This window comes from Amblyomma americanum, chromosome 8, assembly GCF_052857255.1.
Source record: "Amblyomma americanum isolate KBUSLIRL-KWMA chromosome 8, ASM5285725v1, whole genome shotgun sequence".
NCBI classification, from domain to species: Eukaryota; Metazoa; Arthropoda; class Arachnida; order Ixodida; family Ixodidae; genus Amblyomma; species Amblyomma americanum.
The window spans coordinates 105,599,064-105,743,242 of NC_135504.1; the positions used below are offsets into that span (position 1 = coordinate 105,599,064).

A 144,179-nucleotide genomic window follows, 5' to 3' on the forward strand; every position below is an offset into this window, starting at 1 on the left:
ACGGCGCGGTTCAGGTGTCCAACGATATATGAGACAGATACTGCGCCATTTCCTTTCCCCAAAAAAACAATTTTTATTATTACTGTGCGTAGGGCAAAATAGGTGCGCTTCTAAAATCGTAACATTACTCACTATGACTGCGAGCGAATTTGCTTGCATGGACATCTCAGACAATATCTGCTATCCAATTCAGGTATTAGACACTGTATTGAGACTGATGCCGCTTATGTTCTGTGCAGCGGCAGACTACACTAAAATCAGTTTACAGCGAGGCTCTGCTTGTAGATAGGTTTTCCGATGTTTTTTTTTGTCATTTCATCGCTTTATCGGATTTTTTTTTTATTTCAGTGTAGCAGTTGTTGATATTTCAGTCAGCCTTGTTTACTTGGTAGGCGATTTGCTTCCATGTGCAAAAATAACTATTTTGTCCTGCTTACAGGGTGCGAAGCTAAGATTTTCAATAATTTATAGTGTCTACTTTTCCTTTTGTGTTATTTTCTTTACTGTAAAATGGTGGGCGCCTTTGGAAAACCACATCTCTGGATGGCACTGACACTCCTTGCGCCTCTCGTCGGCATGCATTGTTTTGCGAGACTATACTAGAGAGTTGCGAGACACCTGTACAGTTTTAGAGTAAGCTGGACAACCCTTATAGTTACTTTACTCTCGCGAGAAAGCACAACGTCGCGCCTTTATCGGAAGCTCAAAATTTTCTTAATTCCAGAGGGCTAAAAACACCACGAATTGTTTAACGTAAACGTATAATTGGAGAGCTGAGGAGGGAGCGGGAGAAACGAGTGAAGAGGAAGGGCATTAAAGAGTTAGCGGTAAGAAGGAATCTACGGGATTTCAGGATATCAGTGAAGAACAGATACGCGCCTTTAACTGAGGAAGATCCTGTTAGTGTTCTAACGATGAACGATAATCTTAGTCCTATCATTACGGAGTACGCAGTAGAAGTGAGCGGTAGGATAGTTCGACAGGATACCGCTAACTATCTCAGTTGATCAAAGATCTGAGTGACAAACGGCAAAGGGTAAAGGCGTCTAACCCCACAGACAGAATATAACTAGAAGAGGTATCAAAGGTAATTGCGCGCAAGACAGACGACAGCAGGAAATTTTTACATGGAGAGAATCTGTCATGCACTAAAGAAAGGAGATAGCCTAAAAGGGGTGAAGGGCGAACCAGAAAGAGGTTATAACGAGATTTGTGCGTTTAGAGATAGACACCAATGTGATTAACAAAATAGGTGAGCGCATTTACCTAGCTGAAAGGTTCTAAAAAACCTTTACCAGCGTAATCAGCAGGTTTACGAGAGAGGTAGTTGCGCACAGTAATGCTACATACCATCAGTAATGAACAAGGACGCAAAGAAAGCTTAGGGTCAATGCACAGCAAGAAAGCAGCTGGTGGCGATATGGCAACAGCAGATCTATTGAACGACCCACTGGATTTTGTGCTAGGAAATCTAACCACCCTGTGTACGCAATTGCTTATGACTTCGACTGTACCAGGAGCTTTAAGAACGCTAACATTATCTTGTTATTAAAAAAGATGTTAGGGGATGCAAAATTACAGACCACTGGTCTGTTCGTTGCCAAAAAGGTATTCACTAAAGTAATCGCTAATGGGGTCAGCATAACCTTGGGCACAGATCAACCAAATGTTAAGGCAGGCTTTCATAGATTATACTCGACAGTAGACCATATTCACGCTGTGAAATAAGTTATCGAGAAAAACGGTGAATGTAACCAACCCCAATACAAAGCCTTTGTTGATTGCGAGAAATCATTTTGATTCAGTGTAGGCCTCGGCAGTCATCCAGGCATCGCGGAATAAGAATGCAGAAGAGTCTCACGTTAAATATTTGAAGATATCGGCAACGACTGTAGAGCTACCATAGCCTTCCAGAAAGTCAGCAATAAAATTCAAATAAGGGAGGGTATCAGGCACGAAGAAACGGTATCGCCAATGCTATTCACAACATGTTTACAGGAGGTAGATACTCTGAGTTCTGGATTGAGAACAGTAGAGGATGAGAGTTAGTGGAGAATACCTAAGTAATCTGCCATTCCCTAATGACACTGCGATGCAAGGTTACCCAGGAAATGAACTGAAAAGCATGATAAATGATTTAGACAGGCAGTGCAGAACGCTGGGTCTAAAAGTTACCTGCAGAAATCCAAACTATTGTACGAAAGTCTAGCAAGAGTAGAGCACTTCACATTTGGTAGCGAGGTGCTGCAAGTAGAAAACGTCTATTTAGGGCCGATAATTACCGCTGGTCCGGATCATGAGCGGTAAATAACTAGGAGAATAAGAATGGTGAGTTGCTCATATGGCACGTTCTCTCAGATCATGAATGGAAGTTGACCAATATCCCTGGAGTGAAAAGTATACAGCAGCTGCATCATCCCAGTCCTCATCTATGGTGCAGGAATGTGAAGGCTAACGAAAGGGGTCCAGCTTATGTTAAGGACAGCGCGGTGAGCTATGAAAAAAAAATAATATAGGTTTAACGCCAAGAGACCGGAAGTGGTGAGAGTGGCTAAAGAACCAAACGCTGGTTATAGACATCCTAGCCGATAACAACTAAAAAAAAATGGCATGGGCTGGCCTGTAATGCGAGGGCAAGATAACCACTGGTACTGAAAGGTAATAGAATGGATTCCAAGCGAAGGTAAGCGGACCGGAGGGCGACAGAAAATTATGTGGGCGGATAAGATTAAGAAGTTTGCCGGAATACGATGCCCGAAAGCTGGCAAAGGTCGGGGTTAACTGCAGACACATGGGAGACGCCTTTGCTATGCAGTGGGCGTATCCAGGCTGATAATGGTTATGACGCTGTACCCTCGGGACGCCCGGTTGACTAAGTTGCAAAGCTTATGAAAAATGAGGCGTGTGTAATTTCACGCCGTTTCCACCGCCTTCAGAAAGTGTCTTTGAGAAACTTTTGCTCCGCTTAGGGGCAGGTAATCTGGTAAACCTTACCTCGATAGTAACGAAGATTGACTGGCTTACAAAATTTATATATCAAGTTGTTGTCTGTCTTTGTTTAAATCTTTGAGGGATGCTAAGTAACAAAATGTCGCGTTTCGCCCTCCGTCGCATTTTGCCACCTCTCCCCTATAGTACTAGTTCAGAATATGTGCATCCTTATGCAGGTGAAAATGCCAAAAAAATCAGCGTTAATAATATTTTCATTTATCAGCGAAAGCACAACTTCACGAGGTCTATCCGGCCTCCCGATTTATAGCGCGAAGCTTGAGCGTAAGGGTGAATCAAATCATAAATAAATGCTATCACAGCAGCTGGTCACGCATTATGTTAAAATGCAACACTCTCGCTCTGTGCATGGACCATCATCAATTAATACTCGTATGAGAGAAATATGCTCACTCTCGCGTTGCGCATTGCACATCATTTTCATCAAATAATAATATTGCTGAAATAATATCCTCGCCACATTTGCTGACGACCCAGCAAAACTCCAAAGCAACAGGGCTTAACATATGCGTTCGCCCATCTGCTTGAATTACCTATCTTAAAACCCTACTATTTTTTTACCAACGGTTCTTATGTAAGTTAAAGGACATTTGTAAGTAGAAAAGTTTTACACAGTTCTATTTTTGGGCAGAATAACTTACTGTTGATCATTTGGTTAGTAGTCGCTTGCATCCTAGCCAACCTTGCATGCGCGCTCTTTATTTTCAAGTTGGAGTCATTGACCTCCTTCGTAATGTGTTCTGCATCTCTCCGATAAAAACGTCTTCGTCAACGGTAAACCTTATAACCCCAGTGCCACTCCGAAATGGCTAGGGGTTTAACCAGAGCTATCACAGGCGCCGCGGTGGATCAGTGATCATGGTGCTCGGCTGCTTACAATAAAGGCGCGGGTTCGATCCCGGCCGCGGGGGACGAATTTCGAAGGAGGCGAAATGCTAGAGACCCACTAACTGTGCCATGTCAGTGCACGTTAAAAACCCCAGGTGGCCTAACTTCTGGAGCCCTTCACTGCAGCGTCCATCATAGCGTGAGTCGCTTTGGGACGATAAACCCCCATAAAACAAACAAAACAAAAGCTATCACAGTAGAATAGCAGCGCTATATATCACTCAGCGAATCAGAGCGCGTAGTCTTTGCATAGTACAACCGTTATATCTGTCCTTAGCATCGCATTCTTTCAAGCCCACTCTCAGACGACCTGGTTTAATGACTAGTTGGCATCTTGGGTGCAATCGTGCACACACGTTTTGTGAATAACTGGCCGACATTTCGCACTGTTCTAAAGTGGACCTAGTGGCAGGGATTAGATCCAGCTTCCTATAGTGTTCACTTGCTGTAGCCATTCAGGCTATGTGCAGGGAGCTCCTACACATGTAACGAATGATACTGAGTGTCGCTGGCGCAAGGAATGCCGCAAACGCTGGCGTTTATTAATCAACAGTATTCCTGTTTGGTAATTGGCGTTCATCTGCTGTTGTCAAAAAATCACGTGGGATCTCAGCCGTGGTGGCTGCTTCAAAGGCGAAATAGAATGCTAGATTTTCTGTGTAGCTGCCTTTTGGTGCATGACAGGGATCTCCAGTCGATCTATGTTGGGCAGTCGTCCGCATGATATGCGTCTAAGCTTGCCTCATGCCTGAGGCTACATAAAAAACCTCCATGTAAAGAATTTATTGAACGCGCTTGGTGTACCCTGAGAAATGTGATCAATTTTGGTATCCTAGTATGTACTGTTCAATTTTGCTTTCCAAGGAGTACACGGTCACGCAGTTTTAGCATTCTAGGCCAATAAGATTCTCATTTTGGAGATTTACTCTCTGTCTCTAACTCAACCTGCGCTGTTTCATTGTTTTCAATGGCTAAAAAGCAGTTGGGATATGATTCTGAAATAAAGAAAGACATTTTGTTTCGTGACGCAAGTTATAACAAATACATGCTGCTTTCTTAAAGAATGACATTTCAAGAAAGGTTATTGATATCACATTCGCTCATATTATTCGACCTCCCTTATAACTAAATTGAAGCTCATCCGGATGTCGTTCGTTGTATTCTAAATTCGCTATAAATGGGCATTTCATAACACATGGGCATTTTTTCCCTCAAAACACTCGACAGCTTGTGCTTTGTAGTGCAGCAACTAGTGCGTTCATCTTGGGGATACTGGCCATTTTCAAATGGCACCGAATTTTAAAAAAAAATTATTTCTGTGCTATGGAATCAGTGTTTGGTGTAAACCATATTGTGGTACCTTTATCCACACCGAGAAACTCAGAGGGATATGTGCAGCCTTTCTGTAATCATGGATTTTTAATATTTCAGGCTTCAACAGTCCGACAGTGCAGCTCCTGACGGAGATCAGAGCTGACATCAGAGAGCTAAAAGGGAATCACGCAGCTACTCTGCAGTATTTTCTTGGAGAAGAGTCAGTCCCATTGAGTTCCATGGGAGATGTTGAGCAGCTAGAAGAAATCCTTGGAGACCCTGACAGAAGGGCTCTTCTGGTAAGCCAGGCTTTTCAGTGGTTGTTGTAAAGAAATGTTTTTCTCATTGCAAGTTTTATAATCTGATTTGTAAACATGGAAATTCTGCAATCAGCATTGTATCTCTAAGCACTGTTTTCACTGGTTATTCAAAATTATGTGGTTACTTGGTGCTTGAGTTCACGCGGTGAAAAGATGAGCTCAGAATCACCTTGAGTACAGCTTTAAGCCAAAGCTAAAGTGGCTATGGCTTATTTTGTGGTACAGCATGGGTAGAGCATTCTAGAAAGCTGCAGTAGAGAAGGTGTAGCTTTTCCTGTGAGCGTTCTGAAGTGGCTGCCATGGCACGGTGCTAGCGTAGACAGCAAAGTTCCTGCCGTAAAGGACTCGACACAGATTGATGCAGTGCCTCCCCCCAACTCCCTAGATAGCAAGAATAAAATTTCCTGATTTTTGATATCGCCAGGTTGGCAGTTCTGCAGTATGCTTGCACTTAAGTTTATGGCTGCTCCAAGTAACGAAGATTCAAAGTACCTGTCTAGAAAATTGAACTTTTCCGGGCACCTGCAGGCACAAAAATATGGAGTGCGAGATGGCTGCTTTTGTATTGCTCTCACAGATTGGCATTTTTTGGAAGTTACAGCATGGTCTTCATCTCCTAGCTGTGCCATTTTTTTACCTTGGTCACTCTTAATCAATGTCTTGCAGTTAGCTTGCATGAAATTTGCTGAAATCATTCTTGGGTTTTTGGTACAGTTATGAAATATTCGTGGAGGGGGTGGGGGTTAATAGGGCATGCTTGGTCGCATCACACTGAAAAGCTGTCGCTCATAGCTTGGGCATGTTTCGATCAACTTGTCTGCAGCACATTCTTCTAAGCAATGCAGTGAAGACAGGTGTGTCGCCGCATTTATTTTGGTTGCATATGCGTTTTTATTTTCATCATGTGCATGAAATAGCAGTTCATTGGGGAAAAATGGGTGAAAATTTCTGGGTGCTAAGCATATATAAAGGTCTTATTTGCTGTGTCTTGTATGCAATAATTATGACAATTTACAATTGTTGATTCATTCTTTATTTCTATTCAACATCTTCTAACTTGTGCTGTAATGGAGTTCGCATCAAGCGGCTTGCCTTGATCGGAGGCGACACAGTGGTGGAGCCTACACACCTCATCCTAAAAATTTCGTAAAGACGCCAGTCGCCTTGCAGTTTACGCTGGAAGGTGGAAGGCGCAGGCGACTTTTTGGGAGCTTCGCCTGTATAGTGTTGTTGTTGGCGAGTTTTCGCATGCCAAGTTTGTTTGCCCTTGTTTGCACTTTGTGATGTTTCTGGTCCCTCACATCCTCTTTAAACATTGTGTTTAATTTGTTGCTTGATTCACTGCGGCTTTGATTTTATATGCTAAGCAGTAAATGCAAATGTTTTGAGAAGAAATGATGTACACATACACCCTTTTTTCTTGTATTGCTGGTTCAATTTAACTGGCAGCAAGCATTTGGCCTTCAGAATAATCTGCTTGAAAAGATGATTGGTAATTCGTTTAGGGCCACTTTAGTTGCTTCCCGGACAACAAAAAGTAAAAGAACTCTTTAATTTGAAATTTGATTTCTCTGTACTAGTACTTTGGTTCTGTCAACTTGCAGTGCAATAAAAGGGCTCTTTATTTCGATTATTACTGGATTTTAATTTTTAGTCTGTTTTTCTAGAGAAGTGCTTTAAAACACTAAATCTTATTTATCATAGCCTAATGATCTGTTGAATTTACAAGCTTGTTTCGTTATCAGAAAATGATTATCATGTGAACAAAATCAAGCCACAAATTGTGGCATTCTTGTTTCGAGCCTTAAAAAGGCACTGAAAGGGGGGGGGGGGGGGGAAATGAGGATAAGAAAAGTTGATGAGAAAAGTAGATATTGAATTGCCTATCAGCCTCCTGAAAAAATCTTCAGTATAGCTAATGTAAAGCAGAGATATTGGCAATTAAAACTGCCTCCATCTTTTATCTCTCAACTCGTACACCAGCCGCCACAGGTATAGACAGAGGAGGGAATACAAAGGGGAGGTGCTTTAGTGACCTTCGGGGCCGGGCAAGCACCCGTCCTTTTTCTCTGTATTGCTCGCGACCCAGTGATAACACTCTGCATCATAACGTCCTTTGCGCAAGCCAATGCAATGCGCGCAATCTCGGGCGAACGCCTGGTGACGTGAGCTGCGGCACAAGAGCGCGAATTTTCGAAAATGCCTTGCAAGTTACCAGCTTGCTCTCGAGGACTTGTACGTGACAAGCACGCTCAGTGGCATTTCCACTACATAATGCACATATTTGATTCCCGCTTTCTCAACCACCCTTTTGTGACCCTCTAGCTTAAATTTGGGCTCTTTAATGTCTACCGCTACTCACATCTAGGCCACTTTCGATTCCAAATGGACACCCTTAAGTTAGAGGCCAGAAAAGCAAATTGGCTAAAGAAACCTGCAAAATGCAATCAGCAGTTGAGAGAGTCGCACAAAAGAATTTTGACACTGACATTTGTTAGCTAATATTGTCTAGCATTTGCCCAGCCCTTTTCTAGCTGGGCCAGTTTTGGGATCAGGCCCTGTGTTGGTACAACTACCTTTGTATTGGCTTTCAAAGTTTTTTAGACCGTTTCAGTTGTTTGTTCCTTCCTTTTCTAGTCGAGGTAAGCCTGTTCGATGTCGTGTGAAAAACAAAGGCTCCTCTTAGCGTGATGACAACAATGAACCTGATTAGGAGTAACCCATTGGGCGGAGCAGCATTCTACCGTACTTACTCGAATGTAACGCGACCACGATTGTAACGCGAGGGTCAACTTTTCAGGTGTGAAAAGGAAAAAAAAACGATTGTAACGCAAGGGTAGACTTTGGGCTTGTAACAGAAAAACCGAAAGAACCCGAATGTGACGCGAGGAACCGACATCGCACAGTTCTGAGGGTCAAAGACAGCTTTATTGAAATACAAGCCAAACAGGCGTTCCTATACACCCTCATCCTCACGGCAGTTGTCGCCGTCACTGCCATCATCACAGCTTGACTCTTCATTGTCACTAGCTGCCTCCCACAGCGGGTCGTCCTCGCTTCCATCTAGAGCATTTGAAATTGAGCATTTCTTAAATGCGCGGTAGCACAAATCATGAGGCAGCCCGTAAAAAGCTGCTGAAACCCAGTGGGCAACGGCAGACGCGCTTGTGCATTTCAGCCTACCTGCAGGTGTTGTTGATCCTCTTTCAATCCACTCCCAGTATAATTGTCACAAGCTATCCTTAAAGGGCTTGTTCATGCAAACGTCCAGAGGCTGGAAAATGGAGGTCATGTCACCCGGTATAACAACGAGATGCGTTCGGCCACGCTGTAGCTTTTGTTTGATGCCAGGTGTCAGGTGACCTCGGAAAGAGCCCAGAACCAATATTGCTTCCAGATGCAGCAATGCGCCTGGCCTTCGGTCCCACACGCTTTGAATCCAATATATGACAAGATTCGAGTCCATCCAACCTTTTTCGTGACAGTGCGCGATAACGTCATTCTGGAAAGTTTCCTTCGGGATCGTCTTCCGGCGAAAAATGATGAATGGAGGCAGCTTGCGGGCGTCAGCCAAGTAGGCCAGCATAACGGTAATCCGATTTTTTCGTTGCCTGTGCTTCTAAGGCGAACTTCGTACTCACCAGACTTATGCACTGTTCTGAACATAGGCATGTCCAGATGCAAGGCGTCCGGTCGGCATTGCCTATATGTCCAAGTGGCATGTTGGTAGAGCGACGAAGATCGATGACGTAGCGCTGGAACTCTGGAAGTTTTGATTCGAAGTCCCCGGGCAGCTTCTGGCAAATAGAAGTCGTGCGCCGAAGGGAGAACCCGGCCCTTCGCATAAACTTTTGCACCCAGCTCGTGATGCCTTAAACTGGTTTTGGATAAAACCCGTATCCCGCGCAAGCTCCTGTGCTTTGCACTGAACAATTTCAAAGCTTACTCCAAGTAGTCGGGAACGTTGCTCGCTAATGAACTCTGCAAGGCGACGCTCCAACTCCGGGAAGCGGCCTTTCTTGGACCCCCGAAAGCCTTTTCGCAGGATGTTGCAGTTAAAAAATTCCTCGCGATGTTTCCTCCATCCCCTGATCGTCGATTCGTTGACGTCCAGACGTCTTGCAGCCGCTGAATTTCCCACTTTCTCAGCAAGCAGAATAGCGTTGCGTTCGAAGCCAGCTGTATACTGAGCGCGTGAGCACGCCATTCCGCTTGAAGACAACTCGACGGTTTGATGGGGATAGGCCTAGGGCTCTAAGCACGGAAGGCACAACTACACACACTGGCACCAAAGACGAGAAAGAGCGAACAAAGCGCGCTGCTCCATGCCCTGCTGCCTGTTAGTCAAGTGGCCACGTTTTTGCATCAGTTGCAAGGATTAACAGACAGATGGCAGTGGGATCGCTCGCTCCTTCGCTGGCATCTTGGCGGCGATTGCGAGCGCTTGGTGCCTCCGAGATGGCTGTTTGTTTTGCAGTCACGAAGGCCACACAGCCTCGCTACAGGTTGCGAGCATTATTCAAGAGGTGGCGCCCTCTCATCGCGCCAGTGACTATAGCTGACGTCGACTCTTGTTGGCTTGTTCTCACTAGCGTCGTTTTTTTTGCGTTTGTGATTAGGTGGCCGCTTTGTCCTAGTGGTTGTGCCCTTGTGACCTGTGGTTCGCGTACTGGTGACCGGCGACTTGGAGTGCGTGATTTCGAATGACCAGTACGATCAACGCACACGTTTGGCACATCAAATTTTTTTAATAGTGTGTGTATGGTGCACTTCACAGCGTTTTTAAACCTAGTATTCGATGGTAACGCGGGGGGTGACATTTTCTTTCTACTTTCGATAAAAAAACTCGCGTTACATTCGAGTAAATACGGTAGATTGAGGTAATCTGTGGCAGGTCACATTATCAATGAAAACCCTGTCAGTGTTACACTACCTCCTAGAAACTTTCCGTGCTATGCGATGCTGCCACCAGACAAATTGTGCAGCTGCACTCAACTTGTCACTTGCTTGCCTAATGTCGATGTGAAAGGTACCCCTTTCTATATTTAGTTCCACCTTGGAATCCTGACAATGTACGAATGAGCTGCTAACTACTAATGCATCAGAGAAAATGTTCTAGACTCACTGATCGCTTGTGCACTGCCACACTATGGCATTGGTTCTGTGGAAACTGCTAATAGCAAAGTATTTATAACAATGTCTAGTTCCAAGATGTCGTATGAGTGAATAGTATTGTGGATGCATGATGAGCAGGCGCTGGAGAATATAGAATAGCACATTTATTGAGCCTCATCTTTTATTAGTAATTACTGTAGTATATAATCCTGCATTAAATTGGCGTGCAAAAGTAGACCCATTAAGGTTATTGTTCTTTTTTTGTTAACAGTAAAAAGTTTGCGGGACTCTTTGGTATGTTGATGCCAGTCAGATGGAAAAATACATTGAATGCAGAAAATATCTAATTTAAATTTAAAGTTTATTCACCTCTTGATCCGAATTTGTGATATTTACAATAAAAAAGATCCCATGGTTACCATCTTCAAGTTGCAGTGTAACATAGCATGTGGAATATGTGCTAAAATTGGTTAGTACTGCTTTCAACTGTGTAATTAGTGAGCAGCAGTGGAACCTATATTTTTATTTGTGCCTATTCTTACCTTACAAAGGCTGTTTTCAGTGGGATGAATTTTTGGGGGATTAGCATGCATCACTTATTCAAACACGCTAACGGTACTTTTCGATGCCATTACAGGAAACTGGAATTACATTTTTTCACAGGCTTAGTAGTGCAGATACATATAATATAGATGATATGCGACTCTAGCTGAGTATTCTTGTTGGAAATAAAAGCTATAATACACAGGTTATAACATAAAAGTACATGCTTATTTATGTTATTTATTGTCATGTTTACAAAGATGTGCCTATAATTGGGAAACTACAAATAGCTGTTCAAATGTGTTTTATTCGGTTTACTTAAAGAGAAAGGGTAGCGCACATTCGAATGGAATAATGCTTTCAAGTTTTCGAGGTAAAAGTAATTTGCCGTAATTTTGAATAGAGCATGCTGTAGTTTATTTCCTGTGCTTTTGCTTTCTCAGAAAACGGTCCATTTTGTGAGTCGCTAGCAACACTGTGCTCTTCAATTTGGTTTGTACAGCTTCCACGCCTTTACAGATTTGCACAAATTTCGTGCCTACATTTGCGGTTAATGCAAATACACTTAATATGTTTTTGCTGCAGTCTTCTCTATGTTGTTACAAGGTTTGACCACATAGCTGAGAATACATGTTTTGCACATTCATGTTTTGCACAGTTTGTAATTAACTGTCTGATTACAGCTGCTGTGGTGCAGAGGGTGCCTGATGCAGATGTGTCCCGCATCAACTCCCATATTCCAAGCTTTATGTGTGGCGCCAGGGACCGGGACGGTGGCCAGAAGGCCAGGATGAACTTGACGCGGGCACTCCATCCTGACCACTGATGGAGCTTTTGTGAAATAATGCAATAAAACGTGTAACAAAACTACTTTTGAATTTTATATATTGTAGCGAAAAGAAAGTTGATGTGCGATCGCAGCGTGCCGAAGACGAAGCTGCTGCTGGCGGACCTGTGTTCTGGTTCGTGTGTTCTTGTGGTCCGGCTATCACAAGCTGTGCTCGCCGCCGGCCTCTACGTCAAGCAAGCCGTGACATTTTGTGGAGGCGCTGGGTACGCATCTCATGCCACACACCCCGCCTCGCAATTCGAGCCCGGTACTAAGTCCCGGCCGTCGGGTTTTCCTGGAGCCCTCGGGAGAAACAGACTCGCGCTAGCCGACGGCAGCAAGGCCAAGCGCCGGAATTCGGACTCTTGCCCGTGGTATCGAGGACATCTAGGACGACCTACGCCACCATGCCGTCTCAGTTACAACAAACCGACCCCGGGATTGTGCCGAGGATCGTCTACGTGCCTGTCACCCCAAGACCTGTCACTCCGTTCCGTGGCGATGGACTTGATGGTGTTGAAGACTGGGTCCAACACTATGAACGGGTAGCTCGACATAATGTGTGGACACCCGACCAATATCTGCAGAACAGGTATTTCTCCTTAGATTACACGGCGAAATACTGGTTCGAGAATCACAAGGCGTCGCTAACTTGATGAGAGATATGCGCTAGCGGACTGGTACGCAGATTTGCAAAACAGCAACGGCAACAGCATGCTGAAGATTTGCTCCACGCTCGTGCCTAGGCTCCCACCGAGAGCGTGAGCAGTTTCGTCGAAGACGTAATGAGTCTGAGTGCCCGCGCTGACCCTCGGGCTACTGAAGAGAAGAAGGTGCGGGCCTTGATGAGGGGTATCCAGAATGACATCTTTGGAGGACTCGTCCGCAATCCTCCTACCATAGTAGCCGGATTCGTCCCTGAATATACCAACATCGAGCACACATTGGCGACAAGAACCAGTCACTTTGGGCGACTAAGCGCCCTTCCTGTTGTCTCAAGTCTTGCTTCGCCTGGCCTGAGTGGTGGCCTGAGTGGGCTTCATCTGGGCAACCAAGGAAGACTGCCCACCTTAGGCCGAACTGGGCTGCCTAAGGGCATGAGAGTGGGCTGCTCACTCGGGCCCAACAAGGGCCCGACCAGGGCATGGAAATGGGCTGCCCTCTCGGGCCCAACAAGGGCCCCAACGGGGCATTGAAAGTGGGCGGCCCAATCGGGCCCAAAAAGGGCCCCGCCGGGGCATTGAAATGGGGTGCCCACGTTGGGCCAGATTTGGTTTTTATGGGGTGAGCGAAATGGGCTGCCCAAGCCCGTTCTGTTCTGGATCTTTAGGGCAGCCCAAGCCCTTCCTGGGCACGAGCTGTAAATCCTACATGGGGCCCATAGGGGCTGCCCACATGGGGCCGACAAGGGGCCCCAATCAGGAGCCTGCTTTGTGCTACTTGGGGATTAGCATCTACAGAAATTTTCTGGTGTTATGTTTTAGTGTTATGTTCTCTTAGGATAACACTCATAATATTAAACGCAGCCCACAGAGAGGTTTTTCTGAACTCGAAAGTTCTCGCGTAAAATGCGCGCGCGTGCCATTGAACTCGCTTCATTGTAGTCCGGCTGTCGAGGGTTGCTTTTCTTGTTGCCTGCCGCGTTTTACACAAGCTTCTTTTTATTAGCTTGCTATTGGTGCTTCTCATTAGATTGGCATTCAACCTGCCGGTGTTACCAGAGCCGAATGGCTTCAGTCGGCCGGTTTTTGTATAAACTAAATCTACGCGGGTATATTTGCCCTTCAATAGAGATTCGTGGCTTCTTACCCCTGTGCTCGCATATGTAATGCATTTACTTTTTTTCTTTTTTCAGAAACCAGCCTGTTCTGAAAAATGCAGATGCTCAGTCCGCTAACGAAAAAAAACGGTCATTCATTACATTTATCTTTTTGCAGAAATGTTTTTTTTTTTTGGAAGATGCCCTTGCCGGAGGCAGAGCTCCTCACCGCCGGAAATTATGCTTGTATAAATGTCCAGCAAATTGTTCCATGCGGGCGAAGATTTCAAATAATCTTTAATGCTGCGCGAACACTGTGGTAAAACACTGTCGTTTAGTTTTTTTTACGGAATTTGTTCTTCTTGCGAGATTTTCATAGTATAACCATAGTTCATTTGCTGGTTTAGTGAGGATTCGTAACGCTTGTTATATATCCCGTCTGATGTGCTAGACTGCACAGCAGAATAGGTACTCAACATTGCTCTTAAAGATGAGGACACCGAAGAATTAGGCGCTCGCAAGTCCTCTAACTCGAAAAATTAGAAATGTTCGAGCATGTCCTTCAAAAGAAGTGGGAGCGCTGACCTTTCGCGCAAAGGCACATGCGTTGAGCCGCAAAAGGGCAGAAGGCCGGCAACCCTACCATCTTCGTGATAGATTAAATGTTGCCGAGAAATATTTCCATTTCAAAAGACACAAAACCTTTGTTAGTATTAAAAATATCACAAAGATGACCACGTTGCCGGTCGCATACATAAGCATGCTCTAGAGCATGATCTGAAAGTGCTCAAATGCTGAGCAGCATTTCATGTTTAGAGCATTTCGAAATTGAAAAACACATCAGCACACCTTCAGAAGATCAGGAATACGAACTTTTATTCGATGGCAAGTGGTGTTTGCTGAATAAACCCAGAGTGCAAGCCATTGTGGTAATGGAGAAGTTGGTTAATCAAGTTCAACGACTCGAGCTACGAGGGACGCCGTAGTCAATATTGTTACGTGCTTTGCACGCACGGGGGTTTATTCAAAGAGGGGACCGGTCGAAGCAGGATGGAAGCAGGAAGCCTAGCAGCGTCCTTCAGCTCTCTCTTTTTCTTCCTCTTTCTCCGCGGGTCAGTCCTTCATCTTCTGCTTCTTCCGTCGAGGTTCTGTGGAAGCACGTTACATTTCCCTCCTCGCAGACGATGCCCGTCGGGCGAGTTAAACAGACCGTCTGGGATGGAATCGCTTGAGGCGGGCTACATGCACCACCTGAGATTGGCGTGACCGTCGACCACTAGCAGTTAGTCGTGCTATAACGTAATTAACGTCACTTATGCACTCCAACACAACAAATGGTCCAGTGTAGTGGGATAGCAGTTTCTGACACAGACCACGCTTGCGTAGAGGGGTCCACAACCACACAATGTCACCAGGAACATAAGAAACTTCTTGGTGTTGGACGTCGTAGCGGTTCTTGGAACGCTCTTGCGAAGATAAAATTCGAACGCGGGCAAGCTGGCGAGCTTCTTCAGCTCTGCAGAGTGTGGTCGCAAGAGAAGGTTCATCGTGGATGAAAAATGGTAGCATGGTGTCAAGGCCGCAGCGAGGCGAGCGAGCATAGAGCAGGTAAAAGGGGCTGTAGCCAGTTGTCTCATGTTGCGCGGTGTTGTACGCATGAGTGATGAACGGGAGTACGCCATCCCAGTCCTTATGATCTGCAGCGACGTACATGGCAAGCATGGTGGTGAGCGTACGATTAGCGCGTTCTACCACACCGTTCGTTTGGGGATGATATGGCGTGGAGTGGCGAAAACTGCAGCTGCTGAGGCGGAGAAGTTCTTCAACAACGTCCGCTGTAAATTGACGTCCACGGTCGCTAATGAGAACTGCAGGAGGGCCGTGCCGAAGAATGACGAATCGAAGTAAGAAGTTAGATACTTCAGACGCAGTAGCAACTGGTATCGCGGCTGTCTCACAATAACGGGTTAAGTGGTCTACGCACACAAGAATCCATCGATTTCCTTTAGAGGATCGTGGGAAAGGTCCAAGGAGGTCAATGCCAACTTGCTCAAACGGGGCTGTTGGAGGTGTGATTGGCCGCAATTTGCCCGGTGGACTTGAAGTCGGACGCTTAAAGCGCTGGCATTGCACACAGCTGGCTACATAGTGCTGGATGGTTGAACGCATGTTAGGCCAGTAAAATCGTTGTTGTGTGCGGTGGAGTGTGCGGGTCACTCCCAAGTGCCCAGACGTGGCGTCGTCGTGCATCATTTCAAGAACTGTGATGCGTAGGCTTTCGGGTACGACAAGAAGCATGCGTGCTCCTCCAGAAGCGAAATTCTTCTTATAAAGCAAACCGTCGCGAATGCAAAAAGTATTCTTTACAGAATCTTGAGCGGCATCAAACAAAGAGGTTAATGTTTGGTCCTTGCGTTGCTCAGTTCGAAAAACTTGAAGATCGGGGAAGGCTTGTGAAAGTGACGACAAGTATTCATCAAAGTTGTCTGCGTCGTCCTCAGTCGTTAGAAGCGGCAAACGGGAAAGACAATCGGCATCTGAGTGTTTACGGCCGCTTTTATGCACAACAGTGAAATTAAATTCTTGTAGGCGCAAAGCCCATCGAGCAAGCCGGCCACAGGGGTCACGAAGACTCACTAACCAGCAAAGCGAGTGGTGGTCGGTCACGACGGTGAAAGCATTCCCGTACAGATAGGAGCGGAAGCGCTGTACAGCGAAAACAACGGCGAGACATTCTTGCTCAGTAACCGTGTAATTTCTTTCGCTCTTACTCAACGAACGGCTGGCATATGCTACCACGTGCTGATCGTGACCATGGCGTTGTATAAGTACAGCGCCGATACCGATACCACTTGCATCAGTGTGCACTTCAATTGGTGCAGATGGGCAGAAGTGGCGTAGGATGGGGCCCGAGGTCAAAAGAAATTTCAGATGCCGGAAAGCTGCGTCACATTCGCTGGTCCAATTGAACGGTGCATCTTTATGCAGCAAACACGTGAGTGGGTAAGCGATGTCCGCAAACCTAGCTATAAAGCGTCGAAAGTACGAGCAGAGCCCTAAAAAACTCTGCAGCTCTTTCACTGATTGAGGCACCGTAAAACTTTTGACAGCTTCAATTTTCTTTGGATCTGGTCGAACACCTTCTTTATCAACTAAATGACCAAGAACAATTGTTTCACGGTTCCCAAAATGACATTTCTTGAAATTGAGGATAAGGCCAGCTCGTTCCATGCAATCAAGCACAATATCCAGACGGCGGTTGTGCTCAGGCTCTCTTTGCTAATCAGGAAATTGTAAACATCTTCCGCAATTCCTTTTAGAAGGTGGCCGACTTTGTCTTCTTCAAGCATTCTGGAGTTAACTAGCTTGCATAACTTTAAGATGGCTTCGATGTATGCCGTGCAAGTTTCTCCGGGTACTTGCGCGCGGTGAAGCAATGTCTGTTCCGCACGCTTCTTCTTTGCCGATTCATCCCCAAAATTTTTCTTTATCTCGGTCGTAAAGGTAGCCCATGAACTCAGTGTATCCTCATGATTGTCGAACCAGTCAAGGGCAGTGGCGGCAAGGAAAAACACAACGTTAGCCAGTTTAGTAGCAGCGTTCCATCGATTGTATTTGCTCACCCGCTCGTAGTGTTTCAGCCACTCGTCAACGTCCTCTTCAGGTTTTCCAAAAAATGTGCGGGGCTCTCGATAATGTGGCCAGTTGTTCGCTGTGGATAGCCCGGGTTGCTCAGCATTGTCGTCTCCAGGCATGTCCGATGGCAGTGGTGGGAAGCCTGCGAGTCTACGGCTCCTTCGGTAGATGGAATGCTCCGTGGTCGATACCCGGCACCTCTCACCAACCTGTTACGTGCTTTGCACGCACGGGGGTTTATTCAAAGAGGGGACCGGTCGAAGCAGGATGGAAGCAGGAAGCCTAGCAGCGTCCTTCAGCTCTCTCTTTTTCTTCCTCTTTCTCCGCGGGTCAGTCCTTCATCTTCTGCTTCTTCCGTCGAGGTTCTGTGGAAGCACGTTACAATATATCGAAATAAATTAAACCACCTGAGGTTTTCCAATTTACTGCTGTACTCTAGCAACAGTACAGCGGTTCACATTTGGTAGCGAGGTGCTGGAATTGGAATACGTCTATTTAGGGCAGGTAATTACCGCTGGTCCGGATCATGAGCGGGAAAGAACTAAAAGAATAAGAATGGTGAGGAGCGCACATGGCAGGTTCTCTCAGATCGTGAATGGAAGTTTACCAATAACCCTGGAGTAAAAAGTATACAGAAGATGTATCATCACAGTCCTCATCTATGGTGCAGAAACGTGGTCTAACAAAAATGGTCCAGCTTATGTTAAGGACAGCGCAGTGAGCTATGGAAAAAAAATTATACGTTTAACGCCAAGAGACCGGAAGCGGTGAGAGTGGGTAAGGGACCAAACGCTTGTCATAGGCATCCTAGCCGAAATCAACAGAAAAATGGGCATGGGCTGGCCTGTAATGCGAGGGCAAGATAAACACTTGTCCTGGAAGGTAATGGAATGGATTCCAGGAGAAGGTAAGCGGACCGGAGGGCGACAGAAAATTAGGTTGGCGGATAAGACAAAGAAGTTTACAGGCATACGATGCCCGAAAGCTGGCAAAGGTCAGGGTTAACTGCAGACACATGGGAGATGCCTTTGCTATGCAGTGGGCATATTCAGGATGATAATGGTGATGACGCAGTACCGTCGGACGCCGGGTTGACTAAGTTGCGCAGTTTTTGAAAAACGAGGCGCGTGGAATTTCACGCTTTTTCCACCGCCTTCACAAAGTGTCGTTGAGAAACTTTTGCTCCGCTTAGGGGCAGCGAATCTGGTAAACCTTACCTCGATTGATACGAAGATTGGCGGGGTTACAAAATTTATATATCAATTTGTTGTCTGTCTTTGTTTAAATCTTTGAGGGGTGCTAAGTAACAAAATGTCGCGTTTCGTCCTCCTTCGCATTTTACCACCTCTCTCCTATAGTACTAGTTCAGAATATGTGCATCCTTATGCAGATGAAAATGCCAAAAAAATCAGCGTTAATAATATTTTCATTTATCAGTGAAAGAACAACTTCACGAGGTCTATCCGGCCTCCCTATTTATAGCGCGAAGCTTGAGCGTAAGGGTGAATCAAACCATAAATAAATGCTATCACCGCAGCTGGTCACGCATTATGTTAAAATGCAACACTCTCGCTCTGTGCATGGACCTTCATCAACTAATACTCCTATGAGAGAAATACGCTCACCCTCGCGTTTCGCATTGCACATCATTTTCATCAAATATTATTATTGCTGAAATAATATCCTCGCCACACTTGCCGACGACCCAGCAAAACTATAAAGCAACTAGGCTTAACATATGCGTTTGCCCGTCTGCTCGAATTGCCTGTATTAAATCTATACTAGTTTTTAACAACAGGTCATATTTAAGCTAAAGCACATTTGTAAGTAGGAACGTTGTGTGCAGTTCCATTTTTTGGGCAGAATAACTTACTTTTGATCATTTGGGTAGTAGTCGCTTTCATTCTAGGCAACCTTGCTTGCGCGCTCTTTATTTTCAAGTTGGAGCCTTTGACCTCCTTCGTAATGTGTTCTGCATCTCTCCGATAAAAACGTCTTCAGCGACGGTCAACCTTATTATCCCAGTGCCACTCCGAAAGGGCTAGGGGTTTAACCAGAGCTATCACTGGTGCCGCGGTGGCACAGTGGTTGTGGCGCTCGGCTGCTTACCCGAAAGACGCAGGTTCGATCCCGGCCGCGGGGGACGAATTTCGAAGGAGGCGAAATGCTAGAGACCCACTAACTGTGCCATGTCAGTGCACGTTAAAAACCCCAGGTGGCCAAAACTTCTGGAGCCCTTCACTGCAGCGTCCATCATAGCGTGAGTCGCTTTGGGACGATAAACCCCCATAAAACAAACAAAACAAAAGCTATCACAGTAGAATAGCAGCGCTATATATCACTCAGCGAATCAGAGCGCGTAGTCTTTGCATAGTACAACCGTTATATCTGTCCTTAGCATCGCATTCTTTCAAGCCCACTCTCAGACGACCTGGTTTAATGACTAGTTGGCATCTTGGGTGCAATCGTGCACACACGTTTTGTGAATAACTGGCCGACATCTCGCACTGTTCTAAAGTGGGCCTAGTGGCAGGGATTAGATCCAGCTTCCTATAGTGTTCACTTGCTGTTGCCATTCAGGCTATGTGCAGGGAACTCCAACATATGCAACGAATGATACTGAGTGTCGCTGGCGCAAGTAATGCCGTAAACACTGGCGTCTCCTAATCAACAGTATTACTGTTTGGTAATTGGCGTTCATCTGCTGTTGTCAAAAAAGCACGTGTGATCTCAGCCGTGTTGGCTGCTTCACAGGCGAATTAGAATGCTACACTTTCCGTGTAGCTGCCTTTTGGTGCATGACAGGGATCTACAGTCGATCTAAGTTGGCAGTCCCCCGAATGATATGCGTCCAAGCTTGCCTCATGCTTGAGGCTACAAAAAAAGCTCAATCTAAACAAATTATTGAACGCGCTTGGTGTACCCTGAGAAATGTGATCAATGGTGGTATCCTAGTATGTACTGTTCATTTTTACTTTCCAAGGAACACGTGGTCGCGCACTTTTTGCGTTTTAGTCCAATAACATTCTCATTGTTGAGATTTATTTCCTGTATCTAGATCAACCTGCGCTGTTTCATTGTTTTCAACGGCTAAAAGGCAGTTGGGACATGATTCTGAAATAAAAAAAAAACTTTTGTTTCGTGACGCAAGTTATAACAAACGCATGCTGCTATCTTGAAGAATGACATTTCAAGAAAGGTTATTGATATCAGATTCGCTCATATTAGTCGCCCTCCTTTATAACTAAATTGAAGGTCATTGGGATGTTGTTCGTTGTATTCTAAATTCGCTCTAAATGGTCATTTCAAGTTAGAGCCCAAAAAAAAAATAGAGCGCAGCCGCGCGGTTAAAGGTCGTGAGCTGCGACCAAATGCATTGAGGATTGTTGTCTTGCTTGGCGTTGCGAAAGTCGACGTAGCGTCCAGCAAACGTACGCGACGTCTGCAGCTCTCTGACGAAATGCGACGACCCTAAAGAGCTTCCACTGCAATGGGCTACTGCGTGGTTTAGAGCGTGATGTTATGAGACTGGCGTAATTCAAAGTGGAGATTGTATAGATTGCGTTATTTTGAAGAAATAGCGACTATAATATTTGATTCTATTCAAAGCGTTCTAGTAAATTTAAGTTTCGAAAAAAAAGGTTGATCACACTTTAAGAGAAACGTACAGCAGTTTCTCTTGAATTTCAGTCTGATTTGCATCTGCAGAAATTTTCTGGTGTTATGTTTTCGTGTCGTATTTTCTTAGGATACCACTCATATTATTAAACGCGGCCCACACAGAGGCTTAGCTGAAATCGAAAATTCTCCTCGCGTAAAACGCGCGCGCGTGCCATCGAACTCGCTTGATTGTGGTCCGGCTGTCGAGGGTTGCATTTCTTGTTGCCTGCCGCGTTTTGCACAACCTTCTTTTTATTAGCTTGCTGCTGGTGCTTCTCATTAGATTGGCATTCAGCCTGCCGGTGTTACCAGAGCCAAATGGCTTCTGTCGGCCTGTTTTGTGTATAAACTAAATCTACGCGGGAGTCTTTGCCCTTCAATAAACATTCGTGATTTTTTATCCCTTTGATCGCATTTGTAATGCATTTTCTTGTTTTCTTGTTTCAGAAACCAGTCTGTTCAAAAACGTGCAGATAATCAGGCCGCTAATGATAAAAAAACGGTAATTCATGACATTTGTCTTTCTGCCTAAACTGGTTGTTTGTTCGAAAATGCCTTTGCCGGAGGCAGAGCTCCTCACCGCCGGAAATTATGCTTTTATAAATGTCCAGCAAATTGTTCCATGCGGGCGAATATTTCAAATAATCTTTAATGCAGCGCGAACACTGTGGTAAAACACTTTCGTTTAGTTTTTTTTCCGGAATTTTTTCTTCTTTCGAGATTTTCATAGTATAACCATTGTTCATTTGCTGGTTTAGTGAGGATTTGTAACGCTTGTTATATATCCCGTCTGATGCGCTAGACTGCACAGCAGAATAGGTACTCAACATTGCTCTTAAAGATGAGGACACCGAAGAATTAGGCGCTCGCAAGTCCTCTAACTCGAAAAATTAGAAATGTTCGAGCATGTCCTTCAAAAGAAGTGGGAGCGCTGACCTTTCGCGCAAAGGCACATGCGTTGAGCCGCAAAAGGGCAGAAGGCCGGCAACCCTACCATCTTCGTGATAGATTAAAAATTGCCGACAAATATTTCCATTTCAAAAGACATAAAACCTTTGTTAGTACTAAAAATATCACCAAGAAGACCACGTTGCCGTTCGCATACATGAGCGTGCTCTAGAGCATGATCTGCACGTGCTCAAATGCTGAGCAGCATTTCATGTTTAGAGCATTTCGAAATTGAAAAACACGTCAGCTCATCTTCGGAAGATCAGGAATACGAACTTTTATTCGCTGGCAAGTCGTGTTTGTTGAATGAACTTAGAGTGCAAGCCACTGTGATGATGGAGAAGTTGGTTAATCAAGTTCTACGACTCGAGCTATGAGGAACGACCTAGTGAAGATATCCAAATAAATTGAACAACCTGGGGTTCATTAACGCGCACCGTCATAGCACAGTACACTGGTTTCTATCATTTCGCCTCCATCAAAATGCAACCGACACTACCAAGATCGAACCCGCTTCTTTCGAGCCAGCAGCCGAACACGTTAATTTCACCCCGAAGCGGTGACCGCCAACAAAGTTGCATCAGGCAAACAGCAAGTGAGGCACCCCACGAACGCTGCTCACGTCAACGACAGCCGAGAGCACTTTGAATCCAGGCCACATCCGCGTCCATCTGACAGCGTTCCGTCATCGTGTCGTTGGTGTGGGAAAGAACGACATCCGCGTTCACTGTGCCCAGCGCGGACGCAGGTATGCAGGGGCTGCCACAAAAAGGGCCAAAACGCGTCTGTCTGCATGTCACGCCGGGTTGACATCGCTGAAGCATCAGAACCAGACAGCCAAGGTGGATTTCTCGGAACCGTCTCGTCCTTCGATACATCGACATGGGAGACAACCATCCCCGTGCAAGGCCAACTTGTCAAATTCAAGATCGACACAGGTGCCGACGAATCTGTCCTCCCACCTACGACTTTGAGCATGCTCCGACATCAGCCTCTGTTGTCTGTAGCTCCTCGGCAGCCCTACGGTCCTGAGGAGTGACCTCTCACACCAAAGGGCGTAGCGCGTCTTCAACTCGCCTACCGTGGACGTGAAACGCTCCAAGACGTCTACGTGCTGGAAGATGTCCACACTCTCTTACTCGGTAAGACCGCCATCAGAGACTTGAAGGTGCTAACCTTCGTCAGCGCCGTCGCAAAGAAGGTGAGCCCAAGTGAAGAATTTTCTTCGTTGTTTAAAGGCCTCAGCAAGCTGCTCAGAGAACACCACATTCGCCTGCGCGAAGGTGCGAAACCATTTGCTTTGAGCACCCCTCGCCGCATACAATTCCGCTCTACACGAAAACAAGGCTTCAACTGCAGCGAATGGAAAATATTGGCCTCAGTTCACCTGTTCATGAGCCGACTGAATGGTGTGCACCAAGGCGGTAGTCCAAAAAACCAAATAATAATAATAATTGGTTTTTTGGGGGGAAAGGAAATGGCGCAGTATCTGTCTCATATATCGTTGGACACCTGAACCGCGCCGTAAGGGAAGAGTAAAGGAGGGAGTGAAAGGAGAAAGTAAGAGAGAGGTGCCGTAGTGGAGGGCTCCGGAATAATTTCGACCACCTGGGGATCTTTAACGTGCACTGAGATCGCACAGCAGACGGGCGCCTTAGCGTTTTTCCTCCATAAAAACGCAGCCGCCGCGGTCGGGTTCGAACCCGGGAACTCCGGATCAGTAGTCGAGCGCCCTAACCACTGAGCCACCGCGGCGGGGTCATCTTGCTTTCTGGTGTTGGTTTCGCAGCTATAATGACTCAATCAGTTTTGTTTGCCAGCTTACGCTTTCTTACTTTGAATGCAAAATTACTTTTCTTTTTCTTGATCATCATCATTTATTGTCCTTTAAGAGCCCTGGGCTGGGCATTACATAAGAGGGGGGCGGAGACGATTAAAGTATGCGCGTGGTGGTATAATTATACAGCGAAATAAAAATCACAGTAGCAAGATAACGTTATACATTTCTATAGAACCGTGAGTAATGAAAGGAAAATGCGAAAAAAAGACGAAAAGTATACCTATGGGATTCATTTCCGCACATGTTTACAGCACATTCAATACAAAGGCTTATATGTACTATTCTTACAAAGAAAGAAAAAAATGTACCACATTCGCCTGCGCGAAGGTGCAAAACCATTTGCTTTGAGCATCCCTTGCCGCATACAATTCCGCTCTACACGAAAACAAGGCTTGAACTGCAGCGAATGGAAAATATTGGCCTCCGTTCACCTGTTCATGAGCCGTCTGAATGGTGTGCACCGAGGTGGTAGTCCAAAAAACCAAACGGTGATGTTAGAATTTTCGTCACCTTCATCGAGCTCAATCGTCATGTCCTACGAGAGTGGCATCCGATTCCCTGTGTTGAGCATACACTCGGGCTGCTGCATGAAGCCAAGGTGTTTTCGAAGCTGGATGCCAATTCAAGGTTATGGCAGATACAGCTCAGTGAAGGCAGCAAGATTCTCACTACTTTCATCGCGCCATTCGGGAGGTTTTCCTTCAACAGGCTTCCCTTTGGCATCGCGTCCGCTCCCGAGTACTTTCAAAAGCAGATGTCAAAAATTCTGGAAAGTGTCAACACAGTTGTGTGTCATATGAAAGACATCCTTATCTAGGGCTCAGACGAAAGAGAGCACAACGAGACACTCCGTACCGTTCTTCAACGACTAAGGCAGGTGTCACGCAAAGCGAGAACAAGTACTTGTTTAACGTCGACCAGCTCACGTTCCTGGGTCACAAGCTTGACCAGCAACGAATCAAACCGGACGACAAAAGGACTGAGGCCATCTTAAAGATGAACAGCCTGATCAGCAGAAGCGAGCTGCAAAGGGTGCTTGGGATGGTAACCTATCTTGCCCGCTTTGTCCCCAAACTCCATGACGTGCTCCAACCACTCACTTGCTTACTGTCAAAAAAGCAAGAATTTGTTTGGGACATTCCTCAGCTGCAAGTGCTTGACAGGCGTAAGCGACTACTTTCGTCTCGCCCAGTGCAAGGCGTGTACGACACTGCAAAGGATACAGTAGTCAGTGCCGACGCTTATCCCTACGAACTGGGGGCGATGATTGGACAGAAACAGGCCAGTGGCAAGTTTTCGGTCATCGCTTATGCCTCCCGGCCTCTATCTGACAAAGAGAAACGCTATGCGCAAATAGAGAAAGAGGCTCTTGCCTTGATTGGGGCTTGCGGATAGTTCAGCGACTATCTCGTCTGCAAGTTCTTCTCAATCGAGACCGAGCACAGACCGCTGGTACCAATCTTTGTGTCAAAGAGTCTTTATGACCTTACACCTCGACTACAGAGGTTCAAAATGAGGATAATGCGGTACCAGTACGAGATAGCGTACGTCCCTGGGAAAGACCTCCTCTCCGCTGACACGCTTTCCAGAGAGCCGCTTCAACACGCCGGTGACACCGAGCTAGAGGACGACATCGAAGCTTTCGTCTGCTGTATGGGGACAACTCTTCCCATGCCTTGAGTGGCTGAAAGAGTGGCTGAAAGAGTCCCAAAAATCAGATCGCGTGTGCTTGTATCTCCAAGAACTCTGCAAGAAAAACTGGCCTTCATGACGGGATTTGCCCCTTGAAGTCAGGCCTTTATTCGAGCATCGTGGCAAACATACCGTGGAGGACGATCTGCTACTCTATGCAGCCCGGGTGGTGGTCCCACTCACATGCAGGAACTAAATTCTGCCTCTTCTGCACGAAGACCACTTCGGCATTAAAGGACACCGTTTGGTGGCCTACAGTGGCCAAATATATCAAACCACGACAACACATTGTCTAGAATGTGCCAAGACGTCGAGCAACCGAACACTACCCCTTCGAGGCACCGAATTTTATTCAAGACCACGGCAGAGAGTTGAATAGACCTGTTCTTCGACAGCCACTGGTGGTTCATTGTGACTGATTAGTACTCCCGATATCCTGAACTGACTCGTCTAGAGAAGCTGTCATCTAGCACAGTGATCAATCACTGCAAATCAATTTTCGCCCGGCACAGCATTCCAGAGGTGGTAGTCTCCGATAATGGTTTGCAGTTCTCGTCCTCCGACTTCGCTAAGTTTGCTCAAGAATACGGATTTAAACACGTCACATCAAGCCCACAATACCCTCAGATCACCGGACTCGCTAAGGCTGCGGTAAAATTCATCAAAACTTCAAATGAAGAAGACCCAAGACCCGTACCTGAGCCTCTTGTCATATAGGTCAACTTCATTGAAAAATGGATACAGCCTCTCTGAACTATTGATGGAGAGGCGGCTGCGGACAGATTCCTCTGACTCCCGGAAGGCTTGCTCTCCGTTTACGAGACGCCACCAAAAATTCGCAATTTTGAAACCCAATACCGCGAACAGCAGCGAAGAGATTACGATAGACGACATGGCGTACGGCAACTTCCGACCCTTCTGGAAGGACGCGAAGTCTGGGTTACAGACTTAAGCCGAAAAGGGAACGTGGTGTCGGCCACAAGCGAGCCTAGGTCATATATAGGTGACACTGGGAACGGCACTACACGGCGAAATCGAACCAATCTTATCCCTTTTCTCAAGCCTGCGAAAGAGGAGTGAGACCACCAAGACGTCGTATACGACGAATCTCTCTTTGGGATTTCAGTTTCTCAAGAAGATTCCCAAACAACCGAGGCTGACGCCTCCTACGAAGAATCTCCCTCTGGGACTTCAGTTTATCAAGAAGATTCACAAACTACATGCGCTCACGCCTCCCACCTGCACACCAAGTGTGGACGTTGCGTCATTCCCGCCAAGTGGTTGCTTATCTGTCAGGGGAGATGTTGTAGGCAGAAGCCACATGCAGTGGTTAGGCCGTCTGCGTGGCTTGGCTTGGCTGCGCGGCGGCGCGCCCATGTGAGGCTCGTGGCGACTGGCGCGCGTCACGTGCTCGTGCCGGCGTTGGCTGGACTGAAATAAAGCTGTCCGGTTGGCGTCTCCATGCTCTCATTTTCCTCAAACCAACACTTAGTAGGGATAAGAAAAGCACTGGTGGTCGTATTTTAAGCGTTGCCGTTTTAGCACCCTTGCAATCAAGTACGTGCACCTATTAGCCTAATGATGAATTCCAATCGCAGGCCCGGAGCGGTCTGCACGCTGTGTGACAGAGCTCCTGAATCCAGCGCAGAGCGCGTGACCTGAAAATGCAATTGGAGTACATTTGCTCTTGCCAGAGCATATAAGGCGCCGCCATCGCCACTGAAAAAGAACGTCACGCAAACTACCGGTCGGATCCGCCGATTTCGGCGGAGCAGTCCCGACTGCTCCACGGAGCAATCTCGGCTCTGCAACAGCTCCCGGTCTACGATTGGAAGACGCGATCCGTGCCTCAGATCTCCGTTTGGAATACAGTTGCTCCGAAAAGAGCAGGAAACGTTGCTCCAGAAGTGCTCCAACTCTGCGATTGGAAGTCACCATAATTGTATGCTTTTTTAAGTAACTATCCATCACTTTCGTTTTAAAATGGCAAGATGCAATATAAAAAAAGAGGAATGTAAGAAAGCTCATTTGTGGCAGCAATTGCGCTAACATTGGAAACCTCAAAATTGAGATATTCGCTTCTAGAAGCGAAAAGCTTCACTACTCCAGCTTTTTTCGAGCCGTCAACTCGGCCGCAAGTTTGACCTTTAATGTAGTTAGAGGTGAAACCATGAGCATAAGTGGTGGTATAATCAGGTTCGACACATGACGTCGGCGACAGCAGCGACACCGGTGGGTGTTGTACCAACTATCTCGACTTTGACCTTGACATTCGGTCAAGCGAGAAAGCGTCTGCCGGCATCGCATGCGCAGCTCATGAAAGTGGGCTCTGAAAAAACGCCTGTGCACTTTGATGCGATCGGCGGAACGCTATGTGCAATCGATTCGACGCCTGCCGTACAGAGCAGCAGATGTGCGCTGCGACACCGCGTTGTGGAGAGGAGGAAACGAGGCATCCCAGGTATGTTGCCGACTCTCTCCGTGAAGTCACACACCTTGACCGAGCGGAGCGGGAGGGCGTCTGCTGGAATCGAATGCGCAGGGCATCAAAGAGGGCTCTGCATAAAACGCCGGTGCACTTTGATGCGTTCAGCCCAACGCTAGGTGTGCTTGATGCGACGCCTGCAGTAGAGACCATCATTCGCTCCCTCATAAACGTAGTCCATAATGATGTGGCACTTAATGACATGGACGTAGACGGAGTGACGACAACACAAGTGCTCACTAACAACTGAAAAAATTTATTAGAAGCACAGAATATACATAGAAAATACTAACGATTACATGAGCGGTCCAGAACAAGGTTACAAAAGCGCCAAGCAATTGCACGTGATATAGCACCACGAATCTGCCTGTTGTCAAAAGTGTAATGCTCTTTCAAGATAATCTCAGCGTCAAGTAGCAGCAATGATGGCGAACTCACGCATTCATCGGCCGACTTCCTGATTCGGAAGGCCTCCATAATCTCTCGGGAAGTCTTTATGTTCCCAGAGAACACACGTTTCCTTGAACAGTGGGACTCACTTGTGGCTTTTGATATGCTTGGTCAAGTGCATCCCTGATCCTTCGTCAAGTGACCTGGCATGTTCCTGGAGGCGTACATCTAGACAGCGTCCCTTGTGGTGCCAAATCACTATGAATACTTGCCAACTCGCCCAATTTTCGGCCCTTTTGAACCAGAAACGTAGCCAAAGAGATGGAGCTTTTCGCTTCCAACCAGGGTTAACCAGAATTAAACCACTATCAATTTTTCCAATAAACGCCTGAACCCACTCTACGGTACGGATGTCTCAATTTTTTTCTGAAATTAATTTTTCCTCTCTCTTCTTAATCACGTACATGGGACCGAATTGCGGACTACGAGACATATTTAACGACTGATAAAAATAGTGCTCTGTTTTCTGCGCTTTACCTAGTAAGCACAGGCAAAAAATGCACTTCTACGCATGCATTGCCAGCGGGTGTGTATCACAGCTGAAGGCATTTTTCACAGGTGTCGAAAATTATCTGCAACCGATAGCACTGGCGGAATTTTTCACCCAGTAATTTTGTTGTCTAGTGTAATCCAATACATGCGACCAAGCACTGTCATGAATTTCCTCCGATTTGATGCAGTAGATGTTGAACCTGTTCCAGAGAAGAAAGCTAACGGCTTTTTAAAACTACCATCTCCTCCACAAACGACTTGATTATGTCTGAATGCTCATAAACATCGCAAAGTACTAAATTGCGCGTTTGTTTTAGATTGCATATAAGCAATACATCAATATTGATGCCGTTCTCTGGCAAGGAAATTTATATAGCGGTTAATATTTAGAAGGAGTGATTTATATCCGCTTTTTTCAGCCTTTTTTGCATTAAAAATACTAGAAGACGTATTTTACGTTCAAATTAACGATATTCGTGACCGACATTCAATTATCCAAGACGTGGAAAAAGAGTTACGCAAACAAGTATCCTGACAAGCACATATAGGGTGACTTTAATACTATTATTCTTGACGTTGACTGTGTTGTGGGTTTTTTTTCTCGACATTATGAAAAGTGCGTAACAAAATGCTCGCGCACACGTTAGTGAAATATGTCTATGAGATTGTTTCATGCTAAAGTCATTTTTTCTACACGATAGAACTTACCTGACAACATTTCATCAAATAGACAGTCATTTTCTCATCAGTAGTATGCGAAAACAAATCTGCATTCAAAACATAATTATTCCAACATTTTCCAATTCCGTTTGGTGCAATTCAGCGTCTATTGAAAGGAAATCGGCGAAGTGCAAATTACGCCTAAGGCTAAGGCTTCTGAGTGTCAAATCTATATATTGTTCCTAAACTGGATCTTTCAAAGTGCTTTACCTTGTCTTCGCCTTTGCTTACCCATCGCGTCTACCCCGACTTGGTTCCCCAGATCAGCAAAACTCTAAAATGTGCTAAGCGCGTGGACTGGAATATCGCTGCAGTAACTGTTCTGGTTCAATTGAGGTACTGGATCAACTACTGTGCACATCGTTGTTCGGTAGTCAGCTTTAATGCACAGTGCTCATCTTCAACAACACTTTATATGAGCTAGTTGGTGAAGAAGCATAGGCAATAGAATACAAAGGCGCAAGAAAACAAGGACAAGAACACATAATAGACAAGGACGGTTGCCGAGTGACAAGTGATTTATTATCCCCAAAAATATTTTATAACCACATCCGATTACGCATAAAAACAACAAATAAAAGAAGCGTGAAAAATTGGCAAAATTATTAGGCATAGAATTGTTCAAAACGGCATCTGTTCATCTAACGTACATGGGGCCACGTTTGTTGATAAAGTCAACCTCCATTACTTCTCTTTCCGCCATATGATTCGACCGAGCAGTGAACCTTCTTTTTGGAAAAGCAGGACACAAATGAGAATTTTTACAGTGTGTCGCCATGTAGATATTGTATCCAATCTTCACCTGCGTTATTTGCTGTCTCGCCATGCCATTAAAGCACCCTGTTCCCGTACTTGTTTTCTTGCGCCGTTGTGTTTCATTATCTGTGCACCAGCAACAAAACACGAAAATGAAGTACGTATTTCGCAAGAGTCTAAAATGCCACTGCTTTCTCGTGTTTTGTTATCTGCAAGTGCGCAGTTGTGGAAACACGATTAACAATGAATCACATCTACTTCGGGCTCCAATGCTATAATTCTTCCACGCTCCCTTTTCCCAGAAACTTAGAGAATGCCATAGCGTACACTGATATTTATCTTCAATTTTCATGCTTCCGGCTTCTCACTGATGATGGACAAAACAAAGATATTGTGTCGTGTCAATCGAAAAGGTAACTCTCTTCGCGCCACAGCAATGCAGCCGCATTCTTGGATCTGTTCTCTCTCTTACTTATCACTCATGTATTTTATATGTATATTTTTAGCAGACAAGGTAAAGGAAATGAGGGGCCCGTTTTGACAAATTTATGATATATATTCTGTAAAACTGGACACGGGCTTTAGAATCTTCAGAGGCTGGCGCTCAACGAAGAAGACGACGAGAAGCGCCGAACATTGCGAAGCTCCAGCGCCGAACACTCCGAAGCTCGAGCGCCGAACGCTCGGTCGCTCGTGCGTGCTCTGGAGTGAACGCGGTCTCTGTTCTGTGCCTGGACGGTTCGGCTGGTTGTTCGTGACGCCGTGCTTATTACTGTGCTGTGCTGTGGTCTGCTGTGTGTGCTGTATTAGTAGTGTGCTGTGTTCTTTTTACAAGTGGTGGAGGTGCCAACGATCCCTCGCCCTGGAGCTTCGCACCCGCGCATTGACTACCACCTCTGCAATGCCTGAGACCGTCACCCAAATCGCTTCACCGCTTCTGTCGGCTGTCTTCTGATCCGGCGCCGCGCGGCAGCGTGACCAGACCATCTTCAGCGGCACAGATGACACGGATGTGGAGGAATGATTGGCCTCCTATGAACGCGTAAGCGCATACAACAAGTGGGACGATAGCGTCAAGCTCACCACGTTATCTTTTATCTGAGCGACCTAGCCAATCTCGGGTTTCGAAACCACGAGGCTAACATCTCAAGCTGGGCAGCTCTAAAAACCAGTCTGACAGAAGTCTTTGGCCGTCCCGCCATGCGAAAGCTTCGCGCCGAGCAACGCTTGCGAAGTCAGGCCCAGCAAACCGGTGAAAACTTCACCAGTTATATAGATGTCGTCGACCTCTGTTAGCGTGTCAACCCTTCAATGAGCGAGGCCGACAAGATCAGACACATTATGAAAGGCATTGAGGATGATGCCTTCCAGATGCTCGTCGCCAAAGATCCCCAGACTGTCTCCGGTGTCATCGGCTACTGCCAAAGCTTCGATGAGCTGCGCAAACAACGCCTTTCTACCCGGCGTGCAGGCTTACAGGAAGCCGCACTTTGCAGCTTGGCTCTGCCAGGGGACGGGGCTCTGGACCAACAGTCGCTCCTCCAGAGCATCCAGCAGTTAATACGTGAGGAAGTCGCACGCCAGCTATCTTTGTCTACCTGCCCGCCTACGCCTGCGCCGTCGCTCACACCCGACCTACAGCGTGTTATTGAGAAGCAGGTCGCTGAAGTCCTGCCACCTCCTTCTCAGCCACCCCTGATCGCGGCTCCTCTTACGTACGCCGATGCCATGGCGCGGTCGCGGCCCTCACCTTCTGCCCCTGTCTACAGGCCACCTACCCGGCAGTTAGAACCCCGGCGACCTGCAACCCCACCTTACCGTCCGGTTGCCCGCCCCCGATCACAGCCGCAGCCACTCAACCCCTGGCGCACACAAGACAACCGCCCTATTTGCTACGCCTGTGGCGTCGCTGGTGACGTTGCTCGTTTGTGTCGCAGTCGTGACCACCGTCCCTACGATTATAGGCGTGAGCCGACGTACAACCTTCCGCCGTCGTCCTCGCCTGCGTCACACTTTCCGCCTCCGGATTCTTCTTCTCCTAGTTACCATCCCCGCTCCCACCGCTCGTTGTCTCCTGGCCGTCGTTCCCGTTCCCCAATGCTCCGTCGCCAACCCGCCGTCCACGCGGAAAACTAACCACCGCAGTTCCGGAGGAAAGAACTGCGACACCAGCGGCTCACTCAAGACCTGTTTCTGCGCCTGCCAATATTATTACCGTTTTCGTTGAAGGAGTCGCCGTCGAAGCACTTGTTGACACTGGCGCAGCCGTTTCGGTTCTCAGTCACACCCTCTGTCGCAGACTCAAAAAAGTGACGGCGCCCCTTCCTCCCGTTTCTCTCCGGACGGCTAGCGCTCAGGACATTCGAACGTTAGCCGCCTGCACCACCCGCCTGCTCATCGGGAAGTTCCCTACACAATCGAGTTCCTCGTCCTCGCCCGCTCCTCTCACGACGTTATCCTTGGCTGGGGCTTCCTCTCCTCATATCACGCCGTTATTGATTGCGCCCGTGCTCAGCTTGACTTGTCGCCCTACAGTGACGCCCCCTTGGACGTAACCGGTGCTACTGCCGCTACTGTGGCCGTCTCAGAGGAGGTTGAGGTTGAGGTGTGGAATGCTACAGGTGGGGTTAGCCTTGCTTTATCTGCCGGCAATTGCTCCACAGCAGTGTCCCTTCGATATTAACAATGCCGCATGTACCCCGCTAAGCGCACAGTCTCTTATAATAGCACACATTCTCTCCCGCAGTCACCATCTATGCACACAATCAATCCACATAGTTCACATCACAGTCCACTCCAGAAGTCACCATCTATGTACATATTCAGTCACAGTAGAACATACGCCATTGTAGTGCCACACTCCATACACACATTCACTCACAGTATAAAGTATAAAGTAGTAGTATAAAGTAGTATAAGGTAGTCTCAGAGGACACAGACGTACCACCTTTCTCTTCAGTGCTGGTGCCTCTTTCTTGTGCTGCGCTCTCAGATGCAACAGTGACTTATACCCCCTCTTTACAATGCGCTGACCAGAAGTCTGTTTTGCTGCCTCATGCTGCGCTGACAATTGTTCGTGGCTCCAGCGCTATTTGTATGGCCAACCCGTTTTCCTGCCCTACCACTTTACTCCGTGGCCAATCGCTTGGTAGCGCTGCCGTTCTCGATCCCGCCTCCGCATACCCCCTCGTCGATAGAGCGGCCGGCCTTCACGTCAGCGCCATTACGCCTGTTCCCATCACGAATCAGTCGTCTGTAGATATTTTTCACCGTTCCGTCAACGCCGCCCTGACGTCTACCCAATGAGACCAGCTTGTAGCCGTTCTGCAGTGTTTTCAAGCTTCGTTTGACTACCAGCAACCTTCCTTGGGCCGCACCACCACCGTTACTCACTGCATTGACACTGGAGCCCATGCCCCTTTGCGCCAACGTCCGTACCGCGTGTCAGCCGCTGAGCGCAGCATCATTGGCGCCCAGGTGACCGACTGGCTCCAGCGTCACGTGATACAATCGTCGCACAGCCCGTGGGTATCGCCAGTGGTTCTGGTCAAGAAAAAAGACCGTTCCATCCGTTTCTGCGTGGACTACCGTCGTCTGAATAAGATTACATGTAAGGACGTTTACTCTCTCCCCCGTATCGACGATGCCCTTGAGTGCCTGCAGGGCTCTGAGTTCTTTTCTTTTTCTTTATTGGACTTGCGCTCCGGTTACTGGCAGGTGCCGATGGCGGAAGCCGATCATATATAATTATAATTGGTTTTTTTTGGGGGGGAAAGGAAATGGCGCAGTATCTGTCTCATATATCGTTGGACACCTGAACCGCGCCGTAAGGGAGGGGATAAAGGAGGGAGTGAAAGAAGAAAGGAAGAGATAGGTGCCGTAGTGGAGGGCTCCGGAATAATTTCGACCACCTGGGGATCTTTAACGTGCACTGACATCGCACAGCACACGGGCGCCTTAGCGTTTTTCCTCCATAAAAACGCAGCCGCCGCGGTAGCCGATCGCCCAAAAACTGCCTTCGTCACACCCGACGGGTTCTATGAATTTAATGTCATGCCTTTCGGCCTCTGCAATGCACCCGCCACATTCGAGCGCATGATGGAAAACATACTGAGAGGGCTCAAATGGCACACATGCCTTTTTTATCTAGACGACGTTGTAATCTTTTCCCCAGACTTTCCGTCTCACCTCCAGCGCCTCGAGACTGTTCTTCGCTGCCTGGCCGACGCTGGCCTCCAACTTATTTGAAAAAGTGCCGCTTCGGAGCTCGGCAGCTCACCATTCTCGGTCATTTCGTATCGAAGGATGGCGTTCTCGGACCTGGCCAAATTGCGAGCTGTGGCCGAATTTCTAAAGCCCACTTCTGTAAAAGACCTCCGCAGCTTCGTCGGCCTCTGCTCCTACTTCGGCCGCTTTGTTCGCAATTTTGCCACTATCGTCGATCCCTGAACAAGCTCCTTTCCACCCACGACCTTTCGGCCTGGTCGCTAGCCTGTGATGAAGCGTTTAAGACACTCCGTCGCCTCCTCACCACTCCACCAATTCTGCGTCACTTCGACCCTCGTTCTCCGACCGAACTCCACACCGATGCCAGTGGCGTCGGCCTCGGTGCCGTTCTCGCTCAACGCAAGCAAGGCTTTCACGAATACGTTGTCGCTTACGCTAGCCGGACACTCACAAAAGCTGAAGCCAACTATTCTGTCACCGAGAAGGAGTGTTTAGCCATCCTTTGGGCGATCGTCAAATTTCGCCCCTACCTGTATGGGCGCCCTTTTGACGTTGTCGCCGATCACCACGCCCTCTGCTGGCTGTCCTCTTTGAAAGATCCCTCTGGCCTACTGGCGCGATGGGCTCTGCGACTCCAAGAGTACGACATTCGTTCGTTCCGGCCACAAACATGCCGATGCCGATGCCCTCTCACGGTCCCCTGTACCATCTGAGGCAGCGCCTTGTATATCCGCCCTGTCTTCTTTCAAGTTTGAGTTCGTTGATATGGCTTCCTAGCAACGCAAAGACCCGTGGATCACTTGCCTTTTTGATCTCCTATCTGGCCAATCGTCTCGACCTCCTTCCCGTGCTCTCCGTCGTCAGTCCCACCATTTCGCCATCCGACGAGCTCCTTTACCGCCGCAACTTTCTCCCGGATGGTCGCAAGTGGCTTCTCGTCATTCCGACACATCTGCGCTCCTTCATTTGCTCTTCCTACCACGATGATCCCCAGTGTGCCCATGCCAGATTCTTGAAGACTTTCACCCGTCTACGACCGCGGTACTACTGGCGTGGGATGGCCCGTTACGTCCGCCAGTTCGTTCAGTCCAGCACCACATGCCAGCGACGAAAACATCCGCCTCGCCGACCCGCCGCTCCTATGCAGCCGCTGCCTTGCCCAGTACAGCCCATCAAGTGTGTTGGCATCGACCTCTACGGCCCTCTTCCCAGCACATCATCCGGGAACCGCTGGATCATCGTTGCCATCAACCACCTTACACGTTACGCTGAAACATCGCCTTTACCATCCCTACAGCCCACGACATTGCATCCTGCATTCTCCATCGCATCATTCTTCGCCATGATGCTCCCAAAGAGCTGCTCAGTGATAGAGGTCCGGCCTTCCTCTCAGAGGTTGTAGATTCAGGAATGCAACGTTGTTCAGCGCACCAGCTCCGCCTACCGTCCCCAGACAAATGGCATGGTTGAGCGTTTTAATCGCACCCTCGGCGACATGCTGGCCATGTATGTTGCTTTCGACCATTGTAACTGGGACCGCGTTCTCCCTTTTATCACATACGCTTATAACTCCGCTACTTAAGCCACCTCCGGATTCTCTCCGTACTTTCTCCTGTACGGCCGTGAGCCTTCATGCACAATGGACACCATTCTACCTTACCGCCCTGATACTTCCGAATTTACAACTCTTTCTCAAGCCGCAACTTATGCCGAAGAATGCCGAAAGCTTGCCCGGTCCTTCACTTCTCACGCCCAGCAGCAGCAGAAAAGCGCCCGTGTTCCCCTGCACTTCGTCCCGCTTACCTTCCTGACTCTTTGGTCTGGCTCTGGGTACCCTCCTCAGGTCCCGGCCTTTCCTCCAAACTTGTTAGCAAGTACCAGGGACCCTACCGTATTCTTGAGCAGACATCCCCCGTCAATTACCTCATCGAACCCCTTACGCCATCCCCTGATCATCGCCGCCGAGGCCGCGAAATTGTCCACACGACCCGCCTCAAACCTTACTACGACCCGCCGTCGTCACATCACCCTAGGCCGCCAGGATGGCGCCCTTTCGCCCGGGGGGAATTGTAAGACTGGACACGGGCTTTAGAATCTTCAGAGGCTGGCGCTCAGCGAAGAAGACGACGAGAAGCGCCGAACGTTGCGGAGCTCGAGCGCCGAACACTCCGAAGCTCGAGCGCCGAACACTCCGAAGCTCGAGCGCCGAACGCTCGGTCGCTCGTGCGTGCTCTGGACTGAACGCGGTCTCTGTTCTGTGCCTGGACGGTTCGGCTGGTTGTTCGTGACGCTGTGCTTATTACTGTGGTGTGCTGTGGTGTGCTGTGTGTGCTGTATTACTAGTGTGCTGTGTTCTTATTACAATTCTTAAAATACTGTCTGCCGTGAGCTACTCGGCATGGCGTTCAGTTGCTGGTCCGAATGTAGGGAGTTCGTTCAGGGCGGCGGCTGTGGCATTTAACTTGAGGCGCAACAGAAAAATGTGCATGTGCGTTGAATGTCCGTGCAAGTTATAGAGCGCCAGGAGGTCTAATTAATTCCGCATCCTTAAAGAAAAGCATCCCAAAGAGCTCATGTGGCGCTTCGGGACGTTGAACTCCGCACCATACATTAAGATTCAATTAGCAATTTTAAATACAATTGTGCGCTTCCCAACTGCGCACACTAAGCAACAAGAGCATTGAGCAAAGGTTAATGCTCATTATCTCGCCGGTGATGAATTAAACTACCAGTATTTAAGCACGTCCGTTCCAACTATCATTATTCTATTTAGCGTTCTGGCGTGTAGGTGCTCTGGCTTGAGAAGGTAATCTCATTTTTTCGCGCATGCGCTAAGAATCTTATAATCTTCATCGAGCGCTTTATTGAATGTGTATACGAATATTACCAGTTACTGTGTTCTAGGACATGAATATTTACATTTCAGTGTGACGTCCTGCAGAGACCATGGATGTGAACGCGTTTTCTTGATGGAAAAGCGTTGCGGCTCGAGCAAAGGCTCGAATTGAATTGGTGGACCCCAAGCCATATGATGGTGTTCAGTAGTAATAATACTTGATAGGGTATCAAATATCTTCTTATTTCAGTGAACTCAAGGGTTCGTCTAGGACATTCTAGTCACTTTCGTACCGAGTGCTGCTACTGAATTTTGGGCGTAAAGTTACGAGGTTCTATAATTTAAAAGAATATAAAAGAGGAAACGTCTCAGAAAAAGAACAGAGGGGCAAAGTTCGGAGAGTTTACAGTGCATGGAGAACCTATCGTTTAACAAACGTTGTACTTACCTGGCCATCACTGATACCTTGCGCGCAGGTCCTGCCTTCTGGTAGCTATTACGGCATGAGGCCATCAATAGATTCGTTGCTCTCATCGTTTAGAGATGGCTACCCATCATTTAAGGTAATCGAAAGAAAAGAAGGCTGCCTCTCACTATCGGAAGGCTGCGAAAGAGCATAGCTTCACAGTAATGACAGATTAATGAGAATGCACAAGGGAATAGGTTTCACGACGGATGGCGCTGCCGTAGATGCCGCCGCTTTCAATAGCTCATTGCAGCCGCCAGCAGAATACATGTGCAAGAGCGCTCCTTTGACTATTTTATTTTGTTACTTCGCGACAAACGCCACGTTACTATCTTTATTCTTGCTCAATCGCCTAGTCTGAACAAGAGCTACTGTTAGGGAACTGCAGGTGAAAGCTGTTGAATGTTGAATGGTCGCATAATGTCCTCTGGGTGACAAGGGTCAGAATAATTCAAAGCAGTATAAGCCGTGAGGAAGAAAAGCAGGATTCTACAAATGCGCTGTTTATAAGGGATCGCGATAGTATCGCAAAGGTGGGGAAAGCAATAGTCCTAGGCCCCTGACAGGGCAGCAGACCTGTTTTGACTGCGCGAAGATCGCAAGGCTGACTGGTAGTGTGACAATAGTGGAATATTCTGCATATAGTATAAGCCAGGTTCGAGATTTGAATCGGAGTGCTGCCGGCTGTGTCCCGGATGATGATTATTATAACCCTTCACCTGGGCGGAGCCTAGGTTTGCTGGCTGTGAAATGCTTGACACATAAGTCTTTGACACCACCTTAATTCAGCCTAAATATTATACCGCCGCGCTTTACCTTCCTCCTATATAATTTTAACAACACTGTTATAGCTGTCGCCATTGCCTGCCTTACTTTTTGTGCAGTTTCTTTACGCTATCCTTCGGTGGCGTGAAACACTGTTTGCAAACAGGAAGTTAAAAAGGGCTGGTGTAATTGAACTCGTCTCTGAATTTTCAATTGCGGATTCTAATCTGTTAAGCTGTTTAAATCAGAACTACCCAAATGTACACAAGCCCTCTACAATATAGACGCTTCACTAGAAATGGTCCAAAACTGTAACCTGTCCCATCGCCGAGAGTGGACGCAAGCACCAAATACATTGCAGCACACATGTATCGTATTCTAGGACGGCCTCCTGTAGAAGACTGCTTTCGGGTTGCGAGCGTTCCTCCGCATATACCACGCATGGAGCAGTAGCGGTGTATACCCGGGGCACGTGAGGAAGCCTTAGTTAAAAAAATATAACAAATATCTCTGGAACACACTCTCCGGCGGTGCTCACTGCTCTTTTATGGGCGCGCAGCGTATTATTGTTGATAGCGTAAGCTCGGGTACACGTCTTCTCACCCTTCTGTCGACACGCGCGTGGCCCTGATGCAACCGCTTTCCAGCGATGCGAACGCTCTACTTATGCGCTGTGCTGGTATCCTGCAGTAATAATCGCGGATAATAGCGCACTCATACTGCAGCGCAGGCTCCTGGAGTCTACAAATCAGAAACCAGATGTGCTTTGCAGTTACCGTCCTATGCCAGTAACAAGTGTCACGCGCAAAATACTTCAACACGCACTTTACAAAAGCATCGTCAATTTTTGTAATGTAACTTTCTTGGTGGGGGGGGGGGGGGGGCGAGAGAGCGCAGCGTGGCCTCCACCTGACCCTGTCTTAGCTAGCGTGATTTTCCTTTCAATACATGCCACCATTCACTGTCTTCTCACACCCGATCGTGTTTTCCTTGGTTTTTATAAAGCCTCCGAAAAAATTATCAGAACGCACTCATTTCTAAATTAGGCAAACTGTTCATCGATATCAAGATTTTAGCTTTGCCAGAACATTTTCTTTGTATCCGATCACAGCTCGTCTCACCAAAAGATTTCATCTCCGCGCTAAACAGTGACCATTCCAGTGTGCCATAAGGCTCTCTTTTAGGTTTCATGTTGTTCTTAATCTATACATTAACGACTTTACCCAATGCATGTACTCTAACATTCAGTTATTTGCAGATAATAATGTAGTCTTTTTTGCAGTTAACAACCAGAATATCATGCTTCTAAATATCAATAACGCCATTTTCAATTGGTGTAACATATCATTAGTGGAACTGAGCATTTCGAAGTTTAATGTTCTGCTTCTCCCGCATCCCTATTACTCCAATCAGTTGCTCTCTCTGTAACATGACCGTCGAACCCACTTCTTCACATGATAACCTTGCTGCTAGCATCGTCTACTCTGAATCGGTTCTTATATGTTAATACATTAGTTAGCCCCGCTAAGTGTGTCATATTAAGGCAATAACCTTTAATGGCTCATACTCGCGGTGACCATCCGTTACATCGCCACCTTGGTCACGTGATCGTAAGGTCACGTGACCTTAAGATCAACGAAATATCTATCATTTGGGTAGAAATCGCTATATTCTAAACAGAACACAGTTTGTATGTATACATAATGGAATTTCTGACTTACGACCAATAAGCACTGGCGTACCCCAGAGAAGTGTACTAGAGCCCCTACTGTTTAATGTTTCATTAATAACATTATTAACATAGATAGCAAGATACAGTTTATAAAATACGCCAATGACAGTACTCTGCTTATCTCTCGTCCTGACCTGGATGATCTCAATAGTGAAATCTAACATCGCCCTAGAAAAACTTTCAATCTCATCTCGCTTAACCATACTTGAATGAAATGCAAGTAAAACCAAAGTAATAATAATTCGCCCAAAGAATAAGTTTCTGGAACCGAATTATGTGTTCAAATTTGAACAACAAGTTACTGATATTGATAGTGTGCATAAAACACTAAGAGTGTATTCCTCATCTATCTTGTCGTGGGATTACCACATTAGCCGCCTTTGTAAAACACTTTCATCAGTGGCAGGTGCACTGTCACGATGCCCTGACACTCTGCCTCTGAAGTCAAATCTCCAAATTTATTATGCTTTGTTCCAGTCACAGCTGAATTATTCCAGTTTAGTATGGCCCACAACTACAAAAACGAATATAAACAGATAGTTCATATTATAAAAAAGAATTGTTCGTTATGTTGCAAATCTCGAAAGATCGAGTTCAGTAGTGACCACCTTCCAAGAACATTCCAATATCTGCGCAGATACTATATGAATTGCACCTTTTGCAGCAAATGTATTTCTCACCCCCTATGTTAAAAATTATCTATCACCATTACATTGGCATCTTTAGAATTACGCGACGCTTTGATGCACGCAATAAACCAGGATGCATGGGCCGCACCATTTTTTCGCAGTAATTATAAATTACTGTTTTTACCTCATAACCTTCCCTAAACTTTAAAGTCATTTCAAAACACTAGTGCGTATAAAACAAGAGTACAACGGAGCTACTTCCTAAGATTATGGTCCTGGTCCGGAGCTTGAACCCTGGACCAGGACGAATTTTTATTTAACTAGAAAGTTCTGAAAAAGCTGTATAGATTTCCTTTGTAGCCGTACGGCTTTTCTCGGGTGGAAGTCAATGAGAAATTACTCCCTAATTGAAAACTGAATGTGGCAAACATCGTATTTACGTTATTAATATAACAAACAACTTTCATTTATAGATGATGAAATACGCGCGGGCTTCATAAGCTCGGGATCAAATGATGATAAGCGCCTCGCGTGCGGGAGGTGCGAGGTTCGATCCCCAGTGCCGCCGGGTACCCACCGGTTATACATTGGGTACAAGCTTTCCCCTGGTCTGGTGCTCGGCTTCTTTAGGGTGAAATGCTTGGGAAATGGGTCTTTGACCCTATCTTGAGAAATGGAAAATACCGTGTGTCATGGCGCTCTTTGGCCGTAGATGTCCTTGCGCCATAAAAATCCATCATCATCAAATGATGATAACACTTGAAAGGCAAAGCCTGGTGGCTAATAAGCAGCCTTTTTGCACCACTCTTACATCATCATCATGATTAGCCTGACCACGCCCAGTGCTGAGGAAAGGCCTCTACCATGTCCCTCCAACTAACCTCTCCTTTGCCAGCTGCGACCAGCGTGTCCCCAGGAACTTCTTAACCACATCTGCCTGCCTAACTTTGTGCCGCCCCAAGTACGCTTTCCTTTTCTTGGAATCCACTCCGTTACCCTTCTACACCCTGCACAAAATGCTGGACGCTTCGATCAATAGTAGCCTTGTAAACTGTGGTGAAAAAAGCGGGAATCAAAAAATGATGTTAGAAAGGTACTCAAATGGGTGTACATTACTGAAGCACCATTTTAGCGCCTATAAAGGTTTAAAAATTTATACATTCAAGAGCTGTAAGCGAACTCGCAGGTAACTAATGGGAGAGTGATATCCCAGTCGCAGTGGTCCTGTGAAAGGTACTTTTATTTATTTCTGCCTCACTATTCATGATGCCCACTGGGTGAGAGGTACATATCAAAATTAAAAGGAATATACAAAAATAATTAACCAGAATAATGGTACAACAGACGTGGTAAAATTCAAATATACTAAATAAAGGAACGTAAAGTCGGAACAAAACGAAGGTAATATTGAGAACGAAAATAGAAAATAAAAAGAAAACAGCAACAAAAATATGCGAACAAGAGATAACCAGGTGGTAAAGAAATAGCGGTACATCAGAAAACAATATTAGGAGCAGCTGAAAACGCAGTACATTTGAAATAATAATTAGGTGATAAATGAACTCATTGGTGCTTTTTAAACCCTCCAGGATCATTGAAAGAGATTATGTTTCCAGCAAGATTATCCCAGAGCTTATTTGCTCTAAGCAATACAGACATTTTCAGCATATCTGTGAGAGTGAGGGTGAGGCACTCGGTGAGGCCGTTTCATTGGGGTTGTGGAAGGTCACAGCTGATGTTTAGAGGACCAGGAACAAAGAATGTTATCGAGAACATTAGAAAGAACACGGCAGCCATTGTTGATATGAACTCGGTGGAGGTCACCGTGACGAAGGATGGGATCTGTCAGAAAAAAAGTCGGCAACATCTGCTGGGGTACTGGTTGGGAGGCACGCGTGATTGCGAAAGTGTAGCACAGTCTATAGCAAGTGCAGCCCATCTCTTTCAGGAGGTGTACCCAGGGAACGCACTGGGGTCAAACCTGACACGGTAGAAACGATCGAGGGGACATCAATACGTTGCATCATGCCGTGTAAGAGAGTACCAGAAGCGTTTCCGGTGCTGGCAATGGTCGCAGACGCAGCTTGCAGAACGCTCGAGGCGGGAACAAAATAGGCGACGACGCACGCTGCCGTAAGTGTGCAAGACTCCAGATGAAGTGTAGTGAGGACGTGATGGAGCTTTCCGAGGACATCATTGCGAAAGTGCTTGAGCACAAAGGCAGGAGGTCAGAGCGAGCAGCGTTAAAGTTTGCGCGGTATAAAAAGTCGTGTCATACGATAAACAACAAACCACAGCATCGCAGGGCCAGAGAGCGAGAAGTTGCGGCGGTCGATACTGGAGCGCAGCTCGCTGGCGCGGCGCTGTTCTCGGCCAATAATAGTGAAGGCATAGAGCGAGTTCAGGGCCGCGTTGCCATCAATGCCACAATTTTCACACAGGCCAATAGAATAACGCGACAAGCCGTCCGCACCATACTGCAATCAATCTGGCTTGTAGATCAACATGTAATCAGAATCCTGTGGGCATAATCAACAAAATACCCGGCGGCTCGCATGGTATATCAGGAAGGTAAGCGCATGACGGTTGGTTTCAAACATAAAAGGCCGGCTCTATAAATACGTGCGAAATTTGGCATCGAGCTGCCCGAGGCCTAAGCCTCAAATTCTGGTATGGAGTAATTGCGCTGGGGTGTATAGAGGAGGCGTTCAGCGTACGCGATACAACGATCTCGACGGTATATCCGCTGAGACAGGCAGTACACTGCCGATTCCCCGGCCACTAGCGTTAGTACGGACTTCAGCGGGGGCTGCTACATCGAAGACTGCAAGACTGGCGTAGTGGTCAGATTCGAAGGCTTGTTGGCTGAGACCCGAAAAGCAACTGACTTGTTTTTTTAGGTGAGCCATGGGGCGGGCTAATGTCGGCGAATCCATCAACGAAACGCCGGAAATATGAGCACAGCCATAATAATCCTTGAATGTCGTTGCAAGAACGTGGTAAAAGGTCTTCACAGTGCGGATTTTATTATAACCGGGACGAACACTTCTGAAGTCGACGGCATCTTCACGGGTGATGATGTGGCGTCTCATGAACCGCCACTTATGAGTTAATAGGCAAACCAGCATGATGGAAGAGTCAGTACACCTTGGGAAGGTGACCTGGGTCAAAACAAATGGTGGGTGAAAAAAAGAACGTTGTCAGTATAACACAAGCATGTTAACCACTTGAAGTAATACTTAAAGTAATACTGACATTTCAACAATTTGGTACAGCACCTAAAAAAACAGCGCAAAAGATGACAGACGTCAGACGTCATTTGTGCTGTTTTTTTTTTTTGCAAGACAACCTACAACCGTGCAAAAAGGCGTTTATCATGCGTTCGAGGGTCACTTGCGTGTTGCGTAAGCCCAGCAGCATAACATGAAATTATTCAAGCCCCTCAAATGTGCCAAAGGCTGTTCTCTCACTGTTCTAGTAATCCACTGCACTATGCCAATAGCCGGAAAGCAGATATATGGAGAAGAATTGTGGACCATAAAGACAACTAGGGGAATTGTCCATGCACGGCGAACGGTACACGTCGTTTTCAGTGATCTTGTTCGCGTGACGATAAGCACCCTAAAAACTCCAGAAGCTGTCCTTTTTCTTCCAAAAGACGACGAAAAAGGCACAGAAACTGGGTCATGGTGTGATAATGTGCCAGCAAGCATTTTGGTCCCCTTTTCCTGTGGCTCAGCATAGCATAGTGGTGGCGTTGGATAGAATTGTTATTGAGCGCGTTGATGCGGTGCGTCACCGCGACAGGATGGCCCAGCGCGGTTTAAATGAGGTGAAAAGTGCCCGAAAAAGATCTGAGAAGGCCGTCATGAAGCAGTGCCGTTTTGTCGGGACAGTGATTGATGACCATCAAGTCGTGGACAGGCCTACTGTAAGAGGGTGAGGCTTGCAACGAGCTGCTATGTTACCAGATAGCGGCGGTACGAAATGAGGCGGCTTGGCACAAAGCGAGAAAGAACAATGTAGCCGCAGAAATTGGCGATGAAAGCACTAGTGTAAAAAGTCAGCAGACCGTTTAAGATGGCTAAGAGCGGTGTGTCGTGCAGTGGCACTAGTTACTGCGGCACCTAAAGTCCTTTCGCGCTTAAGGCATTTAACATAGAGGTCTTTACGATTAAGGCCTCGTATTTATTATTCTTTACCCTGAAGGCATTTAACATAAAGCCTTTCACATTAAAGGCCTTTAGTGTGAGGTTTTCACCCTAAAGGCTTTTACCAAAAGGACCGTTCACCAAAAGGTCTGTACTCTGATGGCATTTATCTTGAACGCCTTTGCATAGGTGTTGCCTTCACCCAGCTGAAGGACTGCCAGGTGTACACACTTGGCAGCTTGCCCACAAACCAGATGGAAGGTGGGCCGCCTGTCACAATGCAGACTTCAGGTCCCATCCGGATAATTTAAGCATTTATGATAATCGCTGCTGAGCCTTCTCAGTGTAAGCTCCCATCGTCGAGCTCTACAGTCGTTAAAGAAAGGCTCCCAGAGCAATATTGCCGAACGATCGTGATCCTTGCTACAGTAGTCAGCGCCATTCGCCCTCTGCTGCAGGCCCCACAATCCTCAGCCGCTCGCATCTTCTTACTGGTGCAGCACTCCCTAGTTCCAGTGCTTCAAAACACCATGCCTGGGCAGCTCCCCACGCTTCGTGAGGAAGTCAGAAGCGCTGCGCTCTTACAGTGGAGCGCAAGAGGCCTGAAGTCACGAATTGCAAGTTTGGTCATTTGTGAGCCTAAGTTATCTCAAGCAATCAGGCTTTCCGGGCACAAGCCCTTCTTCGCCCCCACATGTGGGGAGCGCAGGTAAGTTCTCTACATCTGAACTAACGTGACGTACGTCTGCTGCCCTGTTGAACCTCACAATGACAATCGATACGCGTGTTTGATACTCAAAAGAGGAATCATAGAGTTCACATTGATTGCGGCGTATGTCTCCCTTCCTCTCAATTGGACTGCGAGAGGTTGAAGGCCATCATTGAGGCAACCCGGGCTCCTTGGATCATTACAGGCGATTTCAACTGCCACCACCATCTGTGAAGAATTCCTAGTATCAACGCCAGAGGGAAGAATTGGGCCTGATTAGCTTCATAAAACGAGCTTTTAATAATGAATGACGACAACGCGATGTACCTGCGAGAGAGTGCCTGCAACAGTTGACTGCTCGTGACGCTAGTTTCGCGGTCTCTACAACGGCGTGTGTGTCCACTGGTTTTGTGAAGTGGAATCTCATGGGAGTGCCCACATACCCGCCTACCTCATGATTCCATGTCTTGAAGCGGCCGGCCCTAAAACACATATTCGGCATTAAAAACACATATGGAAGAGGCGTGCAAAGGCCCTCCCTTCTAGTATGGAGGACATTACAGCAACGGCAATGAATGCTGCTAGACACAACCTGACGTCAACAAGAATGAGGACTGATTTTTATATAGAATTAGTCCACCTACATGCAAGTCGGCGCAGTGCAGAAAGACGTGCCAGGTGCACAACATGCATATGGGGCCTCAGAGAGGCGCGATGTTTGCAAAGAAAAATCAAGCGACGAATGAACACGCTGGCGGACCAGCGCTGGAAGTCCTTCTGTCAGTCTCTGTATCCTCGAAAGTCCATGTCCCTCATCTGGCGTGCGTTGCGGGGGCGTCAAACGCTTCCACAGCAGAGAGAGCTTTTCTATGCGTTATCTTTGCATCAAAACGGTCACCAGATTGCTTTAACATAGCAACTTACTACTGCAGGACAATTGCGGGTGCAATGATTACTTCGATTTTCCGGCGTGTTCTTCCTGCATCTGGAGATTCAGCGATGTATGTTATCTTTACTCGTGAGGAACTCTTTGCTGCCCTTGCAGAAAGGCAGCGCTCGATTTCACCAGGGCTAGATGGCATTACATATGCTGCGCTGCGCCAGTTTGGCCATGACGCGCGAAGAGAGCCACACAACCTTTACAACCATTCATGGCAAGATGGTGATGTTCCTCCGCAATGTAAATCCAGTCGCCTAATACCACTACTAAACCAGGGAGATCCCCGCTCAACCTCAAATCATTCAGATTAATAGCTTTCGACAGTACGTGGGAAAATAATAGAAATAGATTTTGTTACGCGTCTTGACTGCCACATTGAGCACTAAAAATTGGATCCTAATGCCATGCTGGGTTGCCGGCGGTGTCGTTGGTCTATAGACAACATCATTGATTGTGTGTCCACTGTTATGCAACGAAAACAACTGAAGCGCGTGTGCGCGGCACTATTTCTTGATTTTGAAGGTGCTTACGATAACGCAACACATGAGGCTATCTTTGATGCGCTTGAAGCTGTTGGAATCGGTGGTAGGATGTTTAGGTGAATACAAAAGCTACCTGATGAAAAGTAAATCTTTTTCATATGTGAAAATGGCCTGACATCTGTGCATTACTCCTGCACGGGCATGCCCCAGCGAGAAGTGCTCAGCCCTACTTTGCTTATTCTGACACTTATTGCACCCCAGCGATCCTACCTAATGCCATCCATTTCTCTATGCATGCCGCCGACATATGCATTTGGGCCTCCTCTGTGACGCGTTTCCATGTACGAGCAAGACTCAAACGGGCAACAACCACAACTTCCTCCTATCTCTGAGAACAAGGTGTGAGCGTTTTAGGGGAGAGGTGCGCTCTAGTGGCGTTTGCGCGCAAATCAATGAGTAAATATTCGCTCATTATCGACGGCCATACCATTGGCTATTATACTTCTCATTGTTTTTTAGGCATTAACTTAGACCGGAATCTCTCACACAGCGCGCATTGCACCTTCTTAAAGAAAAATCTCACCTATATCGCTCGCCTACTGAAATTCCTGTGCAAAAAATTGTGGAACTTGTTTGTACAGTCAGTGTTGCAGCTGTTTAGAGCACTCTTGGGGTTTTCGCGGTATAGTACATCAGTGCTTTGAAACATATTAAAAACGAATTAGCGTGCCCTTCAGACTGTACAAAGTCAAGCTCTTCGCACATACCTGGGTCGCCCTCGCAGCGCATCAACAGTTGCAGCGATTGCTATTGCGAAAGACTGCCCCCTTTCGAAATATATCTCTTAGCCCCCTCCGGGTCTGCATACGTCCTCTAACAAGGATTACCCAGCACATCCTCTTGTCAGTGACGGTACAGAGAGCACACGCAGCGTTTTCAGTACAGTTCACCCCGGCGGCAAAGCCTTCGTCTGCGCTGTGGTGTCTGCGGGAGCCGTGTGTGCAGCTTACAATTTCGGGTTTAGCGAAAAAATCGAGATTATCGATGCCGGCTCTTAAACAGTTCACATTCTGGCTATTCCACGCCGGATATAGTGGCCGCACTCATATATATACAGTTGGTTCGGGTACATCTCGTCTACAACTTCACCATTCGCCGTGGTCATTCCTGCAAGATAGCCATGTATTAAAAAGCTAAGTTCGCATCGGACAACCTCCACATGATCAGAATTGACCGCTCTTCGTGCGGCTGTACAATACACCGGTGCGCAAACACCCCACAAATGAACTGTGCAATGCCATTCAAAAGCTGCCCTACAATTCCTTAAGGCGGTTTTACGCCACGGCAACCACAAGGAACTGGTAGCGGAGGTTATATATCTTAAAAACAGGCATTGGATGAGTGCCAAGACATAATCTTAAAGTGGTTACCAGGACACTGTAGCATTGTCGGAAACAAGGCAGCTGGCGCTGCAGTTCCATCGGCACACGGCTGCACCTCCATTGTCCGGATACCACTGACAAGAGCCGATGGAGCAAGACATCAGCGAGTGCTTGGCCGACATGATAATTTGGTTTCTTAGTCATCCTCAGGAAGCTCTTCATGCCGTTTGCACCGCCTCGACCCCTCGCTTCGACTGAGTCCTCCGTCAGGCCACTCCCGCTTCGATTCTACGCTGTTGTGTCGCCTGTGGCTGGGAGTGGCGTTTCGAATTGCCTGCTCCCATTTAATCGCTATGGTTGACTCTCCTTCGTCTGAGTACAGCGGGCGCGATGAAACAATAGAGCACCTACTTTGTGACTGCCCTTGGTATGATCATGGGCTTGTCCTCCTGGCCACGTCGCTCCGTGGCTCAGATTCTCGTCGCTTACTGAAGCCAATATTCTGGGTTTTTGGACTAAAATTTTATCGCAGAGGCCTGCTGTGAAAGCACTTTTCGGGTTCCTGTAGGACTCGGGATTGAGTACAAGGTTATAAATTTTTTGTGTGTGCCCTGCCTGGCGTTGCTAGTAATGGCATACGGTCAAGTGAAATAGTGATCTTCAATTCTTCTTCCCTGTTTCTATCTCTTCTTGCGTTCTTCTAATCACGCGTAGTGTAGCATACTGGGCAGCACCGAGTTAACCTCGCTGTCTTCCCGTTGATTTTTCCCTGTCTCTCTCAAAGACATGTGGTTTTAATAAAGATATGAAATGTTTTCTACATTTGAACCAATGCGAAAGCACTGATTTTGGCACGTAGAAGACGACGATGAGCGGGCAGTGCCGCGGGGCAGGGCGCTCACGCTAGCCTAGCTTCGCGCATCGAAGAGACGAATTTTTCCGGCTAAGCACAGCCTGATTAATACCAGGAAGACCCCAAAGAGCCGGTAGTGGTGCGTGACCGAGTGCTCTCAGGTAGGTGGACAGACAACGGAACACAGAACGGATGATTTTGCTCGGGTTTGATACCATCAGATTAGTGCTTGCTCCGTGAAAGTATACTTGCGATTGTGCATGCATGGCAAAGTTTTCTTTCGGGACCTAGGCCACTCGCAAATGGCGGATGTCTACTGCCCGTCGCGCCGTTAAAGTGCTCAAGACTGTGGACGAGTGTATGTACGTATGCCCGAAATTGAAAAATGTGTCTAGTAGTGTCACCGCAGCAAAGCCAAAATACAGAACCGGCAGCAAAAGGCTTTTCGCTTTGAAGGTGTCGATGGTATGAATCAGAAGAACGCTGCTTGTCAGAAAGAGGTCATCAATGGGCGCCACAAGGTAAAGTCCAATGGCAACAGGGGACGATGAGGTCAGTGTAAGCGGAGCGGCGGGTTGGGTGGCAGGCGAACATAGTTTGTGCAGTGCAATAGGAGCGAGCAAGCAATTTTTTCAGAGGAGTAGCAATTTGGGCTTGTTGGTAGGCCATGACGAGGTGTGGATGCGCAAAAAACGCAAGGACACAGCAGAGAAGTGGAGGGGGTAGTGGAATCTCGAGATGGACACCTTGCGAGCAGACGATGAGTGGGGAATGATCCGGGACAAAATCGAATTGAAAAACCAGGTAATGGGCACAATAGGTCTAGACGGCGGTATTAACCGGATTGCTTTGGCAGGCAATACTGACAGGATCGGAGCATAGGCCGTTGCTAGCAGGCGTGCCGCAATCCGCGACATGCACACTGGACGTTGCAAGTATGAGGACTTCGCGGATGTGACGGCGAAGGGCAGCACACAGCACGAATACGTGCGCAGCGGTTTTAATTATAGCGATTAAAGAAATGCCATCAAGTGTGACGTCCAGCAAGTTCTGTCGAGAGGTAAGCAGAGGATTTGTGGTCCAGGTCGTGGATGCAGCGTGCAGGTCGTGGATGCAGCGTTTATGAGAGCCTCCAAGTGGAAGCGGCCGTAGGGTGCAGCAGCCAAAAGACGTAGCGACTGCTGTGGGCTGGAGCGAAGAGCGTGCGGCTAAAGTAAGAACTTCTTGCGGAAGGTGAAAAGGACATGCAGAACACATGGGATAATGCTGGACAAGAAGCGGCTTTGCAGGTAATTGCGGTAGTGGAAGTAAGAGTGGTTTCCGTGTGGAGCTGATGGCCATGGGCTGCGTATATGTACAGGACTTCGACGAATGAGTGAAGTCTAAAAGTATTTTGGTTTCTTGTTTATTGTGCGCCATCCCGCCGGATTCCAATAAAGCAAAAGGTAATATTAGAGAGGGCGAAAAACCGCGGTATCAGACTGGCGGGCAACTTCGCGTGTGATGGGGCACACCGTTGAAGAGAGATCAGAGTTGGCAATTCATTTACTCACGTCAGCGTAAAAAGGTTCACGAAAACAGCGTGACATCAGGAACGTGCAGTAGGACCATCGCCGGAGCCAGGGTTACCAGTTTATGTAGGGCTATTCTGGTGAATTAGCCACTGATGTTAGAGAGGCGGAGTGTGGGCGAGATCAATGTCTCTGTTCCTCGCAGCAAGGAATTGCCGCCGTTTTTGGAAGGTGGGAGAACAGCTGTAAAACGCGGCTGCTTTTTGCTTACTTCGATCGAAGGCTTTTTTATGATGCCGATAGTTGTGCAGTCTTTTAAAACGACCGGCATTTTCACCTTCTCGGTCAAAATAATGTGGCGAGTATCAACTTTGCTGCAACGAGCCGACATATCCTGCATTAACATATAAATTTCTGTTGAAGACAGAAAGGCAAAAGTGAATTGCTCTTCTGCGGCCAGCTCCCGAACATCAGGCCTTCCAAACAGTGCGCTTAGCCTCTCTTTGCGAACCTGTCAGCTGGTCAACTTGTTCTCGTCGGTCTCGCAACATATTTTTGCCATGCCACTGAGGTAAAAGATGACATCAGTGAGCAAATTAGGATCCCACTTGCTATAGGCGCTGATGCGTTCATTGAGGCTGAGTGAGCATTCTACATCAGTACCATCAGTGCCGGAAAAGGCGCCAGGGTCGCGAGGAAAAGCCATGTCCATGAAAGGAAAGGCAGTGCTTCGTAACGCTCCTGGTTGGCTCTGGATATTAGTCCAACCTGACCACCTCTATCAAGCTCAGTGTTTTGAAGAATGCTCCTAGAAACTCCAGGAGAAATATCATGTTGCAGAAGGCAAGCAGGACGCAATGGTTACCAGGGCACAGCGCAAAAGCCGAGGACAGAACCCCCACAGAGACGAGGACTCGACAATCCACAACATGCGCGCCACGAAGAAAGCTAGTCCGCCTCATCGTAACTCGTACTACCGTTGGTCACCCTGTCGTGTACTTGAGCGTGCACTCCCAGAAGCCTTTACAGCGTGTGATGGTAGCGGTCTCGGTCACAGAGTAGATTCTCTCGACTCAGCATGGCATGCTGAACCGGAAACCAGACACCAAGTGACAAGGAGGGTGGCCATTTGGTGCCGAACTAACATTGGTCGCAAGCCGTAGAATTGGTCGAAGCCAAAGATTCACAAAACAAAACAAAGTGTATACAGAACAGAGACGATACAGGGGATTTCATAACCATTGGTACGAGCAGGTACAAAGTGTTTACATTACATTGCTACTCGTGCAAATTAGCACTTGAGAGAGATTACAATACAACAAAATCTTTGCACCTAAAGTGCGATGCCACATGACAGAGAGAAGCAAACAAAACAATTTTTTCACCAGGCACTACGAAAGACCGGCGACTTGAGACACACGACGGAGCCGTCCCGCAGACTGGCGCACGTCATCTCGCTTGTCCTTGGGTTGTGTCCCGGGAGTCGAGCGGGCGCGCTTCTGTTGAGCTTAAACGGTAGCTTGGGCTGACAGACAGCGGTCAACGCCCTTCATTTATAGGCGCGCTGCGAGTCTGCTCGTTCTTCGCGCCAATACATACACACATTAATAAGTGTAAAATTTTCTTCTTCTCTTGCTTGGCGAGCGAGCGAAGCTGTCAGGGCGTCACTTAGCAAGCTCGACGGCGTGAATACAGAACGGCATAAATATAGATTAGGGTGAGGAATCCAACAGCGAAATAAGGTCAAGGAGACCTCATATTGCCTTGATGCTCCATCCTGCGGCACTGCCCGCTCACCGTCGTCTTCCACACGGCAGAAATCCGTGGTTTCGCTCGGATTCGAATGTAGTAAACATTCTCTGTAGATTTTTCTGCGGCGCGCGCAGACGAGATTGCTCCCGCGCTGCGCCAGTTTTCAGAAAATGCGCCGAATTTTTGACACCGCTGCACTATTTTTCAATAAACTTACATACGCCTATTTCGCTTAATGCTTCCGTCGTGCCTCTATGGCTGCTAAAGATATAAACTAGTGAAATGCTTTCGCGTAATTTGTCAAGCCTAGTATACCTAAGACCGTTTTATTATCCACTTGCAAGGGCATCAATTTTAGGTGATTTTGAAATTGATGAAACAACAATCGCATCTTGTAATTCCGCAGAGAGCATGGGGTGATTTGTAGTTTTTCACGCACCCTATAAAAGCGGATTAACAAGGGACACGAAGCGTGCTGTTTGGGATCCAACAACTGCTTCTGAATCTGCGGCAAAACGTGTTTTTTTCCTGTGAAATAATTTCATCCGCCCCGTGACCAGAGTGGCGACATAATTCAGTCCCTATAATCGCTTGACAGCCACATGTGCTTTCTGATCCGGCAAGGGCAGTGTAAATGGCAGGTCTGAGCCGAAGTTAAGACTGAGCACAGACCGGGCACGGGCAGTCCGAAAGTCTACTGTATGAGGGTAATCGATGAAAGAAAAAACTGGAGGGGACACTTAAGCTCCGCCCGAAAAAAATGGCGCTGTAGCGTTAAAGATTTTATGCCCATATGCGCACAATTGGTAATTCTCAACCTTAAATCCGTAGATCCCTGAGAGCCCTCATACCACTCTTTCAGCATTGGTGCAGCGGGTAAGGAATGCGCTCCTGCCATTCGATGGGAAGTACTGCCACCGATAGGGCTTGCGCACCCGGGGCAACATCTCCCAGTCAATGATTAATTTTGCAGCCACCTGCCATAGTGGTCACTTTGCTCTTAATCTGATGGGCAGTCTGTGGTGAACCCACAAGGTCACGTTACTTAGGTGGTCCACCCAGGATGCTTCCCGGAGTGTGACCACTTAGGCCACCCTACGCTACACCATTTTTCGCTCGCAATACCAACCACGACATCGATGACCGCGGATTTTCAGTACAACGGGAGCCTTAACACTGTAGCGTTAATAGAGCTGGAAGCCATAAAAATGTTTTCTGTTTCCAATGCTGCCCACCCTGGAGTCGATAAAAGCCTACAGGAACGAAAAAGATGTCCTGCCCCCACCCACTGTCTAGGCTAGTACTAATATATATGACGTAACTTAGACAAGTTAGCCCGGCAGGCTTACCCCAAGTCAGAAGCAAGCACGAATATGAAAGAAGGAGACACCGAAACTCCATGTGAAAGCACGAGAGATATTTTTGTTGGTTAAGATTTCGGATGAGTGAGGTTGACGAACCCTAGGACTACATTGGCTTGCACTGATGTCTGGACCCCTAGGATGGTCTGCCTTTCGTCCTCCTGGCCTATGCTGCTCAGGGCTGCCTTGTACTGCTCTACTGTAGTTTCTTATGCTCCCAGGTTGTATGGTTTCCTCGCTAAACTCCTTGAATTGTGGAATAGCGTGGGATCGCTACCACACCAGGGAGATGTCTGGAGGTATATGGAAGGATAGATGAGGCTATTAGAAGGGTTGACGAAGGTGTTGGTCTGTATTCGCCTGCAGGGTGGGGCTTCTGTGCAGAGTTTATTATGTGCATGGGTATACTCTCTACGGCTTAGTCTAAGGATTTCTAACCGTTCGCCATAATCGGATAATAGAAGAGAAGATTTAGTACGTCTAAGGATTCGCCTGGTTTGTTAGCTCGCGAGCAAAAAAGCTTTTCGCCTCATTGATCCAGGAAACTCATAAAATTTTATCTATTTTTCTCACCTTCGTCTAAGGTTCGCTTGGCAGACGAATGCCCTCACCATTCCAGCAAGGCCTGTCTAGTTGGTTCCTCAAAAGTGGAATGGAGATCACGCAGAAATCGCCCACGGGCGGTACGAAGTAGTCCTGCATCAGTGCGATATGTCAGAATTGGAGAAAGATAGAAAACTAAATGATAGAGAAGGTGGTCCGAAAAAGGTGACTGGTGATTTCCTCTGGAGGACCAAGCACTCGGAGTAGTCTGAACCACAAGGACTTCGTTTTGCCCGGACGCAGCGCACCGCTACGCAAGACACGATGTCAGTGAGTTTAGCTCATATGGGCTTCGAAACCAGTTGCGTTGTGTCACCTTTGACTCCATGCTAGACTTCCCTGTTCCAGGCGCCGCTTTGAGCGTTCATTTCTCATGTCTGAGAGCATTTTACAAGGCGTCTCAAAAATGGTTTGAGAGAGAGAGAGAGGAACCCCTTAATGGAAAAAACAGAGAATTTAGTCGGCGTTTAAAAATCACTGCCATGCAGCTCTGCGTGGGGAAGGGAATTTAGGAGATAAAGGCAGAAGGAGCGCGATGCACAAAAGATAAAATATAACAAATAAAAAGAGGAGAACTTAACATACAGCCATTAAATGCGTACTAATGTGCACCTGTGAGTAATGATTTTATATATTAAATGAAGTGCATTGTCCTATTAATGGGCTAACAAAGTTAACCAAGTAAGGAATGACTGAGGATAACATGCAATGTGAAATTAAAGCTTGCCAAGATATCCAATGTTGACAAAATATGCAAATAAAAGTTCACTGCATGTCTCTATTCCTTAGCGCAGCTTCTTCTTAGTAGATCGTCTGACAAAACGGATTATACCTACAGGCACCCTGTCTGCTTCGCAAGGAAAACGACGTTGCCCTTCAACATCGCTTTCTTCAATGGAGGGCAACTCAAGTTTCCTCGCTAGATCGTTAACTTTTTTCTAGGCGATTTTCACCATCGGTCACAGGCAGTCCATGAATTTCTATATTTGGCGTCTACTGTAAAAATTTAAATCAGGTCATTAAGATCTTGGGGTAGTTTTTGAATTTAAAACCTGTCGCGGTTTTCTTCATTGTTGTCAACTCTGTTGCGAAGGAAATCGATTTCCCTTTCATGCCTCTCCGGTGTTTTTAGTAGCTTGTCGTTCGTGTCAAATATTTGATGGAGAGACGTGTCGATTTTTCACACAGAGTCTTTCAAGGTTGTCAAGTTATCTATTTTTGCTTTAAGGTATGCGAGTGATTTACTGATGTCACTAAGCTGTTTGCTTAAACCAATAGGAGTCTGATTACTCTGAGATCCGCCACCATCATTGGTGCGAGACGCTGGTGAACGGCATGTCAAGCATTTCAGAGCTTTTCTTGTTTTAGGGTCTTTGCTTTTAAAAACCACGTTTTCCTACTCCGGCACCCTTTCCAACATGATATTTTTGGCGACAGTCAGCACATGTCGTACAGCCTTCTCGTTCTTCAATAGCTTCATAACAATCAGAGCAGGGATAATCAATCTCGAGCTGCATTTCACACACAAAGCTGAACACTAGTGGAGGGGCAGCAGCGGCAACGGAAGGTAAGCAAAAAGTGGAATAAAGTAGCAGGAACACTAACCTTCGAAGTTAAAAATATGCCTCTTGAACACTTTGCGGCTGTCCCAGCCGCCGCCACCGCTGCCCGCTGAGTGAAGAAGGTGACGCTATTCCAGGTTTTATGCTTGGTCAGGGGGGGGGGGGGGGGGGGGCGTAGCTTGAATGAGCTGGTTGGAACGGGGTGTATTTTTGCCAGATGCACCCAGCGTGGGTGACGGCCTGCAGATCGTACGCATTGTTGTCATCTGCTTATGACAGGGGGAAACCTGCGAAGTGAACAAAACGCCGCTTGAACACTTTGCGGTTGCCCCTGCCGCCGCCACCGCTGCCCGATGAGTGAAGAAGATGACGCTCTTCCAGGCTTTATGAAATGTTATTATCATCCCCATCACGATGCAGTTTCCTCGTTCTGCAGCTTCAATCCACCCTCCTCTCTCGGCATCTCAAATAATAGACATTCTGCCCTTCTAAACGCGTGTAACATGTCCAAAAATGTTTCTGCTTTCATGCCACCACCGAAATCAATTCACGATTGAGTTCATTTTCGTTCATTGTCACTTCATCACCCTTAGATTCCTAATGTATATTCAGTTTGTTTTACGTGCTCCGTTATTGAATTCGATATCCAGTTCTTTATATTTCAGCTCTAGTCAGAACCAAAATCACGGATGATGAAAGAAATCAAAATCGGGTGAGCATGAGCACAAACGAAAAAACAAAAACGAACCTCGACACCAGCGAATTCAACGTGCCGAATTCAACGTGACATACGTTCTTCAGCGGGCAAGCAACAAGGGTCCTTGAGCTGTGTGTCGGATTGCAGCCTCCCGCCGCCGGCTTCTACTGATCTGTTGCTTACCGGTTCCTACCGCTGTTCCTTTCTTTGATCTTGGTGCCTCATCTGGGCTGTCTCCCTCTTCTTCCTTCTACGGTGAGGCCGTTCCACTTGTTGGGGTTTTGGCCAGGTGTTTTTTTTATTGCTGCACAGATAGTTAGGTTCAGTGCCCCCTTAGGCCTCGTGCAATGTCTTAAGCTTCCTCGGGTGGGGGTCCGGCTCTCTGCTTCACCAGCCTGCCGGCCCAAAGTTGGCCCTTGGATTTTGTAGGTCAGAATGGCGTCAGTGACATCCCAGTGGCGCTTGTACCCATTGGAGACGGGGCCCTAAAATGGAAAAATTCTAAAATTATCCAGGACCAGATGAATTTTGTTACCTGCCGCCACCTGGAAATCTCTGAAGTGCGTTCTTTCGGTCGTAGAGGCATTCTGTATCGTTCCTCCGATGTGCAGTTAGCTGCACTGCACATCCTTCGCATTATTTCCAGTTAGGACTTTTATTCCAGCGCAATTCGCATGTTCAAAAGGTATCATTCGCGGCGTCGACCCATCGGCCTCTCCTCAGGAACTACTTGACGACTTTCGGGACACCGATGTTGGCGTGTTACCAGTTTACCGCTGTTTCAGAGTTGCAAATTGTTCACGTGTGCGAACAGAGGTCTGTGATTGCAACATTTGCAGGATCTTCTTGCCCTGTATGAGATTAAGGTTTGGCCGATAGTGTACCGTGTCGACCCGCTACATCCTCATTCTTTGCAATGCAGGAATTGCTGGCTCTTGGTCATAGCAGCAACGCTTGTAAATCTGCGACGCGTTGCCTACTATGCTGGGAGAACCATTCCGCAGACCCCTTCTCATCTGAGGGTGCCATTTAGAGTCTCTGCGGCGGCGTCCATCCGGCTGATGATGCTGGCTGTCCCAAACGTCCAGATGAGCAGATTGTTCTGGACATAATTAAGCATAGAAGGTGCTGTAGAGCTGAAGTTTATGCATAATTAGACCGGAAAAGACAATCTTATGCGGGTCTTGCTAACTCTTCTGAGTCTGAGGCAGAGGCGTTGCTGACAATTAAATTCTTTTGGGGTGAACTGTAGAGAAGGCGCTTGCAGGTGTTGTGGACCTTATGTTGACTACCTTCAATGAAACTCTATCCCAGGTCATTTCAAGCCAGGTTGCTGATTCAACAGTCGGGCTACCCGTTCCATCAACTAGTCCATCCCATAGCCCCTCTGGTGTCTCTCCCCTGGCTCCTATTCCTGCTGCGTCCTCGTCTGTGCCTGTACATGGTTACGGAGATACCAGCCTCTCTACCGTTTGCAGTATGGGCGTCGATATGGCGAATCTTCCCCAGAAGCGTCCAGCTCCTTCTTCTCCGTCGAAGTCTGTCCTCCTAAGCAACAAAAGCAAGAATGATTCCCCCAGTAATTCACATAAAACTGATATGTTAAAGCAGGCTGTCGCAGCCTGTTTAATTGTACAGTAACAATTTCGGGGTTGAAAGTACTACAGTGCAGTTGCCGTTTAGTCTCATCTTCTTTTCGCGATTTAGAGAACCTTGTTTCACATTTCGACCCAGACATAAATTTACTTGAGGTAACCTGGCTTACTCCTATTTAGTCATTCTCTCTAAAAAATGTCCGGGTATTCCGAGCCGATCGCATTTGCGGCTGGGGTGGTGGCTTGTTAACATTATTTTCTTCTAATTTTTTTTTTCATCGGGAGCATTTGTCACACCAAATTCAAACACCTGACTGAGAATTGTTGGCTGTTGATATTGCAATTCCACAGTGCGCTTCCATTACCGTTGCTAATGTTTACTTTCCTTCAGGTGTTCACAGCACAGATAATATAAATGTTCTTCTGCATTCTAACAATAGGGTGGTGATTGATGGTGGTTTCAATTATCATCACTTAATCTGGGGTTTTCCTACTGATGCATGTGGGCAGCTTCTTTGGTCATGGATGCCGGAAAAGAACGTGCGTTGCTCTATCAGTCCAGGAGTTGCTTTCATGCGTTCCGATTCTCGGTCTGTGATTGACTTAAGATTCGAAGTGAAAGGGGTGCAGGTTATTTCGTGGTTTACAGTGGATTGTGGTACTTCCAGTGATCACTTTCCAATCACTTTCACCATAGCAGCTTCTCCCCTCAGGGCGACTGCTTCTCTACAAACATTCGTGAACCACGCACTTTTCAAAAACTTGTGCATTCCTCTTTTTCCTCCACTGCATCATCTGGTAACTTGGTTCGCGCTAACAGAGTTCCCTATTCCGTGTTAGGGGCCTCTGAGCGTTCCGTGTTCGTGGTGCAATCTACGGTCAAATACAAAAAGGCCTCCCTGTGGTGGAATGATGGCTGAGAGAAAGTATATCGTCTTAGAAAATCTGCCTGGGAAGTCCTCTCTCATAACCACTGGCCGCGAAATGGAATAAATTACCAATTTTTCGCAGCTTCATTTAAAAGTAGCATTGATGACACGAAGGAGGAGTATAATGCGAGTTTGAACAGCCATCTTTCAAGCCCAAATAAATGTAACGTTTTGTGCCGATTCATGGAACGCAGCCATAATACGCCGTCCTCTCATGCTACACAGTCAGTGGTGTTGCCACCCCAGGATGCAAAAAAACAACTTGACCAGATAGCACAAGGCTCTGCGCTTTGAAGCACGGTTGGTGGTTCCATTTCTCTTCCGGACTTCATTGCGGTTACCCCCTTTGAATTATTTTTCTTTGTTACTGGCCTCAAACCTGCTGCTCCTGGATGCGGCGTTGTCTCCATGGAGACAACACCTGGATGAGTCTTTTCCTGTTTGCATCTGCAACAAGCAATAGCCAATACCCCACGTGGGTATGTGAAAACGTATTAGAGGCAACAACAACAGCAACGCTCCGAAATGGTGGTCGTCCGGATCCGAAATATATTAGAGGCAGATAGTAATTTCCTCTTAAAAACTGCTCGATTGTATGTGTCCTCGAGTACAGCTCTAAGCGTACATAGATTGTCCTAGCCCGTTTTGTACACTTAGCGAAGAATCTGTTAGCCTGTACCAGATAGAGCAGGGCAGAATAACCTTTCTTCACGTGGACAGCGAAAACTGATTAGCATGTGGCGCCCGTTGTGCTTAACAATTACACTTATGATAGTAATTAATACTTCGGGCAAGGATTCTTTCTGAAAAAAAAAGATTAAGCAAGTCAATATCAGTCAATAGAATTAAGGAATCATGAGCGATATGAAAATAGCCGATTTCGTTGCTTCTCTATCGCAGTTCTTTGACTTCATTAAGCGTTTTAACTACTAAAGGTTGGAAGCATTGAAAACTGATTTCTAAGTAGCATTGTTATTCGTGAGAATATTTTTTTTCACTAAAAATATTGGAGCACCACAAGGATGAGTTATTTATAGTCACGCATGGCTCGAAAATAATGAAATATTGAAGGAGATAGCTTCTAAAATGCCCCTCCGATAGAATGCCCAAGGACAGACGTCTACTGTACTGATTTAAATCAGGTCAGACGGGCATCGACTGATGTTCTCGCAATGTTCAGATTATGTTGTTCACAGTGCTATTGATCATTGCCCAGATAACCCTTGAGAATTTTGAAAAAGATATCGTTATCACGTCCAGATTAAATAAATCCGTAATTCGATGAGTTAAAGAGATGCCAACGAACATTCCGAGCTTGATGCCTTCACTGCCACGATACTTGTAACGCTGTAAGTGATGTCCTTAGTCATCGGGAAATAGAGTTTCGAATATTTATGCTCGGAGTATTTATATTTACCCATTCATAAAAAAATGAAAAAGGCTACTTGCACTCAATAAATAACTGAAGACATTGCCTTAAGAGAACGCACTTAATGAGGCGCATCACACGTGCACTGCTTAAAATTTCTTCGTCTCCTGCATGCTAGGTACGTCTTGAGAATTTCTACCGGTTGAAAAATAATACGGCAAGATATCTAACTGTTGCTCTGTGATCTCGGAAATGCACTACTGTTGTCGCTAACATAACATCACAAAAGCGTGTGTGTGCCTAATTCGAAGCCAGTAAAGGCATTACTTTTTCGAGATGCAAACATAAGTTAAGTGATCAACTTGAACGCAAATGACTTAGCTTATGGTGACTACTACATTATCATATAAAATAAGGTATAATCAATTCGATGCTTCATTTCGGGTCATTATTTTGGGATCATAAGGTATATATATATATACATATATATAGTAAAAATGTATACCAAAGTTTGAAACTATTTATTGGCATTTCGGCCACTCAACCGTCTTCGTCAGGATGCCGGAATAGAAGCGGAAGGCACAGGATATATAGATACGTGCACAACGAGTATATGTACATATCGAAGACGAAAGCAAAACCAATAACGCATCAGGCACGTGGAGGCAAGGCGATATGTGCATCACAGTAGTGGACAAAGGGCTACCTTGCAAGATTTTGTCTGCTGACTATCACAGCTACACGACGCGGCGACAGCAGATAAACAGGCATGTCGGGATAATTCAGTTCGCATACAATGAGACCTAAGTTAACAATTCAAAAATATTTGAGTGCAAAAACCAATAAGCGAGAAATTAAACACAATCTAGGGAACACCTAGCGGAAAGGAAGAACATAAACAGTAGCACGCTCGTCTGCCACTATGTCAAGAATTCAAACTAAGCCACTATCTCCATGTTAAGCACGATTATTTAAAAAATATTGAAAACAAAAATAAAAATCACACACCTACAATGATGTATATATAGGTTCCAGGTGAGGGAAGTCTACTGCCCTGTCTGCATTTTGTTCTGTTTATTTCTTTACTCTTTATGGCCGGGGCACGCGAGTGCACGCATCCGTTGGACGATTTTATCTGTTGGACGATTCCGCCACCGTCTGTTTCGGTGCACCTTACTCGCCGCCGCTCTGTTATTGTCTTAAGGGGTGGCTATCATTCCCTCCCGCTCCTCGTTTTCCTTTTTTTTTCCCCGGGCCGGCTCCCCGTGTCTGCTCGGTGGGCGGCGAGGGACAGCGCGTTTTTCCTTTTCCATGTTTTTGTTTCTCTTTTTCTCTCTTTTCTAGTTTTTTTCTTTTGTGCCCAACTTTATCCCAGCATCCGTTTGCTTGTTGTTTTGTTCATGTATCATACATGTGTGTCAATGCCAACTCCTTAAGAAAAGGAGGAAGATCGCTGTAACTTGAGTGTTTATAAAGGAGAGACTGTTCGAAACGTCGACTTCAAATAAATCTATGGCTAAATGAAGCGTTTCTCAACTTTGCGTTTTACCTCTAGCAACCACATTTGTTTATTTATATATGCAAATATATTTAGAAAATATAATGGTTTATAATTATATATGTATATATACGAAGGCAGTAAAGAGGAAACGCGAAATAGAGACCACTAATGGTGGTTAAAATTTGCATGTAAAAGTGGTGGGGGCTTAATTTTTCTAGGCTTTCATTCAAACCTGAGGACACTGTATAAATTATATAGATATCAAAAACTCTAGAATCTTGATTATATATAATTATAAAAACGTATTCAAGGTTAGAAGCTGAAATATGATCATATGATTGACCAGGCAGCTCAACATGGCTTGACAGGCAGAAGTTTGGAAGAAACGAGACATGGGTTCTCTCATTGGTACAGACTAGTGTGGAAGGGGTGCTGAGCTGAGTGTTCTGAGTAGAAGGAGTCTGAGCTATATATTGTGTCTGAACATGACCACATCTTAGAGCTTGAGTGCACTGGTCGCACCTTCGTTTAAACAATCAGGGCGACTTCACCTCCGGTACCGCACATGTCATTTGTCTACTACAAGCATGGCTGAAGTTAGCGTGGACACCCTGTATATACAGGCTGTCCCAGCTAACTTTAGCCAGAGTTTAAAAGTATTCCGCGGCAAGACGACGCGACCAAATGCATGTTGCTCGTTGTTGTATGGAGCAACTCACACTCTCTTTATATTGGGCTTAATTGATTAATTAGTCGAGACTAATTAACCGACATTGCAAGCAAGGAAGATAGGCGAAAAAGTCCAATGAGAAAGTTTCAGAACAGTCCGCGAAACGCCCAACTGAACGGTTTCTAGCCATCTATTACGTATCGGGTCTTTTTCGCTCTCTCCAGGTGCCAGCGAAATGCGAAAAATACCCCGTGATATGTTCTCTTGCGCGCCACGATTGCAGCCCTCTCACACGTTCTACCCAACAAACAAACAGCTCGTTTAACCCGGTGTGCTGCTGCTTTAAAGGTGACAGGGCTGCGACGCAGGCGCTGGCTGTGCGATTATGCTAGCGCTTTGGACTGTTTGCTGGTCGCTATCATCGAGTGCCGCAAGGGAAGTATACCACTGGCGTAAATCCCACAGCCAGCTGCTGCGTCGCTTCCATGTCACCATTGAGAATGCACCACACCGGGCTAAATGATCTGTTTGTTTCTACACGGGAACACGGAACGTTTGGGAGCGCTGCTATCGCGGCGCGCAAGCGGGCTTGTCACGTGGTTTTCCTTTGTATTTCGCGGACATCTGCAGTGAGCGAAATAAAGCTGGTACGTAATAGATGTAAAGTTAGCCAACTACTTGCAAAATACAAAAGCTTGGTCACATTCATTAGTAACTTCATGTGTTAAGAAGCTGCAGGAATCAAGTGAGGGCAGTAGGCGTTCTAAACTGTTTCTAAGGGCTGGAATCAAAACTGAGTAGATAGTGATGTCCTCTGACAGTACTACCATAATAGATCTCTATTATAGCTCTCTCTGCTTAGGTCTAACTACACTGACGCCACCAGGGTAATGGACGTTTTACACGCTGCCCTGGTCATTGCCATGGGAACCTTAGCCAACTGTGACTCAATTCGAATCTTTTGCGACGGTAAGTCCACTTCAATCATTCTGTGCCAGAATGCATTGTGTAATGTGCTCTCGGAGATCTAAACGTGGACATAAACCACACGGCATAGTTGAAGTTCGTGGTGAGCTGTTGACACTGACGTCATTGAACCACTAATTTTCTTTCTCTCAGGGCAGCGCAAAAATTGTGCCAAGGCTGTGTATATGCTTAGATAGAAAGCTCCAATTGTCCGTACTTTTTTCATAACCTGGAGTCTCGGAAGAAGGCAGTCGTTCACGCTTGTAGAGCCGTATAGTTTTTTTACCCGTTTAGTAGATTTTGCTAACCTTGAATAAAATCTAAGTAATATCTCGTTTTCTTTCAGAGTGCGTTTTAAGAGTGAAAAGTTAACAACAGTATAAACAATATTACTGTCAAACTGCCATATCTAGGTATTGTCTCAGCCGAGTATGTTGGCATGAATAAATCATCCAAAAATAATGCCAATTAGTTGGAGATATCAATAATTAAAAATAAATATATGAATCTTGCGTGTCATTCAGTGCCAGTTGGATTTATGACGATTTTCCTTTTTTGGAACATTAGCGTTTAGCAGTGCCAAAGTTCAGGCAGGCGGTAGTCCTAAACCTTACAGCATCCCACTTGCGCCGGCTGCATTAAAATATGTCCCATTCTGTCTATAAAATGTGTGGGCACAAATTTGCTGATGTTATCGGCCAGCGCGTTCGTGGGCAGTGTCCCAAGCACATGTTAGGTTTATGGGGCCACCCGAATGCCTTCGAGCTCTCACCTCCCGGCTATGTGTGGCTTCTTAGAGGCGTTTCGAAGCGTTTGTTGGTCATCACGACCGCCCGTTGTACCGCATGACGGCAAAGAGAGGCGGAGTGAAAGCATAGTGTGGTCAAGGATCCCCCAAACCACACTCCGCTCAGCGGGCAGCCCACCTGAAGACGACAAATCCAGTGCGAGAAATGTGCAGAGGGTGCAAATGGGATCACGGAACGGAACAACACGTGAGCCGTCCTTGGATGTGCGTATGACAGCTAAGCTGTAAAAGCAATTGCTGTAGAAATGCTTTCCTGGCGAACACTACTTTTAAAAGCGCTGAATGCGATGAAGGTTAAACGGTAAAAAAAATTCCGGAATTCTGGTTTGCTTTTCAATTAGCTGTAAATAACTTTCGAAGATATAAAAGGCAGTTATAAGGTTGGCTTGAAATAGCAGAAAGAAATATGCAATACACAAATAACAAAACAAGTTTTACACAACAGTAGCAGTTAACACAGGGGAAACACCATTGTTGTAAAAGCGAAACATGAAAAATAAACATGCTTGCTTGCTCATTGTAAATGTGGCTATATTTCTTTTCATCTTTAATTTAGAGAGAGCATGCAAATTTTCAACAGCAAATTTCTTCTCTGATACATTGCTTCATAGTGCGCTGTTAAATAGCTTATACAATACAGAAGTGATATTTTCTAAAACGGCTGATGATTTGTGTGGTTTTTTTAGAGCCTCCACTTCTCCATATCTTGCAACTGGAGTATATGAGATGTCATAGCTATTGCAGCTGATTTGTCACAGGATTGGACCATTTAAATGTGAAACAACCGCCCTGATTGTGCCACGGTGTTCTGTTCATTTTATGTGGACGCGACATTAGGTGTCCCATATATTCCTCTCACAACATGCGTTTAACCACTGCACGCTGAACATAAGAAGCTGTGCATTTTTTATTATTTCTATCGTTTCGCAGCTGAGCATGTGAATATTGAAAATCCACGGCACAAATCACGCTGTAACGTGAAAATCAAACGGAAGTGCGGTGACGTCATCAAGTAAAGTTCGCCACTCAATATTGCTAGCTTTGATGCTTTAACATACGAAATCTCCTACATCATATAATTACACACTACAGAGGCTTCTCAAGCGATTTTCATTCCCGCACTCACAATTTCGTGTATTTTGAAGATGACCGTGCCACATCAACAACAAAAACATGAATACTTCTTATCGGACCAGTTGGTGCATTTTGAACCTAAGAAAAGGAGCAGCGTCAAAGCATGCAACCGCCGACAATGAGAGGACAAGATACATGAGCTGACTATGAACTGAAATTTTCAGAAGGAAGGCGCACCTTAAAAAAGGCGAGCAACAGAGGTGAAAAGGATCAGAGCGAACAGTCGTGAAAGATAAGAGCTAGCCCATGGAAGCAACAAGACATCAAAACTCAAATGTTAGCTGCTTCTGAAAAGTCTACCTCTGCTGAAAAGAGTGATAATCAGGTAGCTCTGAAGCAAGTGTGAAGGCCAGCACGCGCAGTGCTGTGGGCACTCTTACCTATAATCCTAGTCTCACCCAAACGAGCCATGCATCCTCTCCACTTCTTTACGTGCGCAGGCAAAAGTGCATACTTATATTTTATCTGACTTAAAGTTCGGGCATGTCCCCCAATCGTTCGTTGATGCAACGGCCGGTTTCGCCTCCATAAATCTTTCCACAAGTCATGAAAAATGGCATCAATCTAGCCTGTTGAGCACTTCACAAACGGAGTGTCATGTCGTATCTGGAAACTTTCTTTTATTTTTTTAAGCCGCAAATGAATACGCAAATGTTTCCGAGCTTTTTGGGTGCCGAAAATACAACAGACACACCACGCCTGTTGGTCACTTTCTTGATGTTGTGCGAAGTCTTGTGCAAGGATGGCAACACCACAGGGTTATCGACCTTCCCACGATTACTACCTATTCGTCTTGTTTCATTCTTAATTTTCTGAAGCAGGGTTTCGGCAACAGTAATGAAGACCGAAGGGAGAAATCTGCCGCCAAAAGTCGGCTAATCTGATTCTGTAAACTGTTTGCATCTGATTCGCACACAATTTTGTGAGACAGGATTTCATACAGTGCGACGCACTGGCTCTTTTGACAGTCTTCGAGTGTGCCGAATCATAAGGCAGCAAGTCCATTTTCGCACGAGGTTAATAGCCCCAGCAGACTTGTCTTTCAGATAACGTAAGTTTCAAATCTAAAAACTGTGAACAGCTGTGTCAGGTAGTTGATGGGTAAATTTTAGGACAATTGCATGGTTGTTAAAAGCAGTGTTGTAGGCGTTAGCGAAAAAAACTAAATACTTTACTCGTTACGTTAACAAAAAGGAACGCGTTACCGCCGTACGTTACCTACAGAAAAAGGTAACGCGTTATCGTTACCGTTACCGAATAAAAGTACCGCACGTTACTTTGCCGTTAAGGTAACGTGTTATCGTTACCGTTACCGAATAAAAGTACCGCACGTTACTTTGCCGTTACGATAACAAATTTATAAAGCTCACATTTCTCATATAACATCTAGCCCAAACAACGATTTTACGCGATATCCTGAATTAACGAGAATAGTTTGCACAAATGTGTAGGAGCTTAGCAATGTTATAGGGCGTAAAGTTGCCTGTAGAGTTACAGGTGTTGCATTGTAACTCTGTTGCACATGGTGAAGCCATCCTCTGAATGAGGCATTAAACACAAAATGACACTCCATCATCAATTCTAACTTCACAAGGAAAACATCGCTGAGCTCTCAAGAAATTTAGAGTAATCCTGAAAAATGTGATGTTACAAAATGCTCGGCATGCTTCCACTCTGTAGAGCTGTGTGTGTGAGTGGTTTGCGAAGGCTAGGTAGGTGAAAGCAAGTGTGTGAATGCGTGTTCATGAAGGTGTTTCGTGCTTTATGGCTATTGTCTTTTTTTAGTCGTTTGCGTTGTCAAGGGCAGCTGTTTTCTGGCATGCATGCGAGCCCCAACAAGGGTTTTTGTTTATTTACATCACTTTAGGTGCTCAGCGTTTTTTTTTTCTAAAAAAGGGGGTGGAGTGGGTCCGAACTGGTACAAAAAGTAACTAGTAACGTGACAGCACACGTTACCGAAAAATGTTAACGTAAGTACGTTACCCGTTACAGTTCCGAATTGATAACGAGTACGTTACTAAGTTACCGAAAAAAGTAACGCGTTACTGCTAACGCCGTTACTTGCAACGCGTTACCGACCACACTGGTTAAAAGTGTCCAATACTTCGCCTGCTGTAAATGGGTAGGCGAATGCAGCCTGCTTTTGTAAGAGCACTAATAGATCGACAGCGTATCTAAAAACCTTTAAAACCACCTCCTCCCATTAAGATTCCTATCTAACTATCTAAAAACATTTAAAACCACCTCCTCCCATTAAGATACCTATCTAACTGCTGATCAACGTTTGCTTAAATATATCCCACAAAATTGGAGCCACGCATGACCCAATGCAAATTCTATTGCGCTGAAAAAGGTCAGCTTGTCAAAGTCGAAGACGATAAAAGTATATCTCAAGTAAAGCTGCAATAGAGAAAAAATTATCTTCTGACACGCCTGATGAGTTCTAGAAAGACACGTCGCTGTTTGCTTCACTACATTCTTTCACAGCAAACACGAACTGATCATTAGGAACCAAATCTTGATCTTGAGGGGCAGCCCTGTAAAAGCGTCGTGGGGACATGTTATAAGACCCAATAAGCTGGGAAATTTCTGCCCACGCATTTTCGGCTCCAAAAAAGAAAAAAATAGCATGCCAGATACAACATGACACTCGGTTTGTGAAGTGCTCAACAGGCATGATTCATGCCAATCCCATGATGTGTAAAGGAAAATGTAGGCAAAACCTGTCGTTGCATCACCGAACGATTAGTGGAACATGTTCGAAATTTTAGTCAATTAAAAGATAAGTGCGCACATTTGGTTGCGCACGTAAGTGCAGACGATGCGTGGCTCGTTTGGGTGAAGCTAGGATTACAGAGAAGAGTGCCGACAAGACTGCGCGTGTTAGCCTGAAAGCATACTATATTAAGAGATATAGCAACGCTTCCATCAGAACTCCATTATTATCACTCTTTTCAGCTGATGTCGACTTCTTAGAAGCCGCTAACGTGTGAGTTTTGATGTCTTGTTGCTTGCTTGTGCTCGCTATTATCTTTCAGGATTATTCGCTCTTCTCCTCTTCAACTCTGTTCCTCGCCTTTGTTAAGGTACGCTTTCCTTCAATAGAATTCAATGGATAGTCAGCGCTTGTGTATTGTCCTTTCTTCGCCTGTGGATGCATGCTTTGGCATGCTGCAACTTTTCTTAGGTTCAGATAAACAGGCCCAACAACCATAATATCATTTGGGTCACCATATAAGAGGTCGAGTAATTTTATGAATCCACATTTCTTAGCTTTCAGAGTTGGATACAAGAAAAACTGTGAGAATATCGTATTTATGCCGGTGGCTCGTAATACCGATGAGCCACATGTACACACAGTCGCTGCCTTTTAAAAGAAAAACTCGAGTGTGGCAGCACCAACGTCAGTGCTGCCACACTCTATTTTACAATGGCGCGATGTTTTTTTCATGCTTCCTCTCCTGTAGACGCATTTATATCGTAGCACCGCTACCGATGGTGCGCTTATGCATTAATTGGCTCTGTTATATATAAAAAATCTTACAGTGTTTTGTTTTCAGTCTCATTACTAGCACTTCCTCTCATCGCATGTTTCCGGTGATATACCCCCAGCTCCATGAGCGCACGTGTTTAAGATACGGTGTTTATAGTGATATTGCTGCTCTCCTAACCTGTAGTTGACCTTGTACCTAATTGCGCAATGTAGATCTGCCCGTAGTAAAGCGGGCTGTGATGTATCACCATAATGTTGCTCTGGACGAAACGAGCGGCGTACGTGCTCCTGCTTGCAAGCTTCTTAATGTCGTCAATAAACACTGGCCCATAGTTTTGCTAACTGCCTTGATCGAGGGGAATGAGGTTATCGACCCATAACAGTTGCAGCCTAATGAAGGGTGCGCCATAATATTACATAATAAGCTATTACGCAACCGCCTTGTAAACCATATATCATACGATTGTAACTTTTTGAAATAGTCACGTCTACCTTCAATACTTTTCATCAGCTGGAGTCAACATTTTCGCAGTGAACGCTGCCTTTGCGAGACATGCAGGTACCTTCTTTAGGCTTTCCATGTCTTTATACAGATATTATTTACTGAAAGCAAAACGAATTCGTCATAACTGTTTATTTTAGGTCAGTAAATTACCGCAACAGTATTTCAAGCTCATTGTTTTGTCTTCGGCTGATATTGGCACGAAACTTCTGCGCCAGTTAGGCAAATAGAAAAATCTAGGTAAAGAACTGCTTTATTTACATATTTTCCCTAAATATAGAGTGATGTTGAGGCCAAAAGATTAGTTATTTGAATAGCAATAGTTTGTTTGAAAAGCACTTCGTTGTCGTGCAGCGCCTTTGTCACAATTGGAGCTGTATGTACATATATAGGAGCTGTGTTTTCTGTTTCCTCTTTTAACCGCTCAGTTAGGGCGAGCTTACCCTATACCCATGAATTCTGGCCATAATCATTTTATTTAACGAGAACCAGTATATAAGCGCGAGTAAGATTTCACGATACCGATCAATATATCTGGATATCTGCCGCCGGCAGATTTGCATTTTTGCTATTAACGTTTTCGCTGCCGTGCAAAGTGTTCCCCATTGACTTTTTATAGTAATCTACCTGCTCGATGAGAGTGACGGAAAGACTACAAAAGTAGTTTCTGCTGCATAACAATAGAATAGACCATTACCATCAATATTTCTATAAGAATACTAAAAAATATTGCAATTATCAAAACTTTTGACCAAGAATGTTGCTCATAGCTCGGGCATTATGGCCGTAGATTCTCGTGGATATGTCCTTGAAAGGACTAAAATTTATTTGCAGTTTCGTGGCAGGAACGTGCTGTGACAGCTGCAGAATTTTCCGTGCGCTGTGATCACTCAACGAAACATCTATGCGAAGATAACAGGTGGCCAACCTGTAAACAGTCAAACTAGAAATAATATAAGGCGCAATAGGTGGGAGCTAACGGAGAAGGTTCTTTTGTTCGTGACATTTATACCAAAAGGCACAGTTGCACTTCGCTCCCCCCCCCCTTCCATGTTCTTCTATTCTTCTTTTCATGTATCACTAGAGTGCAATAGGCCTAACGAGGAAAAGTTAATATGCGAGGAAGATTTTCTGGCTGAACATACGTGCCCAGATGCACTTCATATAATATGCTTAAAAGGAACATGCCGGTGCCACTGCAAAGACGGATTCTTCCGGAGGACGGACTACGCATGCGTACCGGAGAGAGAATGCCGTGAGTAAGCATGCACCAATGCTTTAGATGTCACCCCATAAAGCGTGTTTCATAGTTCCATGGAGTATAAGTCAGGAGGCGCACTAAGGGCTTGCAGAATGCTCGTGGGAAATGCTTATTGGCATCATTAAGAGCAAGGGCTAAGCGATGACGGTTTTCTCAATGTTGAGTGCAAGACCGGCGCGGATATTGGTTGGTTTTTACGGTTTTGGGCATCGCTCTGGCTCTGCCCCTTATGACAAAAAAGACAAGTTTATCCCCATAGAAAAAGGTATATATTTACTTTTTGACAGTATGCGTAGTTAATAGTAGTAATGCTTGCAGTAATTCTTTAATTTCAGCAACTTGGTTGTAGCATGACATTGTTTACGCAAAGGGTTACAGGCGCTAAACGACGGAAACAGCACACACACAAGACAGGACTGGTGCCAACATCCAACTAACGAAAGGGTGAGACAGCACAAGATTGCTATAAAAATGGTTATGGCAGCCACATGCCCACCCACTGTAAAAGCTGCAAGTGCGGTCCGGGTTTGAAAATACTAAATTCAACACAAGGTCTTGAGACAGATTAGAGCGGGAAATCATCAAAGCTTATTACATCACTTAGAGGGATCATATCTGCTTAAGCAAGTCATCTGTCTCGTTGTCAGAAGAAAAGATTAGTTTTCTCAGTGGTTCATTATCAGCAATATAATCATTGCTTTTTCGTTTTGGCACGTGTGCTTTCGTTATGTCACCACTTGTAGATATCAACGCTTGTATTTGTTCTGCTTTAATCTTTGAATGCTCGTGAGGTTATTAAGGGAATTTTTCATTAATAAACTTAGTTGGATGTTGGCGCCAGTCCTGCCTTTTGTGTGTGCTGCCTCCGTCTTTTGGCACCTGTAAGTTTTTTGCGTAAACAATGTCAGTAACGCTTGGCACCAGTGGAGACAAAAATGAAGTGCACGAAGGAATGCATTTGTTCAAGTTGCCTCCTTACGTCACATGGTTGTGAACAACTGTTGCACCAAAAAAGGGTACAACTGCGTAGTAAGAAGGAAATATCATAAGTTCGAGAAATGCCAAGTGGGTTAAAGCTCCAGTTCATAGTTACCTAGAACCTACGCTGTAAAGAACACTAAAAAGACGTAGAGCAGAGGCTCAATACTTTTCGATCAATTTTATGAAAGGAATTCATATTAGATGCACTTATGAATAATGCATATTCAGTTAAGGGCGTAAAATAATTCTCATCTGCCCTTATAACGACTAAGTTTTTGTAGTTGAAAGTTAAAAGCCGTTAAGAAGACGCGAACAAAGGCGCTCTGGATACGGAGTGCTAAGGTCTCCTTAGGTGACGTCCTGTGATGGTGGTTATCTTTGAAAATATAAAGGAGAAATCCTTTAATGGCTCAAACTCGAGGTGACCGTCCGCCCGGTCACGGGACCTCACGGCGATCGTCCGTTCGTTATATCGCCACCTAGGTCATGCGACCCAACTAGGCACGTTAGCCAGGTCATGTGACCTAGGTCACGTTTCGCTACGCTCGCGCAAGCTGCTCTTCTCCTCTATCTTGAAATGAATTCAAGCGCAGCACATTTTGTTCCGTGCTTTGATTTCATCAAATCAGCCAACCTTTTTTCATTTTTAAGCATCTTACTCATATCTCCCTTCATAGTTTTTATGCTCTGACGCAATAAACATCGCTTCCAAAAAAAGCAGTGCTTTGAGTCACAAACGGTTTTCGTGTTTCAGCAGTTAAGGGACATCTAGGTGCCTCCAAGGAATTTTTGTAACATACTTTGTGTCGACGACGAAGAGGAGGAAATCAGAAGTCTAGAGAAAAGAGAAGCTAGTCGGCCTGGCCGCGTTTAGCTCTGCGCCCCCGTCAATAAACCTCTTAAATAGACGCCCAAGACGTTCACAGTGCCTGCTGATTACGTGACAGTTCAGATGGACGTTGGTGGGTGCCAACCCGTTTCCTCTGGTTCTCGAAGGAGCCTCATAGTTGTTGGATTGCCTCCCCTAACATTGGATATACCTCAGGACGGCGACGCCGAGCAAGCAGCACTCGCGGCGAGCCACTGGCAGGATCGCCGCGAACCGCGCACCTTTGCTGGAAGGTTCTATGAAGACGTCCACGAGTGGCTGACTAATTACGAGTGGGTAAGTAGGTATAACTGATGGGATGCTACTGTGACGCTAGCCGACGTCGTATTCCTTTTTCGAAGTGACAGCACTGATTAGGTTCGACAACCACGAAGACTCCCTTACCACGTGGGAACGTTTTACAGAAGAGATCAAGAAGAGTTTTGGTGACGTATGTGCCATAAAGATACGCGCGAGCAAACGCAGCATCAACGAGCCCAATTACTTGGTGGGACTTGCACCATGCACATTGAAGAGATCGGAAAGTTGTGCAGGGTGGTGAATCCAGGGATGTCTGAAGAAGATAAGGTTTGACACTAGTTTTAAAGGCATTGGTGAAGATGTGTACTTCCTTATTAGCAAAGAAATTTGAAGTATATAGCCGATGTCATCAAGCAGTGAAGAACGTTGGTGGCCTTGAAGCTTCGTTGTGTTGTCATGAAATTTAAGCGCCTGACCAATGTCGCCTGCGTCGCCAGCGTTGACGTCGCTGCTCCAGTGTCGATGGCTGACATGATTCGCTAAATTGTACGGGAGGAACTCCTCCAGCATCAAAACCCTGTATGCCGGGATGACGCCAAGCAGGATGGTTGCGCAATGCAGGCAGAGCCCGCCACACCATAAAATTCCTGGGTTTCAGCTGGCGGTGCACAGAACTTCGCCGATCGGAGACCCTGCGATTTAGGGTCCGCCTACCAGTGTGTGGGAAGACAGCGTACCAACACAGGCTACTTGGAACGACAACCGCCTCGACCTGACTATAACCAGCGTTCTGACCTCGCTTGGCAGGCGCCGTACGTTGACCGCTGGCGCCCTCCACTTTTGCGCTACCGCTGTTGCATGACCGGAAATATGTCCCGATACTGCCGCCAATGAGGCCCGATGCAACAAGGCCACCACCCGTGGCCGAACACTTCTCTGCACTCCGATGTTGAAGTTCAGCATCCAACACCAACATCCTCTTGGGATAGCCGCCATGCCGCATCGCTGCGAAACGCCTCGCCTGGCTCTGACCGCAGCCTGAAACCACCATCCTGACGTCAATGATGCTCACCATCACCTCGGCGCCGCTCTCACCATCCGGGTAACTAGACGGCGCGGCCAATGGAGGTGAGACCGCTTGCGAGTCGATGTAATCCATCTCTCTTCCCGTGTTTATGATAAAGAACAAACTTGAAGTATTTCTCAACTTTTAATAATAGTTTAAGGCGAAAGGTTACGTTCGGCTGGGATAAGGTTGTGGTGTTTCCCGGTATTGGGAGTGAAACATTAGTTCCACTTGGTGTCAGCTCCGCGAATATTATTATCGGTGGACAAGTGTTCAGTGCTGAATTTACTGTTCTGGTGTGTTCTACGCATGACGGCATTCTTTGAACGGATTTTTTGCAGCAGTGCGTTACAACATTAGACTGTCGTACTGGAGGTAGTTCATTGAACGCAACTCTGATGTCGGCTCTAGTGAAAAGCTCCTCTCTTGATTTCAGAGCGTTCTTAGTGTCGGAGGGTACCGTTGTCCCAGCGACGTATGCCGGATTCATGCCGGTTGTTTCATACAAAATTTGTGCTACGTCTTTGACATGTGGTGGAACCCACTGCACTTACGTGCGCTAAGAAGAGTGTCCTCGTGCCCCGTTGCATAGTCCCCGTGACTATTAGCCCTACCGTGCTGTGGACAGTGAACTATTCGGAAGAGCCCCCTGTGTTACCTCGTCGCATGAAACTTGCCCATTTCGAGGAAGGTTTGTCTTCTGCAGTCACGCCGCTCAGTAACCGCAGTTTTGAAAAGCTGGAACTCCCATGTGAGGAGTCGAAGTTCAGGCCATGATTAATAACTCTTTCCATAAACGAGCGCCGCATTTTGGTGCAACTGCTTTTGAAGCATGTCACTGTGTTTCTTTTCTCCAGAGATATTCCAGCACCCATTCCACGTTCTCGCATTCATCATGTGATCGACACTGGCTGCGCACCTCAAATACGAGAGAGATCTTACCGCGTATCACCGGCCTAACGTGAGATAATAGACCAACAAGTTCATGACATTAAACCAAGGAGTTATCCAGCAATCTTCAAGCCCTTGGGCGGCTTCAGTTATGCTCGCGGAAAGGAAAGGTAATACGTGGAGATTCTGCGCAGACTGTGGTCGCCTAAATGCCACCACAAAAAAAAAAGATGTGTACCAGCTCCGAGGCATAGACGATGCCATCGACTGTCTTCACTCGCCTCATAGATTTGCTCGATTATGAAACATATTGACTAGCGCATGCACAGACAGGGACCAAACTAAGAGTAAGAGACAGGCCTTTGGTCCCTGTCTGTGTATGCGCTAGTCAATATGTTTCACAGCTACAACCAACTATCCCAAATGAAAGCCTTAGCATTTCCTCGATTAATTTGAGATCAGGGTACTGGCAAATCCCAATGCACCCGAACGACAAAGAAAAGACGGCGTTTATTGCGCCTGACGCGCTGTATGAATTTAAAGTTTTTCCTTTTTGACTAGTCATGCAATGCACCTGCCACATTTGAAATATTTATCGACACTTTTTAGCGTGGTCTGAAGTGGCACATTTGGTTATGTTATTTGGTTGATGTTGTGATCTTTGGGAAGACATTTAGCAAACATAACAGCCGTCTCGCTATCGTCCTCGGCTGCATTGTGAGAGCGGGCCTCGTCCTTTACTCTAGGAAGTGTCACTTTTGCGAACGCCGAATAATTGTCCTCGGTTAATTGGTTGATAAGGACGGTGTCCGGCCGGATCTCCAGAAAGTTCAGGCTGTCACCAACTTCACAGCGCCGAAATCAGTCAAGGACTTCGCAGTTGTTTGGGGATATGCTCGTATTTTCACCGCTTTGTTCCGCGAAGTGCCGACGTTTCCTCCCCCCTCACGGCGCTCCTGCAAAAAGACGTGGCATTCCAGTGGACCCCTGACTGTAAGTCTGCAATCTGCCATCTGAAATTTCTCCTGGCGTCGGGCCCTGTCATCCGCCATTTCTGCCCTTCTGCTGCCATCGAACGTCACACCAACGCCAGTGATGTCGTAGTTGGCGCTGTGCTCATTCAGTACCACGGCGGAGATAAGCATGCGATAGCCTATGCCAGCCGGTCGTTGAGGAAGCCGGAAAAAAGCTACACAATTGCCGAACAAGAATGTCTTGCGGTAGTCGGCTGTGAAGCGCTTTCGTTCTTACCTGTGCGGCAATGAATTTACCATCGTCACCGATCATCATTCACTCTGTTGGCTCGTGAATCTTCCTGACGACTGCGGCCAGCTTGCCCGCTGGGCTTTGCGGCTACACGAGTTCAACTTCAATGTCGTGCACAAAAACGGTCTTCAACACGTCGACGCTGTCTCTCGCGCTTGTCGCTTTCCACGACTGGTTGCGACGACGACAACATCGACGACTACCTCTATTCTTTATCAACCAGGTTTCCACGTTCAAGACAGAACAGTGCAAGGACACGACGCTAACGGCGATCTTCGATGCCGCCGGCCATTCCCATGCTGCTAGTTTCTGTATTCGCGCCGGTTTACATTAAAGGAATTGCACGCCCGGCGGTGCACCGCTTCTTCTCGTCGTGCCGGAAAGCATTCGCATCCTCGTTCTTCAACTGATGCAAAACGATGCCACATCTGGCCACTGTGGAGTGTCCCGGACCCTTCACCGCACACAAGAGCGCTTTTAGTGGCCCGAAATGCGTAAAACGATTTAGCAATACGTAGCGTGTTAAGCTCCCTAGTTCATGTTCGCCACACCATTTGAGCAAGTGGGCATCGACCTGTTAGTTCATTTTCCCCGCTTAGCGAATGGTAACCGCTGGGTTATAGTGGGTGTTGACCACCTAACACGCTATTTTTAAACATCCCCCGTTCCGTACGCCACTGCTTGCGATGTGTCTATTTTTCTCCTGCGCTTTCTCATTCTCCGTCATGGACCTCCTTGCGTTCTTATCAGTGGTCGTGGACACCAGTTAAGTGCGGATGCTGCGAAGAACTTCGTCTCTGCGAATGCAATTTTCATCACTCGAAACCGTATCATCCATAAACGACCGGCCTCGTCGAACGCACAAACTGCACACTCTCCACTATGCTGGAAATGTACGTCTATTGTGATCACAAGAACTGGGAGGACGTCCTCCCTTTTATTACGTGTGCATACTACGCTGCACAACATGCGACAACAAGTTACAGTCCATTTTGCCTTCTGTACGCTCGTGTTTCACGCCACTGCATCGATACCATCCTTCCTTTTTAGACTCACGTCGAGCGTTCCATTGCCCCCACACTCTGCCGAGCTGAAAAAGCACGTCGAATTGCCCGCCTTCGCATTTTGGACTCACAGCAGCGCTCTAAACGCCGCTACGGCATCCACCGCTAAATGGAGTGTGCTTGTGGGCGCCGCTCCCCAAACGCGGTTTGGGTCAGAAGCTCCTGTCCCAGTAAACTGGTTCTTTTGTAGTTATTGAGCGCATCAGTGATTTGAACTACGTCGTCTGGCGTCTTACTGACAGTGGCCGATGCTCACGAAAGACGCAAGTGGTGCATATTGTTTCGCTCGAACGATTCAGCCCTCCGGACACTGCTTAGATCGCCATGGGAGGCTTCGTCTGCGGAGGGAGAAGTGTAACGTGCCTTGTGTCGACGACGAAGCGGAGAAAATCAGAAGCGCAGAGAAAAAAGAAGCTGGTCGGCCTGGCCAGGTTGAGCTCTCCACCCCCTTCAAGAAACCTCTTAAATAGACGCCCCAGACGTGCTCAGTGTCTGATGATTACATAACAATGTTAAACTACACAACAAGCGACAGCAAATAAAGAACTTTAGCACACAGAACGAAACATGCGCTATCCAGAATTTTGAGAAATGTGCTTGCCTGTTGTCAGCTAGACCACTCGCATTTCATTAGAGGCAACGCCGCCGTCTATATCAGTAAACGTCAAAGGTTGATCAGTACAATGACATTAAATATCCAAATAGTGGTTGTATAGGCTACGAGTTGGAAGCGATGGTAATCTTTTGAGTTTAGCTGAACTTTACTCATTGTTAAAAACAAGCCTGAGGACAGTCTACAATATTTACCTTATTTAGATGACAGAAATAAAATAATTGGCAGCCTTTGGGCGTGATTGCGACGCTTCTCAGGGCAGTATAGTGCACATTCCTGAACTCTATTTTATCATCTACAATTTTATTACTACTCGACAATTGCACTAAAACGCTGCACAGCTTCGCACCGCTGCGCACAATACATCTTAAGGCCTTCTGTCACCTCCCCAAATAACTTTAGGGCAGCATTTCTAGGCACTCAATGAAAAAAGACAATGCATGCACGCAATGCCAACAAGCAATATACATTCTATCTAGACCACAGATATATTCCTATTTTTTGAAGTAAGAGTGAAAGTGCATTCGTAATTTTTCAGTATGGGCTCGTAAGCAAGAAACAACATGCTCAAAAACGTGTGTAAAAATACAAAATCTGATCTTATAAAATCGTTCTGAGCTTGTTTATCTTTCCGGTTTCCGTGTTTATAACCAGGCTTTTCAACTCTAGAGAAAATGAGTACCTAAATAAGAGTGTCGATGTGCAGATACTTTTTCAGCGTAGAGGCGCGCCGAGTCTTAAGTAAAGGAAAACACTTCCATTTGGTTATTGTAATAAGATAGCACAAACCCTTATTCAGTCTTGGCGGCACACTCCTCCTGTAACAGGGAGCTCTCATTTTGAATAGCAAGATGACTGAAGAATATTATATTGTGCGTTTTTGACACCCCCAACACAATGTAACCATGAAACGACTTCTTAGGATAAGACCTAATTTAATTGAATGTTTCTGCTTTCTTTCTTGTTTCTTTTTCGCTGACGAACAAACTGATTTTGGAAATTTTTTATAATTGAAAGTCGTCAAGTACAGGAACCCAGGCATGGTAAGCATTTGCGTTTTTTATTGTTATTTAGGCGACATAGAAATCCCCTGTGTTTTGCACTTTATCTTTTTTTTTGTAGTTCAGATTTCAGTTAACTTTAAAAACCTAAAGAACTAAGCAACTTCCTGCCTTTGGCCTTGATATTCGCTCATTTTCATTTCTTCTCTTTTCTTTTTTGATTTCTTTTTTACATAACTCACGTTGTCATGTTGTTCAGTATTTTATTGAGTAGATCGATGTCGAGCGTGATGTATCGTTATTAGTGTTGTTGCCTTGCTCCCAGCTTTGTCACGAAAAACTTCACCAAGTAATTTAGCCTTAAACGGTATGTTTCGGACGAAGTTCCTTCCCAAGAATATCATTTGGACTTCAGAATAACTGAAATTTCTTCTATTTGAATTTACTCTACAACAACTGTAGAACATTTAAACAAACTTGTAGAATACTTTCACGAATGTGTGTGTTGCGCATTTCTCTTCCTTCAGGCTCCCGGTACTATTTTTTTCTCTTATAGACGTTGCAGGCAAGCCGAGTGCCGGAAAGGCAAAAAGGGCGAGTCAAAAAGACCTAGCCTATTAGAGCAGGTTTCGTAATTATAGTCTGGGAAGCTATTCCTTAAATTAGGTAAATACTAGGTTTTTGTAAGAAAAGGTAGGTGGTCTTTCAATTTCAAAAAAAAGCTGGCACCACTATTTCTGCAGTGGCTCAGGGATACAGATGACGTTTACATGGCCTGGATGTCGGGATATGAGGAGAGCTGGACGAAAGTCAAATGTTTGAAATCGAAATATCGCAGCATTCTTGGCACAGAATTCCTGCGAAATATCGAATTTTACGAATTCAATCGGGTGAGTATCCCGTCCTCGTCTCTGGAAGGTAACTGCTTATTGTCGTTTTAAAACAAGTCTCAGGAAGCGGGTTGCTGCCTAGAAGTTTGCGCCCCACAATATTGCATTAATTATGACAAATAATTTTCAAAAGTGCAGAATGCCTAAGCTCAAAATTGTAGGGCGGTTTATCTGTATAGGCAAGAAGCTTGAATGAAGAAAGTAGCAAAATAAATCACAAGCACATTTTCCACCATTACCTTAACCCTAAAGCCCCCACTCTGTTTCCGAGCGCATTTCAAAGCTATTTGCCTCACAACTGCAATGGTGTTTAAGTGAGCAATAGCAATGGTTATCGCATTACATATTTCGAGGTGTACGCGCTTTAAATGCCTCATTTCAAGCCATATTTACCAATCAGCGCATCTAAAACGTTCCTGAACCGCGTAAGTTGGATATCCCACAAAAAAAAAATCACAGACTATCAATCTACAGGAATCGCGAACTAGCTGAACAACTAACAAGTCATCTTTGAAAGGATTCGAGCGCACAGACGTAAAGTACTTAAAATATTGTCGATCCCAGTATTTTGTACGTATCACTTGTATTCATGTGTTAGTGCCAACTGGAGCAGCCTCTCTTGGCCGGCGAAAGGAGAAGTTCGTTCCAGCTCTCCGAAACGTGGGCGCTCTCATTTTCACACCATATCTCTACAAACTTGATGCACATTCTCATTTCGCTACTGAAACATTTATGCTTTGTTATGCTAACATTCTTCACTATTTGAAGTTCGGCCTTGATCGCACTATTCCCATCGATGGCCTTGCTCTTGGATTTACAGCAGCTTTTGATGAAGTCTATGGTAGCCGCCTTTTATTGAAGCTCTGGTAAATCGAGTGGATCTCCACGTACTTAACTGTTCGCCAGCAGTTCATTCACAATATTGTCATTCACCTCTCCTCATCACTCGGCTATCGGCACCCATCAGGGCACAGTACTGGGAGCGCCTCCTTTAGTGCAAAAGCACCATTGCAATGGGTCAGCGCGAGCAAGTTCTTGGAATGTTTGTTTTCTTGTGGCGCCTGTGGGTCTGTTCCAGGTAAGAGTGTTAAATGAAAAGATATAGAAAAATATCCGCAACTGGGAGTCAACCCACGGCGGCGCAATCAGAATCGCAGATGGCTGCCCGTGACCACTACAGGCTATCCCCGCAGGTAGTTTTTTTTTCTTTAAAGCATGGAAATCAATCCCTTTGAGCTACCAAACACTTTGCGTACAGTCGTGAACGAAAGTAGTGTACAACACGCAGCCGGCGGCGGAGCTCAGGAATACTGCAATGCAACGCCATCTAGCGACAGCTAATGGGATCGGGACAATCCTAGCGGTGGTCCATTTTATCGACAAGCATGTAAGTTACCTGGGCCCGATGGGCCCTGCTCCTTCTCGCCTAAAAGCACCGACGCGATAAAATCTTAGTGGGTGGAGGTTTTTAATATTTTCCTTTTCACTACATGGTCCAGACACGGCAACGCCACCTGGCCATGACCGGCGCTCGCCGCTCTGTGATATCGCTAGCGGAATTGTCGTACGCGTGACGCCAAGCAGACGAACAAAAGGCCATGTCTGTGGTGTGCAGATTTAACTCAACCTTAACAGGTATTGTACTGGTGCGGCACCACTATGCATTCCACTGAACTACTAGTAGCGCAATACACCAAAATCAGCCAACTCAGATGCCTGCAGGTAAGATGGGTCCCCCTTAAGCAGTCTCGACCCCTGTCGCCGTCGCTGGATATCGATGTACTTTCCCCGAGCTCTGCCACCGGCTGCGTATTGTACTGCTGCTCACGACTGTATATACATACTATCCTGCCATGCCGGCACACGTTTTGATATCTTCGTACGCTGCTCTACACCTGGACATCAAAATTTCCGCAGACATACACATCAGCCAAGAACCGGCAACCATTAAGGCGTCCGGTCCTGCTCAGCATAAACGCCCTTCATCTAGGCGCACTGTTCACTGGGCCGTAGTGGTGGCTCAGTAGGTATGGCGCTCACTTACTGACCCGAAAGACGCGGGATCGATCCCGGCTGCGGCAGTCGATTTGCGATGTAGGCGAAATTCCAGAGATCCGTGTACGGTGAGATGTCAGAGCGCGGTAAAGAACCCCGAGGATTCGAAAATTTCGGAACCCTTCACTACTGCTGTCTTCATAAGCTGAGTCGCTTTGGAACGTCAAACCCCACAAACGTAAAATTAAATGCTCTGTTCACTAAACACAGATTTAGATCACTGAGGTGGTTCTGCGTGTCGATCAATCATGCGGCTATTGCAGAGGCTGAAAAGTCCAATCAGCATTGACAGAGCGCACGGAATCCTGCCGAAGACGCCAGGTTTTAAACTGCAACACAGACTCGCGCTCTGCATTGCACATCTTGTTCATCCACTAATGTTCCTATGAAACTAATATTCGCGCCTTTAGCTATGTAGTGGTAGCGGTATGTAGAGGTAGTGACAAAGATGTGCGCTGCGCGCGTTGGTGTAGACAACGTTGTGACATATACAGAGCACTAGACCAACGCGCGTTGGCGTCGACAACATTGCTGCAGAAATGCTGCACTTCAGCATAGGCCGCCCGCCTGCATTTAGTGAATTCGCAATGACCATGACAAGATCTAGAATGCGAAAACACGGCTCCCTGAGTCACCGGAAACCTCAATCACGCTTTCAGGTACTACATAGCAGTTGCGTACAGCAGCGAAAAACTGTGCCTTTGCAAAATATATTGTTGTTATCAGTGCTAACCCCCCAGCAATTTAGCCGTCGTGGTTGCTGAGTGGTTACGGCGATCGGCTGGTGGCCCGAAAGACGCGGGTTCGATCCCAGCCGCTGTGGTCGAATTTCGACGGAGGCGAAATTCTAGAGGCCTGTGTGCTGCGTGATGTCAGTGCACATTAAAGAACCCCAATTGGTCGAAAGTTCCGGAGTCCTTCACTACGGCGTCCCTCATAGCCTGAGTCGCTTTGGGACGTTTAACCCCCGTTAACCATAAACCTCCAGCAATTTGTTCTTATCTATAAAAATGACATGGTGTTTAATGTCATTTATAATATTCGTTACTTTGTTAACTAACGGTTGTGAGTCCTGCAACATAACACAACGAGGGCTTGTAAACGACGACACTGCGGCACTGTGGCGTAGAGCCGCCGACAAAGCGGTGAACCTTCTCAACCTTTTGTTGCTCATGTAGGTGGGTCCCCTTCACCGTTCAGTTCAAAGCTATTTCATGGTGTTGCTGGTTCCAAACCAGGCACTTTTCGCTATGCCATCTCGTTGGCAGCTGAATTCTGTATTGTCAAAATTTGTTTGTGTGACGTTTGTGCTGCAGAAATTTGAATATGCTGTGACGGCTCGGACCCAACCTGTGTAACTTGACCAACTTTTTAAATCAGGACAATAGCGCGCAGGCAGACTGATTCTTTCAAGTTACACCTAAACTTATGACAGCATTCAGAAATCGCGGCATCAACCATGCGGCTCTTTGTTTGTCAAAATTTTTCCTATCCATTCAACTCTCAGCCGACCTATTAAACAAGAACATCCTCTATCCTGGCTGAGCCTTCGCAAAGCAATTAATCCTTTGTTATTTCAACTGCCTACTTTGCTGCGAACAACAAAAAACCAGCAAGACATTCCGACCAAATTACTGCCTATTTCAAATTGACCACCGAAGGCGCCTATGTAGTCACCAGTCCTGTTTTGTTACCCGCCAGTTTTCATACACCACAACTAAGGAAATGACGCATGAAGAGGTCTTGACGTATAATTTATAAATGCACAAATTTATGCAAAGATAACTACACAGATCTCCACAAAGGTGTATTTATATTCTTAATTTTGGCTGGTGCAGACTTCATTGCCGAAATTAAGGGTACGCTTTCCTCATGAATAACTTTACATTCCGCCCGCGAGGGAAATTTCTCTTGCAGATATACACACAAGGGTATTTCAAAAGCGTTACAGTTGCCCTTTAATGTCTATGCATAAGCCTGTCAGGGAGGTCAAGCTCAGAACTACAACGTTTTACGCAAATACTACTTTATTATTCAGCTTACTGTTGGTGCCCGATAATGTTGTTAACCAGAAAAATGCATTTTGCTTTCTTGGATCAATATACGACTGATTTGTACTCAGTACTTCCTATGTACTTCTGCTTTTCAGAACCGTTGGATCTATAGGTAAGCAGCATCATTAAAGTTTCTTTTTGCATATTCACATTTGTATCCCCATAAAAAATTGAGGAGTTCAAATTTTGAAGAGTAGAACTGCTTTCTAGAGCGATGTTTATTGCCTCAGGGCATAAAGGTGATAATATGAGAGATGAGGAAGATGCTTAAATAAAAGAAAAAAGGTTGGCTGATTTAATAAAATCAAGTAGTGAACGATGATATGTACCCTGCGTCCAGGCAATATACGAATCCGGATGGTCCGGTGACAGACCCACCGCCGCCAGGTGCCGAACACTCGTCGGCTTCAGCGCCGGGCACACCCATAACAGGTGGTGGATATCCGCCTCACAGTCTCTGACCTTGCAGAGTGGACACCCGGGGTGGGGATATAAATCATTGAATTGCGGCCACTTGCGTGTCGCAACTGGAGTTAGGGCAACCCCGACCCGAATCCTCCGAAGCGCAACCTCCTCTGCACGAGTAAGACCTCGGGGGAGGGTTACCGCACACGGAGGAATTAGTGCACGTGTGCGGCGCCTTTCTTGTTCAAAGAAGGGCGTTATCGTTCAGAGTGAGGACTCGAGGCAAAGACGAGGTTGGGGTCGAAAGGCGGGTCGCAGAATCGGCGCGGATTGGTGCGCTCAGGAGGTCACGCGGGTCCCACTCAATACGGATTTGCTGCGTGATGCGTGGCGCTAGACGATGGCTGTCTTGTGCAGATTTCTGGGGTGCGACTGACGCGTCGTAGTAGGCGTGTGACGTGAAGGGCGTCGGTGTGAATGACAATGCGGCCCGTAGGCAGCATGGGAACGGCGGCAACAGAGCAAAGTGCCTTATGAACCGCTAATATCTCCGCACAGAAGAAGGTATTTCTGAGAGGCGAAACTGACGTTTTCTTCATGGCAGGCTTGCAAGTACAGTAAACTGCCGTTGTTGTTTCGTAGGCCTGGCTGCTTGCGTCAACGTACATAACGATGGAGCCATGCGGCAGACTGGCGTCTTGCTCTGTAATTCGGTCACGAGATGACGATGACGCGCGGGTAGATGATCGCCGAGGTAGATCAGTTGACTTGTTGTCGCCTAGCTGCACAGAACACCAGGGAGGAAGAACTCGCGGGGGCGGCTGTAGAATGGAGTGCGATGAATCATATGCCCTAAGTGCACACGTTGTGTGTGTAACGCGTGACTTTAGGCGGCGAGCATCGCGTCGTTGCTGCACCAGCTCATCTAGTGTATTCAGCGGCGCATGTTCTTGGAGCTCCACGATCGGGGTAATGCGGCGAAGGCAAGTGATGACCTTCATTGCCTCTCGATTAACAGCTTCAAGGCGATTCCACAGAGCCCTCGTCATATGCTGGAATTGTGCTTGGTAAACGAGGCGCGGTTGCACAACCGCCCCTACCAACTGTCGTGCAACATGAGAGTGGGCTCCGCCTGTTTTAAGAGCAATGCGTCTAATTAGACCCAACGCCTGAATTGCTTGCTTTTTAGCCGGAGAAAGCCAAGTAGTACCTGTTCCTGACTCGTGTATTGTTAACCCCAAGATTTTCACGGCCGAACTTTCCTGAACTGGAGTTCCGTATAGATGGAGACAAATTTGTGTCGCAGCGAGTTTACGGCGCCCTCAGTGGTTGGCGACAGACACGAATATGGTATCGCTCACTGAATACTGAAGGCCAATTGAGGAAGCATAAGTCGACGTAATATCTATGGCTGATTGTAGGGCTGCTGCTTGAGTCCTCAGGTCGTTGTGAGTGCTCCGCACCGTTATGTCATCAGCATACAATAAGAACTTAATCTCAGAGACATCATGTAAGTCCAAAGCAAGAGGAATAAAAGCAATATTAAACAATGTTGCTGATAAAACCGATGTCTGGGGAACGCCGCAAAGAGGCGCAAATAATCCGACTGCCCCACCACTCAGGCGTATGGCAAAGTGTCGTCCTTCAAGGAAGGATTTAACACCCAAGCAGCACAGGTAATCGGCCAAATTTTGCAACAGGATGGTCCCATCCTATTAGGAGAACTAAAAGAAAAAATAATTTTTGCTTTCTATTCATGGCATCTTCAACCAGAGTGTGGCTTCTTAAAAATGCCTTAAGCGGAAAAGGGAAACCCATGAAAGTAACCCATGAAGCATCTATCTATCTTCTATATTCCTGAGAAGATACTACATTCCATAACAAAAAAGCAGTTTATTGAGCAGACTTGTGTCAACAAAGTACTTAATGAAATAACGGCGTCGACAGCAACAAGCGTGCTCGGTGGTCTCCGAACAGATCGCCGGCTGCTCTCGGCCGCGCTCAATTTAAAGCTCGCAACGAACTTTCGAGATATGGCAAGTAACTACAACAATCTTGAACAACGTAGAATTGGCATCGCCTGGTTGGAGGTAAACCTGGTCGCGTATTGAATCCTAAACAGAGCGATAAATCCGTGTGCCGTAGCTTTGAAGAATTAAATAGCAAACACTAAAAAGCTTTTGCATGATTGCCGCCCTCTTAAAAAAGCATCATCTCGTTATTTTAGAGCAAATGTGAGAAAAACAGACACAAGTGCAAAAAAATTAATTGAAATGCAAGTACAGTGTCCACTAGCGCCACATAATACCACATTATTCGTACTGTTGCATGTAGTTACGACAAGTAAGACTTCTGGTCTTGCACGGCTATTCTTACTTTCCGTCGAGCGCTACTTCATAGTGAAGTTCGCCAAGTCGACGAATGATTTTGTACTGGCCGAAGTAATGGCTACAAAGCTTTGCACTCGATCCGTGGCGGCGAATGTAGGCCCACACCCATACATGGACACTCGGCTTGTATTCAGCGTGTCTTCGGCGCAGGTTATAGCGGCGGGCGTCGGTTCGCTGACGGACTTCACTGTGCACCCAGGCCAGGTGTCATGCTTCTTCCGCGCGCTGTAGGTAGGTGGCGACGAAGAGTTTTTTCTCAGTAAGGTTGGGCACAACATCGTCGAGCGTGGTCGTAGCCCCCGAGCCATGGACGGGCCTACAATGCGTCATCTGGGTATACTCTGGCACGGCGAAGACAACATATAGTAAGATGACATCGCATGTTTTATACTCTGCTTCGACATACATGGCAACCATGTCTACTTTGGTCATGCTCAGGCGCTCATTAAGACCATTGGTCTGCGGATGGTAATCAGTTGTCCTCCGGTGGCTTGTTTGACGAGTTTGCGTTATTTCCGCGGTTAATGCTGTTCCCCTGTCTGCCATGAGCACATCGGGGGCGTCGTATGAGAGAAGTATCTATATTTCACAAAACATTAGACGACTTTTGCTGCTGTTCCGTCCGGTACGGCTTTTGCCTTGGCATAGCAGGTGAGGCAGTCGGTGGCTACGATGACCTACTTTTTTACAGATGTTGACTTTGGAAAAGGACCAAGCAGGTCCATGCTAACCTGGCAGAAGGCCTACAACGGAGGTTCTATGGTGTCCAGGAAACCTGCTTGTAGGGTGTTACGGTTGGGGGGGGGGGGGGGGGGGTGGCATCATTAATCACTAAAATTCTCTGCATGTTTTTTCAGCGCGCGACACCACCATACAGTCAGAGCCAGTATTATTGTCCTGAATGTTGTGGATCGTGAGAGAAAACCTCATATTAGAAGTTGTTGGTTCGACTTGTGAAGCCTGAAAAATTTCTTCTCGTATCTGTTAGGACTGGCGAGGATGTACGTGGTCTTCTCGCATACGAAGTTCTTCTTCACGAGGATGCTATTTTTGTAGAGAGAGAGTAGACAAACCATGCTGGAATTCTGCTGGAGGTGAACAAGCCTTGCCTTCCAGATCCTGAACGACACGCTGTTGGTCGGCGTCCGAGCTCTCGTGTTGCGCGAAGTCGGTGTAGCTTATCGGCCCCAAAAAGATGTCTTTAGCGGGTTGTCGAAAAGAGCTCTAAATAGACAGTCTGCGTCGGAGTGCTTGTGTCCAGGTTTATAGACGACAGTGATGTCGAATCCCTGGATCCAAAGGCTGCATCGAGTGCGGTAGCTGGAGGGGCCTTCAAACTGGCAAATCAGCAGATTGCGTGGGGATTGCTGACCACCTTGAATGGTCGTCCGTACAGGTATGGTCGATATTTCGACGTAGCCCATATGAGGGCGAGGCACTCTTTCTCGGCTGTCGAACAGTTAATCTCGGCTTTTGGACAAAGAATGACTAGCGTGCGCGATTACTTTCTCCAGTCCGTCGCTTTTTCGAACGAGGACCACGCCAAGCCTCAAGCTGCTTTTTTCGATGTGAATTTCTGTTTAAGCGTTTTCATGAAAGTGCCCGAGGAACGACGCTGAATTCTGTGAAGGCTTTCGTTTGCGGCCCGGCCCCACAAACGGTGCGTCTGCATTCGTCACCTAGGTCGGAGGCTCGGCGATGCGCGAAAACGTCTTGATAAATCATCGGTAATGTGTAAATATTCAGATGAACCAGGCAACAGCTTTCTCATCGTCCGGCGAGGGACACTGTGCAATAGCAGCTGTTTTCTGTTGGCCTTGGTGTGTTCCCTCTTTGCTTACGATGTGGCCTAGAAACAACAGCTCTTAGTAGGCGAAGTGCCACTTCTCTGCTTTCAAGGTTATACCAGACGACTTGATTGCCTCCAGTACTGTACGAACCCTTTCTGTGTGGTCATCAATGTTCGAGGTAAAGACAACGACGTCATCCAAACATATCAGAGATATTTGTCCCTCCAGGCCTGCCAGAAAATATTCATACTCGCTGAAACGTCGCTGGTGTGGAAGAAAGACTAAATGACATTACATTGAACCCGAAGAGGCGATTCCTAGTGATGAGTGCAGTCATCTCGCGATCTCTTTCGTCAATCTCAGTTTGCCAGTACCCGCTCTTGAGGATCATCGATGAGAAATACTTTGCGTTGCAGGGCCGTTCCAGTGTGTTCCAGTGGGTAAGGGGTGGAACTCTTTCGCCGTGGTGTTAATAGTTGAAGCGACGGTCAAAGCGTGCCGCGTTTTTTCCTCACCTGAACAACCCGTACTTTCCAGAGGCTCTGGGATGGCTGGATGACATCATCTCGAAGCATTTCATCCACTTCGTCCCGGATGGCTTGTTGTTGCGGCGATACTCGGTAGGGGTTTGGAAGGAGAGATCGGGCGTGCTGGTCGGTAACAATGCGATACTGGCAATCGGCGTTTCTCAGACTTCCGCCAATGACGAGAAGCCCTTGCTGTAGCTTCGAAGCAGACTGCGTATCTGGTTTTGTCTGGTTCGAGGGCATGGCTCGATAATGTCGAAGACGAGTGTGTGATCTTTCTAAGTTGAATCATCCTGTATTCGATCGGAGAGGGCGATGGTGTTTTGAACGTCGAATAGTTTGCCTAAGAAAGCAATCTTCGTTCCTTTATTGATGTGCCGGCATTCTTCGCTGAAGCTCTGTAGCTGACGTTCAGCTTGGCTATTTCGAGAATTTTTGATGCCCGTTGCGGTGCCGAAGCTGTGCTGGAAGCAGTTCTGTGCTTCCCTCGTTGAGAACTTCGATGTTGTTTGCATCCGTGGCAGCTGAGGTGAAAAGACGTTTAGTCGAGATTGGGACGCCCACTTGTTCAGTCAAGGCACTGAGGATATCCTGACTCGCCACAGTTGCCATCGAAGGGATGGCTTTGTCTGTCGAAAGTGTGATAAGTTTGGGGACCGAAGGTGGATGATCGCCTGATGCTCATTTACAAAATACATGCCCAATTTGAGATCGCAGGAATATTGCTGTGGCACATCGAAAATCGCAGCATAGGTATGGCCCTTGAGTCACTCTAATTGCATCGTCCCGATGGCGTAATTAGGCGGCTTCCTGCGGCGGAAATTAGTGAACCATCCAAAGTGGTTGTGAATTCATCCCTTGCGTGGCGAATGTTCCATTTCTCACCGGATAATTCTCACCTGTGTCGACTAGAGCGGTAACTTTCCGCTCGTCGAAAGTCACTTCTAAGTGGCTATTTTGGAGATTTGCGTGCACTGGAGAGGTTGGTTTGCCTGCCAGCTCCTCGAAAACGCATGTATTTTGGCGCGATGTAGACAAAATTTATTGGGCGACAGCTCCGAAGGTAACTGCGTTTTCGAAATTCTGAAAACTGATTGGAATATTATTTACCACGAGCTACATGCCTCCTAGTATTAAGGTGCCTCAAGTAATAGTTAGAAAGTTAACTATTCTTCATTAATTGACCCGCGTGCCAGTTAGCCCATCTTAGCTGTAATCTGATGTACTACACTGCTAACATTGCTACGCCGAAAAATATCTCTGCTCTAAACAAAATGCATAATTTTAAGAAATGTAGAGTCTTAGGTTAAATACCCTGTATATACCCTTCACCAGCACTGTTCTCAAAATTCCAAAACCGTATCAGGTGAATGGGTGCAGTATACTCAATCTCTAGAGTTGCAGGCACAACTACATCTTGCTTTACTCTCTGAATCCGCCGCGTTAGAAAATGTCACACTTTCGATTCCGGCCACGGCGGTCGCATTTCGATACAGGAGAAATGCTAGAGGCACATGTATTGTGCGATGTCAGTGCACGTTGAAGAACCACTCCTGGTCTAAATAATACCTAGTCAACTACTACGGGGTTCCTCGTAGCCTAGGTCGCTTTGCGACTTTAAACCCTCAAATTATAAACATTCATCTATACGGGAACCCCTTCAAAAGGCAAACTGTTCATCAGACTCTTGAAAATATACCTAAAGCCATAAAAAGCAACAATGGGCTTATGAAATGGACATTTACGTTACAAATGTACATATTTGTATTGGAATATACAGACAGCAGAGACAATGTGGGGGCGATTTCATGAGTAGAGCGAAATACATAGGCTGCGTTTAATTTCTATTTTTTTCTATTCTGTGTTTATGCAGTGAGATGTGTTGTTCGGGTAGTAGCATGTTAATAAGAATGCAATGAGAATAATTGCATTGTTTGGAGGACAAAGGTTGCGTTTTGTGACAATGGTGTGCCAGAGGTGTCTATAGTGTGGTGGTCCGGCCGTGGCGGTCGCATTTCGCTGTGCGATCTCAGGGCACGTTCAGGAATCCCAGGTGGTCAAAATTATTGGGAATCCTCCACTACAGAGTCCCTCATAAACAGACTTGCTCTGGCATGCTAAAAACGATAAAACCGTAGCTCCATAAACACGGTAATAAGGGCTTTGATGTTTTCATATTTTCTCTTCCAAATACAACTACATTATTCCTGTGTTATCTCGTTTTTATGACTCTATGTAACAGTACGTTTTCGCGTCCTCATTTATCACTCTTCACAGCACCGCCGAACCAATACGGACATGAGTAGTATCATCAAATTTGCTAACAGCGACTTTTACCATGAACATGGTAGTTTGTACGTGTCGAAATAGAGATCTGATTGAATGTGTGATTAAGTGCTTGTCATATTTCGCCGTTTTTCACCTTCCATTTGACTATTTTCTCTATTTTTGGCCCGCTCATGGACATTGGATCTGAAATTATGTTTCAGAAAATTCAACGTTCGGCTGGAATGGAGAAAGCTGCCAGGCAAAGAAAACGAACCTAGGCTCGAGGTCAATCATGAGAGTAAGTGGTGTCCTTCAATTCTATTTTTGTTGCAACCAGTGTAGTAAACGCGACACTGCTACCATTTGGCGCAACATGAGAGTCAGCAACAGGTTATGATTTAAACGAACGCCGGTGCAACGAATACTCTGGCGCTGCAAACACGCATACTGAGCCAATAAGCAGTGCAAGTGGCTTTGTTAGCATGGGCTCTTGCTATCTGGTTGACTCAATGTTGCGTACATCAATGTCAAACGAGAATATAAATATTTAAACACACATTATTTGTTGTAAGGAACATTTGAGTAAAACTAAATGCTTAATCCCGAACGTAAAATAGCACCTGCAGTATCAGTAAAAGATTGTATTAAATTTTTCGCTCCGGCAAGAAACGCCATGATTTCTGGTTGCGATGGATAAAGTTTCATATACGATTAATTTATTCGCTACTGTACGAGGAACCCCATTGTCTAGTTTTTAGAAGAAGGGTTTCAAACGTTATCCACAATTCGAGCTCTCGCAATAGAAAGAAAAAACACGTACACAGAAGTGATATATACTTCCGTATCGTTGAACCTTACTGGTATGTGATGATTTAGCTATGTAAATCGCTTTACAGGCACGTGCTGCTTTGATAGGCTGAGGGCACTGGAGAGACTAAATATTGACGAGAATTAGCTTTGTCCCTCTAGTGCGAATGAGCGCCTGCAGTTTGTAGTATCTATCAGTGATGCTAGCGAGACTCGGCTCTCTAGAATACCTCTCCTCCCAAGTCACGCGGCCATGTCCTGCAATGCACCTACGTTCGTTACGTCCTTCTATTGGAAAAGAGACGCCTGAAAGACGATTGTCCAACAGCGTACGTCCTGCACATGTTCTTTCATAAATGTGGGCAGTATTCTGAATCTGATCTGCTTTTTATGACGTAAGGCCGGCTTTTTTGCGGTTTTACACCCACGAACTAGCACTTATTTTGACTACAAATCCTGATGAATATTTTTCATGTCATTTCGAGCATTCGCTGCAGCCAGTTCTGCCGCGTGTAACTCCACGACTAAAATGTTTTCTTTGTATGGCTGCTGTCGTGCTGTACCATTAAATCCTGTATTTTTCAAATAAAGCATTTTCTGCAATATTTGACTCTGAATAACTTGTAACAGTACACACTGATCGTCGCTCTGTTCTTGGCTGTTGCTCATTCTGATTGTTGCTGTTAACATCTTGCATTAATTTCTTGATCTTTCGGACTTTTTTGTTTTATACAAATACAAGCTATCTATATAGACAGTTATTCTTTTGGCATTAAAATTAGCAGTGGAGCACTGGTACTAAATTATTCGTACGTTTCTAAGTCGCATATTTTATTCCATGAAACTTTTGCTGCATCAATTAAATAAGAGAGCGCTTCGCTCCTTCCCCTGATTATATTGTGTCCTGTACAGGAACACGTATCCCTGAGTGCTACCTGAAAATTTGAGATCCCTAATTTACAAGATGCTTTCGGGTTTATGAAAATCATAAAACCTTATTTCTGTTGTATCTATATTCCTCTGCCGGCGCCTTGCTTGATGTTCATGGTACAAAATGTGAATTAAGCTTGCGCTTATTACAGTCGGCGAACCGTTGCCAGAGGATGTACACAGCACCTACGCCATCTTGTATTCGAGCAGTTACTGCATCATCCTCGGGTCTGAGTTTCCACCATTAGGAAGTAAGTTTTTGCATTTGGACGTTTTTTTGAAGAGCACCTTAAATTTCTACGAATTAAATAAAGGAACGGAGAAGAGGTGGCAGATGAAAGGTCATGCAGAGTATACTAGACTCGCTTACTCGCCATAGAATCGCAGATCAGGCTTCGATCTTTTTCTTTCAGCATCACACACATTATCCGGATTCTCCACCGGCAATGGGCGCGGTTGATAAAATGTGGATTACATCACAATTTATCAAAGTAGACTTTTCTTTTTCGTTTTTTTTCCTTTGTTTCTTAGAACATGTCTAAGGGGGGCGAAGCTAAAGGCGCAGCAACGCCTGATGGTGCCTCGGCCCCCCAATACAAATTCATCACACAAAAAATGAATTACTACAGCTCGGCAAGCAGCATTGCATATTGTGAGCCAAACAAATTTTGGGTCATCAGCAAAGGACAGTAAACAAACAAAATCACATGAAATGCACGTATACAAATGCACATTCACTGATTAGAACTTAGGTTGTACAAAATGTACATTTTTTAGAAAACAAACAACACAAACAAAACAAAAAAGCAGACAACAACGGAAGTGGCAAAGCTATTGCGCCAGGAATGAAAAATAAAACAAAAAACATCTATCTCATTTGACAGAAAAGAACAAAGGAACGCACAGAATATATATTATTGTCTTGCGTTTCTTCTTGATAGAAAACTACACGCTCACGAAATCGCACACTGTCTTCACAAAGCAAGGAAAATACTGCCTGAAACGAAAACATTTTTGCATTCTTTTTTGAAAACAGCAAATCTTTTGTTGAGATCAACACTGGTATTTGTTCTGTTCAACATCTTAATTGTTTGGAAGTTTAACGTTTGTCGCCCGTAGTTCGTTCTTATAGCTGGCAGCCTAAGTGTAGGATTTCGGATTGAATAGCGAGATGAATTACCTGGGGACGTAGGATAAAGTTTGTGTTTATGAATCCATAGTAGTAGTTTGAAATAGTATACCTGGTCGGCCCGGAACATAGCATATTTTATGAAAAGCGGTTGCGTGGGTAAGTTTCTGATGTTTCCGTGGAAGTTTTCGAACATTCTTAACATTCTTTTTTGCAGGACCAATAACCTGTTGTAATTAGATAATGTCGTTTTACCCCACGTTAAGATGCCATAACCTAACCTGGAGTAGAATAAAGAGTGATACAATTTCATTTTTAGCCACGTCGGCAATAGATTCTGTATTTTACATATGCTACCCACTACTCGGGAGAGATCATTGGAGAGCTTAAGGGTATGACATGTCCACGAAAGATCCTCAGAGAACCAAATGCCCAGAAATTTTTGTTCACTTACTTGGCTGAGCAGGGTGTTTTCGAACTTTATATTCATTGCGTATGAGTCCTTTTTATTGATTGGCTTAAAAATGACATATTTAGTTTTACTAGTATTTAGTCCTAGCCGATTCATTCGCAACCATGTAGAGAGATTAGAAAGGTAAGTGTTGACTGTTTTCTCCAGAGATTCATTTGTCAGGGCCTTGAAAAAAGCATTTGTATCGTCGGCATACATTATTAATTCGGGAGAACCGGGTATTCTTGTTATATTAATAATGTATACCAGGAATAGCAGTGGCCCTAAAATGTATCCCTGGGGAACGCCATGCAGTACTGTCATTCTGCTAGATAACATGCGGTTTACAGATACGCATTGGGACCGGCTCAAAAGATATGTTCTAATTAATTCCAGTGGAACACCTCTTACTCCATATGCTTGTAATTTATTAAGCAGTATATCGTGCTGTACAGTGTTAAATGCTTTCTTTAAATCTAGAAACAGAGCAAGTGTTAGGAACTTGTTCAATATTTTCAATGATTTTATCTTTGATATTGATGAGTGCCTGTTCTGCAGACTTATTCTTCTGAAACCCGTACTGAGCACTACTAAATATATGATGCTTTTGAAAGAAGCTGGAGAACCTGACATATATGGCACGTTCGAATATTTTTGAAAACACTGGTAGAACCGAAATAGGCTAATAGTTGTTAACGTCGGTTTCTCCGCCACCCTTATACACAGGAGTTACTTTAGCAATTTTTAGTTCCTCAGGAAATTCACCAGTCTGGAGCATCTTATTTATAATATCACACAATATCGGGCTAAGTATATTTGCAACATATTTTATGGGTGGAACTTTTGTACCATCTATTCCAGCAGCGACACAATTCGATAGACTTTGGATTATTTCGTATATTTCAGTAGGAGTCATTGGTACAAGCATAAGAGATTCGAGTTGCCTCTCTGATATTAGACTGCCTTTTTCTGCTTGAGCCTCTTCACACGAGCCAATGGTAATGAAATTTCTGTTCATTTCTTCAGCAACTTCCATTACGGGAACCCGAACGCCATCTTTGTAAATGTCTATCATGTCCTGTTGGTGACGCTTTTTACCCATCACTTCGTTGATGATGTCCCCATACTTTCCTAGAATCGTTTTTAACATTCATGAACCTATTTTCATATTAGGTGTTCTTTGCCTTTCTTAAATCGGAATTCAATTGATTTCTAAGCTTCCTGAACTCCACGAGTACGCTTGAATCTTTGCACCTTATTAATTCGTGGTACTTTTTGTTCTTTTGCCTTATTCTCTTGTGCAATTCACGAGTGATCCATGGTTTTTTTATTTTCTTGCTCGTTGCTTCACATTCTTGCAATGGGAAGGCCACATTATAACATCTAGAAAACTTTGTCAAGAAGGCGTTATAGGCCATATTAGCGTTGGTTTCTTCATATACATCTTCCCAAATTCTAGCTCAATAAGTGCTTTAAATCTCTGAAGGCTCTCTTGGTCAATTGCACGGTACGTAAAGTTTCTACGATGTAAATCGCTTTCTATTGCTGAAGAAGTGAGGCAAAAAATTGGCATGTGATAATTAATATCATTGATTATAACACCAGAAGTAACATGGCTGCAATACGTTTTCGTGATGCAAACATCTATGGAGGTAGCGGTGTCGCGAGCAATGCTGGTGGGCAGTCGTATGGTATTAGTACAGGCATGAAGATTCAGAACATTTTGAAATTCCTGTGCTTCTGCATTGCTTGATAGTGTATCTATATTTACATCACCAAGGATTAGGATGGACGAAGTTGAGGACTGAAGCAGTAAGAGTGCATCATCTAGAAAATTAAAAAATTTTGATGTGTTACCCGCTGGTGGTCTGTATAAAACGCCAATTGAAAAATTTAAGACCCTGAAAAAAAGGCTTTTAACGTCGTCATCCCGCCTTGTCAATTCATCTATAGCTTGGAGGTGCAAACTGCTCATCACATAGAGCGCAACACCTCCTCCTCTCTTCTCCTGTCTACTTAAACTCATACACTTGTAGCCATCAATGTGGGGCGGTACATCCATTTCAGACAGCCAGGTTTCAGTGAGTGCTAGGGCATGAAATTTCATTCCGAGAGAACTAAGAAGCATTTCGAAGTCAACTGTCTTGTTTTTGATACGTCTAGTGTTTAAATGAAGCGTTGTGAATTTTGCTCTGAAATTTTCATATCTTGATTTAAAATCTTTCGTGTCATAATAACAGCAGTTTACATACATATCCTCAGCCATAGATAGTGCCATTGCTGAAGTTTTTCTTTATGTCTTGATTCAGTTTGAAATTTTTTCAACATCAGACAGGCTGGTGATGCATACGATGTCAGCTTCTTCGTCCTTCCTTGTAAGTATTCTTCCGCCACGAGTCCACAAAAACTTCCAGCCCATTTTCTTCTTTTGAATGATTGCAGAGCGAAGAAATTCCTTGTTGAAGGTGGTTAAATGCTCGTTTATGTATACTGGTTTGCTGTCTCCATCGTATTCCAGATCTTTTGTGTTGAGCTGCTGTTTTCTTGCCTTTTGCAGGATTTTGTCCTTCTTTGTTCGTTGCACAAAGCGCACAACAATCTTCTTTTCTTGCTTTTTAAACGTAGGCACTCGGTCGTATATGTCGATGTCTGAATCTGCGATTGGCTCATCCAGTAAGGTTCCGATTTTCTTGACAACGTCACACACATCTCCGCTTTCTGGAACACCCCGTATCTCCAGATTGTTCGACCTCTTGTATTGTTCCAATTCTTCTAGCTTCTCACCCAGTCTATGGTTCTCTGCTCTTAGTTCTTCATTCTCTTTGTGTGAATCCTGAAGCTCTTTGCGCAGCTCTTTCAATTCTTTCCGGAGTTCGTTTACTCCATCGCAGGTGTCGCTACAATATTTGACGCTTTCCTTTAATGTTCTCAAGTCAGCCCTGAGCTCGAGTTTCATATCTTCAACAGATTTCGCGAGATCTTTCACTTCTTTACTCATGATAGTGCGTTATCGCGGCACAATGACTCAATGGCAAACCCAGATCTCAGCGAAAAAGCAATGTACAACAAAATAGAAGTAATGTTGCTGTGTTTGGCAGCAGTGCACAATCAGTAACTTATTTACAGAATTATCAGAAACATGACACTTTCTCACCTGCACAGAGCACAGAGCGGTTAGGTCCGTCGCTTATGCGCACCGCAGCCGAACTGAAGCTCGATGGTGTACGCAGGGTGCTTTTATAGCTGAAGCCGGTACAATCGTGTCCACGTGTCCAGTCGGTGCTTGCTGTTGATGACACTGCAGATGGTTGTCTGGGAGAAGTACTCGCAGACGATTAGCAATTACCAGGCACAGCTGAAGCTTGTCGCCGATGCTGCCAGGTCTGGTGGACAACGCCGCGCTTGCGCAGTGGTTCCTCGTACCCCAGGAGCTGCACAGAGCACAGAGCGGTTAGGTCCGTCGCTTATGCGCACCACAGCCGAACTGAGTTGCTATCGAAGGAGCGAATGACAAAACTGCGCTTGGAAATCGTGACGTTTTTTTCTGACGTCTGCAAGAACTTTGAAGAAGCAATTGAGAGCCTGTTGGTCTGAATAAACGATGTGTAGCAAGAAAGAGAAGTTCCACTCGACTAGAAACTTATGGTGCTGGTCCCAAGACCAGAGCCTGAAAAACCTCTCATAAGCCTACAATCTTTGCGGCCTATATCGCTCACGCCCACAATTCGCAAGACATGAGAAAAAATGATTTCCACGCGCCTGTCATGATGGCCGGAAAATGGACAAAAGTACAATGCTCGCCAAATTCGGTTCTGTAGAAGCCTTGGCACACAACGTGTTTTGCTATTTGGCTGAAGATTTCTTATATGTGTCGCCGCAAAGCGACATTGTACGCACTGTGGTGGCTGCAGATGTAGCGAAGACATACCGCAACGTGCTCTCTGTCAAGATCCTTTGGCAATAGTGAACGTATTGGCATTCCTCTACAGGTCATAAAAGCGGTCCATAATCGGCCTAAGCACAGGACGTATTTTTTCCGGGTAAACGAACAACAAATCGCTAATTATAGCTCAAACAGAGGTGTGTCACAAGGTTGAGTTTTAGCAGCTTTGTATACCGAACAAAATGTATATGCGTAGACTTTACGTGAAATACCAGAGGTGCATTTTATTATTTACCCAGACGAAGTCACGATTTGGTATGCTAATAAATAGCTTGAGATACCGAATTTTTATTTGCGAAAGGCGTTGAATACAACAGATAGGTATGTGCATGATGCAGGACTGAAATTGTGCCATAAAAAATCCCATCTTTCAAGTAAGAATGGAAGAAAGTAATTGACAACTATCATTCCGATCATTGGCAACCAAGGATCAGAATGGCGTAAGTTCTGGTGAGGTCGCGATAGTGCGCATTGCGGTCCTATTCATTGTTTCAAACTGCAAGCATTGTCCTCTCGTCAGTCTTAGGAACTTGGCCTGGTAGAGTACCCTGGGCTGAAGCACCGACTGTACAAGACGTGGTGTGATCTCCGTTCGGCCTCCTACTCTCACAAACTAAATTTGCTGGATCAAAATCAAGGAAGTCGCTGCTGCTTTTTACATCGTTTGGTGCAATTTCCATGCTCATGAATGTCCGGGAAAAGGACGCTCAACTCGTTTACCTCTTGTAATGCTTGATTTCCGATCCTTGGTTAATAATAATAATAATTGGTTTTTGTTTTTTTTTGGGGGGGGGGGAGGAAATGGCGCAGTATCTGATATATGAGACAGATACTGCGCCATTTCCTCCCCCCCAAAAAAACAAAAACCAATTATTATTATTATTAACCAAGGATCGGAAATCAAGCATTACTTCGTAGAACTTCGTAGAAGAACGCAGCGGCCAAGGGCATGTGAGTCACTTCGCGAAGGCCTGGCGCACAAGCCACTGCTCTGAATACGCCGCACATAACGCGTCGCCCATGTTCCCCTTCATAAGACATACCTTTCTGTAATATGGTGGTCGTATTCCTAAAACCACATAGCCACATAGCCCAACAGTATTTTGTCATCAGCATCATCAACCACGCGCACCCACTGTAGGGAAAATACCTCTCCCATGTCTCACCAGTTCACCCTGTCCTTTGGCAGCTGCGGCCTCCGTATCCCTGTAAACTTCTTCAGGTGTGATGAGACGCTGCTTTGTCAAAACACTCCCGTTTTCAATTTTCTAGAAGCGCTTTGCGGCTTGTAAAACGTCCGCGCGGCGCTAACTCACAAGGAAAGTTGCGCGACACACGCGCTCCCGAGGATGGTCGCCTGATCGAGGAAAAAAATTGCTAGTGGTTTAACTTGGCTAACCCTGGAAATCAGCGAAAAGCTTGTGCACACATGGTTATTCATAACGTGGCTTCACGTCACCCCATGGGATGTCATTAAGGTCAGAGGCGAGCCCATAGGTTACCCAATGCCAAAGGTCAGAGGTCATGAGTCAGGGCACTTCGCTGCTGATCCGGAGTTCGCGGGTTAGAATCCGACCGCGGCGGCTGCGTTTTTATGGAGGCAAAACGCCTAACGCGCCCGTGTGCTGTGCGGTGTCAGTGCACGTTTATGATCCCCAGGTGTTCGAAATTTTTCCGGAGTCGTTCACTACGGCACCTATTTCTTCCTTTCCTCTTTCACTGCCTCCTTTATTCATTTTCTTACGGCGCGGTTCAGGTGTCCAACGAAAAATGATGACAGATACTGCGTCATTTTCTTTCCGCAAAAAGCAATTATTGTTATAATTATATTATTATTACTATGTTATATTATTATTTCCTAACTTCTGAGAGAGAACTTCTTTATCTTTAACAAATTTATTACACTGCACATTCGTTGTTCCAAAGTTATTCATTTGTCCTTTTTCTTCGCCACGTCGACTAGAAAAGTTAGCGCACCTCGACGTGATCTCTTCGTGTCCGGTGCTTGAAAAAATTCAATGCCCTGAACTTTTTGATGACAAACTCAGGATTTTGTTTCGGTCTTCAGATTGGTCTTGTTCGTAGTAAATTTTACTACAACTGCTATACAGCCAAATGTCTTACTACATTTTTCTTACTACAAGTGCTATACGGTCAAATTTCAAAACTCCCTTTCCGAGTCTCACTCCATCTTAATCTCATTCGCTTATTTAACATTTTGCCGCAACCTGCTTCACTTGCCATCTCTTTAAACCCGCTCCATTACCCTCAAGGCTCAGCGGTTGTCTTGCCTTCGCATTATATTCCGTACCTAAGCCCGTTTCTTCCTCTTAATTTCCGCTAGGATGTCATTAACCCACGTTTGTTCTCCCACCCACTCTTCCCACTTCTGGTATCTCAACGTTGCACCTATTAATTTTCTATCATGGCTCGCTGCGTTGTCCTTACCTTAAGCTGGACCCTTTGGCTTAGCCTTCACTTTTCTGCCTTATAGGTCAGTACCAGTAAGATACAGCTGTTGTACACCTTTCTCTTAAGGGGATATTGGTAAACTGCCATTAATTAACTGAAAAAACTTGCCGTGTGTGCTCCTCCATTCTTGTTCTTAATGTTAACTGCCTCTCGCGATCGAGATCAGCTGTTTAATACATTCCCAGAATAGAGGTATTCCCTCACCACTTCCAGCATGTCGCTACCAATTTTCAACTGTTGTTCACTTCCTATACTGCTGAGCATTACTTTAGTTTTCTGTATGCTAGATTTAAAACTCCTCGTTCTGCTCTGCCTGTCAAATTTATTGATCATGATCACAGTTCATCTCCCCTGTGTCTTAGCCAGGCAATGTCATTACCGAATTGCAGGTTAGTTAGGTATTCACAATTAACTTTTTAACCAACTGTTCCGAAGCTAGACGTCAGAAAAACTTCAGTAAACACACGGTGAATATCATTGGCGAGATCATGTGTCCCTTCCTGACACACTGCCTTATTGGAATTTTACTGCTGACTTTATGGAGTTCTATATATTTGCGCAGTGGTTGCAGATATCTTCCTGCCTTTTCACATATCACTCTTGTACATCCTGATTCCGCAATGCCTGCATGACTGCTGAGTCAAATACATTTTTGTAATCAATGAAAGCTATAGAGAATATAGGGGTTTGTTATGCTCTGCGCATTTCTGTAACACCTTATTGATAGTGTGAATATGACCCATTGTCGGGTATCCATTACGAAAGCTTGCTTGATTGTTCGAATGACTGAAGTTTAAGGTTGATTTGAGATTACTAGCGGTTACCTTAGAAAATGCATTTTAGGCAATGAACAGTAAGCTGATCAGTTGATACGTTTTCAGTTTCTTGACGTCTCCTTACTTATCAATTATCATAGTATCAGTATTCTTCAAAAGGTCTTGCTGTAACAGGATGGCTAGTTTTTCTAACAAAATCTACCCTCTGTTCTTTAAAAGGTATGCTGTGACCTGATCCTCACCAGCTGTTTTCCGCCTTTACATTGCTCCTAAAGCTTTCTTTACTTCCTCTTCCTTTAATGAAGGGATGCTCCACTGCTGTGCGAACTGCATATCTCATTAACGTTCTGATTACATTGCCTATTGTAGAGATTAGTCAAGAACTATTCAGCTACGTTAACTATCTTATCAATATTGCTAATCACATTGCCATCGTTGCCACTAACTCATATATCTTCTTTTACCTATTCCTATTTTCCTCTCCACCGATTTTAGGCTATTTATTTCTATTCAGAATGCTCGATTCTCTCCATATTAAATTCCTTACGTCGGCTCTGAAACTTGCCGCGCGCATCACTACGAATTTCTTTCCTTACTCGAACAACATCTGGGATCAGGACTCCCACCCAGAATTACTCGCCACCTGGAACCATTTTACCACAGACGTCGCCTGGACACTACGTTTACAAGCGGCTTGGGATACAGTTTCAGTCAAACGAACATCCCGCTTTGTGACAACCGCTGCTCGATCGACTCTGTGGAACAAATTCTTCATGAGTACCCTGCATATGCAGATGAGTGTGCGCACTATGAACTGGAAATGGAAAAGCACCTCCCCAGTGCCACTAACAATAGACAGTGTTTTAGGTCCCTTAGCCTGCCTTAGCAACATAGACTTCATTGAGCTTTTCGTTTGCATATTTAAACTCTAGCATGTTGCTTTCATGCACTCTCCTCGCGGAACTTTTTTAGCCTATTTCTCAGAATATGTACTTTGTCATTTCATAAGTTACATCATTTCTCGCCGATGCCCCTTATTAGGCTTTTATTGGCAGAATTTTATGTTCTTCGAATTTTTTTCTTTAATTTAAGCTTTCCCGCACGGCTCTCCTTCCGTCTTTACCTCCGAATTCTCCTTCCCTACACAGATTAGCGTGCTAGCGGTTTTTATACGTCAGGCTAAATTATCTGCTTTTTTACTAAAAGATTTCTCTCTCTCTCTACTTATGTCGGCTATCTTGCGCTTATCTATTACCTTTTATAGATCTGCCAGTTCTGCTCTGTTCATAGGAAACGCCTTGTTGCTTTGATTTTTCTTAATCACATCGTTTGTCTCCTGAGACAGCTTGGCGCTATCCTGCCAAGCCATCCTGCCACCCATTTCTGCTGCGCACTCCGTAATAACAGCTGTGAGATTATCGTTCATTTTGTGACAGTTAAGATCGTCTTCCTCAGTTAAAGCCGAATATCTGTTCAGCAGCGATATTCTGAATTCTTTCCTTCTTGCCGCTGTCTCGTTAATAGGCTTCCTCTTCACTAGTTTCTTTCGTTCCCTCTTCAAGACTAGGCTGATTTGAGACTTAATGATTATGTGGTCGCTACAACGCACCTTTCCGAGGATTTTCATATCCTGCACTATCCCAGAGTGAGCATATTATATTGTCACGTAGTGGTGACGTCAGTCGAAGCACCACTAAGTGATAATATTTACTTGAAGGCAAAGGTATTCAATGATGCCAAGCGTCGCAGATCCTAACCGCTCACAAAATATTACAAAAGCGCACCACGGGTTCCTCTTGCGTATTAGACGGGTTCGAGTAGTAAGGCTTGAGGCGGGAAACGTGGACGCTGTCGGTTCGAGGTGGGGCGAGTGGGGAGGACTGCGGGTGCAGCGGCATGATCTCGTACGTCACCACGGTCACAGGACGTATGACACTGCAAAGGCCTCTATAGCGGGACAGAAGTTTTCACACAGGCCCACACGGGAGGACAGAACCCACAGCAAGAGGGGGAGCCTGAAGGGAAGATGGCCTCGTGATGGTGACAGTCATGACGGCGCTTTGCGAGTCTTGGGGTGCGGACAACCTTTCGAGAGCTGCAGTGCGGGTGGCGTCAGCGCGAGCTATGGCGTCCCGAGCATAAGTTGTCGTGGAAGCGGTAGCGGGCAGTACACTGTCCAAGGGCAGCAGATGTTCGTGGCCAAACAAAATATAAAATGCAGAGTAGCCCGTTGTATCGTGAAGTGTGAACTTTTATGCGAAGGTCTCAAAGGTGAAGCTAATATCCCAGTCACAGTGATGTTCAGAGACATGTACACGGAAATTATGTCGGTCAAGTTACGATTCAGGCGTTCGGTGAGGCCGTTTGTATGTCGGGATAGGCGATGCCGAAATTATGACGGATGGAGCATGAGCTACATAGTTCGGCTACCACTTGGAATAGGCAGCAGCTACCGCGATCTTTGAGCATGTGACGGGATGCACCGTGATGGACGATGACGTCGTGTAGGAGGAAATCAGCGACATCAGTGGCATAGCTGGTTGGAATCCCTCTAGAGATGGCATAACGCGTCGGGGAGTCCGCCTCGATTGCTGTTCTTTTGTTTCCTATAGCAGACACCGGAAAAGGGCCGGGCAGATCGAGGCCGACACGGGAAAACGGATCTATTATGGCAAACGGCTTAAGGCGGCCGCTTGTGAGCTCTTCCAGCGCCAGAAGACCTGGCTTCTTTCGGCGCTGGAAGAGCTCGCAAGCGGCTACATAGCACTGGAAAAAGCGGAAGAGACCTTGACAACAGAAGCGGGGCCGCACGCTGTGTGCGAGCGGGATACGCCGAGATGACCTGCCTTGGGAGCATGATGAAACTGTTCAAGAATGCCGGAACTCAGGTTTTCAGTAATCACGAGCAAAAGCTCAGTAACGTCAGGCCGCATATTGCGCCGGTATAGGAACTCCTCTTGAAGCATGGATGTGGCGAGAGAAGCACCGGAGCGGTTGGCTGCGAGGCGGTCGATAACACGGCTTAGCGAGAAATCTAAGCGCTGTTTTTCAGAAATGTTGCGAAATTCTGATATGGACAAAAAGCAGGCGTCAGTCTGACTTACACTTGACGAAGGCTGGTCGACCGGGCAAAGGGACTGCTCTTCAGTGCAAGCGCCCTGGCTTATGGACGAGAGGAAATGTGTATTCTTGAAGGCGAAGATCCGAGCGCCAAGCGGGCCAGCAGGGTATTTGAGTGAAGATAGCCAGCACAAGGCGTGATGATCCGTTATAACATTGAAGGGGTGGCCGAACAAGTACGTAAGAACTTTGGCAGCTGCCTAAACGAGGATATCTTATTTCCGTTCTCCTATAGACTAGTTATGCTCTTACTGGGAAAGGAGGCAGCTACCTTACGCAATCACGCGAATCTGATCGTGCTGCCGCAGAGCTGCTATGGCACCGCTGCCATGGCGACTCGGGTCGGCCCGAAGTTCCATATGTGCTGAAGGATCGAAATGAGCCAATACAGGTGGATCGGTGATGGCACAGGTAGTTGTTCTGAAGGTGGCAGTTTGATCAGGCGCCAACGAAACCGGGACTTCCTTTTTCAGGAGAGTGGTAAGAGAGCGAGCAATTGCACGAAAGTTCTCGATGAACCTGCGGAAATATGAAAACGGTCTGAAGAAGCTGCGCACGTCACTAGAGAAACGCAAAGTAGGGAAGTAACTCCCGGCGCGAATTTTATTGAGGTCGGGTTGAACCCAGGCAGAATAGACCAAGTGACCGAGGACCGGCGCGGCCGGAGCAACGGAGTGGCGAAGATTGACGGCTGCAACAGCGATGGAAGATATATCCGACGCGCGAGCATGTAAAGCAGATAGGGCAATCAGCGGGGGTGCGCCTTTCATCACGGCTGCGGTACTGGTGCCCAGGCGAGAAGTTGTAGTAGTAGTGGAAGCCGCTATCACTGGATGGTTTATTCTTTATTGGGGCTTTAAAGTTCCGACGCGCCTCCGACTATGCGGGACGCCATCGTGATGGATTCCGGAAATTTCTACCACCTGGTGTTCTTTAACGTGCACTGACATCGCGCACTACACGGGCCTTTAGAATTTCGCGTGCATCTAAATTGAACCGCGGCGGCATGCGATCGCTCAGAGATTCGGACTGGAATTAACGTTGTCCACGATACGAGCAGAAGGTTCGCAACCTCGTGGTTGGGAAGGTATTCAGCGAAGCCAAGGGACGAGCGCCTGAGAGAGCCGAATCGCCCACAAAAAAATCACAAGAGCTCACAACGGTGTCGTCGTCGTTCTCAAAAACACTTCACCGTCCTCCATACGTATGTAGGAATATGAAGTGTATTTCAATTTTTGTATCACTATCGTAGCTCTTACACATCCTCTTACTGTCGTCTCCTTTGCAGATGAAGGTATTCATCATCTGTAAATTATTTCTCTGCGAACTCTACTCCTTCCGACCGCTATTCCTTGAACGTATTCCAAAGTCGCCTACCACCTGGTCTGCTGCTTGGTTCCTGCATACATCAGCAGCCAATAGCGCAAGAAAGACACGGACGACACAGTTGTAGACCCGTCAACATCTGAGTCGTCCGCGTCTTTCTTGCTCTGGTTTGAAAATTGCTTGCCCACCTCTCATTGAAACCGCTGATGAGTACAGTGTAATTTGATTTTATTTTCTTTCTTGTCGATTCTAAGCCTTCACAGAACGCGCCCGCTCTTAGTACTGTGTACACCCCTCTGTCCTCCTGACCTCACTAAGCCCTATGACATCCCATTTAATACCCGCCAGTTCCTCGAACAGCACTGCTAGGCTAACCTCACAGGATAAGGTTGTAGCGTTATATGTTGCAAGGTTCACTTTTTAATGACGACCTGTCGAGTGCCAGACATTCCTTGCACCCTCCTCTACAACAAAGGTGTACCTGCAACCTTGGACAGTTTCTCCGCAAATGCTGCAGACTGAGGACCGTTGGTTACTCGGATTGTTTAGGAAAGGTTGTGGCCTAGTACTACGCCAGGGTGGCTAAATCCTGCTCTGATAAGGGAGTGCGTTGTCGGTTGTGGTCATCGAAATCAGGCCGCACCTCAGTCCTCGTTACACAATTCCAACGACAGGCTGAGGATTTTTATTAAACCCTGTCGAGAATAGCGTGGCATCCAGATCCGGAACGATTCCCACTTGCACGCAAGTCTGATGCTCTGCCTCTACGCCATCGCTGCATTTTATCACTTAACCGGCAGAAAAAAATGCTAAATAAACTGAATGTGAATGTGAAAGATAAAGTCGTGGTGATGTTCTACTTAACGTAATTGTACATTACCATTTTATTGATATTTTTCTCGTGAATACTCTGTTATGCTATGTTCTTAAAATATCATTGTATCGAACCTAAACGTAAGTATAATATTGAAGACTCTTCATCTCAGGATTCATCTTAAGAAGATAACGAGCATATGCGGCGCTATATCCCCGTAGCCCCAAAAGGAAACAAGGTAAAAAGAGTTTGATCCACGGAAGAGAAGCGTCAAGGAAAGAAGCAGGGCCTAAGAAAAAAAACATCTCAGTTTTACAAACTTTCGTCAGTATATCTAGGCTATTATTCTCATTTGACACTCCTTCGCTCTCTGCCTCATTTAGGTGAGCTCTCGGCCTCTAAGCGTTTTTTTAGGTATTTGTTTATATCCTTTTAGTTCCTAAGTAAATGTGCTCTTCTATCCTATGTTGCCCGGTTCATGTCCTTGTTCTTCAGTGCCTTGTCGGTTGTGGTCACCAAGATCATGGCGCACCTCAGTCCTGGTTACGCATTTCCAGCAACGCGCGGATAATTTTTTTAAAGCCCGGTGGAGAAAAGCGCGGAACCCTGATCTGAAACGCATCCCTCTTGCACGCGAGGCTGATGCTCTACCTCAACGCCATCGCTGCATTTTGTAAGTCAACCGGCAGAAAAAATGCGAACTAAAGTAAATTTCAATGTGAAAGATAAAGTCGTGGTGATATTTTCGAAACTCGAACGGGCATTCCCTTCAAAAATCCCCAGAAGTGGTTAGATATAAACAGAAGTCAATGGGAGAAATAGCTATAGCAAGGCAATTAATTGAAAGGTTAGCTATGGCACAAAAATACCCGTGAGGTAATATTTATGTACACTACACAACACACTGATTTTGACGACACTTTGTCCTTATTTCCAGAGAAGACAAAGTGCACATGCTGGACGAAACTACGCAACATAGGAAACCTTCACGAGGCATGCGAGTTTATATTCAATTTGTTTTGCGAAGGACCTCGGATTGCCGTGAAAAAAGCAGGAGAATGTTGGATCTGATGGTGAAAATAAAGTGACTACAGCAGCTCTTGTCTTATACAGGCCAGATTTTATGTCCTTCATACCCTTTACGCAGGCTAGTCAACCTGCGCATAAAAAATCTCCTATCATTGGCGGCAGTTGTTCAATAATATCGAAACTGACTTTTTTACAGAGAAGAGGTTGTTTGATGCATCAACACTTCTACAGCAAACCCACCGCCTGGCGAAAGGTTTTCAGCACTTTTCTGGTGCCGGCCTACCACGCCCTTTCCTGCGTCGACGCACGGTAACAACTAGATTACGGAAGCTACGAGTGTCTATAATATACTACTAGGATGAGTCTTTAAAGTTTGATCTTTGAGCGAGTGTCTTCACCCAGAAGTACTGCTGGCACCAAAGAAAAGGACACTTAAGTTGAAGGTGTAAATGCTAACCAGATAATTTTTACGGTGCCAATCTGGCGCATAAGTACATAGGGCCTGACTGGAGAAGGTTGGAACTATGGCACAATCTAAGAAGGACGTAGTGTTGGATATCACAAGAAGAAAACAGGGAGCGATATCGTTGTGAGACATGTATAACACAGTAAAGAGAAAAGAACTACGGCTGCCAGAGATCGTCGCACATACAGTGCACAATAAAACTATTGCAAGCCAGGGTGCCGAACATGTATATTTATATGTGTATATATAGATGCCAACAGTCACCGAAACCAAGGTGCATAGGAGAATGTTTGTTTCTAATTTGTATTGCTGATCAGTGCGATAATAATGCTTAAATTAATATATCACTTTAAGAAAATTACCTCTATAAAGCAGCAGCGAGTGTGACGTATCACTCGCGGTATTTGCGGTGTTCGCGGTGCCACTCGCGGTATTACAGGACGTGCTTGGTCCGCCATTGTGGAAGAGGGTGGCACTGGTGAACACTCTCAAGGTTCGCTTACACCGAATAAAGATAAATACCCACGGGAGCAGCAGACTGGAGCGCCGTCACCGTAGCTCAGTTGGTAGACCACCCGACGCGATATTCGGAGGTCGTGGGTTCGGATCCCACCGGCGGCATGGTTGTTTTTCCTGCTGCTTTATACGCAATTTTCTTTACGCGATAGATTATTCTAGGTATTATTAACCAACTGTTAAGCACAACACATAAATAAATTAAACTTTCCCTAAGCACCTTGGTCTCGGTGACTGTTGGCTCCCTTCGTAAGTATCTCAAACGAGCCCCTCATTTCCTTCACCTTGTCTGCTAAGCTTAACGAGAGGCTCGGTTCTGGCAGTCTTGGTGCCATAGGTAGCATAAGAGGGCTCTCGCACAGTTTCCACCCTCGCCGTTAGATGACGTTCTACGCCACACTTGCGGTATTACAGGACGTGCTACGTCCGCCGCTTGGGCGAGGGTGGCGCTGGTGAACACCCTGAAGGTTCGCTTACACCGAATAAACATAAATACTCACGAGAGCTGCAGATTGGACAGCCGTCGCCATAGCTCAATTGGTAGAGCACCGGACGCGTATTCGGAGGCCGTGGGTTCGGATCCCACCGGCGGCATGGTTGTTTTTCTGCTGCTTTATAAGTAATTTTCTTTAAGCGAAAGATTAATTTAAGTAATGTTATCCCATTGATCATCACCGCACATAAAAAAAACATTCTTCTATGCACCTTTGATTCGGTGACTGTTGCCTCCCTTCGTAAGTATATATATATATATATATATATATATATATATATATATATATATATATATATATATATATATATATATATATATATATATATATATATATATATATATATATATATATATATATATAGTATAGAAAGATAAACGTATTTGGTTGCTAGAGGCAAAAATTCAAAGTTGAAAACGCTTCATTTAGCCATAGATTTATTTTGAGTCGACGTTTCGGACAGAGCCTGTCCTTTCTCAAGACTGAAGTTACAGGGGTCTTCTTCCTCTTCTTAAGGAGTTGGCACTGGCACACATGTACGACACATGAACAAAAGAAACAAACGGTGGCAAAGAATACTAGAAAAGATACAGATAGAAAGGGAAAAAAGGGGGAACAAATAAAAAAGAAAAACGTGTTGTACCCCGCCGCCCACCCCGAAGCCGCGGGGAGCCGACCTCGGACGAGGGAAACAAAAAAAGGAAAACACGGAGCGGGAGAGGATAATGGCTACCCATCAAGGCAACAGAGCGGCGGCGTGTAAGGTGGACAGGAGCAGACGGTGGCGGGATCGCCCTACACACAAAAGTTAAAGACGCGTGCACTCGCGTGCCCCGTACACAAAGAGTAAACAAATAAACAGAATAAAATGCAGACAGGGTCGGAGCTTCCGTCATCTTGAACCACTCCGGCAGCCAGAGCCAAGGCCGAATCGGCGGCGCCATGAGCTTAACTAAACACACGTGCACTGTGCATGAAAAACACCCAGACACACATATATATATATATATATATATATATATATATATATATATATATATATATATATATATATAGTTCTCGTTTTTCTACCCGTTAACGATAGAGAGAGAGAAAGAAAGCACTTTATTTGCACCCGTCAGAGAGTATGGGTTATGGGTGAGACGCAGCTCCCCTTTCACCGTCTGCCTCCCCCCTAGACGTCAGCCGGAATCAGTTGACTTCCGGCGGCGGCCTGGGCATGACCGATGACTTGTACCTGTACTTGTTCTTCCTGGCTATGGAGGGAGGATTCCCATGACTCTCTGTTTCCATGTTGACCATTTAGCGCTGGGCAAGCCCACAGCATGTGATTTAGGGTCGCTATGTCTTCAGAGTTTTTGCAAATTGGAGAGTGCACCTCAGGATGCCATTCGTGTAGGACATACGGGTTTGGAAAAGTACCCGTCTGCAGTTTTCGCCAGATTACTTCTTTCTTCTTTGTGAGAGATGTATGGGGGGGAGGCAGGGTTCTCCTCCCCATTCTGTAGTGTTCTAGAACTTCACTGTAAGTGATTAAGTGTCGCTTTTTGGACAGAGAGTATTCTGCCTGCTCTGGGGCCCGGTGTGTCAGTGTTCGGGCGACCTCGTTGGCGCTCTCGTTCCCTGTGAGTCCACTATGGGCGGGTGCCCATATTATGCTAACTAGGTCGTTAGGAACGTTCTCCTTGCCTGCTTGCAGAATTTTGCCGGCCTCTTTGGACACTTGACCGTTGTCATAAGCTTTGATTGCAGTTTTAGAATCGGTGATGATAATTCTAGTTGATGGGTTTGTGATTGCCAGGGCAATCGCCGCCATCTCTGCCTCCTCTGGTGAAGAGTGTCTTACGCTACAGCTTGAGATTAGCTCGCCTTTGTCGCTCACTACTACTGCAGCGTAGTGGCCTTCTGGGTACTCTGCCGCATCGGTGTACACAACACCTTGTTTTTGGAGGAGGGAGCTTTGGAGTCTTTGGACTCTGCTTCTCCTGCGTTCCTCGTTGTGTATGGGGTGCATGTTTCTTGGGATGCGGGGTATTCTTAATTTGTTGGCAATCTCTTTGGGGATGGTGGTTATCCCCTCTCGTGATTCTGGGTTTTGGTAGCCCAGTTTCCTAAGGATGGATCTGCCCGTTTGCTGCCAGTTAGTCTGACATATTGTGCCGTGAGTTTAGCCTCGCACATTTCCTCTAGTGTGTTCGACACTCCTAGGTGGAGGATCGTCTCGGTTGATGTGCACGCTGGTAAACCTAGGGCAGCTTTTACCCCTTTCCTGATGAGAATGTCTACCTTGTCTCTCTCTGCTTTAGTTGTCTTTAGGTACGGGATAGCGTAGGTGATTCGGCTAATAATGAAAGAGTGAACAAGCCTAAGTAGGTTCGCCTCCTTCATCCCCGCGTTTTTGTTTGCTATCCTCTTGAGAAGCCTGCATATTTGGTTGGTCGTGGCTTCAAGTCGAATTATTGTTTCGGTGTTTCTCCCATTTTGTTCTGTCCACATACCCAGTATCCTGATCTTGTCCACCCTTGGGACCGGGGTGTTGTTGACCAGGAGCTGGATATTAACCTGCTGCTGGCTCACGATTAGCATCTCCGACTTTTCCGGTGAGCTTTTTGGCCCTATGGGTCTCAGATAGCTTTCCGTTTCTCATATTGCCCTCTGTAGGGTGTCTTCTATTTGCCCATCGCTCCCCCCTCTGTCAACCCAAAGGCTGAGGTCATCAGCGTAGAGAGTGTGGCAGAGGCCCTCTAGCTTTCTGAGTCGTTCTGGCAGCCCGATCATTGCAATGTTAAAAAGAATAGGAGAGAGCACCGATCCCTGCGGCGTTCCCTTGATGCCTAGCATAATGTTTTTTCTTATTGTGCCCCCGATTTCTATGTTTACCGTTCGGTCCGTGAGGAAGCTTTTGATATAGTTGTATAGCTTGAGTCCTACATTTAGGTGATTGAGGTGCGACAGGATAGCTTGGTGTTCGACGTTTTCAAACGCTTTGCTAACGTCAAGCCCCACTATGACTCTCGAGTCGCTAGTCTTCTTTTCCAATACTTGTTCTTTGATTTGTAGCATGACATCGCTTGTGGACAGTTGTTGTCTGAATCCGACCATGCTCTCTGGGTAGAGTTCCTTACCTTCCAAGTATCCGTTGAGCCTATTCTGTATGACGTGCTCCATGAGCTTGCCTACCCAGGATGTTAACGATATTGGCCTAAGGTTCTCAAGTTTGAGTTCTTTTCCAGGTTTAGGGATGAGGACTAGATTTGCTGTTTTCCACTCCCCGGGTATCTCCCCCTGTTCCCATCACTTTTGAATGAATGCTGTTAGTTGCTGGAAGGAGTCGTCATCGAGATTTCTAAGCATCTTATTGCTGACCCCATCTGGGCCAGCCGCAGTTTTTCCGCGGAGCTTGTTTAAGGCCGCTTAGACCTCTCTTATGGAGATTGGTTGGTCTAGCTCGTCGTTGTTTTCGCCGCTATAGTCGGGCAATGTTTCGGTGTTTGTTTCCCCTATGTACCTCTCATTTATCTGGTTGATCATCTCCTCCTCCAATCCCTGGAAATTGTGGGTTAGTCTTTGCATTTTTCTCCTGGTCTCAGCTTTGGTGATGCCTGGGTCAAGAAGGTGTCGCAATAGTTTCCAGGTGGTGACGGAGCTTAATTGGCCGTCTAGTCTATCGCAGATGTCGTTCCAGTGTTGTCTATTTAGTGTTTGGGCATGGCTCTCAATTTCCTTGTTGAGAGCAGCTATTCTCCTTCTCAGGTTACGGTTGCCCCTTTTTTGGGCGAGCTCGGTTTCTGCGATAGTAGAGTACGCGCCCGCCCTTAGCACTTTATACACGCCATCTGTGCTCCTGACCTCGCAAAGCCCTGTCACATCCCTTAGCGCAAAAAAAGCTGTACTTAAAATGCATTTCGAATACATTGTATTAATTTCGTATTAATTTTGCACTTTTTGTCCCTATGCTTAAATTGCCATACGAATGCTTTATAAGTATGCTTGGAGTACAACTTTGAACATCCTTACAAACGCATCAAAACTGAATTGTTTCTCCGCCTAGTATATTTATTATACTTTAAATATATACTAAAATACACATTAAATACATTTACAGCATGCTAAAAAACAAATTTAATACATTACAGATATACCAAAGTATACAGATATTACATTCAAATATACTGAAAGTATACAAAAAAATTTATTAAACTACATTAAAAATGCACTAAAAATATACAATTAATACATTAAAATATTCAGTTCGGCTCGGCCTACAAAAAGTGTGCTAGTCGGATTCACTGGATAACACTGATCAATGTTGTCAACAGTAGAAGTAATGAATGAACTGGTTATAAGCATCAGGAGACATACATATATAGTAAGACGAGGCAACTGAATGAATAAGAATAATGGCCTCTGCCGCATCTCTACTGTATCCTGGGTGTAATCCCTATGGTAGCATATAAGATGTGGCCTTGGGGAATTTGAAAATTTGCCCTAAAAGGTTGGGAAGAAATCAATAAGGAAATGCTACTAAAGCGTTCCACAGCCGGGGTAACGGGCCCTTGGTGGCTCCCCAGATCTCCTCTGGGAAGCAGGGGAAGTTGGATAAATGGGTTATGGAATTTGGAGGGGAATGGGGACAACGTAGTTTTTCTTTCAGATCCTTCCAATGTCTCGCCTCCATTAATGGCCGGCCTGGCCAGGACAGGGGAGGGAGTCGAGAATGCCCAGTTGTGCGGCCCTGCTGACGGGATGCCCGCCACCCATCAAGCGCAACGGTCTCCGACCGCCGGAGAGAGGAGAACCTACGACGGTGTCAGACGGGGCCCCCACGACACCTGGTTCCGTAGTCCGTACCGACCACAGACCAGGTCGCCGGTTACTCCGACTCAGAGGGGTTGTTTCGGACCGCCTAGCAACTAGCCGTCGAGTGTTTTTCACAGTTTTTCAGACTCCGGAAGTGTGTGTGGTGGGATTCGACCAGTAGAGGCTTACGTCGTCAGCCTATCGACCCTCCCGTCCTCAGCGGCATGACGTAACACTTCCAAGGTACCCCCCTGTGCTTCCATCCAACCAACTATCCACTCATTTTCTCCACTAGCTTGCTCCACACCTACTGAGGAGGTAGTGTTTAAGGCAGGGCTTACCGGAGCCGCACACTAAAAACGTGGCTTAGGGTGAGATGACCTGGGCCTACTCCGCCGTTACTCCAACATCGACGGCTTTCGCACAGGTCGTACTACAGCCCCTTTCTTCAGCGTCCCGGGACGGCCCTTACGGCACCGCGGCCGGCATAAGACCACATCCCAGAGGCGTCGTTCATTGCCCGGCTACTATGAAGCCCGGCGCAGACCTGGTTTCTCCGGAACCAGAAACCGGCGCGTTGGTAACCTGGTCTGCACGCCCTCGCGTGCGGAGACAGGTAGATGCATGTATTTGAAAACCTTTTACTTTTGGACATGCCTTCGGTGTAGGATTCCCTGGGTGCAGCCTGGTAATATAACCAAGCCTGCCTCCGCTCAGGCATCCGACCTCATGGCCCCAACTGGCCCTCACAGTTGCGTGGGAGTCGCTGCCACTCCCATGGAGTTTTGTATCCCCCAGAGGATGGGACCCGGCCAACCCATCCCCACCGCTGGCGCTGCACCGGAACAAAGCCTAGTAGTCGAAGCTAGAGCGGCCCGTATCCAGTGATGGAGGGATCACGAGCAGGCCGCACAGTTGGATTTCCCGTCCCCAGCATCAGGAGAAAGAGAATCGCAGAGAAAACACGTTGTCATCAAGGAGCCAATTCCAGTGCTAGGTCTCATGACGGTAGCTGAACGGGGAAGAATTCGCCATGCAAGAAATGCCGACGGAAAGTAACGTCGGTACAAAGGAACTGCTCCGATAAGCGTTATACTTGGTTTGGCTCATATATACCCCCCGAGATGAGAGACATGATATTGCCCGGTGAGGCGCTTTTTGCGCTTAGACTGTGGGCCCCTAAATTGTCGCACAATCGTCGGAGTGGTGACGTTCCAATCTGCGGTCTATCTAGAACTGGACTGATTGTCGTAATTTGCATCAGGCATCAGTAAGGAGTCGAATCGTCAACCAACAAATACATGGTCGTCTATGTGAGCCGTTCGGGCTTGGCAGTCGGGGTCCTTTTCGCTGGCATGTTCGGGGCCGGAGGTGCCCATAGCGCATTGCCGGTATAATGCTATCACGCTGTCCACACGTAATTTAAATAAGTGTTGATTGCCTTTCTGCTAGAAGTTTACATAAGCTAATGGACGAAAAGGGAGAGTTTTTACAGTTCTCTGAAACGTGATTTCGAGCACTGTATTGTTATACGGCAGCTAAAAGTGTGCTTCAAATATGTTTAAAAGGACTGCCATTTTGTTTACATTGAACTATATTTGAGACGAATTAATTACATATTTACGAAAGTATACATTCGATACACTGACAAGATGCTAAAACCGCGTACATATTTATTCACATGTTTTAAACGTGCTCGAATTAAGCTTCAAGTGACGTATACTTTGAATGAATTAATTGCATATTTAGGAAAGTACAGTTTTAATACATTGACGAGGTGCTAAAACCGCATTTAAATTTTTTCACGCGGTTGAAACATGCTTGATTCACGCTTTAAGTTACGTATACTTCGAATAAGTTAGTTTCATATTTACGAACGTACACATTTAATACATTGTCAGGAAGCTAAAACCGCATACACATTTTTCCACGCGTCTGGAACTGTCTCAAAACATTCTTTTATTGACGTATACTTCACAAGAACAAATTTCATATTTACGAAAGTACTCATTAAATATATTTACAAGATGCGAAAATCGCACTGTTATGTTTTCACGTCTTTAAAACGTGCTCGAAACATGCTTTAAATGACGTACTTTCAATTCAAAAACTTCATATTTACGAAAGTACACTTTCAATGTAGTGACAAGATGCTAAAATTGCACTCATATTTTTTCATATGTTTGAAACGTGCTCGATGCATGCTTTAAATGACGTATTATTGACAAATTTTAAGAATATACTTCGAATACAAAGCGTAAAATTTCAGGAAGCTATTTCCGCCATATTTTCAGTGCATTCATGAATACAAAATATGTATGATTGTCACATATATTATGTAGCCTAAATTAAATTTTAAAGGAAAAAGATGTGAAGATGACGATGCGAATTAACCGAAGAATAAAGAAGAGGAAGAAGCATTCGGTGAGCTGGAGAGAGATGATTGGTGGAGAAGAGAAGAAGACGACGACAAGGCGTACGTGGACTAACACCGAGGCTATAAGAGGGCAAGGCACTGGGGGGAACACCAGAGAAGCGGAGGCTCCGGCGGGCCAGGAACACATCGGCTGGAAGAGAGCGACGTCGGCTACTGCTCCGGTGAGCTCGCGTTCTACGACTCCGCATTGTGAACTTCCTGCCGCGCCTGAGCCCGTTCCGGGGAGTCAGAGGAGGACGCTACCACCTGCTACGGCTAGGGATGTCTCCAGCGCTGTTGCCACCCATACGGGTGGTGCCCCCAACGCCAGCAACACCGGCATCACCTCCACGGGCGCTTGGACCGGGAGCTCGCACGACACAGCCAGCGACGCCGCCAGCGACGCCAGCCCAAGCACGTCGAACGCCGCCAGCAACGCCAGCCCAGGCACACCGAATGCCGCCTCGACGCCGGCTACGGGATCCATACAACGCCTCAGCCGCACCGAACCAACCGTGAGCACGAACGCCGACCGCTAAAGTAGAACGCTAGTAGTAGACGCTGGTAGCTGTGTGCCCGTGTCGTGTGTATTTATAGCCTTTGTGTTGTGTGTTAGTTTTGTTAGTTTAGTGTTCTAGTGTGCATATCACGTAGGGTGTATTAAATGTGCGTTTGTGTGGGTACACCCGTCGCCTAGCCTATTCTTACGGTCCGAGTGTTCTCCGGGGAGATCCGTGACAATGATACATTATAAATTTCTCTAGGAATATTCCAATCGTATTAGTTTTCACTAAGTGATCCCATTTAATACCCGCTAGTTCCTCGAACAGCACTACTAGGCTAGCTTCACTGGATAAGGTTGTAGCGTTAAAGATTGCCAGGTTCAGTTTTCAATGGTGACCTGTCCGGAGCCAGAGATTCCTTGCGCCATCCTCTGCATGAAAGGTGTGTCCGCCGCCTTGGTCAGTTTCTCCGCAAACCCTGGAGACTCAGGTCCGTGGGTTACTCGGTTTGTTTTTGAAAGGTTGTGGCCTAGTACTACGCCAGGGTGGCCAAATCCTGCTCCTGTGAGGGAGCGCCTTGTCTGTTGTGGTCACCGAGATCAGGCCCCACCTCAGTCCTGGTTACGCAATTCCAACGACAGGCTGGGGATTTTTTTAAAACCCTGTGGAGAATAGCTGGCGTCCGGATCCGGAACGCTTCCCACCTGCACGCAAGTCTGATGCTCTACCTCAACGCCATCGCTGCATTTTATCACTTAACCGGCAGAAAAAAATGCTAAATAAACTGAATGTGAATGTGAAAGATAAAGTCGTGGTGATGTTCTACTTGACCTAATGGCACATTGCCATTTTATTGATATTTTTCTGGTGAAGATTCTGATATGCTATGTTCCTAAAATATCCTAACATTGTATCGAACCGAAACATAAGTATAATATTCAAGACACTCTTCATCAGCATTCATCGTAAGAAGACAATGAGGATATGTGGCGCTATATCCCCGCAGCCCCAAAAGAAAACAAGGTAAAAAGAGTTTGAACCACAGAACAGAAGCGTCAACGGAAGAAGAAAGGTCTAAGAAAAAAATATCAGCTCAGTTTCACAAAATTTCGTCAGTATATCTAGGCTATTATTCTCTTATGGCCCTCTTTTCCTCGCTATGTACATCATCTAGCTCAGCTCTCGGCCTCTAAGCGTTTCCTCAGGTGTTTGGTTATATCCTTTTACATCCTAAGTAAATGTGCTCTTCTATCTAAAATTGCGTAACGCGACAACACACTGCGTCTCGCGAGATTTATGTACTGCCGGGGACAAACGTTTGTGGACCACGTGTTCCTCAAACGAACCCGACATCTCTGCTATTAGCCGGCGGCTAGACACGACACTTGTGGAGGTGAAATCAAAATTTTGCTATTTCATCATAACAAGTACGGTCTACAGCCGTCGGTTTATAATAGAGCTAACGACTTCGCATACACAGCAGTTCTGGACAAAAGCATTATTGAGCGGGAAAGCGCTTATGAAGCAATTTTATCGTATCGCGTAATATTTCACTGTAACAATCAATATATACCCGCAGATAAGAAAACGGCAGTTTTACATTTTTTATACTGATGGTTTCACTGTTGTAAAAAACGTCCCCCATTGGTTTCCTATGGGAGTCTTAAATATTCGATGCGATCGATGGAGACAGTTTAAAGGAAATATTTTGCTACCTATCAGAATAATGGACCATTGCCTTCAATATTTCCGTAAGAGTATATTACAATTTTTCAATTTGCAAAATTTTTGTTCACAAAGTTGGATTTGGTACGCTGCGGCCACACGCCCAAACAGCCAGCGATACGTAAACTATGATAAGAGGTGTGTCGATGCATATCGCAGTGCGCATCTAAATTCAGGATTTCAATTGCAGCTCGAGAGCGCCTGATAGCAGCTTCAGTACAAATTGTGAGCAGTTGTGCAACTACGGTCGCAACCAAACAAACAGAAAAAATTTTGAGACGGGTTATGCAAGTATAATGACTGTTCATCAATTTTATTGTGAGCCCTCATCCAGGTGTCGCATTACGCGGTCCGGTTATGAACGACATGAGGTTGATGACATTTTGTAGTAGTGTTTTTGTTTGTTAGTAGTGTTCTATGCAATAAATAAATGCCTGTGTTGACGTAGGACTTATGTTCTTTTTATTCAAGCCTGTTTTTGCTCTAAGTATGTAACCTCATTACTCCGTATACTCTGATGACACACCAAACTCATATTCCATAAACTTCTAATTACTAGCCTTGTTTTTTTAGTCGGTACGAGATTTTTCGGTAAAGGTGCTTGTTGCCTCTCTTTTGGACATATAAAATGCTTACGGTGTCAGTCTCGGACTCTGAACGACTAGGGCTGTGTGCAAAATGAAACTGAGTAGAATAATTGATAGAGGCACCAGCAGCAAACTAACAAACTCTTTTTTATCCGCGACCATGCTGTGCCAAATTGTTACAGCACACGGGACACAACATCCGTTCTTTACTTCTTTGTTTCATCGGTGTTCTTTGCTCTTCTTTCGCGCTGCCCTATAATGTTTCAAATAGCAACCAACTAGCCCAGAGTTGAATTTTCGCCTCCACAAGGTGTGAAGTGCCAGAAAGAGAATCATTAGCAAAAGATTTCAACCGCGTAATCGTGATTCTGGTAAATAGAAAGCGCACTATAGTGTAGCAGGGAAAGCTGGCCAAGCTATGAATGAGCAGAATCTCAGCTGCAGGTGGTTCTCTAGAACCACAAACTGAACAAGGAAGGATTTACAATGTTTATGTAGATGGACCATCGCCCAAGCAATATTACGCAGCGGTAGTTATACGTCAAGGAACTCTGGTTGACGGACTCTCATTTAGAGCCGCAACCGAAACCAAGCAGAGGAGCTCGATATCGCTTTGACGGCTGCAGGCCAGACGTTCAGTTGCATACTCATAGACTCTGAAAGGGCTTGTGAGAGTTGCAAGGAAAATATTCGCTTTGCAACAAAATTCTGGGACTCTGATCAAGGATCGGGATCCTGCACCAGAACGAAAAATCAGGGCTCCAGGCCATCAGGGCCATCGAAGTAATGGCTCTGCAGAGGGAGGGGCCCGCGTACTCATTACCCAGGAACCTCCCGCGGTCTGTTTTTTACAAACTCTTATTTTCATCACAGGGACAGGGCATTCCGAGTTCCGGCGTCATTGTTCCATGCTCGAAATGAATTGACTCCTATCGTACATGAGTCAAGCATACTGCATGGCCTCTAAAGCGATTTGCTCAGACGAAGGCTTCCGCAGGGAAAAAAATTGTAAGGGCAGTTACTTTATGTTTAATGTTTATCATTCGCGGTTACTTCCCCCCTAGCCACGCGGTCGTTCAAAATAGACGCTATTGTGCAGTTGCGAATTGAAGGAGTGTCAGCGCGTTGCATAAGCCATTGAGCTTCTCTTGTACGTTTTGAAGCAACAGCTTCACTAAGCCATGCAAAGCGAATTTTGATGTGCCTGGCACAGCCCTCTACTGCGCATGCGCCGAAATATTCGGGGGCTGCTCGAAACTCACAGGGCACGAACACTGAATAAAATTTATACAACCGGCGTCCAAGCCGGGAATCGACACAAGGCCTTTGGCGTTCGAGACATGGGCGCCTCCACACCGCCACTCCGGCTCTTCTTTTAACTTTCTTCATAGAAATAATGCTGAAAATAAATATTTTAGCATGCTTACGCCACAAAACACTAAGCCACTATACCCTTGTACGACCCCATCTTCCAAAGCGTCAAAAGTCTCAGAGCCAGCTATAGGCGGCTTTTCCAGGGCACCATGTACTCCCCGCACCACAGCGCATCACTCACGAAACAAAGATTTCGACAACCGTGGTGATGCGCCGGGGCGGTCCGTCACGCGGCTCTTCCACAGACTAGAGAGCCCAAGCAACAACGATAGATCATACGACACAACACTGTTTTTGTCCACACTGTTCTTGCGCCAGTCAGGCAGGTTCCTACCTCCCTCCTCTATTTTTTCCTCTCCTCCCGATTCAGCCAGACCACACCAAACATTCCGATTACACAGTGCCTAATTTATTTACATCTATTCACAACTGCGGTGACGCGACTCTGCCGCCAGGATGCGGCCTCTCGTCTCGGCATCCACGACCCGTCTCCTCGTCCTTCTTGGTCGTTTCCTCTCTTCCCGGTCCTCCTTTCCAGCTTGCCCTCTCTCGTCCTTGCTTCCCCGCTGCTCCCTCCTGTCGGCTCCTTGTGAAAGCATCTTAAGCTGTTCCTGTCGTTGCGGAGGCGGAGCGCAGACCCTTGGTCTTATCGAATGATGCCTCCGTAACTGCTGTTCGGGGGGTTCTCTCGTTCGTCGCCACTGAGCGGTAAGCACGCACATAGACACACAAAGCGCGGGCTGTTTCTTGGGCGCGCCGACTCGCCCGCGCGTACAAGCACATAACCGCGGCGGCCGTTTCTTCCGACTATGTTCGGATGCGATCAGGCCGCGCGCCCGACACCTCCGAAAACTGTTCAGTCAAATGCACTGCCTCAACCACACTCTTTTTGTCATAAGAAAAGAGGGCGAGATCATCTGCATATAATAAAATATCAATTTCGTATAGCCCCATGGAGAAACAACGGATAGTTTCGGTGTTAGTACTAATGAGGGTAAGGGGTTCACTATATAGGGCAAACAACTAAGGCTATGATGGACAGCCTTAGCGAACTGTTAATTTCGATGGCACAGGTTTGGTTAGCGGCTGGTTGAAAATTAGCCTTGTAAAGAACTCCTTATAGGACAGCCGTATTCCCCTAAGCAAAACATCTTCAATATTTGCATGCTCTAAGGCAGCAAACAAGAAACCGTGAAGAAATTGATGAAATGAATTGGCAAGGTCAATGTGAATTAGAGCTACCTGTCCGGTCTCATCTGATACTGTCTCCAATACTGAACGTGCAATATGAACATGGGTTTGAATGCTACGGTCTCTGATACCGCAGATCTTATGTGTGCCTATTAAGTCAGACACAACGAGCTGCAGACGATTGCAAAGAACATTTGTAAAAAGTTTGTAATCTACAATACAGAAGAAAATTATACGATATCCCTCAACTGTTTTCAACCGATTTAGATCAGTGCTTTTCGAAATTAATATAGCATACCCAGAATAAAAAATGAGGGCAAAAAACCAACATCGTAAGAATCCTTGAAAACCTGCGTCAAAACAGGGGCTAAGCAAGAAGAAAATGTTTTATAGAAGTCGCTAGTAATACCATCTGGCCCAGGAGATTTCTGAGCCGTCAAGTCAGAAATGGAAGATTTAATTTCGTCCAAATTATAGGCCCCTCCACTGCAGCACGCTGCTCATCTTCCAGTTGAGAAAAGGCTTCGAATAAGCGAGCGTGATCTTTTCTCACATTTATGCCCGCACAACCACCACAGCTTCAGATAATAGTCAAAGAAAGCGTCAATAAAGCCAGGACAATCGCAGGATGTACAACCACCATAATGAATTTCCAATATTTCTTTACCAACAGCAGTCTGCCTTTCATCACTCAGGGCCCGGCGAGATGGTTGTTCATCCAGAAACATACGAGACATAGACCTTATCAAGGCCCCATTCGATCTTTCGGTTCCAAACTGCGGAATCTCTGCTTTTACGGCAGTGCTAACTTCTACCTATGCACCTGGGCTAATGCTCCCGAACTCATATAGCTCAACCGAAGTACGGGCGAAATCCCGAAAGTGATGCCTCTTGCAAAACGCGATTCTTGCTGAGGCTTCAATAGCAATGTTTTTGTTTCTTGTTTAAATAAGTCCCATTTTTGAAAAAATGAGAGATCACAACGTGGCCATGTGTCATTCAAACAAGTAGATACAGCACGTTTCAAGATTTCATTTCAGAGCACGAATCTATTCAACTTCCGCAGCTCCCATCGAGGACGGAGTATGCGCCGAATTTACCTCTCTACATGAAGAGACACCACGCAGTGATCACTGATGAATATCGGCTGCACCCAGTGAACAAATTTGCTGGCGAACACGTCTGCTGAAACGCAAATCCTGTTAAGCCGAGTACTAGGGGGGCAATGAAAAGTAGTGCAATAAATATTCTGTCCCTTATCTTGCCCTACATCTACCAGAGTTTATTCGCATGCCAAATCAGTAAGTAAAGCAGCACTAGAGTGATATCGCTTACTGAACACTGCTCCGTCTTCATCCCTACAAAAACAAATTAAATCACCAAACAGTAAAAATTTTCTGATCCATGCACAAATGCTTGAGTAGTAGCAGTAAAACAGCCTTCTATCACTCTGCTTTACAGAGGCCTAAAAACACAAATAATTCGCCACTGTACACCAGAAATTGCGAGGTGACAGCAGATAAGTCACCCGTCATCATCTGATATATACGACACGGCAGTAATCCCCGGTGTGTCGGCCAAGAATAGCATGCACCCTCCTTATAAGCCTCTCGAATGAGTAATGACCACATTAAAGTCTGACAAAAAACGCTTGAGAGCAGCTTCACTCTCCTCATCAAAAGACAGCTTGGTTTCCTCGATGGCTGCCACAATCGCACCCCATTTCTTGAAAAGGTGCCGTAACTGATGTTGCCTTCTACGGTTACGCAAACCCCTAATGTTAACGGCAGAGACCTGAAATGCTGCGAGGCCCGCCATTTTCGGTCCTTGTCTTATTCAACGGCACCCTTGTACTGGGGTGGCCCGCCTGCAAATCGGCGCCTTTAGGGCAGACATTGCCATAAGTTTTGATTTCACCATTTTAATGACGCCACATCAGGTGCCTTATGCTCATCGCCACCGAAACACACCTCATCATCTGCAGGACGCTTGAAAGGTGCGCTGTTGTTCATCGTCTCTTCCGAGGCAGCCAAGGCTTCGGCCCATGAAGCCGAGTGGACCACGTCGCTCGCAACCACGCTGACAGCTGACGGGTCACCGAACACACTACAGGCTGACACTTCAGGTGACACACCGCTGCAATGCGACGACGAACGGGCATCGGCGGAGAAGAAAGCATGTCGCATATTCACTGGCTGTAGCACCTCCACTGACTCTACAGGTGGGGTGCTCAGCTCTCGTGATCGCTGCTTGACAGATGGCTTTTAGTCCTGAGCAGCAAGCACAGGACTCAAAGTAGCAGATCCAGGCAGGCCCGGGTCCGGTGGCTGTGGGTCTGGAGACAGGGATTCCTGTTTGTCAGTAATTGCAGGCGGTCCCTTGCGCGTTATTTGATGCAGAAGCTTGTTCGGAGCTCATTACTCAGTTTACCCGACGCTTCAGCAACATCCAAAACATCCATAATGTGTTCTGAAACCACATCATTCTCATGTGTCCAGTTTCCCTGGCGTAACCCGTCAGCGCATCTCGTGACACAGTTGTCTACTGTGTGCCCAAAGCTTCCAAACAACCCCGAACAATATCAACCGCACAAAAGGAAACCTGCCCCCAGTATATACCCAGGGACTCCGCTCTTCAACGCAACGAAAAAAAGTCGCCATGCAGCACCTCCCTGCAGTGCGCCAGCGTGACTAACAGCCTAAACCCCCCTCCCCCGCGCCTTTCGCGACAAAGCTGTCGTTCTTTTCTCTCCCCCCCCGCCCTCCCCTACATACTTAAAAGACGCTTGCTACTGCCCTCAGTCACCCCTGATGAAGGAGCCGAGTCGGCTTCGAAACGTTGGGTTAAAGTTAACATTTTTGGTTGGAGATGTGCAGTTTATTATAAGTATTCAAATCCAACCAGACAGGTAAATCTGTCAAAATGTTTAGTTTTCAATCTATCCGTGCAGACTTCGGGCTAGAAGCTATGCAGCTTGCCAAAACGTACATCAAGACCATGCAAGGCATCTCGGTGTTCAAGACACACCTGGAATTCGCCAAGAAATGCAAGGAAAACAAGGTGGTACCACAGAGCTTACGACTACGACGCCTGGTCCATACACCGGAAGGACGAAACATCATCAACAAGGCAGAACAGCACCTATTGACGGCACGGATACATGAGTGCCGTAGCGTGATTAGGAAGAAAGAAATCGACGCCTTATTCGCCCGCCGACAACTCGAGCACAAGATGGCCAACCTAGTGACGTCTATCGCGGCATTTGTCAAAGACACCGCATAATCAGAAGCCGACAAACACCGCACCAAGCATACAGAGAAGTTTTCGAAACTTCAACGCCGGCCCGAACAACCCCCCCCCCCCCCCGGACCATTCCTACCTGGTCACCAACTTCTCCTCTAGGAAGCTCACAACCGCCGAAACGTCAATCCTAGCCAAGGGGCACAAATTCAACCTCCAGGTTAACAACCCCCCCCCCTTCCGGCAATAGTATCTGCGCTTGAAGTCGGTATCCGGCAACTGGAACCTGGTCTACGAGAAGAGGTCAGGCTCAAAACAATAGGTGCACTCAATTCAGTGCAAGCACACCGAAAAGAATCAAACCTAAATCCGGACGAAAGGCAAGCCCTGCAAGACCTCAAGACGGACACCAGCATAGTGATCCTCCCAGCGGACAAGGGCAACACAACAGTCGTTCTGGACAGACGGGACTACAAAGAGAAAATATCCACCTTTCCCAGCAGTCAAGAATATGCAAAATTAAAGAAGGACCCCACAACCACTACCCAAGCTAGGCCAAACAAAACATTCAAAGAAGTATTCGAAAAACACCCCACCTTCCGAAACCTCTACCTTCAGTTACTGAGCACCCACAAATCGGCTCCAGCATTCTACGGCCTGCCCAAGGTCCACAAACCGGGGATCCCTTTGCGCCCGATTGTCGACTTCCGGTGTTCCCCTCTTCGCTCGTTGTCAGAATACCTTCACAAACTAATATCCCCAATCGCAGCAAAAACATCTGCCCATATCCGTCATTCCAGTCACTTCATCGAACTGGTGTCCCAAGCCATCATTGAGGCCGCCAAATGCCTTGTCTCCTTCGACGTGGTGTCCCTTTTCACAAACATCCCCGTGAAGCTTGTGGTGGCCGCTACCCGTGACGCCCTACAACGCGACGACACACTCAGCACACGATCCCCGCTGAGTGTAAATGATGTGTGCCGCCTCCTGGAATTGTGCCTATCAAACACATACTTCTCGTCAAACGGTGAATTTTACCGACAAGTGAAAGGAACACCAATGGGAGCAACCATCTCTGTCGTCATGGCAATTTATCAATGGAACACGTCGAACAGCGAGCCCTCAACTCATTCCACCCGAAACCAAAGATTTTCTTTAGGTAAGGTCGACGACTGCTTCGCCGTCATCAAAAAATCTGAGACTCAAAATTTCCTTCTTCATTTAAACTCCGTAGAACCTGACATTCAGTTCACGCTAGAGGTGGAACAAGAAAACTCCCTGCCGTTTTTGGACGTCCTCGTGTCCCCAAAGGACAATCCCCTAAATTCTCCGTATACCGCAAACCAACCACTCAGGCCGGTATCTCCACTTCTCTTCGAACCACCCGAAAGTCCATAAAGCATCAGTGGTAAAGACGCTGTTCAGAAGAACTGAGACACACTGTAGCACTGGACTTGACAGAAAAAAATAACAACGCACGATATTCAAAAAACTCGTCATGAACGGCTACCCAAAAGACTTTATTCAAAAAACTATTCGATGTCAAAAACACAACATTCGTCAAGAAATCAACGCACAAAGACCAACGCCACCACCAAAATACGTCACTTTACCTTATGTCGGAGGTTCAGCGAAACCATCGTCCGAATCCTGAAAAAATCGGGTCTCCAGGTTGCGCACAAGCCCACAAACACTGTTGCGCTTTGCCTACCTGTTCCCAAAGACCGGCCGCCGAGAGAAAGAGCCCAAGGCATTGTCTACCAAATTCCATGCGCCGACTGCGACGCAAGCTACATCGGCGAAACCAAAAATTTCAAAGAAAGAATTCGGCAACATCAAAACGACGTGAGCAAATTCGCGAGAGCGCAATCCAGTAGCCGAACATTCCGAGGACTCCGACCATAGAATAAACTTTGAAAAAACCCGCATCCTCGGAACCGAAACAAATTACCACAAGAGGCTCCTTCTGGAATCCTGGCATATCCAAACCAGCCCGAACAATATCAACCGCACAAAAGGAAACCTGCCCCCAGTATATACCCAGGGACTTCGCTCTTCAAGGCAACGAAAAAAAGGCGCCATGCAACACCTCCCTGCAGTGCGCCAGCGTGACTAACAGCCTAAACCCCCCTCCCCCGCGCCTTTCGCGACACACCTGTCGTGCTTTTCACCACCACCCCCCCGCCCTCCCCTCCATACTTAAAGGGACACTGAGGAGAACCCTATCAAAAACTTTTTGTTAGCAGTATCTGATAGTTCGGCATTTCATGGCTTTGTTGACGCTTGTCCGGGAGCGAAAGATGCATTTATTTCAAAGAAATTTGGATTCAAAGATGAAAAATTTTTGCCCGCCGCTTCGATTCAAACCCTTATGACGACACGGAGAACTCTTATGACGACACAGAACGGAGTGCCGTGAAACGTGACGTAAACGGAGACTCCGTGATTTCTGGCGGCTAGCGGTGCAGTCTAGCAGCTGCCGAAATAAAAGCTACCGCCGCCGCGCGTTGAAGGCATCTATCGGGGGTCGCTACCGTCGCTTCGTTTACGTTTGCACCGGCGTCTTACCAGCGTTACGATGGATCCCGTTCCCGAACCCGACGACGTAGTTCTCGCAAGAACTCTGGCCTGAATTTCAGCGACCTCAGCCCCACAGAGCGTGCGATGCTTTTGAGGTAGCCCGGTTAGGTTAGGCGCCGGCGGGTGGTTTCCCCCCTTCCTCAGAGAGCAGCCGTTGCAAACTATATATCATTACCCCAGTGCGATGAGTCGCAAGGGGCCAGGACAAGGTCGGCGCCTTGCACCCATTGGAGGCTGGCCGGGGCTTTGGGGCCAACCGATTGTGATTCCTTGAACGGCGCGGTTGCACGGCGCAGCAGGCGGCGTCGAGGTCTCCCACGGTTGCAAGGGCCAAGTTATTTTTTTATTTTTTGCCACAAAAAACAAATGGGTGCTCGAGGGCGGTCGCTTTGAAAGTCGGCGGCTTGAAAGCAAAGCCGGCGCACGACGCTTCAACGGCTTCCGCTAGATCCAACGGGTCCACTGGATCTGGCTCTCTCGCCAACTTGCATGTACTTTCAGGTATGTACTGTGAATGGATTAAAATAGCCGAGCTCGAAAAGAACAGCTCCGCCCAACTACCGCAGCTATTGAATGTAACGCGCACCTCGCCGCGGAGCCAAATCAGTCTGGCCAGGCCGGCGGCGGCTGGCGCACTCGGCGCGAAATAGATGCATGCTCCAATCTCCCCCGCCAGTGCGGTCAGTGTGTGCCGAAGCCGCCGAACGCGTCGGCGGTCAAGCGCAGTTGGAGTATAGAGGGTCTCGCTTTGACCGACGTGACTTCGCCGTGCATCGCGCGCGCGCGCCTCGCCGCAGCGTAAACGCGCCTTAATAACAGAGCCTGCGCTTAACCGCTAACCAACGTATTCAGCGGTGGCATCCATGGGATGGATGGGATGGGATGGGAGCCACTGAAACCCCCCGCCCACTCACTGAATAAAAGTAAAGAGGTCCGCTGCCGAGGTTCGGATTCGAACCAGGGCCTTCGGCGTCTGAGGCGGAAACGCTACCGCTCCGCCACGACGGCTCAAGTTACAGCCGTCAATAAAGGCGCGTCTAGTGAATGCACTCTTCTGATGCAGAAATCTCCGCGCTTTCGCTAGGTATATCCTGGCCTAACAGAGCTAGGGCATAAGCAATTTTTCTTAACTGCCTTTTACCTTGTCTCCCGTCCCTAATAAACGATTTCCGTTAAGTAGTTTGAAGTTGACTGGCACAACCGGGAATGTTTCGCCGGGCAAGCGTGCGAAAACACAAGTGCTGCCTTGTACGATCACCGACCACCGTGCCATCATAGCTTTTCATCGACCGTGGCGATCATCTGACAAGCCTTCAAAGGTTAACTAGCACTTGAAGCGGCACTTGGAGTTCCTCTGCTGTTCGGCGCTTGTAAATCGAAGCGCGTCAAAAACAAACCCACGGGGCACGCAAAGCTCATAGACGCGAAGCGCCATAAAAAATCTAAACTCTCCTGGCCGCGTGTGGCGCCGCCAAGCATCCGTTTTTTTTTTTTTGCTTCCAACATTCAGGTTGTCTTTTGCCTGCCTTCCTTGTGTGATAAAAGTGCACTATCGGTTTTAAAACAAAACTTACTTCAATGTTGATCTGCGCAACCTGCCTTTGTCAGCCTCAGAGATTCGCGAAACCAAGTAGGATGGAAAACTCCTCTAAGGTGGCGTCTCTTGTTCTATGGCGTCACCACGCTTGTACTTGCGAGATTGGCCTGTGGTGGCGATACCTGTATTTTGGTTCTTGCTATTTTCTACCTTACAATAGCTTTGTTTTCACTAAGAGCGGCGTATTTGTGATCAGGAGCTGGTATTCTAACGATACAAGCGAACTTCAATTTCTCCTCAGTGTCCCTTTAAAAGACGCTTGCTACTGCCCCCAATCACCCCTGATAAAGGCGCCGAGTCGGCTTCGAAACGTTGGGTTAAAGTTAACATTTTTGGTTGGAGATGTGCAGTTTATTATAAGTATTCAAACCCGACCAGAGTGGTAAATCGGTCAAAATGTTGAGTTTTCAAAGCTGGGTTAGTCAAAAAAATTGCAGGAGCCTCTCCAGGCATAGCCTTAAATCCCCGTAAGAAGGTGCGCACTGTGAGAAGCTGGAAGCCAGAGTCCCCTACGCTAGCTTCCAGAAATAGGACAGAATTTGCCACTGATTTTGGTAAACCGAGGAAAAGCCGTGGAGTGCGTGTCTCCAAAAGAACCAGAGGTTGAATATTGTATCTACGACTACCGGAGAACAGAAAACAACCGAACTCCAAAATTGGTCTCACGTAAGTCTTATAGAGAAATTAGAGAGTGTATCTGCGCATAACGAATTTCTTATTGCCGAATCACGTCAGGCGACCAAGAGTTCGCTCCCCTCTGAAGACTATACCACTTCTGATATCAGGAACAAAATTTTCTGTGTCACCTGTGGCTAGCTGTAGCTTACACAAACCATTACTTGTTGACGGTTGCCGACAGTTGCGGCGCCCTTGCGTCTTCTGATATAAAATTTGTTTCTATGGCTGTCACAGGCTTCCTCTTCGGCCACTACAATCCCGCAGGCATTTTGCAGCCCCACATAATTCTATAATGGCAACTGGAAAGAAAGACCGAATGCTGTCCTGGTCGCGGCGGCTGCATTTCGGTGGAAGCGAAACGCAAAAGGCGCTTCCCTGCTATGTGATCTCAGGGCGCGTAAAAAAGCTCCATTTCGTCGAAATTACTCTCAAGCCATATACTACGAGACCTCTTCCTCCTTGCATTCTGCCACTACCTCCTCATCTTTCCTCCACTTCTAGCGGTTCGAGCGTCCACCGAAAAGTTAGACTGTTGAAGCGCCCTTATTTCCTCAGACACGAATTTGCCGTTTACAAAATTTCAAAGGACGCACAAGGCGACCACCTGCTCCGCGATTTAGGGCCAGGTTAAAGATGCCGGTGGAGTCGAAATTATACCGCAGATGTCCTCGGGCGTCTTCTTCCCTCGTTTCTTTTTTGCCTCCTGTCTTCGTGGCGTGGTTCTTTTTTAAAGCAGGAAGTCAGAGTGCTGCTGCACCAATTTCTTGCCTAAGCATAATTTTTAGTTTCAAAGCACGGATTTATGCGAACCAACTACTACTCTAGGAGCAGGAGGAAAATGAGGAAAGGTAGGGAGGTTAACCAGAAGAATAATCGGTTTGCTACCCAACAGGGGGGAAAAGGAATGAGGGGATAAAAAATGAAAGAGAATCGAAATTCACTATGAAAAGTAAGCGTTCTTTAATGTTCACAGCCTGTCGTGCAGGCTAGAATTTTCAAAGAAGCAAAGAAGTGCCTTCGTGGCCTTAACCGCCGACGATCGCCGCGGCCAGTGGCCGAGAGTCTTCGTTTCCGTCTGTGAGCGCAGGTCTACATGCTCCAATGCACGGCAGAGAGACTGTCTTTCAGAGCTCTAGGCAGGGCGGTCACAAAGAATGTGGGCTATTGTCTCATCACACCCGCAGATGGCACATGCAGGGCTTCAGCCCTACCGATTAAGAAAGAGTAATGCTTGGGGAAAACTACACCAAGCCACAGGGGACACAGCAAAGTTGCTACACGTCGTGGTAGGCCGGATGGAAGTCGGAGATTAGGATCTGGGTTTAAGGATTTTAAACGTCAATTGAAAAATTAGCCGGAATTCCACGCGGCAAGCGTTATGTTAGCTTAGCCTGGCCGTTGCGTCGGACCTCGAAATGGGGATTGACGCAAAATCGCAGTCGTGGTGAGCAGTTCGCGCGACCTCATCCGCGCGGCGATTGCCTGCTATGCCACTGTTCCCCGGTAGCCATTGGTAGCCATGTCGTGCCCTTTATTTATGGCACAGTAACGTGGTTGTCGGATTTCCACGACCGGTTGTTCATGGGCTCTACGGCGACGAAAAGCTTGCAAGCCTTAGAAGGCAGCTTTGTAATCGGTAAAAATAGACCACTGCTGAGGGCGCTGCTGATCGATGTGTTCAATGGCGACACGAAGAGTGGTAACTACTACTCTAGGAGCCGTAAACAGAACCAGGTGAATAATGATGCCGCTGTTTCTTACTTTATGCTTTAAATTTATCGGCTCTTCAGTAAATTAGCAGTAAGGTGCTGCAGCCAGTTGTAATTAAATTGTTCGTCCCATAGAAAGACGTTTTTACTAGCAGTACACCACGACATATTACAAGAAAGAAAAAGCCCATCAGGAATCGCGCCGAAAACTCATTTTTCAATCTGTGAAAGCAAAAATAGCAACCATTACTAAGAGCAGGAATTAGCGTAAAATCAAACGGGAATATACGGGACCACTCGGGCGCTGTATCTGCGGCATTTTTTTGCCTCACTGCTGCCCTTACAATCCGCAGCGCGAAAAGCATGCACTACAGTAATGTATTGTTAGTGACGTGAACACCAATAGCATGAATTTGCCGCACACCAAACTTGTGCCGGCGTATATAGACCCCTTATAGTTTTGCGACTTCGAATTTTCTCCACACACCTATGTGTGTAAATGCCGTTTCTGGGATTGAATGATTGGCTTTGTGATTTTTGTCTGCTTTCAGGTGTACTCAAAAGTTAAAAACTACACAGAGCTGTTAGATATTGCGCGTGTAGCCTCCTAAAAAGGGTTAATATTCTGATATGTACGACAGCACTGCTCACTTCGCGGACAAAAAAGGAAAACGCGTTTTCGGAACAGACACACGGAGTAAAATTGGGGCTCAGCTTCCATTTGATTTGCTTCCCACGTCTAAACAGTCGCCATAAGTTGGTGATTGGCCTGTCACATTATCAGAGCCCCCATGCTTTTAGAATTTAGTTTATGAGGACTATGTCCAGCAATTTAAGACATTAATTTTGAAAATTGCAAATTTGTAAGATACTCTTATGGAAATACTGAAGGTAATGGACCATTCTTGCGATATATTTAGCAAAGTGTTTCTTTTAAAGTGTTTCCATTGGTCGCATCCAACAGTTAAGACTCCCATAGAAAACCAATAGGAAACGTTTTTGAGGATAGCAAAAGTAATAATAGAAAAAATAAATTCAAGACAGCTGTTGCGTGATGTAGCTATGTTGATTGCTATAGTGATATCTTACATTATATGAAAGAATTGCGTTCATAAATTATTTCTCATTGAAAAATGCTTTCGTCCAGAATTGCTGGTTGTGAATGTTAAGCTGTATATAGGGCGGTCTTCATCGCCATCTTTAGCCTTACTGTTCCGGCTTCCATGCTGCTTCACTGATACAATAGCGTTGTAATTACACAATGGTCGGTGGGTAGGCGAACATTCGCAACCGAAAAACAGGCGTAGCGGTGAAGGACGGTGCTGGTATTAAATTATCTTTAGAGCCTTTAATTTGTGGCAGCTGATGTGCACAACCGCGAATTTTTTCCAGCCCCTCGAGGGCGCAATGAACGCTTCACGGATCGTTATGACAAACATTCAACCGTAAGGTTCTCCACGTCTTCTGTGGCTCACTTGCGACTAAATTAATGCACTGCACTGTGGACCAGTGGCCCTCAATAGCGCATGCGCAAACTGAAGGTCTGAATTGCAAATACCGTATATCTATGTTAATTAAGGCAGCCCGTTTTTTAGATTTTTTCGGTGAAGGCTTCGCAGAATTTGCTTTAAGCCGTGCTGAGCCAGACTGCAGAGTTGGCCTGTAAAAACAGAAAAAGCACGACAATACAATTTGCCCTGAAGCAAAAAAACACTACTTTGGAAACATTTACTGAATCTTAAATATACAAAAGGCAACAGCAGTTTGCAATTAATGCACATCTGGTCTCCGCGATAACGCTGCTAGAGTGCCTGTGAAATGTTTCCCCCGTTAATAAGGACAATGCTCTATTCACTTTATGTAATAGCGATATATATGCCAAGTTTTATTTCAGCCAGTACAAAGCGGGGGGTCGGAAATACATTTATTCTTACAGCAGTGAGAGGAAAATTACATTTTGTATGAGCTCTATTACATGTGGCGATGGGATGCCAGCCAGAGTTTAAACAAGAGTTTTTTCTTCCTGCTTACCTCTTAAAACACTGTCAGCTAGCGTTCACTTACGAGGCATAGAAATGGAGTTTCGCATACTATGTTCTTGTATGATGTTACTGATCATCTTGCATGCCCCAAAAGCGCTCGGTCGTATAACAGTCGTCCAACATACAATAAACCGAATGGCGCTGTCCGAGAAAACTCCATTACGTGACAAAAAAGGTCTACCAGGCACTTCACTTGAGGAAATCAAAGAAGCTAAGGGATTCATAGGATAAAGGCTGCCAAGAGCATTCATCCCCTCTGTTGAGAGCTTAAAACGGATGGCCCACCTTGCTGCTGACGTAATCGTCTGCGGCAGCTGGGGCACAAACGAAGTGAGAATTCAACTCTTGCCCGTTCATTGCCTTTAAAATTTGACATCCAAGTTAATCCGATAGCCTTGTCTAAAGTTTAGGGGGAAGAAATCTGAATCCTTTATTTATTGGACACTGTTTTATTTCATAATTTTGATGCTCAGTTTGTTTATGTTTTAATGACATTACAAAGCAGCTGACCTAACAGCGAATCTTTTTTATAGGAAGGAAAGGGCACTCGGCAAAACAGCATGTTCATGCCACGAATCAAGATATACAAAAATCCGCACAATGTGACAAATGCAGATCTTACAGACAACAAGAAAGCTTTTGCTTATTACGATCGAAGATCAGGAATCATGCACTAATTACGTCTCCAGGGCGTACAAGAGGCGTACGCAAAGGAACAAGTAGGCGCCTACGCACAGCAGATTGCACGAGCAAACACGCTTTTGAAAGAATGTATTATGGGAGCAATACCCCGCCATCCGTTCATATGCTTCATATCCTTCGCTGAAGCATATGCTTCATATGCTTCATATGCTTCATTCAAGCTTCCTTCCTTATTTGACTTTTACTCTGCACCACAGCCAGTACAAGCAATGGTGTTAGTGAATTCCTTGTCTTGCACTGGCACACGCATGAGTGTGAAATTTAATTGTCTTGAATGCAAGCCCTGAAAGCTCTTAAATGGGTTTAAAGTTCATTTGACAGTATAGGACGCAGTAGCAGCGCGGCTGTAGCAATACGCATCTACACTAAACAGTGATGTTCACGGGTTTTTGCAATGACTGCAGCGCCGTTTTATCGCATGTTTAGCTCTCCTCTTCCCGCAGTTGACACTGTCGTGGCCCCATGTAATGTTGACGGTCTTCAAGGCTCCCGTAGCCCATTCGTACAGATCTCTGGGTGTACAAATCTGGACTTTTAAAGGACTTTGAATGCTAGTTTTGCTGGCCAATCTATTGAGTGTGTCCTCTAAACCATCACACGGACTCTTTAAGTGCGATGTAGCGAGAAGTTCCACGTGACGTACAGTTTAAGGTATTCTTGCTGCAAGTAGAGGTCCCGGATGTTTTTCCTGTTCTTGTATTGCGAAGCAGCATCGTCAGCGTAATAATGAATTCTATTGAAATCTGGCTTTTGTTTTTAGTTCTTGAAGAATGTACCGCTAGAAGATGTGAACAGTTGCAATGTGGTGTAGAAGCGTACTGGAAACGATTACGTAGGAAAGCGTAAAAGTTGAGTCCCCCGTTCCGGTGATGTATCGGATGTAGCTAGGCTACAATCGGATGCGTTGTAGCTTGCGCACTCTTCCAATAAAATGATTGGGAAGCACCCTAAGTTTTGAGAATATAATTTCCTGCGAAGTTCATCTGTACTATCGCCTCATTTGAACCCATTGTGGTTTTCAAGGACCGAAGGTAGTTAGACAACTTTATTAATAAAGTGATGCCGTTCCAATTTGTGTAGCTTCTCTGGGAGCTCCCCCTTTACAATCCTGGGCGAAGCAAAACTAGTCATGTGTGAACACTTTTCCGTGCACCCCCACTGTGTGTATCTAACTTCAGTTGCTTCGAAGTAGTAGCTCTCAAACAAGTACTTAGGTTGTTTTAAGCCCCGACATTTCGAACACACACTCAGCACTCAGTTCTCATCTTGAAGAGAGCAAACAGTCAGGGCAATCAGCTCAGCATCACACTACAGCATGCAAAGAGCATGTAACATTAGTTTTACGTTCTGAGATATTCACGGACACAAACACACTGTGTACTGGGGAACCGCTAACACGCAAGAGAAGGGGTGTTAAGAGGCAAACTTGAAAATGATGCTTGCATATTTAGACTTTCTTGCTTCTACTGAACGAAGGCTTCCTTCAGGTTCAACAAAATTAGACGCTTTTGGTAACCTCTGAGAGCGTCCTCCTTATTAAGAAGGCAGTATGATATTCTGTCGTTTTTGTACAAATCCAATATTGATTAACTTCTGCAGGCAGTTTGGGACTTCTTCCTGGATCAGGGATTTCAAGGATGCCTTTTGAGTGCCAAAGACATCTAGAAGGTCGATCTAACTTCTAGCCGCAACCAAAAAACGCACTTGTCTCGTGAATCGTCCAAGATCACGTACAAAGGGGTAGAATTTCTAACTTCCTCTTTCTTGATATTTTTACCGCATATTTCCGCAGAAGGCTATCTAACATCGACTTCCGGTCCTGCAGCTGCTTTTTTTCGTCCCCAGGAGCCTTCTCTTGATAGGCTGCAGCATGCGTATCAAGAAAAGCCTCCGTGTGGGAGTTGACATCGAATTTTCTGTTTCGTTGGTATGGCTCGAAATTAGTGTTGTTTTCAGCCACCCGCTTTGTTCTCACTACACGTTCTATCAAAGGGCTCCACAGAAGGTCCGGTGCTTTATGATGGCCTGGGGCGAATCTTTCTTCCAGTTCCCGAACTTGGGGATCTTCCTTGAGGTCCGTGCACTCGATGTGACGTATCGGGCAAAGCTTGTCACCCGAAATTAGGCCTAGTGCCCTTAACATTTGGGCCAGAATAATTTAAATAACCGCAGTCGGACGACATGGCCTCATGTACCTCTTGAATGGGCATATGCGCAGCTCTGAGGCTGTATGCGTTTTATATTTCTAAAAATAAACACAAAAGTGGTTTGTATATATTGTACTGATTCCATCTTTGTCTTTTCTAGCTCGACTGGAAAGAACGTTCTTATGCTCAATGGGCATATCGGAAACAAGTTGAAGCCACATATTTAGTACGTAATGCAATTTGTGACATGTTCCGCTTCCGAAAGAACCGTTCCGCGGAAAATCCGGAGCCCAGGAATGGGCATACAAAATCTATTCTTAGCAAGTAAATAGCGAAGCACATTTACTTGCAATTGCGTGTGCTGTGCTCTTGAATTTCTATGAAACAATTCGCGGAGAAAATTTTTATTTTTAGCTAGACTTCATATTCTAAACAAACAAGCAAAATCCTATGCTCAAAGTAAAACTAAAAAGCAACTTTTTTCTCCTTTCATTGCCACAAAAAATACACTTCACGAGCGGTAATGCATGCTTATTGGGCAGCTTCATCAGTGCAGTTAGCGAAAGGCTTACCAGTAAAAGCAATTGAAGGCATTGCTCTTTTAACAATTCACCAAACACTTCCCAGTTGCGCTCACAATACACAAACTGTCATACCTGTGCAAGGGAGAAGAAACCACCTCACTGTCGCCCTTCTCGAGCGCTGGTGTATCTGTGGACTAATCATTTTCTTCATGGCAGCAATCGCCACACGCTATAAGTTTCTAAAGTGTTGTCTGCGGTGGAAAAACTATGTCAAAAGCTCCCACTCTCACACTCCAAAGAAAGCATAGAAGATTATTCAAAGGAAACAGATGTATAAAAATTATATAAAAGTGAACATACGAGATCGATAAAGTGACAGACTGCATCCGACCGTAGCGCAGACCGTGCTTCGGGTGACCACAGCAGACGACGGCGCGCACGGCCCAAGGGGCGCGGGCCTGTTCACCACGCCGCAGTGACTCCTGTTCGAAAAATAATTTCTCCACGTCTACGAAAAATACTTTTCCAAAATTTTGATATGTTCTGCAAAAGGGCTTTTTCAAACGTTTGGATTCTGCTAGAAAGCCAGGGACCGTTGCACACATAACGTTTTCGGGGCCTCGATGTGGAAGTTTTCACAAATTGAGGGCTCTTTGTCGTTTAGTTATAAAACAATGCTAAATATTGCTGAGGTTTCAACATATGCAAAAGCGTAACCAGGTCCTTGAAAGCACATTACAAAAGTATCGTGGGCGCAATGCTTTTTTAATGTGCGAAAAAAGCTTTCGTCAAAATGCAAGAATTCACCAATCTTTGTATCGTTATTTAGCATAAAAATCACGTCATTCAAAGTTCACTTCCTTCGGTAAGAAAGAATGTCCACTTGTGTTTTTATATGCCATGATAGGCGTCTGGGCGAGAAGAGACGCTTTAACGGAAGATCAAAGAAGTTTTCCTGGTTGAAGGATTATCATGAACTACCGGGCATGTCGTCAGTCAAACATTTTTTTTTTAAATAAAGCTTGTATCACCGTCGTAGTGCATGTGTTCAAATAAGGTAATTTTGTCACGCCAATAAAAATACCAAAAAAATGACGCGTCTACTTTCACGTGGAATGAGCCATTAGGAAGACCTACGTTGGGAGGCATAGGTCTCTTAGATACACTAGGAACACAAAGGTATATGGTGAGTCACCAGCTATACAAATACAAAGGTATTTGGTGAGTCACCAGCGAGGCCAGCTGTTTGATCATCACGGCGTTTACTTTGTCTCAGAACGTTTTCCGTAAATCACCTAAAATGGGAGATGGCACGTAGCATGCGCGCGGAAAGGGGGGTAGTTTCTGCCGTTCAGTCCCAGTCAGTAAGAGGGGAACAATTTAGGGTAAATGCACTTGGTTAAAGTGTTCAACCGCAGTTTTTGTTTGCAAGAAGACTGGACAAAACGAATCAAATTAGATACCTCATTAGTTCTTGTGTTTATCGCTGCCACCTTATTAGGTCCTCTTACCTGGACGATTTCTTTTTGTTTCAGCCCCCAGCGCAAAACAGTCCCGCTCATATATACGCTGACTGAATGCCAGAAAGCATCGATAGTCAAGCTCTTTCAAACAAGCTTGGACTTGTCGTAATCTTCCTACTTTTTCTGTCACTGAAGCTGCTTCTTCAACATTGATGGCGCCATGATTGGCGTATTAGTCCAAGCCCGAGGCTTTACCCCCGTGTCTCAAAACCCAAGTGGACCTACATAAGAATAAATATAGAATATAATGCGTTTAGAACTGTTCGAACATTACATGTGAATTGGTGGTTATAAATAGTGAAATGAGCCTTCTTTTAAACCCTTGTTGATGAAGCTGCTATGAATTCTGCGGTTACTTGAAAACTATTCGGCTAAAATTTGGAGGCGCTCAGTTGAACAGCTGATAATTGAGTCAACCTCCAGCACTCCGCGGGCATCTGAAAATGACACAGGGCTAAGATTCTGTTTCATAAACCTGCAGGCTTTTCCAAAAGCAAGGGTTGTCTGCTGACGCTAGGTTGATTTTTTCTTGCTAACGGAGTATTTTTGTAGAAGGAAATAAGCAGCAGAAATAATGTTTTATTGCAGGTACTCTGTGCATAATCACGGACACAAATGTGACAAACAACCTGAGTTCGACCATGGCAAATCTTTCACACGCAGTACAATGGCATTCAAAACGCTACATGTAAGCAGAAGCACAGATAAATTCTTAATGACTGTCAATAAACAGCAGCGACCTGGGTATCAGAAATTAGCTGCGAATCACGTGGTTTTATGACTAGAACAGATAACACACCGTAGATAACTGAGAGCTAAAAAATCCCCTTTTGTTTTGACTGCAGCGATTGTCTACCAGGTTTTTATTTGTGTTAAGGTACTGGTTTCATTTCCCAACGTAGTTCTCTACGATGCGGGTTTCAAATGGGTACAAGATTTCCGCATTGGTAATTTATTTTCGGGAATGTGAAGTAATTAGGAACAAGAAGCCTGGTGAGGCCGTTTATTGTACGGCCTGGTGAGTTGCTCCGTTAGTTGCGCACTGTGAATTTAACATTCATATTCATTCCTAACCATGACATGCACTTTTCCCGTAGAGAGAATTTGAACGCAAAAGAAAATAAAATGTACTATTGAAAATTTTATGACTCATTCAGGTTCCAAACTACGCATTTCGGAGCGCAAATACAAGAGTGGGCGTAACCTAAAGCGCTCTGGCTTCGGTGTACTTTTCATCAGGGTATTCCTAACAAATAAATGGCATATGTACACATCTGTCTACAGAGAAAACAAACAACAATGTGCTCTAAGCTAGAGTTACTGTATAGTACGTATGGTTGCGGGCGAGTCCCCCATATTCCTCCCCCAAGAATCCCCCAAGTGAAAGACGCAACTATTGTCTTTAGGAAGCGGACTTGGTGCAGTGGTTAGAGCGAGTGCAGGCTCAAATGTGGCTGTCGAAGTCGATTTATTCTAGACCTATTCCTGTTGCACTGAATGACACAGCTTGCTAGTGAAGCGAAGGCTGCACCAAGGCCTCTCTACATGAGTTAACAAAATACTCGCAATTTGGGGACGGGTGGCGCCATCTGGTGTAAAAGCCAAAATTGAGAAAAGTTGTTAACAATCGGCGAACACTTGTGTTAAAATTGCGTGTTATGGACAACAAATCATTGTGTTCAGTAAAGATGTGCAGTCGGAGAAAATGAAACGCCGCAAAGCACGCGAGCAGTAGGTGTACGAATGAACTGTCAGTAATGGTCTATAGTGTAAACGATGCAACAGAGTTGCTTCTTCGCAATGCATTAATCCTTTTCAACCATGTAATCGCGTTTAGCCAGTAGAGGTCCGAGCGGCGCAGGGATAACAAACGTGCAACTCTTGGTTCTTATACAGTAAATCTACTCTAAGCCCAGCCTAGCACACAAAAGACACCAGAACAACACACATGAACACGGACGCACTGATGTAAAGGCAAGGCTGAGTGAGTCCGAGGGTAACGAAATGGGTGTAGCAGTCAGGTATCTCATAAGGTCAGTGAAAGACGTCTCTGAGATATTCAGTTATCGGGCAAATGTGCAACGTTGACGAGTTCTGAGGCTCGGCTCCTAGCTCCTAATGGGGATCCAATACAGAGGTTTTATATGAGCTGGAGAGTTCAAAAACAAAGATGTCTAACGCTAGATTAGTAGAATGTCCCGTAAGGTGCCCCATATACAAGAACTATAACTGAAGTGTTTTTTTAAAGACCTCTGAAGAACACCCCAAATGGTGCGGATCATTTTTATCCTGGCAATCATGATTCCACCGGTAGCATAAGAGGGTTCTTGGACAGCTTCCGTTCTGAGATAGTTCTCTGTGGCAAGCAAATCAGGCAAGCTTTTAAGGCTCCCTTCGGCGCTCGTCCACGAGGGAACATTGACCGCTGGACGCGCTTTCTTTTCGCGTTCAGCATTTTATTGAACTCGTGGGCGACGACACAAAAGACAACCACTGCGAACGGACACATAAAGCCACCTTTACAAGCAACGCTTATTTTGCATTCCGCCAAGAAACACGACATAGCGCAAGGACATTTCTTCAGTTGGGTATTACATTCGTATCACTAATTGAAAAGCTTTTCTTTAAAGCCGGGTTGCGTTGGCTTAATGGTTTCAGCAATCACTACGCACGAGGATGGCGTTACTCCTGAAACAACCTACCCTTGACGTGCACCGGTTTCTTATTGGGGGCAGGCTTTCACGTGGAGCCGCGCTCTACTATCTTGGCGTTTTACGCCATTTTTGTCTGCTTTGTCGAGCTGCACATAAACAGCAATACGTTCTAACTATGCCCCTCAGTGGATGTTCTCGGTCCTTAAACACTTGCTCCAAGAATGCAGGCAGAGACGCCCGCACGGCGTACACAACGGGAATAATAATCAAGGGCCAAAAAGTTATCCTGGGCACGCATTTCACTCGTCCGGAATGGTTTCTTCAGGCCGGAGGGCATACATAAAGAATGTGCCTAAGCTCTCGTATAGTCGGCAGAAAATGAAAGGTAATAGCGGCTCTGTAATCATCCGAGTTGTTAGAGCCAAATGTACACTAACTGCTGGCCACCTGAAGCAAGAAAATGCGGCCCACTTACTTGAGAGAGAAAAATTACCCTCTCTATCACCAGAGCTACCGAAATTTTTGGTTTTGTACTGAAATGAATATGAGTTGCCTTCATTTTACTCATTGTTGCAGACATAATGGGCACAAATAATTGAACAAATATTGTGTACATATCAGAGAGTCACTGTTGAATACTCCCACATTTTTCATACATAGCTATTGCCATTATTGAGTTACCGCACATACTCTCCATTGATTATTCTTGCAACCCGCTCTTTTGGAGGCATTGTAGAACACTTCCCCTTACGCTGGTTCTTATTTCGATTGTCATCAGTGATCCGGAGTTCTCTACAACACTGAAATCACCAAACGTCGTTAGCAAAAGCAGCTGCACGTCGTCAGCAAAAGCAGCTAGCAAAGTTTATTACTAGAGTGCATTGCGTAGGGCTTACAGCTTTGCTACCTGCAAGCTAAAGGCACATAGCGGCAAAAGCGAAAAGAGTCGACACTGGCCTTCGCGTAAATTTGTGGCATAAGGGTCAGCGTTAACTCTAAGTGCACAAGATAATCATTTTTGGCCCTAAAGGTATTTGCAGTTATTTCTAGTGGAATTTTTTGGCGCGGAATGACGAAGGGAATCATAGAAATTAATGGTCAACCATCAAAAATGGAATAACGGCGATGTAAAATTGCTTTCAAAACCAAAAACTTATTATCTGAATGAACTGCTTCTGCGGCGCAGGAATACAGACTTGGCATTAAATGGCTTTTAACATTAAATCAACTACAAGTTCGGTGAGGAGACTGTTACATTGGGAACTGATGCTGCATTCAGTGAATTCTAAAAACCAAGCCATGAATCAGATCGCTGCAGCGAAGCCAGCCTATATCTCAATTTCAGTGAACTGCTCTTTCCTTGTCAACCAAAGTATAGAATGATGCGTAAAGGAGCAGGAGTTGGCTCTGTGTACGTCTCCGCAGACACTGACATCCACAATTGAAGAAGTTATGTTAACTGTAGTCATTCTACGATTGATAAGACTGCAGATTTCTACGACACGCCTCACCGCGGAGAACGCGAAGCGCGCACGTGACGGAACATTAGTGTATTAGGAGCTCTAAAACAAGAGCCGCACACGATGCTGCACAGCCGCCGATGTACACGGCGTAGTAAATATGAAATGGCTCCTTTCCTTCTTCTTGATCGTCATTCCTAAGAACGATTGATTGTCGGAAGCGTCCACATAGGCCATGTTCCGCGATGATCAGCAGAAGTCGACGGTGTTGGTATCTGTGAGAAAGAAGAGGAATTAAGACCGCTCTGGCAAATACATTATGCAACACCCTTTTAAGAGGAAGGCATGTTGCTGAGCACTGGAATCCACGAACTAATCTCCATTAGGCGATGGTGCGCAAAAACGGCTAGAAAATAGCTAACGCTTATGAATCAAAGTAGGAAAGACAAACATATTTTTGACGTAAATTGTCATTATGCTTCCAGATATCGACCAATAACTGCTGCTTCATGCAGACATATGCGTGGGCTTGAAATTTTACATTCTCGAGTCAAACATGACTTTATGATTTTTTTTGCTCTTTCGTCAGCATTTTTCCCAGCGGTGGCGACCACCTCGAACTTTTTTTGCGACCAATAAGTATTCACACCAGACCAGTGTGCTTTTATTGCATTTTTTAGCTGTCCAAGTAGCATTTCGCGACAGTGACCACATATTGCGGT

At 46.0% G+C, this 144,179-nt stretch overlaps 1 protein-coding gene across 3 annotated transcripts; it reads left to right on the forward strand.

Annotated features, from left to right (window-relative positions):
- Positions 1 to 37,442: 37,442 nt before the first annotated feature.
- Positions 37,443 to 108,922, forward strand: LOC144100608 (uncharacterized). 3 transcript variants are annotated; one of them, XM_077633496.1, is made up of 6 exons: positions 37,443 to 37,489; positions 64,027 to 64,147; positions 71,166 to 71,340; positions 91,954 to 92,030; positions 93,622 to 93,720; positions 108,726 to 108,919. In XM_077633496.1, the coding sequence occupies exons 2-6, from the start codon at positions 64,069 to 64,071 to the stop codon at positions 108,884 to 108,886; spliced, it is 591 nt and encodes a 196-aa protein (XP_077489622.1). In that variant the 5' UTR covers positions 37,443 to 37,489; positions 64,027 to 64,068; the 3' UTR covers positions 108,887 to 108,919. The 3 variants fall into 3 exon arrangements, with proteins under 3 accessions (XP_077489622.1, XP_077489624.1, XP_077489623.1); XM_077633498.1 differs by lacking the exon at positions 108,726 to 108,919 and adding an exon at positions 108,438 to 108,608; XM_077633497.1 differs by having other exon boundaries at positions 37,446 to 37,489; positions 64,041 to 64,147; positions 108,726 to 108,922.
- Positions 108,923 to 144,179: the final 35,257 nt, after the last annotated feature.

Bases quoted from the DNA above. Each gene is read 5' to 3' on its own strand.
- LOC144100608 (XM_077633496.1), top strand. From the start codon at position 64,069: ATGGACGTTTTACACGCTGCCCTGGTCATTGCCATGGGAACCTTAGCC. The intron at 71,341-91,953 runs GTAAGCATGCAC...ATTATGTTTCAG, and splicing joins CCGGAGAGAGAATGCCGTGA to AAAATTCAACGTTCGGCTGG. The intron at 93,721-108,725 runs GTAAGTTTTTGC...ACTTTTTTACAG, and splicing joins TGAGTTTCCACCATTAGGAA to AGAAGAGGTTGTTTGATGCA.